At 41.0% G+C, this 129,911-nt stretch overlaps 3 protein-coding genes and 2 non-coding genes across 8 annotated transcripts; 3 read left to right on the top strand and 2 right to left on the bottom strand.

Annotated features, from left to right (window-relative positions):
* The first annotated feature begins 38,539 nt into the window (after positions 1-38,539).
* Positions 38,540-86,432, top strand: LOC117489561 (semaphorin-3F-like). Of its 4 annotated transcripts, none has more exons than XM_034138935.1 (19): positions 38,540-38,839; positions 40,368-40,521; positions 65,797-65,957; positions 66,043-66,105; positions 68,327-68,446; positions 69,861-69,950; positions 70,941-71,034; positions 72,404-72,523; positions 74,026-74,165; positions 75,215-75,329; positions 80,052-80,121; positions 80,939-81,083; positions 81,232-81,454; positions 81,968-82,056; positions 82,205-82,246; positions 82,865-83,022; positions 83,174-83,241; positions 83,478-83,611; positions 84,112-86,432. In XM_034138935.1, exons 2-19 carry the CDS (start codon positions 40,410-40,412, stop codon positions 84,538-84,540), a joined length of 2,373 nt encoding a protein of 790 aa, XP_033994826.1. In that variant the 5' UTR covers positions 38,540-38,839; positions 40,368-40,409; the 3' UTR covers positions 84,541-86,432. The 4 variants fall into 4 exon arrangements, with proteins under 4 accessions (XP_033994826.1, XP_033994825.1, XP_033994828.1 ...); XM_034138934.1 differs by having other exon boundaries at positions 83,159-83,241; XM_034138937.1 differs by lacking the exon at positions 69,861-69,950.
* Positions 86,433-88,314: 1,882 nt separating this feature from the next.
* Positions 88,315-91,674, top strand: gnat1 (guanine nucleotide binding protein (G protein), alpha transducing activity polypeptide 1). Its single transcript, XM_034138978.1, has 9 exons — positions 88,315-88,492; positions 89,224-89,266; positions 89,350-89,491; positions 89,594-89,751; positions 89,950-90,078; positions 90,188-90,317; positions 90,443-90,596; positions 90,688-90,904; positions 90,995-91,674. Exons 1-8 carry the CDS (start codon positions 88,387-88,389, stop codon positions 90,876-90,878), a joined length of 1,053 nt encoding a protein of 350 aa, XP_033994869.1. The 5' UTR covers positions 88,315-88,386; the 3' UTR covers positions 90,879-90,904; positions 90,995-91,674.
* Positions 91,675-91,748: 74 nt separating this feature from the next.
* On the bottom strand, positions 91,749-101,519 carry edem1 (ER degradation enhancer, mannosidase alpha-like 1). Its single transcript, XM_034138931.1, has 12 exons — positions 100,928-101,519; positions 99,589-99,661; positions 98,880-98,983; positions 98,166-98,337; positions 97,078-97,261; positions 96,785-96,959; positions 95,790-95,910; positions 95,528-95,698; positions 95,367-95,440; positions 95,157-95,253; positions 94,377-94,565; positions 91,749-93,871 (listed from the first exon to the last, which is right to left on the bottom strand). Exons 1-12 carry the CDS (start codon positions 101,395-101,397, stop codon positions 93,782-93,784), a joined length of 1,920 nt encoding a protein of 639 aa, XP_033994822.1. The 5' UTR covers positions 101,398-101,519; the 3' UTR covers positions 91,749-93,781.
* Positions 101,520-102,178: 659 nt separating this feature from the next.
* Positions 102,179-102,250, top strand: trnaa-ugc. The gene has a single exon. It is a non-coding gene; the product is annotated as a tRNA-Ala (tRNA).
* Positions 102,251-125,125: 22,875 nt separating this feature from the next.
* On the bottom strand, positions 125,126-125,197 carry trnaa-agc. Its single transcript has one exon. It is a non-coding gene; the product is annotated as a tRNA-Ala (tRNA).
* Positions 125,198-129,911: the final 4,714 nt, after the last annotated feature.

The following is a 129,911-nucleotide window of genomic DNA, read 5'->3' as shown; positions in this document are numbered from 1 at the left end:
ACAACTCTGCCATTAGGTTCCTCTGACCGTTGATCAACATGTTATGATAGTCATGGTGTGCTGTTTGCCAGCTAATGGGGCTCCAGGAATGATCCAGGAACACAGGGAACATCAGTGCTATGCTTGGATCACCTCCAACAAGCTAAGACTCCCAGTGAACCTAATCACCTGCATCATCAAATTGTGAGTGGCTGAAGGACAGAGGAGATTGTGTTACAGAAGCACCTTTATTTTGCGTTTGTGTCAAGCTTCGCTGGTGAGTGTGCCACCTCTGCAGCTGTTCAGGCATAAATCATACAAAGAAACATGATGAGGCCTGCTGGTATAAAGTGTGTGGGCATATTTGACTAATCAGTGACCATGAATGCCCTTAAACTGGATTGTATCAGTTTCATGTCCAAGGTTGTTAACAACACTGTCCATGGTGAAACGGTTTAGTTTCCTAAATCCACATAAATGTTGTTTCTCTTTAAACAACTGTAAAAAGTGTATGACCTTATACTACAATATTAACTTTCCCAGTAGTTTATAATGATGTGGGTCTTATCTAAGAGCTTGTTTTGTGTTACACAGTGTTCTCCTGAAATCCTAGAAGGTGTTTGATCTGCTGTATGTGGCCCGGACCATTATACAGTATGTCCTTGGCATATTAAATGATTCAACAATGGCATGTTATCCCTTTGGCCTCGACTTTCATGTGAGTATCATTTGTCAAGCAGTACAAGAGGAGACCTGCTGCAACAGAAAACGCCCATAGCATCTGAAATTACACAGCAATTTATGTGTCATCTGTAATCGTTCTGCATCCACTCCGATCTCTGACAGCCATTAATTATCAGTGCTTTTTGTCTCTCTACTGTAGAAATCTACCTGGATTCTCATGAGCTTTGATATTGGAGACAGTGCTGATAGAGGTGGGCTACATTATAATATAGGCATTGATATGATTCTAAAGCCTCTTTAAGAAGCAAAAAAATACTATATATGTTTTGAAGTGTTGAGTAGCAATATGTGATGGATATAGTAACTGTATAATTGTTCCCTTAAAGTGACCTTCTGCAAGCTGTTAATACAATGGCCCATACAATTTCCCCAATTTTTTTAGCCCTGAAGGAAACAGGTAATTTTCATTTTTCTCAGGTCAAATAAAAGATCAACACAGTATTACGTTTCTGTGGCTCTGTGCATCGGGTGCCAAACACAACATTGTAAGGCCAAGGAAGTGTCACCACACACATGCAGTCAGAATGGGACTCTTTGTGCTATGAATTACCCAAAGACCATACTCATTAAAACATTTTATAAACTGTACAACCATCCACACTCCTGATGCATATGACCACACAGGGCCGTCTCTGGCCAACTTGAGGCCCCACGCAAAGTTAGATGATGAGGCCCTCGGTTTCGCGAGCGTCGACTAATTGCGCCGCATAAACGCATAGGTGCGCCGCATTTGCGGCTCAGTTGAGGCTCCCTCCGCAAGATGAGGCCCCCTCCGCGAGCTGAGGCCCCACGCAGTCTGCGTGATCTTCCTGTAGGGAGGGACGGCCCTGTGACCACAAGTGCTTATTTTGTCAGGTAGCTTTCTGTAGTAAAAAAAAAACACTTCAACGGTCAATTTGTTATAATGTAATGCCTAATACACTTTTAAAGTCATTTTCTAGGTCACTTTTTTGGGTCACTTTTCCATTTTCAATTCAACCTGTATTTTTGCAACAGTGTTGTTGGTTGTATTGGGCTTACTGAGAGTTTTTTCAGTACGGTGCACAAAAGTTAATCCCTCGTTTGCACGGGACCTAAGCATAGATGTACAATAAAAACAAAAGAAAGATGCGCATTGGACAGCGTTAATAATCTCCCCGTAAAGTCCAAATACAGGATCAAGTAGCCTACAGTTCCAATGTGAAACAACAGCTTAGATGGCCAAAAATGTATATGGACTTGTGGACTTTAAGTTCAACACTATATATATATATATATTTTATATTTGCCTGACTGCTTTCACGATACAAACACAATCCCTGAAACTTTAATGCCACAGAGGATTACCCAATACAAGGAAACTGTCCATCACTGGGATAGATATAAAACTAAATCTCTTAAAATACACTATAATCTTCTACTCTATAATTCTTACTTAGTCCCATGGCTACTTCCAAACACAAGGCTGAAATTATGATGACAAGTGTTGCAGGCACTTTCAAGTTATTACCTTGGTCAGAAAGGTGGACACTTCATGTGATCGTCTTTACACGTTAACCTTCAACAATCAAAATGCAAATGATATTTGTTATAATGGAAGGGTATGTTTAAAAAAGTAAACACAGCAGAAACGTCTCATTGTGAAAACTTTTCATTCTGATTTTTCTTCAGTAGAGAGTAGTAGTTCCATTGTAAACGGTCAGCAGTTTGGTCTGTGGTTTTTGGCAAGTTACTTGGGCATTGTTTCTGGAAAGACACATGAACATTGAGTTTTTTAAATGTAATTTGTCAACGATTTAAACACCCTAAATGAAAATCCATTTAGCTCTATTACAGAATATTTTGGTGTAAGCAGATATCTCAGATACAGATATTTAAAAACCTGGGTAACAGAAAAACATCTGTTACTAGCTGTCACTGAAGGTAATGGGGAAAATGTGTGAATTTGAGATTCAAATGACTTGACTCTATGTTTTTTAACATTTGCGTACAAGACAACAATTAAAAAGGTGCTACAGTCTCTTGCCTAGGTGAAATATGACAACAAAGAAAAGATAATTGGATAAATCAGGCTGAATTTCTTCCAGCAATATTGGTCTGTAAGGAAAAAAAGTCATGGCATCAACTTCACTGACGCAACAGCTTTGGACACATATAATCAGCACACAGGAATTGTGAGCAATCAAGCATATCTTTGTGTCTATAATCCTGTTCAATAGAGTGTCCATGAGCCTGTGAGAATTCACATGGCCTGAAAGTGAACTTTAAGCATGTCCGACACATATCAACCTCTGAACTGTGGTGAAACAAAAGAAACAAAAAAGACACATGATTGTTTCCTGTTAAGTTTGACTGATTAATAGGGAGCATAACAGATGTCCAGGGTTGTTAATGAGGCAAATAAAAACGTTGCCAAGCACGTCAACTGACTTCCACATAAATCATGTTTTTTTTAAACTGTGAAAATATTTTCTCTGCACCTGTTCTTTTTTCGGATTATGTTTTTTGCTTTTACATGTCCCTTATCTTTCTGTAAAGCTTTAAAATGAAGCGCCTAAATTATATTACTGTCCTACTGAACATACACTTAACATTTCTCATTTCTCTTTTGACTCCAGGCTTAATCTCCTGCAGACTTCAGATCACCACATCTGTCCAATCTCCGCTCAACATCTGACATCATGCAGCTGTTGCCATGGGGAGCCGTGCCTGCAAGGAAATCGCTGGACTGTACCACAGTCACAGTTTACACATGCTAACACTGTAAGTATACTCTGACATATACATGCACACACTCAAGCACACTTTTTCCCCATCACGGCATATCAAGGTAAGTGTAAGTGGAAATGGGAGTCCACAAACAGTCAGAAACCAAGTAGAACAATATTTTTATATAAAGTAATACAAATATCTAATGGCATAACATCATTTTTGAGTTTATGGTTCTGTACTGTCGTCTTTGTCTGAGTGGCTTAACGCTGACTGGCATATAAACACACAACCAGCTAGATATGCTGCACTTACATAAGCCAATTTAATTGATCTAATTTATAGTCCAAAATGAGCACTGATATTAATGAGGAACTATGAAACATGAAGCTGTTGATTCATTATGTTTCACAGCAATTCATTACAAAAAAGTGTGCATTTAATGACCTGTTAAGCACTGAGCCTGTTTTTCAGGTCTCAGGCTCGAAAATGACATTCCCAGAACAAAGGACCATATCTTCCCTTCTAAAAGGGTTAAATTAATAATCTTTGTTCTCAAAGTAATGATAAACCTGTGAGTTGGATGTAGAAAAGTCAGAATCAATATAGATGTTTTTTATTTGAAAGAAAATTCAGATTGAACATCGTAAAAAACTGTAAATTATAGTGTCCATCCAAAAATTATTTTTTACTTATAGTGAAAACTACCCTTGGATGATGGTAAGGTAGACTAAAAGCTTTAGGAATCCAAAGTACAACATATAATAAGTACCCTGTATCAAGATTGATGCAAAACAAGTGATATTTGACCTTTTTAGAGAGGTTTAGCAAAATAAACCCGGGGTCATTTGGTCGATTTTGCTGATTGACATCTCTTTCTAACCGTCAGAGCCAATGGAATCGAGGGAAAGTTCCACATACACACACAGCTTACCAAATAAGGAGTGAGAGAGACGCGTAGAAAAACCGGAAGCTGCGCTAACCTCTGGTGGCTACCATTAGCAGCTCATTTTTCTTCTCCGATTTTTGCACAAAAATGGAATTATGGATTATCAATAATTTTGACAGTGACAGACACATTGCTATAACCTATGGATTAACCTTCAGCCGCGTGTTTTCTCGTTTTAATGCCATTGAACACGACTTTTGATCAGAATAACAGCTAAAGTGAGCATATCTCCGTGTTTTGCTACCTAAAGCTACTCGTGTGTTGTCTGTATTTGCTTCTCCTGTCACGAGTTCTGATCGCTCAGTGATGATCCTTATATTTCTATAATCTGTGGACTCTCAGGATGTTATCTACGCTTGTTTGTGCCGATCCAAATAGTATATCGATCAGTGTAGCTAGAGTTCTGTGCTAACGGCCTTAAGATTGTTTTGCTCGTAGCTAATTCAGAGGCTTTGTGTTTTTTTTTGAAAAAATAAATAAAAATGATCAGTTAGCTGAGTTTCTTCCCGTTACATGGATATAAAACATTCATAGTTTATTGAATATTAAGATGCCCTCAGACGCTGTTTCCTGCAGATGACGCGTTTTTCCCCCCGGTATCGGGGGTGCGGTGTAGAAGATTATTATTGTATTTTAAAGAATATATAAAAGGTTTAAATTTAATATTCTTATGACCCTTTTCAAACAGAACGGTCCAGGTAAGGATGTATACATGTATCCATTTTGGTTCACAAGTCCTTTCTTAAAATTCATAAAAGCCTTGACTCTTGGTAGAACATGCACCTCTGTGTCAGCAATCAATCTGAGCTGAGCTTGTGACAGTTTGATGATCCCCAGAGGAGAGTCTCCAGCTCGTCTTAGGTCCCAGCATCAGACAAGGGCCTCATCTGGACCACATCTGGACCTCATCAGGCCTCCAGCTTGCAGAGGGGGAGGTGTGAAACAGCCTCACACAGAGTACAACGGTGCTCTGCAGAGGAAATTAAGGAACCAAAGGTGTGACACCTGGGTGAGCCAGCTTCACCTTAGGTCTCACCTCATTTTCTTTTTAAGTTTGTCCAGATGAGTTCAGACTCATCTTAAAGTCATCTATGTAAATAATAGCAGTGTGGACATTAATACAAGAGGGATTTGGAATTCATGTGAGTTACAGCATTATGTGATTAGATAGGACTTGATTTAATACTGGTCTTTGAATTTACCGAATTGCAGACTCTAAAAGGCTGATTCGATTCATCTCCTATCATTTGACATCAATACATATCCATTTTGACAAATTCCACAGCTTCTTTGAGTTAGTTTCAGGTCACATAATACTTCCCGTATTTCAGAGTTAGAGTCTGGAACCAGAGAAAGGTAAACCAGTGCAAGACTGAGGAAGGGCATCATGATTACTGAGTATATCTCATACATATAAGACAGCTATTTTCTTCCTTCATGTAATGATATCATCCATGCCACATTGCAAATGGTCTTTGGATCCAGTGACCACTAATCCAAAAATTACATCGTGAAACCATGATCAGAGACTGCTGGTACATTACTTTACAGAGATGTCCCAGCAATAATAACCGTCCCGGTAGTGAGGCTATACTTTACGGTCCGGTGAGTTGAGCTCTTATTCAGTTCATTCTCTGGTCAAATGTTATCAAATAACAGTTTAAACTAAAGGAGAAAAACTAACACCAGTGTGATTTTTGTGAGATTATGAACATCCTGGCCAAAGTTACAGGGGGGTTCGTAATCCGGCAGCAATAACCCCAGCGCTGCCAGATTTAAAAGCAATCCTTTCATTTTTAACCTGATTGGTTCAGAGTAAATTGCTTTTGTTTTGTCAACCAAGAAGGAAATAATTAACAACTGTGGGATTTTTGTGAGATTATGACCATCCTGGCCAAAGTTACAGGATGGGGGCCAAATCCGGCAGCAATAACACCAGCTCTGCCAGATTTAGAAGCACTCCTTTAATATGTCACCTGACAGGCTCAGAGTAAATTGCTTTTGTTTTCTAATCCTATAACTAAGACATTTTCTTAGACAGAAAGCAATTTGATTTTAAAAACAGGCGCTTCACTTCCTGTAGTGTCCAGCAAACTTGTCTCTGCCCAGCAGGACTCTGACTGCCACTTGGCTGTGTTAAAGCTGTTCCTGTTTAGCGCGTTGACAGTATATTTGACACAACTCTTGCTCCAACTTCCTCTCAGCCATAACAAACCCGAGGGCAGAGCAGGAGGCAAAAGTACCTTTTCAAAAGTGAACTCCACTAATGAAGCCAGGCTGGCCAGCAGAACCCCCTGAGTTTTTGAGGCAAAGTCATCCACATGCCACTCTGCTGGAGAGCTGGACTAAAAGAGGGTCCTCATGCTGGTTACCAAGCTCCTGCAGGCAGCAACACAAACAGTCGCAGAGCAAAACCAATGTTAATGAGAATGAGCCCACTCAGTTGTTTCTTCCTAGAGACCAATGCTGATTCAAAATACAACAGGGGTAAGTTCCACTAAGACACTTTCATGCCAAAAGACAATAAACTACTGAAGATGCTGGTTTAGTAGTTTACAGACTTCCAGTGAGTTGTTCCACTTTTGTAAATACCTTTAAGGCCAGAAATATATTCTACCACATTCAGTCTCATTTGTATGTGTCAAGTTGATGCAGCTCTGTGATGTTTACACTGAATGAGATATTAAATCTTAAACCCTTAAGTCTTTAGGTATGAGCAATATTTGTCTGCATAGCTTGGCTCCTCAGCTGCTAATTAAACAAAACAAGATTTCAATGTGATCATAAACAATAATGGTCTTAAACCTTTTTATCAAGGATGTAGATAATCACATCTCATGTGAGAAACACATGCCTCCTTGAGTGTCTGTATGCATGCACCGCAAAAAAAAAGAAAAAAGAGAGAATGCGAGGGATGCATGAACTGGAGTCAAAGGGTCAGAGCAGGAGTGGTTTTACTCCTAAACTGGCCTCAATGAGGTACCGCTAATGTAGTGTGACTGGAAGTTTATATTGTGATGAGGTGTTGTATGACATGAGTACAAAAATATTCAGTAAAGCTTATTGTTAACAGAATATATTATAAGAGGTTGATGTAACATGTGTGGCGAGGCTATGAAGTACTCTCATGTATTTGAAAAAGCTGAAAATCTTTATGCCTTTTTGGTATTGCAGGAATGTCTTTGCTGCTAACTAGCCGTCAAATGACTGGTTGAGTGCACTGATTCTCTGTCACGTACCGATGCTAAGTGGGCAGATGGAAATGAGGTGTCTGTCTAGAGTCTGGGATGTGCTGGACTTTTCCCTGGGCTGGGATAATGCTCCACATTGGTCCTTTCCTGTTATGATTTCCCCTGATACAAACACCCATTTTGTTCTGTGCATGCGTGAGGAGATGGAGAGTGAGGCTGGCTGAGTGACTGATTTGTGTTCACATCTGGAAGTACACTCGCTGATGAGGAGCTCATGGCTTATACATGTACAGCTGTCTTCTTAAAACACTTCCCATACGGGAAATGTTCCGCACGCTTTAAGTCTGTCTGCACATTGAGGCAGGTGTGTGCTTGTGTGTGTATATTCTCTAATGTTTGCAATGTCCGTGCATCTTTAGGCATGAGCATAAACATGCTTGTTTACCTGTGTATATACTGTGTGGGAGACAGAAAGTGCATCGATGAGAGAGAAGAGTGGAATGCACCATTCTTAACGTTGGTGGTCTTATGAGTATTGTTACCAGTTTACACGCATGCAATGAAGGCTTAGCATGAGAGTGCATCTTCTGCCTGTTTATTCAACACTCAACACAACACTTTGATTTACAACCTCGTTTTGATCCATTTCAAACAATTGGATTATGGTTGGTTTTTGGATTGACCCGACATTGTGTATGCCACAAACGCAAACTTCTTTCCTATTGCATTGAAAACCATGACAAAAGAAGAAAACCTTTTGAGGATTTAACCTTATTTCATGTCTCCTATAGAGTAAGTGGGGGTTGGGCTGGGGCATGAAATGGAAACTAATCCAGTGTGAAATGGGCCTTGAGGCCAATCCGTTGGACCTGTCCAAAAGAAAAATATATCACACGCATAGAAGTCTGATATCATCAGGATCGGGAGGAAAGAAACCTGACATGTTGTTCACTCAACTGGCTGTTGACAGCACTTACATTTATTATCCCCTCATTATTTTTGGTCCATGATGAGGTATCGACAATCTCAATAAGGAAGTCAGAATAGCAGCCGCAGCACTCATAAATAATGCAACTGCTTGACTGGGCACAGGCTGAATGGAGCCTCCACGGGCTACAAACCCAAAGTGAGCTCCCAAAGAGACCTCACAGAATGAGCTTAGGAGGTTAAAAGGCCTGTCAACAATATAAACAACATCCTGAGTGAAGAAAGAGGGGCCCTCTGGTGTTTTAATGTCTTTGTTTTCCCTCTAGCTCAGCTTCTTTGCAACTTTTGCAGAAATATGTGGTCCTTTTTCCATATCCCTGCTCGCTGAAACAAAAAGAGCTTCACTCTTGCTGAATTCTTCTTCTACAGTCCCTAATCCTCATCTGAAGTGACTCTCCAAAGAGCTTAAGGCATCTCTGAGTTTACAGGCAGGATTGTTCAAGCTGACACTGACACAACAGCCCAGAGGCCTATGCAGTCTATAGCAGTGTGGATCAAACCTAAAGTTGCTTATGCACACTTGAAATGTGATGTCTCATCAGACGAGTTCCTTTACAGCCTTTGTACTGATAGTCTTTAACTCAAATGAAATTATTTGTTTAAAAAAAGATGGACGTATTGTCTCTGGTATGCATTAAAGGACTTCCTTGTGTGTAGAGACAGGCATTGCTGATGTGTTGCACATCTGGATTTATTCCAGGATGAAGCCATTTATTGCTCCTCTGTTCCCCCTTCACACTCAATCTCTCCTCCCTGGTCCATCTCTATGAGCTAACAACACTCAGTCCACCATGTGCATTAGCTTCATCTTCAGAGAAGTATGTGATATCGACCTCTAGGTTTCTGTGCTGTGATAACTGCATGTCAGACTGTGGAAATCTCTCAGAGGCTGCCAGCTCATCAAAACTCTGGTGTAAGGAGAGTAGAAAACTCATATCCTGCTCAATACAGGTGAATAATTGATGCTTGAACCACTCATTACTCCATTCAGGGCTTTAAAACTGCCACGAGTTGTTTATTGATGTTATGGCGGTCAAGGTTTGTAATGGCTTTGGTTAATTCAGCTGCTTGTTTGCACTAGTGACATATTTACTGCATGTTTGCAAGATGATCAAGGTAACCTCCGTCATTCACTGTTTAAATCAATAGCAAATACTGTCCAATTATTTTAGTGGCTTGCATACAAGGTTACCGTCAAAGGTCAAATGGAAAAAACGTAATCAGTGTAAGTTTATAAGCCAAGCTCCCATAACGCAATCGAACAATAGCATCGTTCGTTTGACTCGCTTTTCTTAGTAAATGTCTTTCAAAATTCCCATTCAAAATGTTTAACACTTCACTTTTGGTGGAAAAATGTATTCTTCAATCCCAAGCTAAATGGTCTCCAATGCGTTATAGGGGTTTTATTTACATCTTAAAACTCTCCATTGAGAGCCTCAGAAAATATTAATTAACTGTTGCCAGAGGTGAAGTCGTACTCCCAATGGCCAGAAAAATGATCTTGATCAAATGTGTGAAAATGATGGGGTGCCCCTTTAAATGTCCATTTCAGAGCCGCCTTCAAGTTTTATTCTTGTGTGTGGGCCTGTCAAACATGATATCACGTCACATTTGGAGTGTTTTGGCAGCAGATGGACGGCTGTCACACATAGGGGACACATTAAAGTCGAGGAGGGAGGTTTCCTCAGTAGCTAAAGGGAACTCCCTGGTCCCACATTGTCCTTTTAGTTGTGGCAGACTGTCCCTTGAGACCCTCATTAGCAGAGCAGTGATGACTGAGCCAGTGAGAGCTGTGTGGAGGTCCGCTTGGGGCCCCAGTGAAGGTGACCATGCCAGTGGGTTGGTCTGGGCAAGAGGAGGGGGGGGGGGGGCCGTGGACTTGAAAGAGCAGGGGACACGGTGGGTGCAGAGAAGCTCTCCAGCGGCCCTTTTAGCCCAGATCAGGTGTCAACACCGCATGCCAGAGTTTATATAGCATCGGGCAACAAGTTGTGAGGAAATGTGATCCTCTTAGGGGCGGCGGGTTGGCTTTCCTCTCACTCAGGCAGCCCTGTGGCTAGCCACCAAGCCACGGTTTCACTACTACTTGAGGTGTGCATTTCCTCTTCAACAGTACTAACCCATCCCTCCCTCACTTCTTGCCCCCCCAGTGTGAAGCCTGTCCAGCAGCTCTCAGGTTTCACAGACACCGCCGGTAAAGCCCTCTGACGACAGCCCTGTCGGCGGCGTATGAAGCAGAAAGAGGATCGTCTGACGTGAACCGCTCCCTGGACCTGGTGTGTTTGGAATGCCCCGGGGAAAGAGAGGAGGATATCGCCACTTCTAAGAGGAAGACGCTCCCTTCATCTCTGCATGAAATACAACCTCTCCTCGTGTACTATGTCATCGTAGTAGGCTCTTCTACTCAGATTGAACTTGTACATCCTCACACTACCACCCATCTGACTCCATCCTATCAATATCTTTCAGGTCAGAGCAAGCATTGCTATTTTAAACATATATTGGTGGTTTGTTGAAAATGGAAGGCAAATTTAATTTCACGAAAACACTGGATCCTGTTGAACCTGAATGAAACTTTCACTAACCTGACTATTGACCTATGACACGCACTGAGGAAGAGACAAGAGGCGCCATCTGGCACTGGCACAAGAGGTGTCCTAAAGTGTCATTTCTCCATGGCCGACTTAGTTTAAACAAGCAGAAGCAGTGGCTTTATAAAATAAGATAAATGCAGAATGTAACAGAGAGATTGCTGATACTAGGGCACATCAATTGTTCAGAAAAATAAAGGAGGTAAGATTTAGAATTTCATAAGCAATTTGTGGGAATCCTCCTCATGGAAATAAATCAGTTTTATTGGTAATGCATGTGTTGAGTATGATGACTTCTCCATGGAGCTCATTTGTGACCCAAAGAGGAAAAACTCTGGCAAGACACTCTGCATGATGCACAGTCTCTGAACCTGGTTTTGTTTTAAAATGAGTATTCCCATGATGCTTCACAGAATATGAGCTCATTCTGGATTACTACGAACTGTTTTGTTTTTGCTCCTCAGCGAGTCATGCCCTGATAACAGCAGACGGATGAGCTCTGTTCTTCAATTTGCGCAATGTCCCTTATGGTCTCCTTGGGGAAAGTTGGAATAAGTAAGATATGGGCATTCCTTCAACTAGACTTATCATAGTGTGGTCTGACATGTTTCTTTATCTGGTGCAATATGTTATCAGTTGTACCAGGGACCCTATGGAAAACTACATAACTTAAAGGTCCCATGTCATGGCCATTTCTACTGATCATAATTCCATTGTTGAGGTATACTAGAAGAGATTTATATTGTGCAATTTTCCAAACTCACATTGGCTTCTCATACAGCATCTCTGTATAGTATGTGTATTCACTCTCTGTCCTAAACGGCTTGTTGGAACTCCTGCCCCCCCCCTCCCTGTGAGCCCAGTGTGCTCTGATTGGTCAGCTCGCCCACTCTGTTCTGATGAGTCCACCACCGTTACAGCGGAACATCAGTGATTATGTGTTACAATGGCGTTAGCAACCAGAAAATGACACCAGTAAGGACAAACAGATGAGAATGCTACGTGGGGTCTGGGTGCCGTGTTGGCGGGACGTTGCGCGGCTCGCTGCTGCGAGGAGCGGACAGTGTGAGCTGGGTTCATTTCCTGCTTGCTGCGTGTGATCTGCGAGACAGCGAGACATCGCGAATGGACGCGGGAAGGGGGGGGTGCTGAGGGGGCTGCAGCACCCCCATCTGCGAGGCTCCACTAGCACCCGCACCCCCAAACACGGCGCACCTACAGTGTAAGCGCCTTCTCTGCTCTTGTAAACAATGTTCTCATTTATAACATCATCTCTGACAGGGAGCCTGATAAACACTCTCTAAAGTAATCAAAAATATATGATCCTCATTTGGAGATATCACTTGGATGTTGTAAATATTGCTTTAAAAAGGTTTACACGAGGAGGTGAGAGTTATTGGTTTACGCAATGTGAGGCCGGTGATATGAATATAGCACATACTATAACCAAATAGAGATTGTTCCTAAAAGCTCACTTTGGTTTTGTGTTAATTGGTGCCATTAGGCCGATTTGGTTTACCTTTGGAAAGCCTAAAGCAAGCAGTATTTAGTAAACTATGAATAACTAACTAATAAGAGTGGTATGAATATTATTCTCTTACTCTCAAGAGGTGAGCTAAAAGACTGAACATCTTCTGCCAATACATCAAGACAAATTAGAAAGTCAGTTCAATCCAAACAATCGGAAGTTTACAAAATGATAATTAGACTAACATGCTGCCTTAGCATGCAGAGTGTTTGGAGAGGTTACCATGACGACAGATGCAAGAGTCGCTGCCAAGGTAGTCTGCGCGTGTCTGAGCTGGAATGATAACCTGTAACCATAGCGTGTTGTCTCCCCTCTGGACGCTACGTCTGCGGCTGGATTCCACCCAACTCACTCAGAGATAAAAGTCTGAGGAGATCAAAACAAAAACCCAGATCAGATCTCGCCCGTCAGACTATCAGCTTTGCCAGAATGGCCCCCGATAAGGCCAGTCCATCAAGCCATAAAAAGCAACACCATCACTGAGCTGTCTGTCTGCAGGAGTCTGCTTTCCCAGTGAGAGTCTCAGCAGACAGATAGGAAGGAAAAGAGAAAACATGAACTACATTCACACATGTGTTTTCTTCTCACATTGCAAGCTTTCCTTTAACCAAAGAGGAACACGCTAAAGTTCATGAGTTTGAAGTTTCCCTCTCTAACGTTCCCAAAAATAATAATATCAGAAGCAGAGTATGAGCAACTCTGTCAGCATGAAAGAGCCTTGCGTGAAATGAAATCTGTTTGCTACGAATGTTATCCAGGAGATCTAACTCAAATACCCCCATCCCCTCTGCGCAACAACAAAGGGATGCTCTGCGGATAATCTGTATTCCGTGCATTGACAATGAAAGGAAGGGGGGTGAGTCAAACACAGCAGGAGTACCTTTAACGGCTGTTAGACAATGTTTTTTGCAGGGGGGGGGATGACTTTTGTTTGAAGTGGGAGATAAGAAAGGCAGATCAAAAACAAAAATGATGACAGTCCAGCAATACCCATGAAGCAAATAGCGTGCAAAGCAGTGGCAAAACAGCAATGGCATGGTCATTATAACATGGGGGTTCGGTTCAGACATTAAATGAGACAAAGCTGTGTTCTCATCTTTAGAGCAGCTGGAATATGGCACTCAATGCATATTCCAGGCTGTGTTGACATTACATTACATTACATTGCATTTAGCTGACGCTTTTATCCAAAGCGACTTACAATAAGTGCATTCGACCAGGAAGATACAAACTTGAGGAAAACAGAATCATATAAGTACATCAGGTTTCATAGAGCCAAAACATTTCAAGTGCTACTCAACTAGCTTTAGATAAGCCAGTCCTTTATTAGTATGCAAGTGCTTTGTTAGCAATTCTTTGTTAGTAATTCTATCGCTCGAAGTGGAGTCGAAAGAGATGAGTTTTCAGTCTGCGCCGGAAGATGTGTAAGCTATCTGCTGTCCTGATTTTAATGGGGAGCTCATTCCACCATTTTGGAGCCAGGATAGCAAACCGACGTGTTTTTGCTGATGGGAACTTGGGTCCCCCTCGCAGTGCTGGTGCAGCGAGCTGTTTGGCTGATGCAGAGCGGAGTGCACGTTTACATATAAGGAACTTGGGTCATTGTCAGCGAACTCATTGAAACACTTAACATTTATTATTGTGGTAGACCAGCACAAAACCCCTCAGTATAACCCAAACTTTTTTACTTAATGTTTATTAATGGTGTACAAAAGACATATAACATGTCTGAGCTTTAGAGGTGCTAGCAGGTGGATATTGAGCCATATACCTGTTTCATCTGGTTTCTGTCTTATTGGACGCTAAGCTACCTGTCTGTATTGCTCTTCGCATCACGGGAAATGCTTAAAGCTTTTACTTTAAAGTCCAATTTGAAATAATTCTGAATGTATGAAACATACTAATGATTAGAACAGTGGTTTCTATCTGTCGAAAGATGCATGCAAATGAAGTGACTTATTGACACATTACTGCCAGTAAATGGACTTGTGTGTGAGTTTGAAGACATGGCAGCTTGGAGTATAATTTCTTCCTGTGCCGTTCTCTTAACATGTAATGTCTTAGGCAAAGTGGATGTGCTCCAAGTAACATTATAGTTTTCCACAATGTTATCCAGATCTCATGATCCCCATTAAAGCTGAACAACTGCTGCCAGAGACAAGAAAAAGAGCTTATGCCAAGATAAAAAAAACTAAAAACACTTTCTTACTACTCTAAAATGAAGGAAGGAGGACCTCAGAGAGGAAAAAGAGGATAAGAGTTTTTGAAGAATGGATGCAGGGTCGTGGGAAGTTTCTGTCATCAGAGCAGATACTTAAAACTTGAAAGTTGTCATGAGAAATTGTAGCTGTTACATTGTGCAGATGCAGAAACAGAAATGTCCAAGGGCTGAGAGAGAAATGTCCTCAGACTTTGATATTTTCTTTCCATGAAACTTTATTTCTCTGTTTTGATGAGAAACATTCTGACTTCATTTAAAATAACTTTTGACATGTGGAAACCATATTATTTTCCCAATGGCATGAACGCATAACTCTCACTACTTTTTGGTGTCTTTCCAACTTGCAAGGCTTTCTTGAAGCTTTTTACTTCATGCTGTCATTATATGGCCTTCATCTTTGTCTTTTGGTAACAATATCCAAAATGAACAAGGTGAGTTTGCTTTCCTAATCATAAGCTAATCATCGTTCGTTATTTGTCATAACCTGGATATTTCTCTAAGCTTTAGCCCTATTGTGGTTGCCATTCTCAGAGCATTTTAAAAACATTAGCACAGGATGTGAACTACGGCAACGTTCATTGTCAACTTATTTTGTCCGCAGTACGGTAGTCCAGACCTATATTTAAACTAAAATTGTCAGAGTTCATAATACAGTGTGACTTTGGTGAAAATATAAAGTACATTTTTCAGTTCAACATTTGTAATCCATCAAGATTTATTTAGTTCTCCTCAGAAAAATGAAAAACAATTGATAACATCGAAATTGCTGATCCCCTTTCTTAAGGTTTAATAGCTTCACAACATTTAGAGAGAAATGACCCACCCGCACCAATAGTGATAAAAGAGGGTGTCCACAATTCAAAACTACGCTTCACAGTTCATGGAGCCCGACAAACAAACCCTTATTTGTAAAATCCATGTGAATGCTGCTTGATGGACGAGTAAATTAGATACAGACCGTTTGCCCTTAAATCATTATTACATGTAATTTCTGGGTTAAGTCCTTGCCTCGGTGACTCTGACTGACAGGCGCCTCTGCAGACAGTGAACTGGTAGAGCTACCATATAAATATAAAGAGGATACTGTATGTAAGTATTGTTCATTCTTTATAAACAGTGAATTACTGTGGTTGCACATAAAAAGAGGTCACAGTAAAATATGGGTCATATTAAAAATAGGAGTCATTTTATATCTCTCTCTATGCATTTAAGTAAAAAGTGCACAAAGTAACTTTTCGGTTAGGCATAATATTTTCTCTGCGGTCATTGTGCTGGTGTTGTTTTGTGCTCTGGGTTCTCATTCAGTTTAACAAATGGGGCCTAAGACAATTGTGGCTCTCAGTCAACCTTGGCCCAGTTTTGCAGCCACACAGGCTCTATATAATACCACATGATGTGATGTCAAAACACCCAGCCGTAAAATGCTTGACAACCATTTTAGACAGTATTTGCTGGACAAATAAATGCTGGGCTCCATATAAAGCTTGGTAAAACACAAAAAACACGAGGCTGACAAGATGCTGCAGCCGGATTGACGGCCAAATTTTAATTAAATTCTTAAAATGGGATGGGTTTTCTTTGCAGAAAAATGTCCATCTTTCAGTGTGAAATGGCATTTGTTCAAACAAAAGCCACAAAATGAGCCATGCCTATGTGAGTCAGTGTCTTTGCATTGCATGCCTGGCACTCCAACTATCAGTCTGCTTTGGCTGTGGCCCGGCTGTTGTTTCTCTTCAGGCTCACGCTCTGGAGATAAGGAAAGGAGAAGAATCGAGATAACGTAGAGGCCCAGACATACCCCCCTTAATCCCCGGAGAGCCAACACTGTGATAGCCTCATTCCAACCCTGATTTAGTGACTCTGACACTACATAATTACCCCGTAAGCACAGATAATCACAATCTGTATCAATGAGCAATTAGTGTAGACATGGGCTGAGGGCTCTCCTGGGGATGCCAAGTCGTATGCTCACAGGGAGGCTTGTAAAAATGGTGAGGGAAAACTATTGTGCAATCAAAGCCCTTACTGTATGTCAAAACTTTGTGCCACAATAGAGCAACTTTGTTTCCTATAAAACCTTGATTCTGTCTCAGAAGTTGTATCTTTCATAACAAACATCCGGTTTTGAATGACAAATATTTGATTCTTACGTTAGCCACAGCATCACCTTGATACGTCTTTGGATATCCGGAATGGATATTTGATCTAACCCCACTGTTTTGATGATCATGTTCATCCAGCTGTGTAGTCCAAACAAAAATAATGTTGGCAGGTTCTTCAAGGCTTATGAAATGCTGTTGAATTTGCTTCTGCAAACAAAGGCCTCAACACTCGCTGTGATGCCGGGTTTTTTGTTTAATGGTAGCATAGTCATCTGGAGGAGCATGCGAGTTCAATTGGAAGCAGACCCCACTCGCAAGCCACTCAAAAGAAGGAGTAAATACTCATAGAAACACTTGTGGAAATTGTCAAACAATCACATAACACTGCTGGTGTGTTTGTGGACAGAGAAGTGCACGGTTAAAGCCCAGTGAGGTGTTCTTTTTTCCATGGAAACTGGCAATATTGCTCATGTGAAAATGTGGGAATTTTTCAAAATTAGGTCTTTCTGGTGCTTTGATGACTTCTTCAGAGGGGTCCATGTGTTATCGACTCAGAAATCTGCATTTTTGTTAAATCAAATCTCAGTCCAGAGCCCTCTCTCTCCTGCAGTTATTACCTCCCGCCGTCTCGTCCCCTAATTTGTGACCTTTGCCGTCTCGTCAATGACGTCCTCAGACTCCAAGACCCCTTTACATGCCAGAGGAAAATACATAACCCAATAAGTCTGTTTACTGCACAGGTCAGAGGTCAGATATTTGAACACACATGTACACACAAATGATCAGTTTCTGCCTTGGAAACTGGAGATAGCTCTGAATTTGTGCAAGTGAACACAACATGAGAGTCGGCACTGTGGTAGATAAGATCATGTGGTTTTCTTGCAAGAGTTAAACAAATGGTTAAGTACCACATCAACCGCAGAGCTGTCATTACAAATATTTGTTTCTTTAAATATTATCCTACTCCAATTATCAACATATATTTCTTGATGCTATTGTAATAAATACCTTATTAACACTTGTGTTCTCAGTAGTAACTGTGGTTAGGGTGATGATGCCTGAAATAATACATTTTTTATTTTATTTATGTTCTTTATAGTGAAATTACTTTAAGAAAGCCGAATACCTAGAAGCTATCCTGACCTCACCTTTGTATAAGTTTGTTAAAAATGTTTGAACATGTAATTCAGGGAACACCCAGTTATTTATTTAAAGCTGACATTTCATGTGGATTGGCCCGAGGCAGGATATGATCCCCGCTGCCTCTTAAGACAGCATAATTGAATAGTTAAAAGGTTGCACTATGATAACTACTGGCTTTATTGTTCTAATCTAATTTCTCTAATTTCATTTTCCAAGGGCATGCGCCAGGGTTCTGCCAGGCTTTTTTTCACTTGCATTCTGCACTATGGTTTTGCAAAAACAAATGAATGTCATAAAGCTTCCTCAGATTACAAATTCTAAACCAGAGACGGCTGCGGTATATTATCATGAACACTCTTGTTTTGGTGCATGCCTTTACATACCCAAGTGCAATAGTTAAAAAGGGAGCTGCAAAAGTGTTTTTCTCCTGAGGTTTAACTTTTCCTCACTTCATCACCTCTTCCCCAGCATGTGTGTCTGAACAGAAAGTGGGGGGCTGTTAAAAAGCAAGGGCGTTATGTAATCATACTCCAACAGGGGCAAAACAATCACAACTCAGCACGGCAGAGAGTCAAAGTTCAAGAGAGACATGTTATTCATTTTGAGAGAATACTCCAGGGTCCTCAGAGCAAATTAGACTTTCTGTCAGGAATGCATGACCCGGCATCAGGGATGATCCGATCAGTCGAAACTGTGTTTTTCCTCCTGACTTCCCCCGGAGAGAGGTCGTCACTCCACCCAACCAATCACACATAACTGACTATTCTGATTAGTTTATTGACTACATAATTTCCCAATGTATTAGCTGAGTTATAAGCTATCCAGTATGGTTATGTTTAATATTTTTTGTCAATGATTCCATATATTAATATGAAGCCAATGCATCAATGTTCAATTGTTTTTAAAAACTGTTAAAATGTCATGATATGATAAAGCACCAAATCTACTAATGGACCAAATAAATGCACCAATAATTCCCTTTGAGTAATGTTTGCTAATAACAATAATGCTGTATTATAAAATGATCAAGCCAAAAAAACAACTGAAGTCAGAGAGTCCAAAGAGACGCACTCAAATCCTGTTGTTGGTTAGGGTCTTTTTATGGAATTTGTTGACAGAAACAAAATTAAGAAGTATTGCCTTCAAGTCAATATTGAAGGCAATAACGAGATTGATAGTTACATTTAAGATACACTACAAGGCCAAATTAACGGATTGTAGTTGGCGTTTAAATTCATCCCAAATAAGTTGGATGGGGTTGACCTCAAAGACTGAAACAACCCTTAATGTGAATTATTAATGAAAACTATGAAATTGAAAGGAATTACAAAAATCTATCCATTTGGCTATATACTTTATAATGTAATACAAATATTGCTCACTGATGTTACTGTCTTTTAAAAATTTGAATCTGAACATGCCCATGTAAACATGAACTCGGCTGCATTTGACCTTTGACCTCCCGGTGCTGAGCCTCTGATGACACTGCAACAGCTGTGGCTGCTATTCTCTCAGCTCACAGACTCTGTGTGAATGGAGCATCATGTTTGAAGCGTGTGGGGTAAGCACGGACACTATGCGAACGACTCTGTAATCAGAGACCCACAGAGCGCAGGGGGAGAAGTCAGTAAAGCTGTAAACACTTCCGAAGAATATCCCTCTCCTTTAGACTCCTGCCAGTGCATTTAAAGTGCTTCAGTAAACATCGCTGTCCCTCTGCTGGAGCTGCTCTCAAACATGCTTCCAATAAACTTTTAAATGCACGCAAGCAGTGTGTTGTTGTCTTGGCAGTTTCCTTATTTTAAATTCCTCTAAAATGGGTACCATCTACAAGGAGTTCCATTAATAGTGAGTGAGAGGGTATTTGTTTGGGTTTCATGCTTGTGCAGATTTATGTGTGTGGGTCTGTGTTACTAAGGTTGATTCATTCTGACACAGGTTGACAGTTCTCTTGCAGCAGTGATATATGTTACCACACATGTGCAGGGGATTGGAGGGCATTTAAACCGGTCACCTTTCCCCTGTGAAAGTATCCTTTTAGCTTGATAGCTGTGAAGCAGTTCTGTCTCTCCTAATCTGTCAGAGCGGTCCTGAAACGGAGTGTGTGACTGTAGTCCGACCAGGAGGTTGGATTATAAAAACAGGCTGAACTGAGAAAACCAGGTGCATCTACACTATCAAAACAATATGGCTATATGTTATTTAATGTACCTCAATATGATTAACATACATTTAATTGTAAACAACAAGAGTCATTCACAATACACTAAGAATATAATGTCTTTATAAAATAAAACATTTACATATTCAAATGCAATTTTACAATGACTGTAAGTGTGAGACAATACAAATCTTTTTTATTGAGCTTTTATCGACATTCTAGTCTTTTCCTAATCATAGACTTAGGTCAAAGAAATCTTTTGACATCACAACATCATACTGTAGGAATCACTTTCTTTACGAAAATAATAATATGTCAATCACAACCACTTCACACAGCTGCTCAAAAGACAAACGAAAGGAAAGAGATCAGTGAGGCAGCGATTTACAGCCAGTGGTCGCTATGACGGTTGGCTTTTCGTCCTACTTTTAGACATAGAGCCTGTATAGCCTTCATTTATACAGGTGCATCTCATTGAGACACAAGGTCTCATTCTCAAGAGAGACCTGTTCAGTGGTAACACCACCACACAAAGTTACAGACAGACAGGACACTAAACACTGATGACACAATTTGTTTGTAAACCGATTGAACCCTTTACATTCGGTTAATGTATACTGTATGTGTCACTCTTGTTGAGCAGGTCATGTTTTTGACTTGATGTTCCTTTATAAATTCGTTCACTCTCCACATATTAATATAGTCAGTCAGACCATACTCTGGTATAGTCCTTGTCAGTTGTGAAGCAAGAGTTCTGAAAAAAACACCAACATTTGACATTAGGGAAATAAAGTGCAGGTACACAATACAAATATGGGGCACAACTCTGTTATTATATAATATGGGAGCAAAATCAAGTCTTCCAGAACTGAAAACACCACCCAAAGATGTGCACAAGCCAGTTCTTCAACCCTAATGTCTACTTTTCTTTGGAATACCTCATATTTTAAACACATGGCGGTTCATAAAGAGTAGTAGGTCAAAGTCAGTACTGCTCTGCATTGTGGTGATACAAAAGGCTTATGAAAGTCAACAGCCGGCCGATTACAAGGTCCAAACCTCCAGGTTGAGATGGTGTGGAGTGGACAGGTCTTTTTATTCTCAAAGGCACACAGGGAAACAGACCCTGGGTAATCCCATTAATCTTTGCTCTGTGACACCCAGCCCAATGGGAGTAAACTGGAACAATGCCATTGATGATCTCCTTAAATGCATGAGGCAGCTCATCAGACTTTGATTTATGGTGTTACTCTCTTTGGGACCGAGGAAGAAGAGGGTAGCAGATCTACAGTGACAGTGGTTTGGATTAGTCGCTGCCCTCACAAGAGCTTCAATGTGCTGTTTGAATCCAGTTTCATTTGCGAGTGAATACAGTATTTATGTAACACAATATGAATGATATTTCTGTGAGTCCTTGGATTTTGAATTCATTACGACAGGGACAGGTTATGCCTCCACAAAATATATTTTCACTATGTATTATTAATATCATTTTGTCACATTTGATAGCCCTGAAGTAAGTGATACTGCCCATATTGTAGTATCGCATGTACATTAAATGAACACTGACAAGCTCTGCTATGCCAACACCACCGCCCCTGCTATTCTTCCCCCTAACAGGCTGTGTGTTGTACGATCCAGGGGGATTATGGGATGCTAGGAGCACCAAATAAAATGCCATCATGTTGACAGACATGTTAAGCTTTCTACATCTCCCGTGTATAGCTGGGCAAACGTATCACATGTGAAGCAATAACTGCTCACACTTGATCCCTGCAGGCTTCTGTGTAGTAAATGTTAAACGAATCGACAAAAAGAAATAAAACAAAGTACAAAAGAAAATAAAGTGTAATTGCCTGTACAGTAACTAGAATGCAGCAGCTGTTTAACATGATGGAAACTGTGGACATGCAGTGGATAAAACATGTATAATGAATGAACATTTCATAACAGTTTAAACAATATAAGAATTATGGGACTTTTTAAAAACAGAAATAGACTGTAGATTAGTCTAACAGATGTGGATGAGGTCAATCATTTCCCTCTGCTGTTGCCTTTCTCCCCACCCCCCCCCCCCCCCGAGGTCTTATGAACTTTACCTGAAGCTTCTTGTTGCAGCGCCTCACTCATTAATTACAGGCAACACTAAACATGTCACAGAGCCTGAGTGTATCTGGAAGTGGAAATATCCACACAGTCATCAGTGGAGATGAACCGTACAGTGCGCAGAGATCATCTCACGAGCTGGCTGGAGGCTGCTCAACACTCTCCAGAGCAGATGGACTTCCTTTAAGGTGCAAAGGGTAGAGAGCTTAATAAGCACAAATCCTAAGGGTGTCTGGCTGACTGACAAAGGGGGGGGGGTTCATTCAACCCGTACATGCACACACTGACACTGGATTAGACCAGTTTTCAAAATATGATTTTAGAGTTGTGGCCATTGCACCTGGGGTCTGTCATCCTGGGAGAGGGCATTCATTCTGCAGATGGCAGAGCTGATGTGGGTTTTGATCACATGACCTGGTTTCAGAGGTTCAGAAAGATGTATATGAGCCAAACAGTCTCATGTGCAGCTGGTTGAAAAACTGCAACTGTTGTTGTTTAGACTGATTTGGTATAACTCGTTCAATGAAAAAGAAACATTGCCGGTTTATGCACTTCATTTTATTGAATAAATTAATAGTATTATATTTATAACAACAATAAATATATTGATAATTATAATGACTTTCAATAAGGGAAAGTAGACATGCACTCAAACAATTTCAAACGTTGGCTTAAATAAATATGTTATGCAAACAGTTGCCACATAATTGTATTAGGTTAGTTGAAAACAATGATATTAAGTTTAAATCAAATGTAGGTTCAACTTAATATTATTGCTTTCAACTAACCTTATACAATTATGTGGAACCTGTTGACATGATATATTTAATTAAAGTTACTGTTTAAAATGTTCAGTGCAAACAGGGATGAAGTGTGGTAAATAGACTTAATAAAATAGAATATAATACACTGAATGAATAACATGAATAACATGAATAACAACCTCTTCATCGTTCTTTCAAAATGTTTCATCAATGTTTATTTTTTGTAAAATCAGATTATAGACCTACCACAGCAAGATGTTCAGACCCGATTTGTATTAGCACTAGAGTTTTTCCTATACAATTTCTCCACTAGACTATACGGCGTCTAGATTAACACATGTTTCCTTTTTTCATTGATCCACTACACTAATCCGCTCCCACATGTCATTGTCAACACCTCTAGGTGTCAAACTCCTGCCCTTGTCGGAGTATAAATACAGACATGACACAGTGGGATATAAATGGCACTTAATTTAAACACTGTATAATAATGATCATTCTAAATATTCAGTTATATTTTTGGAATGATATGCTGCTGGCATTGTGCAACACATTTCTGACATTTGACATACATTGTATTTTTATCTATGGATGTCTCCTGTGACCAATCAAAAGTTTGAAGAAAAGTGTTTGCTTGTTGACAAGGCAGAAAGTCGTCAAGGTCATAGGAGTCGGTGAAAATCCTATTTTAGCGGCCAAATTAGCCATCTGCTTTATCCTCTCTGTTAATTGGCTGCAGTTTTCTTCCTTTATCCTCTCTGGACATACAGATGTATGATTAATTAGATCTGATGTCACAAATGGAGGTAAGAAACAATGTTAACTTATCTGTTTATCAATATCTTAAAAGTTTGGCTTTGGTGAAATAATAGATATATGTAATGAGAGTATTTTGCTGTTGTAATTATTGTATTTTTGTCATATGCATCATAGCTGATACAGATATCCTGTCAGGCCAAACTCAGCTGTAATAACCCAAGCTGCTTCCCATCACTTGCCCCTTCCTAATGACACCAGGCCCCCCCTGACACACACATACACACAGAAACACACACAGACACAAAAACACACACTCTACCTCATTAGTGTGCTTGGTCTCCATGGAAACACTAAACAGGTGACAGTATTCCAAAGGGGGAAGGTTTGGGGAACTGACAGGCTACCATCCTGTGTGTGTGTGTGCGTGCGTGCGTGCGTGCGTGCGTGCGTGCGTGCGTGCGTGTGTGCGTGCGTGCGTGCGTGCGTGCGTGTGTGTGTGTGTGTGTGTGTGTGTGTGTGTGTGTGTGTGTGTGTGTGTGTGTGTGTGTGGGTGTTGGCTGTGAAGCGTAGGACTTTGGCTGTGATTGCGCTCCGGCTTAGCTGTGTGTGGAAAGGCGGGACAGTGCCAGGTCACACTGACAGGATGTGTCAGCTGCCTCCAGCCAGTGACGTTCTCGGGCTTCAGAGTCACACTGTAGGTAGGCTTTGCAGCACCGTATCCACACACACGCACACACTCAAAACCTTCAATACAAAGGTGTGGCTATATTTTCAGCTGTTTCCATAGGACTCTATATCTCCAGAGATGCCAGAAGAGTGAGAGGTTATCTACTGTATGTTTGAATATCATGAGCTTTTAATTCTAATCTATTCATTCCTTCAACCTGCCATTATTATTATAAATACAGTTGTGTCAAATGGGTTTCTTCATAGCACATTTAAAAACTACAAATGTTAAAGTACTTTACAGAGAGATGACAAAATCAAATAAAAGCATACACAATTATCATAATCAATACATAAATAGATTAAAAGCATATGCATCAATCATTTTGGATCAAATTATAAAACAAACATCACCAGTCATGTCTTCATGCAGATTACAAAAGGCTAAATAAAATCAGTACGTCTTATTATAAATATAAAGCTTAGATATTTAATTGTATGTAGTAGAGTGCAGCATGAATTCTGAGTTAATGCAGTATTTGGGTCACATTACAACAGGATTACCAGAATATCATGATAAGCATGCTCACACACAATCATGAGATGGACTGGTGACTTTAGCAAATGCCAGTGAGTGAAAGTCAATGGTGTGACGGCTAACCCTCAAAAAGATACTCAGATGTAAAGAAATGCTTGGATGTAAAGGCATGACCAGACAGATGAAGTGTTGCATTTCCTCTTCATGCCATAACAGCGGGGATTAATCCATAGTGGATTAGCCTTGTTACCACAACAGATAGGATTGTTTGTGCACAAAGGAGAAACAACCAGAGGGTGGTCTGCTGCAGTGGGTGTAGGGATAACCCCAATTCAGAGCGTGACCAGTTTAATATGTAGGGCAGCCGTACTGGCATGCCCGTGGCGTGGGTTGGAGTTAAAAAGCTGTGGCGTGCTGACAGATTTCATGTGGGGGTGCAAGGTCAGAGTTTATCATGCTGGGTGTGTTTGAAATATCCTCCACTCGGTGCAAACAAGTGCAGAAACATTTAAAATGAGATAAATGGCAGTAACTAATAACATTTTTGTCTAACTTTTTTCACAACAGACATGTTGACATGTCAAAGGAGGAAATAAATATGTGGTACTAATAGTGTTAAAGATGGCTACTCTACAGTGAGTCATAAAGGGACTCCAGCTAAGTGGAAATCATCATTTATGTCAAAATGTCCTCAGAGCCTATAGGAAACCGTTTCTGCAGCATAATGACAAGAACTATATGCATCCACTTAAGAGACATCTCTCAGTGTGCTCCTCAAGCTCATGCGTCTGTGCGATCCCGCTGCGCCTGTAGTCTCGTATCCCAGGGAGTGTTGTACAGTTTACGTCACCATGGTAACAGAACTCAGTTGGGACTGGAGAGAAAGTAAAAAATGCAAAGTAGATTTAAATGTCGCCGCAGGTGAAAATCCGCATGGGATTGACATGCAGGAGCCTTCAGCTAATGCACCAAGAGATGACATACATGTAGAGAGGATGGACTAGAGAATTTAAACATCAGCGTGTCAGCAGCTCTCTCTCCAGGGTGGGCTGTCAGACGAGGTCTTCTTTCCTTCCTCTTTCTCACACAGTACGTGGCACTGCAGGTGAGTGTCAGGCTCGAAGCTTCATTAATATAAACAATTGAACCCAACAGCAGGCAGAGAGAACAGCTGTGCCTGAGAACTGGATGTGGGTGTGGCTGAGAGCTCTCTGCTTTGTGAATGGAGAGAGAGATCTGCAAAAAGCTGTGATACCTGAGGACAGCAGAGGACGGGTGAATGTGGAGGAATAATCTGAGGTGAATTGTCAAGAAAACGGATCATTTACAGAGCAGCCAATAGGCAACACTGTCACATCTATCACTTTTTTTGTTGACTCCATACCACAAGGAAATACCCATAACTGCTGTTTTTTATTTATTTTTAAAGAATATTCATTCACTTTCAGAGGTCTAGCCCTGTGTGGATACAGTACATGTATGCCCTCCCCTCTTACCTGACTCTTTATGTTAATGAGAAGTGACACTAAAGATGTGGCTGATTTCCTACATGGCCCTGGCAGTCGCTTTGCATTAGCAGGGATGACAGATGATTAAAGGGGGAAGCAGAAAGTGGTATCTTGCTGAGTGACAGTCAAATGAGGGGTAGGCGAGCGCGGCAACAACCTGCAAGAAGCAGGAGCTTGATTACTTGATCGCTGCCTCTCTGCGACTGCTGTGAATACATGCAGGCGCCCCAGCCATTTTTAATGAGAAAAGGATGCAGATGCAGATACTCCAACTGAGTATCTATTAGCACTGGAACAAAATGTACACATACATTTGGCAGTATCATGCAGCTTAGTTCACTGCTCTACCTAAAATGTGTAATAATCTATGCAGTGAAGAAAAGAACACTTTACACCTCAGAAGAATCAGAAGACTATGCCGTTTAAAGGCTGTTTATCGCTGTTGGCATTTCACTATTTGCATAATGACATTTAACGGTGAAATATCTTGTAAAAATTAACAATTAAACTCCTGCAACTCAAACTGCATAAAACCAGTGTGCACGTCTAAAATGCTGATTGGATTAGTTTATTTCTTTTGGAATATACCACTAACATCTTCCTCATTGTGTTGTAAATTCACACCATTTGCAAACCTCCAGACCTCAGTATTAATTTAACTCACACTCCTTAAGTAAATGCAGTCTGAGGTCAACTCATTTGTTGGTTTGATATAAAAGCATCCCGCCCTCCCCTTCCTTCTTTCAGTCTGTAGGTTCTCGACATTTCCAAGTCTCATTGTCACTGTTTGGATAATAGGGGTATTCACCAACCCCCCTATAAAAAAATCTTTATTGCTGGCATGTCAGTCCAGAGAAAAGAAATGTGTCTGCTGATGGTCTTGGTGCCTCGGGGAGAACTGCATGTGGGGTTTCCCCCTACTGTTCAGGAAGGGATTAGTAAAGCATTGTGATTACCGCTGCATTGTGGTAAACCTCTCCTCATCATCTACAGCACCAAGAACTGGCATTCCTCTGGCATCTCAGCCTCTGATGGCTCTCATTTGAATTTAATCCACATTATACTAATAACTATGACTAATTCATTACCATGTTCTACACGAGTGAACATGCCTCACTCAATATTCAAGACATTTCAAAGGAAAACAACAAAGCTTGCGAGCCGTTTAACATTTCCCATACATATCAGTTTACATAACACTACCCGGGTAAGTGAGTACTGCAGAGGTGAGGGGTCGTGTCAGAGCCCAGTGACCCAGGTCCTGGGCACCTCAGGAGGGAAGACCCAGCATGGCGTCCTGGGGAAGCTCATATTGCAAACATGTCTAGATGTCACAATCCGTCAGGAAAAGACGGCTTATATCACATCCACTGCTGCGCCCCTGTGTGTGACCCCTCAGACAATGTGACAAAGATTTACCCTCAGTGCAAAAAAACATATCTGATGATTCTCACAGTTAACACTAATCTGCCATGTAATTTGGGCAGCCATAAATCAATTGACATGACGCGAAGTATTGTAAAGTTAGCAGTGTTGTGTTGACTCAGTATATCATGGTCTCCACTGACATTTATGAGACTTTGTGGAGATTTCAGGCAACAAGAGCACAGGGCACACTCAGATGATGTGCTGCAATGAAAGTGAAGTATCTGCATTATCCTCCTTAAAGATAATAACTTTTAAACTCTTGAAGCGTTACTTAACCTACTGTAATAATTCTCCTGTTGCTTCTAGAGTTTTATTTCTCCAGCAAAGAAACATCATTCATTAATTGGTATGTACGTTCATGCTTTAGACTTCTCAAGCGCTCTCTACAGAAGCTGCTGGGCACAGATGATGGAGGAGCCTCATATCCGTCTTTGGCTACCTTTGGTCTTTATCCCAACAGATGCATGATTCATGACGTTCTGCATGCCGATCAGACTCCAGCATGGATTAAATGAAGGATACTTCATATATCTCCGTGGGTTGTCACAAATCGTAATGCTGATGAGCGTTATTAAACACTGACGCATTTCCTGGTGCCCATCCTCAGCTCTGTATATAGCCTGAATTATTTCCATCTTTTGCCAAAACAATTTGTCAATTTTACCAGCTCCAGATTTAGACATAATTCATAGGACTTTGTATTACGTCAGCCAGCGTGTCAGAGATTGCTGGAATCCTGATCTGCTTGAGTGAAGCTAGCACAACCTTGACTAGCATGCTTGTCAAAGTGAGCCATCCATGGCCCCCGTCCTGGGCATCATGCCACAGGTCTATTGCTGGAGACATGAACTCTTGGGAATGTCCGGATAAACAGTAGGTCACTGTGTGATTACAGCGCATGTACTTTTTTCTGAGACAGCAAGACCAAAAAGAGGAACCGAAGAAGTTTCCCAGAAGAGCAAAAAAGATAGTCATAGTTTACCGCACTTGTTTTGGACTTAATCACAGCAGAGATTTGATAGTCAGAGATATAATTCCATAAATCTACATGTGTTGTCTAAAAAGGGGACATGTCTGACATAAAGCAAATTATTATTTTAGTTATTAAATCAGAATCGGTTTTATTACCAAGTAGGTTTACACATACGAGGAATTTGCTTTGTTATATGTGGTACATACAAAGACACATAAAGAAGAATACAGCACGAATATATCCTGTATTTGTTTCATATGAACCTCTGTTGTTGGTGATATAAATGTAAAATACATCACTTCCTGTAAGCTGAGGAAGATTCACAGAGAAAACCTCACCAAAATGTACCAACTTGTGTGAGTTGAATAAGGTTAACTGTACTTCAGTGATCGACTCTACACAAAGAATATTGCTGGTCAGTTTTCCTGTGGGAACAAGATATTTAGATGTAGATGACGTAAATTATGATATCAGGTTAGGCTAAAAGTTAGTTTAACTCTCAGGAAAGTGTTTGGATTGCTCAGACTCTTTTTATACAAACAGAGCCGAGCAGAGACGACTTGGCTTTTTAAACTGCAAAACAACCTGATACACAAAAGGTGGAAAAGAAAAGCTATTCGATATTCGTAATACCTGCACAGCAGGTGGGGTTTTGTGGTGGTTGTGCTGGTTTGTTTCTGTGATTGTCAAACCAGAGGTGTGAGGTGTGACGGAGGCTGCAGGGCACACATGAGAGTCGGTTTGGACCCACTTGGTATGCTGCGGACTCTCAAGGGGCAGAGAGAAAAGGACGGGGGGCTTCTGTCCCTGCTAATCCAGTTGGCAGATGACTGACGTCTCCCTGTCCATCAAAGTGTGACCTGGGGCATACTTTTAATGAGATCCATTCCACATGACAGGCGCCACCTCTCCCTGGGCTGTCTGTCTGATCGCCTCCTCTGTTCCAATCGCACTGCTGACTACATGTGTTGCTGCTTTAGGTACAGAGTGAGTCTGACTGTGAGGTGTGTGTCTGTATGAGTAGCATGTGTGTGTGTGTCTGTTAAAATGTCTCAAAAAAGGAAGTGATGTTGAGACCTCCAAAAAAACCTCAATGAACATGTCAAATTCAACTTTGGCCTGTCAGCTTCTTCTGTCAGTCCCCAGACTTCCTTTGAGTTTAAACTTGTTTTCAGTAACAGCTCATTTTCCTCAGAAAATGTGCCTGTCAGCTTTGTGTAACAGCACATTCCACATTTCCTTACAGCCAGTGCAAAACTCACTCACGGGCCGTTTCTCAATGCCGAGTATACCTGCTGCAGAGCCACTATTTCAAGTATACTACGCCATCGAGTGGCGCCGAATGCTGGGCATTTAACATGCATTTAAACAGTCCTTCGGCGCCACTCGGTGACGTAGTATACTTGAAATAGTGGCTCTGCAGCAGGTTTACTCGACATTGAGAAACGGCCACAGACTAGAGATGCAGTCACAGTTTACATTGTGTAACAGCAAAAAATGTGCCCCACGTTTGTGGAGGCGAGGGTATTTATTCAACTGTTGAATCTGTCAACCTCGCTTTAGTGTGCGTGTGCTAATGTGGAATCTATGTGCACAGGGAAACATCCATCATACGCCCAGAAGAAAGACTGCGGGAGCATCTAGAAGTGTTGGCTGAACAGACTTGGCCTGTTGGTTAGTATCAGAAACACATCTTGCTGGGAGGCTGTGCGACCTCTACCATACCTCTCCTTTTTTGAAATACTAAAATGTAGAAAGACTGAGACAGAAACAATGAAATACTACATATAAGCTTACAGACAAGATCCTGGCTCCAACAGAATGGCCTGATTTAAGTCATTATTACACAACTTGAACGCTGGTATCCATGTGGTCTTAGACAATAAAAGTGCCTGCTCTGTGTGAGTTACAAACTGGAGGAACCACCATTCTTAAAATGTAAAATGCATGCAAACTCCACGAGTCTCAGCCCACTTTATTCCAGCAGACAACAGCAGCAGGTCTGAAAACACAGAGGCAAATTATCTCTCTGTCAACTTCACACAGAGAACAATATGGGGTTAGCTTAATTTGGCTGGCACAACTAGTTCAACTGAGGGATATCCAGAATTAGGAGCCAGATGTGCCATTTAGTGGCAGCTGTTTGAGGCAAGACACTGTCCCCAGTGATTGACCATTAAACTGTCAACATCTGGTGTAATGTAAGTGAAGCATGTGGTATGATATTTGAAAAGTTTTTGCAATTTTCACTTCAGTTTCACTGTAAACCAAATGGACACAACTGACCACTCTATTAACCGCTTGTGACATGTTTTCAGTTTTGCTGCCAAATCCAAATGAACCACAGCTAACATAAAAACAAAGCCATAACTTGAACTTGAATGACAATACAATAATCATGGGAACAGATTTTTTTGCAAAATGTGTGAGACCGACTAGAAACCTGAGTGTTGGGGGGAGGGAGTGCTGATGGGAAAGCAGACGGCGATAAGACTGAAGGACTTTCTTCTGGGATTGACTGGGGAGCCATCGACAGTTGTGACATCCCCCCTACAACGTTTTCACAGATAATTTAATTGTGAACTAAGCCAGAGAGAAAGACATCGATGGGAATATGCGCTTGATGTGCCATACTGTCTCCAGACAACTTACTACGGGATCTTTTTCACAACTGCTGCTGGAAAGTCTGGGAACAGATGTCCAGGGAGATTTGCTCTCTTTTCTTTTAGTCCTGTTAGATTTTTTTATTTCCATAGAAAGTATTTCTCTCATCATTCCAAGTCACTGTATCTGTTTCAACTGAACAATGCTACAGTCGTGAATGCTTTTATCTTGTATAAAAAGTCCAATCTGTCACTGCTCCCAGCTCTTCATCTGCATTACTTTAGAGTACAGCGTTTGAATCAAGATGGTTTTCATTAACTTTAATTTAATTTAGGTGTGTTCTGGCAACAATCTAGGTAGAGAAGGGAATCTGAGAGAGAACTGAAAGACATGTGGTAGAAGACTGTAGAAATGATCAACAACATTATGCTTTGTTTGTTTGTTTGTTGTTGTTTGTTATTGTTGTTTTTGGGTAGGGCGATCTTTTTCTTCCTTTGTTTTTCATTAACATAGACACACACAAAATCTCCCCCTACACAAACACACACATGCACACACACACACATACACACACACACATACACAAAAGTGTTTGGTCTACATCCCTCCTATGTCATTTTAAATTCTCGAGCCACCTGTTTCACACACTTCAGAGCGAGTGATGACAGGAGGATGAGATGGGGAGAGGGGGAGGAGGAGCGAGGGGAAGGGTGAAGGACAAGGGACTCGGGCATAGTCCAGCTAGAGTTGTCGCAGAGGGAAGGTAAGTTAAAGACAGGCATCGTAAATATATATTTTAAACAGTGTATACTAAAGCTTTCAACCCACACGGAGCACACAGAATCCTTATCTGTAGTTTACAAACCAGAGTGAGACCCTGCAGCCGCTCTGTGAGGCGCAGCAAAGCTTTAAGCTATAACCACTGATATCAGCATGCTAACATGCTGACAGTGACAATGTTAACATGCTGATGCAAGTCTAATGTTTACCATGTTAATCTTAGTTCGACCATATTATGACGAAAACATAAAAATACAGAGTTCAACAAAGTTATGATCATTTATTCTGAGCAAAACATGAATGAGTTTACCAAAATCCATGGTAATCCATCAGTAAACCTATAGATCAAATTGAGATATTTCACTCAAAACCACAAATGTAACCCTTCAGTATCGCTTAAAGGTGGGGTAGGTAAGTTTGAGAAACCGGCTCGAGATACATTTTTTGTTATATTGCATGGAATGCTCTTAACATCCCGATAGCAATGAATATCTTAAGTGCTTTGACAAAAAATCCATTCAAAAAATGTCATCTGTGGAAGCCGTAATACTGTAAAAAGCACGACCAATCATTTTAGCCGGCCCGGCTAAAATAACTGGATGGCCTACCTGCCTGTCAGCCTTCCATCTGTGCACAAACTTATCTCGTGCCCTCATTGGCCATGTGCACGTTCGTGTGTTGGAGGAGGGGCTCTGTAAGGAAGTGGCAGATTTTTTCCGGTTGTGTATTTTCAAATTCTAGCACACTCGAGCTGGTTTCTCCAAAATTACCTACCCCACCTTTAAGGAAAAGTCAAAGAACAAAAACAATATTAGGATTTTTCCTCTGGGAAATATGATTATCAATCCATTCAACTCAATCAAACCAATGTAGTGGAACAACTGACAGACTCAAAACCTGTCACTTGTTCTTCTTCTCAGCTATATTTAACATTTATTTCCATGCAATTCATAAGAAAAAGAGGAAGGGGAAAGAAAAGGAAGCAGAACAATAGGGAATAAGATGGCTTTGTAGCAAACGGCAAATATCTGTCTTGTTAGCCAACACTTCTCAGTAGCTTAAATAAAAAGTCAAATAAGCAAGAAACTATTAAGAATGTTTTCACTCCCTTTAAAGAACCAACCAAGCCACGGCCAAAACACAAAAGTCCCATGTATTCCCCTATCAGACCACAGAATACATTACATTGAGTTCAACTACAAAAGCTAACCACTTTTGAGTGCAGCGTAGAACAAAAAGCACAGTCATATCCTCTTGCTGTCTGCAGTCTCTCCTTCTAGCCAGAGACCTGCGGCTGGATGCCGATGAAGAAGGACACTGACAGCCCGGACCCTCAGGAGGCCCACGCCAACACACTGCATGGGAAAGCTATTACACAAACCCCCTCAACCAACCACAGGTAGCATGGCTGGGGCACCTTCAACCACAATGTCATGCTAAATATAAAACCATTGTTATTGTTTGCAGTACGTTTTATTGTGAATAGCAAAAAGACAAGGGGGGAAACAACTGATGTAAAGTAATAAATGCTGTTCTCATGGTTGATAATGGTGGTGAGAATCCCCCAGCCAAGCAGGGGATAGGATCAGACCCTGTGGAGCCTGTTAAGAAACAGCTTTTATTCATACCAAATCATCCCACCACAGCTGCCCTCCTCCCTCTGTTTCCCAGGCAGGAGACATGTGAGCCAGATACAATGAGACAAACTTGTGTCATTTTTCAAAAAAAAGGCAGCTGTCCCATTTTTAGCCTTGCAAAGCTCCAGCTGAGTCACTGTCAGCTTCTGTGACAAGAGACCGAGAGATAAATACGAACAGAAAAATTGCAATCAAGCAGAACACTGGGAGATCTGGATGAGAAGAATATGCATGAAGAAAAGAGTGTCATTAATCTTAAGAGTGCAGATCAAAACGCATGTCATGTGTGAGTAATCAGGGGAAGAACAGTATATTCGCTAAATAGCATGTTGGGCTGATTACATATTCACCAGCAAACAATACAATTGTTTGCTCCAGCAACAAGAGAGTAAACTCATTGTCTATGAGTTTTGCATCAATTAACTTTGTATTATTTTGCTACCGAGCTATATATATGAAACAGTTCCTAAATCCCTATTAAATCACTGTTCATAACTCAAATGTGATGTGGTATTTTTAAAGCTTGTCCAACGGTCTTCCCTTAAAAAACATTTCTTGTTTGTATAAAATAGATCTTTAAAGTTAGTCACACCGACAGTTATAGTATAAGGTGTACAAACTAAATAAAACAAGCAACACTATAAGATGATAAACAGCCAAAGTTTTCAGGGCCTGATTCAAGTTTTCTCCTGTCTGCCAGCTTTGTGAGGGAGGTATGACTGCAAAGTGTGGCGTTATCTTTTCCCATTTAAATGCTAATGAGCATGCTGCCTTACTAGTCAAAGCGCAGCAGAAACTGTGTGAATGTTTAATATCTTATCACACCAAAAGGTAACAGCTCTCCCGGTGAGGGGGAGATGAGTACATGTTCCCTCATTAAATTCGACACAAACGATGTGTCCCTCGGAGTGCACTGAGGGCCATTCTGTGTGTCACGGCATCCTTAGCTGTGTGTGTGTGTTGGTTATGTGCATGGTCAGTTGTGTGCACTCACATCTGCCCGTGTAATTAAGATGTGTGTGTACATGCAGATGTGCACTTGTTTCTTCACCTCATCAGTAATGAACAGCTGTTAATTGCCTCCCCATCATGTGGTGGAGCCAGCAGAGGTTAGGGTTGTCACAGTCTGTTAATAATTACTTTCCGTGACTGGTGGAGTCATTGATGGCAAAAGGTTGGAGGAAAATTCATTGAATGTAATGAAACTCACATGAGAGAGTGACCTCTGCTCTTATACTGCCTGGATTTGTATTCCCCACTGGCACCTGCTTCCATTCAACCCACCATGCGTCTTCTACAGTAACTACAAATAAGTGCATTATTTCCAAAGTGATGCTTATGAGACCTCCTCAGAGAACTTGGCTAGAATGAAAACAATAATCTATGCAGCATTGCCTTTACTGTATATCCTCTAAGAAAATGACAATATTTTAAATAGATCAACTCAAACAGTTTTGTTGAAACTGACAGATTCAGTCTGGATGATAAAAGTGAAGCATTCAAAGAGAAGTGATGTAATATCTGTGATGATCATAAGACTTCTGAAGAGAAAGAACAATAGTCTCCCATCAGCAGTGTTAAAACCCAGATTTGTAAACCTGGCATGTTCTCAGCAGAACAAAAACCCCTCAACGTCATTTTCGCAGAACTTCTCTGAATGTGGTCTGGCACCTAAAGATGATATATGGATTCAACTTTATCCTTCACATTGTATCCCACAGATAGCTGCTAGAGAAAGCAAGCCTAGAGGAAAAACTGGAAAGCATGAGGGACTTTTATGAAGGCAGGCACTCCTCAAAGCCAGGATTCAATAATTGCTTTCCTCTTGTCTCACGCAAGTGACAGATGGTGAGGCCACCAGAGGCCTGAAGATGGGAATAATATTGTTGATTAAAAAGAAATATAGGAAACAACATGCAGCTGTTGGCTACAAGAAAGAAGAGGGAAGACAAAAAAAGAGAGAAATAGGAATAGTTAGAGCTGGGAAACAAAAAGAATATTGGTAATGAAACAATTAAACTTGGCTGCTCCACACACATTTTGATTGAGGATTGTTTTAAGTGCTGATAGTGGAAGTTTGGGGAAAGAGTTTTTATTGTTTGACTGATTTATTGTTGTTGAGTCCTTGGGAGTTGTGTCGCGGATATTTATGAAAGTTGTTATTTATTTGGCTTCTTTACCATCAGACCACACTTCAAACACAAACGCCCACCTGCGTAAGTTAGGCATTGTGAGAGAAAAAGGATTTGATGTTTGTTTTTTTATTGTCTGATATTCAGATGGACTGAAACATATCAATGTCTTCCATCCTGTGTGCGTGAGCTCGGCAGCGTGAGGGTAATTGTTTCCAAGAGCCTTTTACTGGTATCAAGGGAAATTTAACACTTTTAATAGCAAATGCTGATGCTGAGCTCTCTTCATGTCTCTGCTATGAGCATCAAAGCCCGGAGTCATGCTGCAAAGCCTATTTTGCATAAACTAATGAAATGATTGTCTTCAAGACATCTTTCAAAGGACAGAAAACTCAAAGTCACAGCCAGGGATCCGGCAATGTTTTGTCCCCCTATAGCATGAACGTGCCTTTTTGTTATAATTATCTAATGTATTCTCCTCAACTCAAAGGCTGATAAATGAAACGTATTCATATTTTTGACTAAATAAAGTCATTCACCACCAAATAGGTTTTTCCATATCGCGTTCACAAGTACGTTTCAGTGAAATTGCCACCCAGTCAGTTTTGCAGTTATGCAGGTTTTATGGTTTGTCACTGTAACATTATACTTCACACACACAAAGGAAACAGTATATCAGCTTCACAGCCATTATTCAATGAAAGAAAGTCATTGTATCCTCCAAATTCCTTTCTGATTTTAGATGTTTCTGCAACAATAACGTCTCAAAGACATGCATGAGACCTACGGTACTGTATTTATCATATATGGAATAATAAGCATGCATATTGGGCATCAGCTGCGTTGTGCATTGACTGAATAAGAAGCAAAATAAGCCAGTGTGATCAGGCGAGGGATCGAGTGAGATTAAAAGATTTAAGGCTCCATTTGCCCATGAATATCTGATGCCTATTTGTGGCGAGAGCTAGTGATCCTCTGTCAGGTCGTCGAGGTGTCAGAATAAATCTACCTTATCTCCGTTTGGCCACTTTTCAAATGTTTCTTATGTGAGACGTGCAGCCACATTTCTGTGGTACCAAAAAGTCACACAGCAGTTGTTTGCATCATATGAAAATGTTTCTTCTCATCTGAAATCATGGTTGGCTTAGTTATTCTTTATTCTCCTTTTGAGAAAAAAGTGATTCATGCCTTATTCAAAAAGCAAACACTTTTCCATACTGTGCGACTGCCAATACCAGCAGATACTGAACAATTGTTTGGCTCAGATCTGGCATCAGAACGCTTCTCAGCACAACTCGATGTTGGCACCAGTCAGCAAATAAAAATCAGTCGCTGGCAGTCAGGATAATTAAGTTGTAGAATAACCTCCTTCTTATTTTCATACTCCAGCTTCCTCTTGACATGTAAAACAATAGCTCTGCATTTTGAAAAAGCATCAGCCATAGTATTAAAAAAGCTGAGTTCAGTATTTAAGACCCGTTGCAGGAAGTTTGGACACACATGTTGAATAACTGTGAATTTGTCACAGCAAAATATTGTCTCAACATATTGTGTTTGCCATGTGTCTTGTACCACAGTGCGTACGTGTATTTTACACTGTTTATTCAGCTATAAAGTCATTATGGAGATATTTTAACCTTTCACTGTTTGAGAGCTATACAAAAACATTGCCGTTGCTTATTTTATTTATCTTTATCTTAATCTTGATCTTAATATGTCTACCTTTAGGTAACAGAGATATTTGCTAATAGCAATGAAAATAAACTGCATATTCTGCAAAAAGGCTTTGGGTTTCATTTAAGTATGTCATTTCCTCACTATGAATCAAATTCAAATGTACAGTGACATTCAGCTGGAAAACTATAATGCAAGAGTCATTAAAAAGCAATTGTGTCTCCACAGTGAATAGGAAAAAGAAAAGAAAAACAAATTATGTATAAATGGGAGATGCGATATGATAATTATTAGTCAGTGGGTAACACTAAGACACTTAATATCAGTTGCAAAATCCCTTTAAAGTAATTAAACTAAGATTTAAAAACCAGATGTTTAAAGGGAATATATTTGAGTTTTGATTGTAGCAGAACATTTTGGACGTCTTCCCCTAATGAAGTGAACATGACATATTTCACATCTCTACAAGCTGCCCTTTACCCTAATATATTCATAATTTCAGTTTAGAGTTTACCTCTGGAGTCTCTCTGGAGTCAGAAGATGCACAGCAGACCTGTTTTGTGCTAGATTTCGGGGCGGGACGGAGCGCTGGGATGCTAAGGTAGGTTCCCTCCCCCATGGGTGTGTCCAGCGCCGGGAGACCTCCGCGGATCCACCTGCAGAGACCGCTTTCCTGCTCCACTCACTTGAGCGTGGCTGTGCATGGAAGACGGTTCTCTGCTACCCTTCTCCAGGAACAACTCTTTGTTTCTCACCTCATTCAGTGGAAAATACAGAATCTGTTTTAGAGATCACTTCAAGTTAAGGCGGCTGCGTCAAGTTAATTTAAATCCCAGCTTTGTTTGGCTCTGTGGATAATCGTGCAGGATCTGCGGCGGATACACTGATATTCACTGCGTGCGGACAGAGGAGCTCAAAGGATCCGGGGTGGATGGTTTTAAATGTTGGCCAGCTTTATCCCAATAGTCACTGGACGGAACTAGAAGGTTGGTTCAAATCTAAGTGCTGTTTTGATGTCAGATTAATTTTTCTATGGAGACAGATGTGCTCATAAATCAGGGAGACACATTTCGTGCAACACAAATGATGCAGGCTGCTTGTGCAAGATTAGGGCTCTAATAATTTAAATTATTTGTTTTCTTTTTAATTCTGTGATATGATTTTGTCCTGTATTTGGAACGATATATTTCCAATCATCAAAGTGAAGTTGGCATGTCATTTTGTTTTAAGCGTGCTTTTTTGGCGCCTGGGAGGTAGTTTTAAATGACCGATACTACAAATTCAAAAGCTGCAAGAGTAAAGACCACTATTTGTGTGAGTGTGTGTGTGAGTGTGTGTGTGCGTGTGTTCAGTGGACAATGTGAGTTAAGAGGGCACTGAAAGTTCTTTCTGCATGTGATGCTGTATCTTCATAATCTGCTATCCGCCATAATTGAATGCATGTCACTTGTCCTCAACGCTACTTTTGACAATCTTAAAATCCTCTTATAAATTACACGTGGTTCATATTCATGTCCTCATAACTCAAAGCCCAGTCACGCTTTATTTTGGTTAACGGTCTGCTTTGGAGTTATGCCTTTGGGCTCAATGTGGAACTTGATCTTAAACCCTCACTGACAGTTTGACCTCAGACTCAGATCCACGTTTACGAGAAGATCATACCATGCATGGATAATTACAGCAAAGCACTATGCGCTAAAATCGTTGTATTGTCTCCAAACGTGGCACAGTCGATTCTCTGTGCAAGCTTTTTGTTTGTCACCTCGGCCTCCCGCTGATAATTTGGAGCGTCTTTAGATCCTTTTATGGGGATATTATTAACTTCATCTCCCTTTGTGCCTCATCTCAGCATGTTGATGTGCTTTGTGATTTGAGCCCTGCCAATGCGCGCCAGGCTCCGTGTAGGCCTACTTCTGCTGAAATGTAGTTATTGTTATATAATGGTAGCAGAAAAACAATCCTTTCCTAGTTATTTGCTGCTTCTGCAAACACGTTTTGTGTCCGATGTATTACAAGTATGGGAGGGCAGCAGCGGTGGCTCCTTCTGGCTCTCCCAGCTGAAGGAGAATCCGTCCATTCACACTGCTGCCCTCACAGCACAGAGGCAGACCATGCAAGAATAACTGTGGGCGATGAGGAGAGTCACATTACAATGAGAGCTTCCACAGGAAATCCAGCAATGATGGAAAACCAATGCTGAACCAGCAGTTTCTTTCCAAACTCTCTGGTTTTAAAGATTTGGGTTAAGTTAGGCCTACTTGTTTTTTTGAACATAATATAATCAAAATTCAAAGCATTTTGATTCCTTGTAAGAATATCTAAATAAACAGATACAAGGAGGCTACACAACTAGTTTGACACTTTGTTTCTTAGTCCCTGCTTGATTTTCTGTGTTGTCAGTGTATGACTTGAGTACCAAATCATTAAGACTGAAGGTCAGTGGCTGAGAATTGGTCGCTGCAGTTATTTTTTGAGGGAGACTCATTGTCTAATGCTTTTCTCTCTCTCCCTCAGCTCCTGGGCTCTCCTTCTTCTCTGTTAAAAAACTGAGGAACCATGTTGTGGGACAAACTGTGCTGGGTAATGGCCCTGCTGGCCCTATCATCCGGGGCGCTGCCCGGCCCCAACGAGCCCCTCTCTGCTCCCAGGATCTTCCTGTCCTTCAAAGGTAAGGCGCTAAAATGCTTGCTGCGTCTGTGACCCAGTTTGTTTAGTTCTGGATTCATACAGACAAGATCACCTGTCTAATGGTTGCTACTTTCAGCAGTCTTTTATTTCTTGGTCTTGTTATGGGTAAACTACTGGCACTAGCTACATTCAGGAGGACTTGGCACGTATTCCTTCGCTGGCTAACAGAGAGTTTGATTGTGAGGCGTGATGAGAGGGCAGAGGAGATGTGCTGCTGATTGTCCTGACCGTTCAGGACAGAGAACATTTCTTTATTTAATCGCTTGGCTGACATTAGTTCCCCAAACAGGCCTTTGTGCGACCTCGGCTCCCTTCAGAAATCAAGTCAGATTTAACACTTGGCTGGGCACACACTCGGGGATCAGATCCAGCATGTTATGAATGTTTGCCAGTGCCACATGAGACCCTGTGTGTGTTGAACTGTCCCGTTAAAATAGGTCTCAGAGGTGCAGTCTCCGGTGCTTTGTCGGCCCAGCACTGGCAAGGCCATCGTGTCCATGTAAATCTCTCAAGGTTTTATAGCGCTTCTGCCTCTCAAGTAGACTTTTATAAGCATCCGTCATGAGGTCATCAGACGTCAGATCCCACCTCTGTGTCGAGTTGAACAGTTAGCAACACTGAATGGGAACTGGAGGTCTCTGTAAATCACTGTTTTGAAATCCTTCATTTTCTACACTTACCAAGTTTCTCCTCCCTATATATTTTGCTCAGCTGTTTGTTTTCTCTCTCACCATCCTATCACTTTCTCGCTGTCTCTAATCCAGTTGGATTTCACCCTCCACTGGTTTCACATTTACTTGGCAGAAAATAGTTCATTTATTTTCTACGTCTTTTAATTGAGTTCCTTTTTGTTTTTAATTAGTTGTAGAGGTTACTTTATGCCCTGCAGAGCAACTTCAGATAGCTGGAGAATAGGAATGCACCCTAAGCTATGCATCCCCTGATTGTATTGGTTATGCACCCTACTGTACTTCTGGGAACAGCTCTATAATGTGTTTTTATTCATTTTGGATGTGCCAGTGTACTTATCCAAATAATTGGCTTTAGGTTTAACGATATGTGTCTAGTGCTGGCATACAGATTTGTTGTAATAAAGGCTTCAGATAACATATCCAAGTACATTTTAATGAGCTGCTTTGATTATTAAACAAAACAAAGAGACAAGCTTCAAATGTGGGCTGCCGACTGTAGCTGCTAAAATATATATATATTTTTGTTTTGTTTTGGTACTTCGTTGTTGAGTGTGCTTCTGTCTGTGACCCAGCCTTACATGTTTATCTATAAAGGTTACACAAAGTATCACTTCCCACTGATTATTTGCATTTTATAAAGCTGCAGAGAAGAGGTTGCTGCCTTTGGCTGAAATCCAAAACTTTTCCACAAATGATCCAACACTCTGTCTTTGCTTTTCAATTATTTGCCCTTGATCAGAGAAACAAACAAGGGGTTATATGCATAGATGCACACACATTTTTTTTTAAAGAAAAAGGATAACATCTGTACACAGTATTGGTTCTGCATTAAAGTGTGACAATCTGCCATGAACACTTACACAGAACTTCAATTCTACGTACACTGCTCTTCTGTACGGTTTGTGTGTTTTCCTGGAACTCTGCACAACTAAAAGCTATCAGATTTTCATGCATAAAAGCCCAGACAAATCAGATCATGTGTAATATCACAATGGCATATCAGGTAAACATTTTAATGTCTGAAGAACATCCTTCAATGTGGTTTTGGCTCTTAATTAATTTGTGTACGTATTTTTATTTAAATTGATCTGATAATTATTTTTCTGTTATTCAATACAATACTTAACTAGGTAATTATGTGCACTTGTAATTCATTTTGTATATTCTATGTGTATTCTTGTTCAAAATTCAAGCTCTATACAGGTTTCCCAAATTGAAAAAAAGAATCTATTAAGTGCATTTAACCACGAGATGACTTAAGGTTTACTAAGTAAACAGCCATAAGCAACCTCAGCTGATAATTCTGTTTTTTGAGGTTCCTAAAGAAGCCACTGAGTGTGTTTGTGTAAGCTGAGTTATTAACTGTGATAAGGGGAGCAAACAGAGGCTAAGACCAAAGGAATGTCCATTCAAAGCTCATAGGGATAGATAATCAACCCAGACTTCAAAAGACTTGCAAACCTAAACACACACACTTACAAAACACCAGACTGCAATGCAGCTATCAAACTATACATTGTGCATTTCCCAAAAATAGTATAGTTTAACACCATGCTATACTAAGTGCTTAACTTACCTTCTTGTACATACATCTAAAAGTGTAGGTTGAGGTTAGGAAAATAAAATGTTAAATTATGTAGTTGTTAGGGTTTGGGTTAGGTTAGGTAAGTGCGGATGAGGTTATGTAAACAAAAGGTCAGAGTTATGAAGGTGTACTCTCTCTCTCATAAAGGACTTTCTAAAGGGTGACTTAGATCAGCTGCTGAAAACTCCTATATTTACTTTTAAACAAGGTCTATAATCACGTGCTATTTTAGTGCGTGGGGCTCTGTGAGGTTGTGACCCTTTAAACAGAAGCCAGTCACAGCCGAGGTTAACTGCCCTCAAACTGTGGGAGAATGGCACCATATTAACAAGTAATAGCTTGTTACGCTAATCCTCGGGCCCATTTGAAAGTGTTTAACTTTGTTTTCCTTTGGCCTCTTTAGACCTTGGTTGAACACCTGGGTGCAAGGTTAGCTCTGGGAAGAAAGCCAGACAAAGCCAGGCAATTTTGAGGAATGATCTTAAGGTTACTCCCGCCTCTGCACTTTCCCGGACTGTCTTTTTGTCCCACGTAATGCGTCGATGATTGTCAGTCTGCAACAAAGACTTCACTATCGTCTCATCTATCTCTCCTCACAGTTTTCAGGGTTAAGATCAGAAATGGTGAGATGTCTCCACCTCTTTACCCTCTGAATAATTAGGAGTTGCTACAGAGTTTGAACTTTCCTGCTTTTTCTCTACAACAATAGACCTCATCCTCCAGAGATTATGTCCTATAGGCAGATTAATGCGTATATATAGCACATGAGAAAAGCCCTTTGTCTTCCTCTAGTTATAAGAGTGTGACATTCCACTATATAGGTGGTCTTACTGTTGATGTTCTCTTGACGTGAAAGAGAAACTATTTTGGTCCTGCTCATCTTCATCTTGCCCTGAGACATTACACCTTACATTCTCCAGACTGTAAGAGGGATACCAAAGCAAAGTTTATCTCCTTGCACCTTGCCCAGCCTCCTCACTTTACACCAGACACAGAGCAAAGTGCCTCAGACAAGCCTTGCTGCAATTAAGTCTCAGAAATCAATGGGCTGCTGAATGCTTATGGACAGCTAACCTGTCTGCTGGCACATGACCCCTGGCTACCCTGGATTGATCTTTACTCTGGCCGTTAAAGTCCAGACAAACCTGACAGACAAGCTTCTTGATATAGCAATCCATCAGCAAGCAAAGAATATAAACATACAAAGTCATTCATGCACACACACATGTTTGAGCTGCTTTCGTTGTCTTTATCTGGCTCCTTCAAACAAAAGAGGCTGCATGTAACGGGCTACTGATGGCTAATCACAAGAGAGATTGCTTGTTCTAATAACCCAGAAACCCTTCTGCTGTTAAGCTGAAAAATGTCATCAATTAGCCATATTATCAGACCTCATTACAGGTAATAGTGCATTATATTACATGCATCATCAGAGATGTTAAACATAATGAGACATGTATTGCAAAGCAACATATCCTTGGGAGATTGCCTTAATGTTATCATGAATTTATTGGCAATACGCAATGATGAAAGTAATTGTCTACAGTGTCAGGTGCTAATGTTATTGCTTTGCCCAATGTACATGTATGTAGGGTATAGAGGTGGTCAATAATATAAAGTGTTCGGGGAATAGAGCTAGATTGTTTTTGCATTGTTTTACACCTGATGGTTTACATGGGGATTTTGTGTTGGCATGTTTGTTCTTAATGGAAATCATTATATGTTGCTGGGATTTTAAAAGATAAAAGACATAGCAACAACCAATGTTTGGGCCTACCTACTGTACCAGCTGAGCTTGTTTACTTCTTCCCAACAGATAATCATCATCATAGCCTTTCACTGTCCCTGTCCTACATGTGCTCAATTCCTAGGACTTATGGAAGGAAGACTGCATTTTAGAAATGTCACTTAGTCACGTTGCTGCTCGTTTGACGTACATGGTTGCAGTTTGTTCTCTTGGTATGCATAAGACATGCAACATTGTAACTAGTGGCAAAGCAGTCCAAAGCTGCCTCCCTTCCCGATGATCTCCATTAGAGAATGTCAGGGCACTGAAAACCTTTTCCACAGACAAATGTTTGGGGGCTGTGGCACGCAAGCCCTACAATACTTTGCTACTTTCTCTCTAGAGATGCTGCCGGTGGATGAGGGGCAGAGCAGAGAGCAACCTCTGCTCTGCAGGAGACATGCTGTCAAACTATGATTATTCAGGAGAGAAAAACAGAAGGCGACAGCTCCAGTGCTAAATATAGTGTCCTTCCTGTCTGTTTATTTCTCTTTTTATCTCCCGCTTCTCCTCTGCCTCGCCGTCGTCCTCCTCCTCTGCCTTTACTCTACACTCATACCCTCTCTATTTGCTTGTTGATAAGAGGTTGGCAGTGTGAGGTGAGGGAGGAGAGCACCCAGTGTGCCGCCCACAGCAGCTGTTTCTGTACACTCAACATGGGAAAGGGGAGAAGGGGGGGGGGGGGGGGGGGGGTCTCTAAAGTGCCCAGACTTTCCTTAAGAGGAAGACACAAAGGTGAGGGAGCAGGGGAATATATAAGGGAAATATAGGGGAGGAGTGGGTGGATGTATGTGCTGAAAGGTTTTCCATACCAGCTCAGCAAACGTGCCGTAAGTGCAGAAGTTAGATCGCAGGTTTGAAAGGAAATAATCTGTCTCCAATGTAGCTCTTTTTCTCATTTTCACTCAATAATTGCTGGCTCCCCCACCCTTTTTTCAAGAGAAATGCATAGAGAAAGCGATTCACTGAGTGAAAACAGTTTGCTGCGAAATATTTCCTTCTTCTAATCGTTTTTCAAAGCTGGCAGCAGAGCCCATGCACTTGTTAATGCTGGGAATCTCCCCCTGCGGTGATACAAATGCACAACATCCACATGAAACCGTAATCACTCCGCTATTTATTATTCCCGACTCTAGCTAATAGGCATTTTAATCATAGATTTTATTATTTGTACGGGGGAGGAGCAGATCTACTTATCTCAGAATAAGCTTTTCTTCCTCTGGGAGATGTGTTGCAGCTACTAACAAACATGCACAGTGAAAAGATGCAGTAATGATTGAGGGAAGGATGTTGGTATAGGACAAGAGGTGAACCTTTAGAGTGTGTTCAAAAGACTAATGTAATATTAGCTGTCAACACATGTTTATTAGTCATGCAAACTACTATACTTTCACATGCAACTTACAACTAAGAACAGCATCAATGTTCCTCCTTTTGCAAATGCTTGTTTAGTGTAATGATACTAAAGGTTTATATGACTTGGAACCTTATCATGCACGCAGAGTTGTGGGATACCTTTCACTTTTTATTACATTTTCAAACAAACCTCCTCATCGTTTGCTCTGATGATAGATAGATATATTCATTCCCATCCAGCTGCTCCAACTAATCCAACAGTCACCTAACAATGTATCCAGAGAATTTCAGGATTTTACTTTAAACATTCTGTGTTTTAAGTTTTTTGTCAGAGATCTTGCACTTCAATGATTAACTACACGTAAGGGAAGCTTTGGCACGCTCGATAAATAGCCCTTCCAGTTTTCTGCCTGTTGTGTAAAGGGGGGGAAACACTCAGCAGCGGGTGAAACATGCTGTGATAAATGTGTGTGTGCGGTAGACTGTGTATCCTGGTGTATGTTTCAGTCTCTTTGTTTTTGGCTTCACCCAATACATTTTTGGATTGAAATCTGGCTGAAGATAAATGCAAGCTACAGAGGTACATGAGGATGATGTCTCGATCATTTTTCTGAGCACTTTACAGAGCCCATAATTATTGAGGTGTGATTTTTAGTCATTATTAGAGGCAGGTTATTATGCAGGCTGTGATCAACCTAACCAACTGCAGGATGTTTGATGACAACATTAAGAAACAGAGTCTGTCATTGCTTTTACAAGAGAGTATTTTCTTAGGATTCATAGTGATGGAGAGTAATGGGAGAGTCTTTGAACATTCATGTCAAGTCCATATGCTTGCTGCCTTGTTTGTGTGTACATGCTTGAGTGTGCACACATGCTTGCAGAGCGTCTGTAAAGAGCTGTATGACACTGATTTGGTTGTGTTGCCATAGCAGCATCTACCTGTCACTCTTCACAAATCGAATCACGTTGAGATGATTTTCAACAGAGGGGAGAGGTGCAATGTAATCACAGCATTGTGCTTATTTCCCCTGATGTCTGCTGTCTCGTCTGCTTCAGGAGATCTTGAAGTGAAGCGGCATGGAGGCTTCAGGGCTTAGTTAAGACAAATGAGAAAAAATACATTTGCTAAAACAATAGACTTTTAAAAGGCCACAGTGTGGTTTTGTGAAAGTGTGAAGGAGGGTTGGAGAGTTAAGTGAAGGATTGGTTTCTCTTGTTGGAGGCTCCAACCATGCCAACCAGATGTGGCTGAGGTATGGGAGTCGAGGGGAGGGGGGTTGTTGTAGCCCGGACTAAAATTAAGGTGACAGCGGGTCAAGGGCACCCCTCCACTTGTTTACTCAGACAGCTATCATTCATTATCATTTGTCTGTCAGTGTTGGGATCCTGTTACTGCAGTGCCTTTGACCTCGTTCAAATGGTGGCCGGTGTGAACACTTGTGGTGGGAGAACTACTGGGGACACACACTAGGTCATGTGGAGCTACATATACTGTGTGTGTATATGTAGCGCCATAAGTGCAGGTAATGTTTATAAGAACTATGTCTGGTATGAACAATATTGTATGTTCATTAAGTCAATCATAGAATAAAGAAACACTTTTTTGACTAAACGCCTCATTTTCTATCTACAGTAAACTCGCTCCAGTGATTTACCTTCTTCAGACTTTCAGGCACTTGATTGAAGTAAACCTTCACCGCCAACAATTTCAATAACAAGCTTCTTTCATGTGGCTCAGTTTACTAGCAATAAGTGTATTATGAGTTTTTGATTTACTGACATTGAAATAACAAGCAAGAATTACCCCTACGCGAGTTCATAGTGTGTGAATAAGGTCACTGGCTTTAGTTTTGTGTTTAGTTTAAGGAAGAAACTAGGTCAGTGGTTAACTTTTGAAACAAGTGATTAGTCGGTCAATCATTTTGATAATAGATAAATAGTTTCTAAAGGACATTTATCATGGAGAAATGCAACATATTTACTTGTTTTAGCCTCTTAAATGTCCCTATTTGGTCTGATTTGAAGGTTTTTCACCGTTAATGTATTACATTTTATAGACTTACTCAATTTATTGATTAAAAAAAGTTATCAAAACATAGCACCCTTGCTGGACATGGAGTAACGTTCCGTGGTGGAGAGCTCACAGTGTATGAATTGAATTGTTTTACCAGTGATAACAGGTGTTTCTGACGTACAGAGAGAGGCTGGATAAGTTATCTGTGCAGCTATTGTTGGTATCTACGGGGATTTTTTGCAGCCCCATTACTTTAATGTTATCTGAATTTCACATGAGTGACTACAGACTTATTCCCCTCCTTATGGACACAGTCTGACATGTTGAACTTGGGAATCGTGTCTTGTTCCAGCTCAGACATCATCCGGGAGGAAAGGAGGAAGAGAAGCAGAAGACAGAAAGACGGAGAGAGTCAGATAGGGAGTGCAAGAGTCAAAGTAAGGACTGTTAGGAAGATAGGGTGAGTGGAGGAAAATGTGAAGGGAGCAAAAGAGCAGACTCACACGGGGCTCTCTGAGAGTGCTAATGGACTACAGGGCATCAGTGTCAGGTTTGCTGTCTCAGCCAGAGCGTGGATAGATGGAGGGATTTGAGAATGAGAAGGAGTGTGGGAGCACAAAGACATTCTCAGGACAAATTGTGTGTCTGCTTCCCATTAGCGGTGTTAGAGTGTTGGTTGAGATGGTTTACCTCAGCTGGTGACTGCGTCTGACTGTCCAGCTCTGTGCCAATGCCCCGGCAATAACCTCTGCAAGAGTCAATGAAATGCTGACTTTATTCACACTTACAGATTGTCACAGAGATTGTTTAAGAAAAAGTGTTTTTGGCACGAACATTTGGACTAAATCCCAAAGTGCGTTGTGAACCACACATCTATTCATCAACATTAGAAAAATGATGGGTTGCCAGAGTAAAAATATTTCCTTTTGCAGAGTGTTTATATGATCAAAGTAGTGTAGCTTGCTCTGTGCCAGTTTGGCAAAGTTTTATGGGAAGTGTTTCCTTTTATAAATTAAAGGTCAAAGTTGTGTTTCAGGCAGTCTCAGCACCCACAACTTGAAGAATGTTTCAGGTGTGGGAGATTCAGACCATTCCATCAACTGGGCTGTGTGAACAGTGTATGTTGGATAAAGACCAAGTAGCTGTCTATGTGATTATGGGAGAAATTAGGCCTGTGGTTGAGCCTGACCATGATCCTGTGGGAGGCTGCAGTAGTTGTGTCTCGCTATTGGATTTAAAAAGCCGGAACATTTCTCTTCCTACTGCTGCTGCCGTCAGAGCTGTATTTCATATTTTACCTCAATCTCTTGCTTTCATACACTCTTCATACATTCTCTCTGCAGGATTCCTAATTGGTGAAAACTGAGCCCTCAGTCAGACGCTAACATCATTACAAAGCCCACCTTCAAAGTTTGAGATGTACATGCTTGCTAAATAGCAACGCCTCCCTTGTCAGATTGATCCAGCTCCAATTGGATTTGTATTCCCCATGTTCCATTAGCTGCTGTGGCTTCGGGCAAGTAATGCCTGAGTTTGAAGGTCAGACCTCTGAGCGACATCACGCCTGTGTGGGCGAGAACCCCCTGAACCCATCACGTCCCGAAAGAACAAGAGAGAAGAGCCCAGAGGAGGAGGAGGGAGGGTCAAATGTGGTGCAACATGAGGTTTCCAGGCCTTCTCTCTGGGTTCATGCTCTGATGGGCTTCCTGATAATGTGCTGATTGTGGAGGGGAGGAGATGGCCTCTCATCCCCGATCATTGTGGCCGTTGCATTGACGTGATGCCAAGATCTTTTATTTCCGTGGCTGCCCCGTTCACACCCCTTTGCCTCCACGCTTTGTTAATCAGCCCTGTTCTCAGGAACCCTCTAGGTGTCCCTAATGGTATGTTGGCAGTGTTGTCCATGGTATCTGTGCCATATGTGTGTGTCTGTGTGACGGCATACATATGTATGAATGAGAAATAGGAGCAAGGGCCTCCTATGTTGCTGTTGTTTTTGTTGTTGTTGGTGTCGACGCCTCACTCATCCCCTTGAATGGACTGCTTGGTCTCAATGGAAGAGGGGCGTTTGTGTGGGCTGGGTCCATCATTCATTTACTTCATTCATGTCCCCGGGGTAGCGGAGGGGGAGTGGCATACAACACTGGCACGGCATTAACGCTCAAAGCATCTCTGTCTGTCCCCTTTCCTCCCTCTGCTCCCTCTCTCTTTCTGTCCCTCATCATTCTCGTCTCTCACTTTTCCTCCTCTTGGCACAAATGCTGAAGCAGTCATCGCTCAAAGCTTGGCTGTGATCCGGGGCTTTCATGTTCTGCAGGATTTCATGTTAGATGAATTGATGTGCTCCTCTGGACCATGCGCTCCGTCGCACTACAATGATGGAAGAGCACAGACGGCCCCTCGGAGGGCTTAGAGGAAGCAGCACCTCCCGGCACAAACACAAGAGACACAAACTTTTTCATCCACGGCTGACAGATCGAGTTTTAATGTGGTCCACTCACACAGAGGAAACAAAAAGTGTCTTTTGACATTGGGAAGATATCCAACTTAAATGATGCTTTGTACGAGTGTAATCGCATTTACAAAGTATGAAAAGCTTAGAATTCATTAGTGTGGCTTTTGATTCTACCAATGTCACTTCCATAAAGAATTAGGGCAAAGTGTGAAATGTACCTTTTCACGACCATGGCCAGATTACATTGTCCTATTAAACCATCTATGCATGATTAATTAGTCACAAACCTTTGCAATGCGTTTTTGAACAAATTAGACCATAAAATCAGCAGGAACTACACCACACTGCCTTCTGTAGTGTTTAACAGGATTGTTTAGCGTCACTATAAGCCATATTGGGAATGTTGTTTTTGGTTGCAAAGATATTTTATTATATGCAAAGTGTTGCTCAAATCCAGCAGATGAATTATACTTGTGCTGTTGTATTTACTTCTCGATAAACTACCAATATATTCATCACTGCATTAACAGGTATATCAGGAGTACAGTTAATTAATTTAAACATGCAACTGCTCCTGAAGTATTAAGTATCTTATTGTGACATTATAAACATAATGCGCAACAAGTAATTCATTTGGTGTGGACTTCTTCAAGAAAGCTAAGTTTGCTCCCCCATGTTACATCCGGTTTTGCTTTTAAGGTCCCATATTGCTCAGATTTCTGATCAGACTTCAGTCTGGGTAAGAATGACAATAGGTGTCTCCAAATTGTATTGCTTTTTAAAACTAAAAGCACGTTATCTCTATACTAAAAATCATGAATTTGCAATGAACACACCGACGATTTCACTATCAACCCCAAAATTAAAATACAGAATTAGCTTTGAAGATGGCTTCTAAAACTCTGTTTGAATAATAGCCTTTTGCCGCTTTAATAAATGTTTTAGTGCAGGAGCTGATTGTGTGACGATCAACAGATAATCTTCAGCACTCCAAACACTTTCTTGTGTTTCTTAAGATGATCATAAGCAGACTGCTGGAGAAGCTACAAGAGAAAATAAAACTAAACCATCAATCCCCAAGAAAAAAGAAGAAAAAAAACTTGTCTGCTGTCCAGTTTTGATTAATAAAAGACAGATAACGAAGATAGAAGAAGGGAGTGTGAGAGAGCAAAAGAGGTCATTTGAAGAAAAACTATTTCTTTTCATTCCTGGTGTGGATCACTCTCTGTTTGGTTGCCTTATCAGTGCCGAGTGGATAGCTAAGCACTGATTTATGAGAAGGTATGAAGGCGTAAGATAAGAGGGGTTTGAGCCTCCATGTGTCCGTGCAATCACTGGCCTCCTTCAACACCCTGTGTGAGGACGGATGGAGGGACTGTGACTACGATTTCCCTCTGTCACGCATGTTGCCTCCTAACTGATAAGACTCTTTCCTTCCTCTAATTTTTCTCTCTTCATATCCCACTATCTTTCTTCCACTCTCCAATCAAAACAAGTACTTCCAGCTAGCACCTTCTTTTGTGTGTGAGCATCCTCCTTTTGGATGTTTAAGTACAGACTTGTTGCTTTCAGTGCAAGTGTGAGCCTGAAGCCAAATAGCTAGGAATTGATAGGTCCTACTCTTTAAAATGGTTATGAGACACTACCTCAATGGTTTTGAATGTGTTGCATTATCACTGTTAAACTGTTGGAAAGATAATTTCAATATTTCTTATCTATCTCCATTTGTGTGCATACTTAATCTCAATGAGCAGAACTGCCAACATCAACATGCATGGGAAATCAAAGCCACTTTCTGATTTGCTGTTGGTATTTGGGTGCATGAACAGCAGGTATACTTATTTGCCAATGTCATGCCTGGTGTGCAGTTAATGCTGTGTAGTATTGACATAAAGGTTTTATGAGAACCGGAGTCCTTGATGTGATTTGTGTGTTATTTAGTTTTCTTTCCCAACTTGTACTTGCTTCCTGCTTCTTCTTGAGTGATTGTTATGCTACTTTGTCTTTTGTGTCTGCAAAACCTTACCATCCAACCCCATAATTACATTTTGAAAAGTATATTTATATATATCATTTATTACTAAAAACAATCATCCTCTCCCCACTGCCCCTAAACAGCCGTACTCTGCACACCGACCCGTATAGTCGTGGGTGAGAAGAAGGTCGCAGGGTCACTGAGAAGGATGTCCCATCTGTCCATCAAACATGAAAGCAGCCAAATCAACAGGCGCTGGTGTTTTAGATGGGAGGGGTGAGAGCGTCAGTCAGCAAAGGGAGTAAAAAGGCTGTGGATTACACAGACAGACAGTAATCTATAGGTCTGTCAGCCTGTCACTCAGCCTGACCTTGAGAGGCTTTGCTTTAATTGCAGGCTGGGTTGTGAGAGTGGGGCCTGCCTTTAGCAGACAATTCACATTATCCATTTAAGTTGTAATGGCTGCCAACGTGTTTCATCTTGAATGGCATTTTCTTTGCTTTCAAAGCACATATTTAACCTATTGGAATGTAAATGGTTGATTTAGCCTGTAATTATTTGCTGTGAAGCACCCTCATTTTTAAGTAATGCAGGCCGTTCCTGCTTGGAAAGACCAACGCATGCAACATTCCTCTGGTCACATTGTTGAGTCAGTGCTTCCTTTTACGAGGATACTTGAACAAACATAACTCCAATGCCGAAGTTGACTGCTACCTTGTGAGAATACACTTCAATGCCCCACCTGTTGCTGTTTTCTGCAACTGTGCCACTTACTGCTTCCTTCACACCTCTGAGCAGCTCAGCTATCACCTTGTCAAATTATCGCTGAGACCCTTTGACCTACAAACAAGACAGGTGGCATATGATGATGAATTGCAAATGGAAACAAAATCTATGAAATGTTTGGCAAGTTTGCATCACTGCAACAATGTGGCCTCATATAATCTTTTACTCCCGTCATTACAGTTTGAATTTGTTTTTAAACCTGTTTCCATAATAATGTTATGTAGCACTCCCACTATTTGTGTTCCTTTCTTCCCCTTCTTTCCCCACTTCAGGTCCACTTCCCTCCGTCCCCACTGCCATCATCTCACATCATACAGCCACTCTTCCACTTAGAACAGATGAATACCCTTGACTGACAGTCATCATGCCCCACTTTGTTTTCTCCACTTTTCTGCTCTTTTTATGCCAAACAGACCGATAGCAAATGGACAAGTTAACATGGATGCTCTGTCACTCACAGCATCCAGTCAGCTTATTCTCACCAGTTGGTCTCCCTATTTTCTTTCTCACCATCTTTCCTGCTGTGATTCATTGAATGAGTCAATTCAATCTCTGTGTGTGTGCATTGGTCTTTTGTGTGACTGTATTGACTGTATGAAATGCCTTGCTTGTAAATGTACCACATTTAAAACAATTGTTGTTGAAGGAAGACAAATACAAAAGATAGTTTTGATGAAAGGACTGACCGGGATGTTTTTCTGCAGTCTGCTCCAAATATCTGTTTGCACACAGTTTTTGCCGTTAGACTACAGCTCTCTTCATGCCAACAGAGAATCAGCAAAGAACAAACATCCAGATGAAGGAACTGCTTGTTCTGTGAAGTATTTGGTGATAGAGGATACTTAGAATAAGCAGAGCCAGTGTTGGGCAAAAACACAAGAAGTGAAACACTAGCAAGTAATATCTCACATTGTGGGGCTCAAGCTGCTTTCACCCAGGCCATAAGAAGAAAACATAATATTGTTCCTGAGCTACTTCCAAGTAATACCAGCTCAGGAGTTACCTGTGATAACGTGTCAGGTAATATCGTGTTTTTTCTGTTTGAGAATATTCTCAAGAACGGTCAGAGCATGTTTGCTCGTTAATTTATTTTTCTTAGACAAGCTTGTGGTTGCAGAGCTTAAGAGACTGGGAAGGCAGAGTTTGTGCTCGGAGTGTAATTACCTTCAGAATTATTTTATGAGGTCAATGCCGTATTGATCTGTTGGTTCTCCCGGGCCACTCGTATATGGATTACTAGAGGAATGTTGTGTTTGATTATTTGCAAAGAACAATTTTTTAGAGAATGTGTTTTGAATAATCTTGAGCTTTAGCATTCTTGTACGTCTCAATCAACCAAGACTTGGAGTGGCAGCCACGGAACATATTATTATTTTGTTGAATATCTCCATCTTAGAAAGTACAGAAGTGAGTTTGGTTAGAAATAATCTTCTGTTTTGAGAAACAAGACCAAGAGTCTACAGCCATGCTAGTGGCCTTGTGAAGCTAACATTAGTATGCTCACATCCTCCTAATGACAGTCTATTATAATGTTTAGCAATTATAATGTTCAACAACTGAGTTTACCATATCATTCTAATATTTGCATATGAGCACTGAACAGTGGCTAACAGAGGATTGCAACAGAGACAGATGGGAATGTCATTAGGATGATCATTTTTGGTCTTAAAGAACATGTTGACCTGATGATGGCGCTTGAAGTAAAGATAAGGTATAACCATAGTTATCACAATTCATCCTGAGTGTCTGAATTACATTTCTCTGTTCTCAATCTAAGTGTACATTGTCTGGAAACCTTGAATGTCTGTACCAAATGATGTTCTTATCCAATAGATGCTGAGATATATCCCAATGTACAATAAGTGAAAACGTTTACCTGCTGATGACGGTATCAGGAACCGTCAGGAGATCACCAAAGTTACTGGAATTCATCCTCTGGAGACCATGGATGTCTGTACTGAATTTCACTTGAACCCATCTATAAGTAAATTATGTTTGAGTTTTTATTTAAGTGGTGGACCAACCAACCAACAGCTGGTCTTATGGTTATGCATGCCTGTCACAGTCTTTGTGGCAAAACTCCCACTCGCTATCAACTGAGCACAAAGCCTGTCAGACAGAGAAGCAGGTCCTCGCTGCAGGCCCAGACTTCAACTCCCCATCTGAGGACTATTCCACGCTGCTCAACAACCAGCCGCCCAATTGTCGAGCATTATCTGGTTGTCCCGCGCCTGTCATATGGCATTAGTGCACGAGCCTCAACCCGGGATCTGCGCTGACACCTACCTGGTTGGGGGTGACCCTGCTTTTGTCTAACAGCCACGTCGGGTCAAGTGGATGTATGCAGCCGCAGGGAACGCAGTATTATGTTGAACGTGCAGGAGCAGATGGACACTCGCCCATTAGTGGCTTGCAGTATGATAACACCACAGATACCGGTGACCCCGGAGCTCAACTGTTTGCCCTGGCTGGCCATTTAGGGCCGAGGGCACATTTATATTCACATCACAAACCTCTAATTGACCATCTTGTTTCACTGCCAATATACTGTATGATTATGCACACAAGGCATGTCCTGAACAATGCAGTGCATACAACAAAGGAGACTAAATGTCCATTTCACAAATATTCCATATGCCAGACCGGAGTTTATTTAATGGATTTCCATCGGACATTTGCAAAATCACCCAAAATGTTTTCAAGCTTTCAAAACATTCTAAACATATGCCCCATCTCTACGGGTGGCCTGTTTTGTTGAAGACACACTAGAAACTTCCCAGTTCAGCTTGAGCCAGTGGCTTTGGGGGCTTGTCATCTTTCGTTGTCTCCAGGGTAGCTGACAAAGCGCCACATGGTGTGTTGACAGAAGAGTCATTCATTAAAATAACATGAACGCCATTAGCTGGGAAGCAGGAATGAAATGCCATGTTGAGTTTTTGCTCCTTGTTTGAATATGTCATCATGTAACATCCTCTGAAGTAATTTTGCACATTAGCTAATGGAACCACATAACTACAGATTTTTTATTTTGTCAACTTTTGAAAAATGTTAGTTTTGCTCAACATTTCAGATGAAGGATATCTGTTTTAAATCTCATTAGACGTGACTCTTAACCACTCTTGTTAACCCTTTCTTCATGCTAGAGTTAAATCCTTTTACTAGGCATTTATAAGAAAATACATCATCACTGAGCACATCATGCATAAATCACCCTGCTTCTTTTACCTGCGGCATGCTGGGTGTTAAAGAAAGGGCCGTGTGCTATCTCAATGCGTTGGTATGCAGACAAGGGATAGTGGATGCTGGCAGGATCAGACAAGCTGAGGTAAAGGAAAGGTGTCGGAGGAAGCTAGGTGATAAATCAAAATAACATTTACCAGGCATACTCGGGGAGATTTGAGATGGATGTGGATGCTATAAATTTGGGATATTTAAAGAATCCATTCAATGTTCTGGATGGTATGCAAGGCTGGCGGACATGTTCAAACAACCTGAAGAAGTAGATGCAGGACAGGGAAAGTGATACATGATTGTTGTGATATTTGTGTCCCCCTCACTCCTCACTTAGAGATCATTTAGTTTTATTTTGTAAAACAGAGGAAGCAGCATTTTTGTTATCTGACTTTGGCAATCGCCTGGTGTGAATTGAAAATCATCCAAATGAATGCTTTATTGAAAAAAAGGAAGAAAATATTAAACAAACGATTGAACCCTTACACATAAAAGCACAACAGTGGTGTCTTTACTGATCTACAGTTTCCCCTAACCCTATCTTTGCTGGAACCACAGCTATTATCAAGATCAGCTTGTTTGAGCAACATCTCGGTCCCTGTTAAAAGACATTGATTGCCTATAAGAAACAAACCATGAACAGCATTCTCTAGTGTCAAAGCCCAACGATTTGTTGACCCATCCATCCACCTCGACTGCCTCCCTCTGTAGACTTTGTGGCTTTAAAACAACATCTCGCAACATTCTCCTTTTACTTGAAGTCCCATGGCTAGTCCTTGGGCATTTCCTGGGATGACATTCTGTCCATGGTGTGCCATAAATTGTACACAAGCATTTACACTCAAACAACACACCAACACCCAACCAATTCCAGAGCATCTGAACCAGCACCATCGGGTCACAGGTACTTTCCAAAGGTCTTTGGAGTCAACAACACTCATCCATTATTGTTTGAACATAACTAACAAGCTAGAAGGATATGAACTGTTCCTTCCTGCCTACAAGCACATGCTATTTTGCATCTATTCCATTTACATAAATACAGTTAAAAGCGAGCATCTTGTATACCTGTAGAAAATAGTGCTCATTTGCTTTTGTTAACCTATAAATGTAAAATGTGGCACCAGGCTTCTTAACTGCAGGCATGTGCCATCTGTTTCACATGTGCATTAGGCTGTTAGTATATACATTGGCCCCTTGACCGCAAAATCTTGCTTCCTCTAACTTTTTAGAACGTCTCTCTCCTCCTTTTCCACTCCTGCCCTCTCCCTCAGCTGGGGGCTGAGATCTTAATCAGTGTTTTTGCGTATTTGGGCACACAATCAGGGTCTTTTGTCCTCCATCCAACTCATGATTCAGATTTGAGAGAGCCTTTTGTGTTTTCTGCCCCTTCAGCAGCAGCAGAGGGGATCTCAGTCTCTCTGTGTTGGCTGCACGGAGACGCTCGCTCAGAGTTCGACTCAGAGTTTCCATGGCTCTCTCCTGTCTGCTTTGATAAATGAAAGTTCTTAGGGTTGCTGTCAGGCTGCTCTCCCCTCGGGACTCCTCCCTCCTTTCTCACTTCTCCACCATGCCATTTGCTGTTGTGGGGTGAAAAATGACCTCAAGGAATATAGTGGATTCTCACTGCTGGACTGGAGAGTGGAACACTCGAAGAGGGAGGAGGTGGCTTTGGTCCCCAGTGGACCCTGAGTCAACACTTGCTGTTAATGGTCTCTCTAAATGTACCTCCTAATTACCCCCTCTTATTGCCCCCAGCTAGCAACACTCTGGCCATGACCTTGATACACAAGGAAGCAAGAGGCCATGCTTTAAAATATTTTCTTCAGTTCTGGTTAGAATCAGTCAGACAACTAGACTTGTCAACATCTTGGCTCAGGAACTATTTCTTTAAGATATTTTTTGGGCCAGAAATTGCTTTTATTGGTAGATAAAAGTGTTGAAAGGAGGGATACAGAGGGGAGGACATTGCCTTATAGTTCTACGTGCCGAAGTCAAACCAGCGTACTGGGCAGCAGATGCCTCATATGGGCTGCCAGCACTAACCACTGAGCTATCTGACGCCGAAGTATGCAAATTTAAACACTCCCAGTAGGATTGAGGATTAGGAGAAATCCATAAGTAAGAATGAACAGACTCCCCTGAGAAGGCATTGTGCATATGGGTGTGTGTTGGTGCAGCTGACAGAGGGAGAGTATTTGTTCTAAGTGCCAGGCCAGAGGTCAGCCCGGGAGTGGAGGGTTTTTCACTTATTCACACCAGCGCTGTCCCATTATTCAGCCATTTCCATAATCCTTCTAACCTGTGTAGTCCCCGCTGACCACCGCCGCCGCCGCCCTGACCAGCTCGCTGCAAGCGACAGCACAACTACAACAACAAACACAGCTATATCATCATTACAGCCGCTCAAAGCATCTGCACCACCCCACATTCACACAAACACTTCTGCAAACAATGGCCTGCCATAGGCCCAGACAGCGCCTTGGGATAGAGGATTTTATAAACAAAGTAAGGAGCCAACTAGTGTTTTTCATGATCTCCAAAATCCAGAGATTAGTATTATTAAGGAAGAGAGTCAGGCAGACTTGTAGACTGATTTGATGAGATATGGCTTTATAGTAGCAGTGTAAATATGGATTTGTAATTTTTCTTGGTACATTAAATGTTTATTTTGTGAGGAAATGGGAAGCTATGCTTAAGTATTGAACATTTTAGGGCACTTAATGCATCCAACTATATTACCAAAAAATGTAATAAAATCATTTTTTTTCACTATACAGCAGCAACAATAAACATATCATACCTTTTTGAAACAGCTGCCACTACTAAAGTGTTCTTTCCCCATTTTCAGAGATTTCTTAGGAAGTGTTTTCTTTCTCTCCTCCTATGCTCTCCTCAACTCCTCAAAACATCCCAATACATTTTCCTCAGTATCATGACCACCCTGCTCTCTCCTGACCCAGCTCGGAGCAGGCCCCCTGCCTGACCCCACAGAGATAATCCTGGGTGTGTAAGGAGGCCAGGGAGGAGCTTTCGCCCCAGACCCCTCGTGTCCTTTAACCTTTCACCTGCGGCCCTGCAGAGCTACTGAGGGCAGCTGTCTGTAGCACTGAGTGTTAAGAGAAAAAGCATTGTTAGTATTCATATGAATGCTTTTAAGTCACACTGCCTTTTGGCTTGGTCTTCAGATAATTATTTCTCACTGAAAGTTTCTTGACTGGTTTTTCGAAAAACTAAAACTAATAATTTACTATACTCAATCCTTTTGTCCAATGGGTGAAAGATTTAGATGAACGTGCCTTGATCTTCCCATATCTGTACGTTATCCCCCTGTATCCTCTTCTAATGACTACATATACAGTATAACATTCACTTGTGACGGCTGGGTTTGCAGACCAGACAGAGTGAAGAAACGACATGACCTTTCCTGTCGGTTGAACCAGAGTTCCTTCTCTGCTCCCTTGTGCTTTAATTAACCTTTCCTGTCATCCGAAAAAGCCAAAGTAGATTTGTTATAAGCTCTCGTTGCCACTCAGGAAGCAAACTCGCTACTTAAATCAATCTTTCTCTGCTCTTGATTTGTGCAGTGGGAGACAGGTGTGCCTGATTTGATCTGAGGATCAGAGAGCTCTACTTATATTCCTATGTGCACACACTAACACACACAGTGTATCAGTGGCAGACGAGCGTGAAGAGCATCTGAGTGACAGCATCCGGAAGCTCAGAGATAAGACATGATCCGGTGCCAATTATTTGTCCTTGACAGGCACAGGTAAGCAGCAATCAGCTCCAGTGACATGTGTTCTGAGTCAATAGTCCTGGCCCCAGTGGGTAGTGAGAGGCTGATTATGAGGTGTTGAACAGAGGCAAACATAAAGCTGGGACAGGCTGGGCTGATAAGGCTTCCCACTGCTGTTCAGCCCCTCTGGTATCAGCAATGACCTCTGCGTCCTGAGCGCTTACACCTCAAAAGATACATAAGTGTCAGACACTCAGTATGCACTTGGGATTTGCACTGTAGACAAGTGTACTTTCAAGCCTTGATTGTATGAGTTTACAATACATAGATGAACCTAAAGTCCTTAAACTAAAACACCTGGGTTTGGATACAAATTATTGGATAAGGTCAGAAAAGATTTTTAGAACTGTTTAACTAGTACTGAAATGTTGCGAAATGTACTATTTTTCCGAGAGTTGGATGAAAAGATCAAGGGGGTAAGATGAGTTTGTGAGTAGCTAGAGTCCCGAAACTATTGGTTTAACTTATTATAACGGAAGCAGAAGGAGACATGTAGCCTGTCTCTGTTTGAAAAAATGTAAATGGGGAGTTGTGTCTTACGAGGGGTTTGCTGTAATTTTGTTTTCATTACATTACATGTCACTTGTTAGACGCTTTTATCCAAAGCGACTTACATACTCAATACAGTGGGCAATCCCCACAGGAGCAATTTGGGGTGAAGTGTCTTGCCCAGGGACACAACGACATGCTGACTGCAGTGGGGTTTGAACCTGTGACCCCCCGATCCGAACACCAACGCAAAAACCACTGCACCACACGCCTCCCTTCGTAATCCTTTTTTTGCCTGACTGACAACTGACAACATTATGGAAAGGATACGTTTTTTCTTTACCTTTTAGCTTACTCCAGTATATGTTATGTGATTTGTTGCTGGAGAATAACGGTGCAAACCGGAGTGAAAGTTGGAGAGTGGATTCCCAGTGATTAGTTTGTTGTGTTGGAGTACAGGAAGTACAGCTTTAGTGTTATTCAAAAGATTTGTTAAGGTTTTTGTTGAATATTTATAGCTGATTTAAAAAATGCAATGGGATTTTATACTGACAGTGCGGAATTTCCCTTAGCAGCACGACTGGCGTCTGCAGAGTTCTCATCCGATAATAGACTTAATTTAAAAAATGTTGTCTCCATTAAGCACATAGCCACAAAGACATGGGTAAATAGGGTTTAGTTTAAAAAATAACGTTAACCTTTAATGTAGAGACATGAAAGGAGTTTTGATCTTTTAACGTAATGCAATTTTGCCATTACTCACACAAACAGGAAGTCGCTTGTTGAGGTAATGCGTGTACCTCACTTGATTAAGAATATATACTTAGGGACACATCTGTGCACATCTTGGCTGCAGAAAAGCTTCAGCAAGGTGGGGACCACACCTCTACTTACGAGAATGGGAACATGAGTAGATTTGGGAATTCAGACAACATACCAGGAATGCCTGGGCAGGTATGTGTGTTGTTCTGCTGCCTGCTTCCTCAGAACCCCTTATCATACACACACACACAAGCACACACACACTGGGAGAGAGAATGGGAGATCTGCGGGGCTGATAATGACATGAAAAGAAGTGGCAGCAGTGTCTGAGCTCCGGGTCTTTCGACATCTCCTTACCGATTTAAGACGGAGGTCGCTCATGTCCCTTTGAGGCTGACCCAGAAAAACCACGCCAAAGTACAACTCTTGGCCAAAAGGCTTGCATACCTTGGCTGTAGAACAAAGCGGAGAGTGACCACAGTGCAGAGGGGTCACATCAACAGGTGGACAGACTGCAGGCTCAATTTACCAGCAGATGTCATTCATATTCTTGGGCAGTGGTAGGAACAGGAAAGACAATTTCGATCTGTCTGCCTATATGTCTGGTAGTGATTACAAAGACCTTGCTGGGAAACTGTGATAAACACCAGATCCTGTGGTCTTTAGAGACAGACACTTGTACCCTATCATCTCTGAATTTACTAGCTGGTTATAAATTCAACCGTTTAACACTATATCACTTTCCTTGGCTTCAGAGGCATGCCTAATTTAGGTTGAGCTTCAACACACAGGAATGTGAATGTGTGCTGACAATAGAGTGTTTGAGTGCTTTGAGGTGGACTGTTATCATGCCTCACTCCTCCTTATCTCACCACACCACAGGCATTAATCCATAGGAAATGTGTTTAGCATGTCTCGTCTCGCAAAGATGTGGCATTTCATGTTCACCTATTAGATGGCAAGATGAATAGAGTTAATGTATACTATAACTACAATGGAGTCATTGTTCATTTGCTGACTGGAAATGTAGTCTTGATGTTGGCTTTAAATGGGTTTTAGAATGAGTCCCTTGTGTTTCAGATGATAGGAAATGATTTAAAGTGACAAGCTTTTCTTTTTATCTCATGATTCCCCCCATATCGTCCCATTCAATATGATCTGTGATTAAGTGTTCACTACTGACATACTGTTTTCTGCGTTTTGGCCAGTCTCACACCTATTTACTACCATTAGAGTTTGGACCTTACTTCCTGCTGTATCTTATTTTCATGAAATGTGGATAATTCAGGTCATTTTTGACAAGATGACATTAGGTCTGCTCCAAAAGTGATATTTTTAATTAGGCTGATATTGATTCTTTTATCCCGAACGGAGCTTGGCTAGAGTAGAGGGAGAGAGATAAAATGTTGTCAGACGCTTAAAGTCAGTTACTGCTAACTGATAATGTGATTTGACAAATGTTTATTTGTGACGTATTAGCTTATCTGTCTGCCTGTCTAGTCGGTCTCGTCTGTCTCTCCGCTCTCATTGAACTTTACTGTGACCTAACCGCTGTCGAACTTGTGACAGTCAGTCACCACCGGCAGGCTGTCATTCAGATGGCACAGAGTGTGAATATGAGTCTAGAGGTGATAAATATGGATGTCAGCTGGTGACGTTTGGTGTCCCTGAAGCTCAGTATTGTTGGACTGCTGGGCCTGCCAGAGTCGCTGAGTGTGTGACTGACAAGTAGACAAGGACGAAAAACGAGACAGAGAAAGAATGGACATCTAGTGTTTTAGGATGTCCTCTGTGTTCTTGTGTGCGCGTGTGTACTGTTTTTGCACAAGCATAGATTTCAGGACATTCAGTGGGGGCTGTGATTCATCATCATGTTGCTGTCACCGCCCGCACCATGTCCTACTTTAATGTGCTTCTGCATACGCTCTGGTCTAGGGCTGAGTGAAATGGTTAAAATCAATATCAAATAAAGTTATAATTCTTAACATTTCAGTTTCAGTTGATTTGGCTCTGTACATTGTTACTTGTTGTTATAACAAAGCAGTTCATTACTACAGCAGACACTTGCAATCTACTGTACATTGCATACCCTTTGACTTCTTAACAAAAAATGTGTGTTTCACCATTTGAATACTTTTAATGTAAACTAGCAGCAGTAGGAAATGTTATATTCTCTTGACACGTAATGCTTCCAATGCAATAAAAGTGCATAACTGTCCAGGCCTACTAGTACTATCTGTCCATGCGAGTGGGAACCAGCATTACAGTATGTGTGTTAGGAGGCAAATTATGAGCATGACAAGGGTGACAGCCATGTCTATTCCTATTTATTACCTTATCCGACCCACTGTGATGCTGCAGCGTGACGGCAGCATTTAATATTTCCTGAAGGAGCTCAGGGGCTCTCAGATGGAGGATTCATGTCAGCATTTCAAGATATCCTGTGCAGGTGGAGAACATCATGCTGCCTTTTACTACCAGTGAAGTAACAAGACATTTTGCTTCCTCTTGGTCAGGAAAAGCTATTTGAGTCTTTCTCAGCATCAGAGGGTCTCAAGGAGAACAGAAGGGGCGTTTGTCTGGTCCCATTGAAGTGGAACATGGACAGCCCCTCTATCTGGTCCTCTAGGTTTCTCTGAAAACAGAACAGCTTAAGTACGGGCTCAACTTTCTCAAGCATAGTTTTTGAAAGAGAGCAAGAGAAAGACAGAGACCTCCTATCAGATTCTCTAACAGCTCGGGAGGTAAGGGGAGGACCCGGAGGAAAAGCTGCTTTCCGTCCACCAGATCTCCACTTATCTCCCCACACACCCCGAGTGTAACTTAAACTCACCCACACACACCCGCCATGTGCCCGAGTGGTATGTGAGCCATTTGAGAGAAGTTAGTTAATGTCAGAATAGTTTTTACGGGATTTGGAGGAAAGGATGTGGCAATGTTATGCATGATGTGAGGCCAAGCCCAGGATGGGTTGGCATCTTCTCTGCTGCAGTTGAAATGCAGAATTCACAAGAGATCCTATAGGCCATCAGCTCCAACACAGCTCCACAGAATTAAACAATTGTAATGGAAAAAATCTGAATGCCATATCCTGAAAATGATGTACTATTGGAGTTATTTAAAGGTAGGGTAGGTACGTTTGAGAAACCGGCTCGAGATACACTTTTTGTTATATTCCATGGAATGCTCTTAACATCCCGATAGCAATGAATATCTTAAGTGCTTTGACAAAAAATCCATAAAAAAATGTCATCTGTGGAAGCTGTAGTACTGTAAAAAGCACGACCAATCATTTTAGCCGGCCCGGCTAAAATAACTAGATGGCCTACCTGCCCGTCAGCCTTCCATCTGTGCACAAACTTACCTCGTGCCCTCATTGGTCATGTGCGTGTGTGTTGGAGGAGGGGCTCTGTAAGGAAGTGAAAGATTTTCTCCGGTTGTGTATTTTCAAATTCTAGCGATCTCGAGCCGGTTTCTCAAACTTACCTACCCTACCTTTAAGTAGAGCTGCAAAGGCTGATCGATCTGCAGAAGACAAAAAAAAGAAATAATCCTAAACTATTGTGATCATGCAAAAATGACAAAAACCTTTCTTCTTAGCCTCTTAAATATGGAGATAAACTGCTTTTAAAGACATTACATTTGACTATTTTCATTATTGTATAGATTAAACGATGAATTGAGTAAAGTATTTACAGATAAAACGATAAAAAAATAAATGTTCATTTTAGCACTAAATAGAATCCAAGATGTGCAGCATAGACGCCACTTTAGCAAAGGCCACAACGGATGGTAATGTAGAGTTCTCTTGACACTTTAATGCTTCCATACATCAGTAGGTGATTTATGTTTTGTCTGATGCCATTCAGACTCTTGTGAGATTTACTGTAGGCCTTCTTGCCTTTGTCAAAATGTTATAACTAGATTTAGCATGTCCATAACCCCATAATGGCAAGATGTAATTGTAGAACTGGAGGGGAAAAAAGCACCAACAGCTTCTGTAAATTAGTTTAGAAGAGTCTGGGGGGAGATTTGGAAAACCATTAGCATACTATCATGACATCATCATCATACAGTGTGTGTGTGTTTGTGGTTTAGATGTTTAAAGTAAATGGAGAGAAAATCACCCAAGTACAAAACAAATAATAATTTATTTTCACTTTTTTCTTTGTGCCAAAAGTGAGCAGCCTAGACTCTTCTCTTGTGACCATGCCTGTGGTTTGTGTTTCCCCAATTGTATTTTATGTTTTTCTACTCCAGTGTTATAGGCACAGCTTGAAAGGAAAACCATTTATTTAAATACTCTGTTTGTCTCTTTGCAGAATTAAAGTCTACCGGCACCGCTCACACCTTCTCCTTTTTGCTGAACTCTACCGACTATCGGATCCTTCGCATGGATGAGGACCACGACCGCATGTATGTGGGCAGCAAAGATTATATCCTCTCCCTGGATCTGCATGACATCAACAAGGAGCCGCTCATAGTAAGAAATGTCCCACACAAACATTAGTCCTGGCTGAGCTCCGTGCAGGTTTACATCTGACCAGCTTGTTGATCTCTCCCCTCAGATCCACTGGCCCGTTGTCCCCCAGAGGAAGACTGAATGTGTCCTGTCAGGGAAAGACACCAATGTAAGTATTCAAGTAGCATGATATCAAATGAGTGCTGATTTGGATGTATTGAAAAGATTCATAATATGTTTTACAAATTATATTTTGGTATTTAGAATATTAGTCTAAGATGTCCGATTGAGCTCCTGGAGAGTCGGCTCAATGTGTTTTTTTTTTGTATATCTTTACGACTTTCTTTTTACATATTTAATGAATAACAAAGCTATCAACAGATGAAGCTTTAATTAAAAGTCCCATGCTGGTGACCTTGACTTTTTGGTAGATCTTCCATCAAGCCTTATAAGCAATTAATCAAGACCTGTAAGGGTGACAGACCCCCTAATGTGGCAGCTAATAAAAGCACAGCTGAAAACTAGCATCCCTTTTGACCTGCTGCACATTTTAACATAATTTCATCTGGTGATATCCTTTTGGAGAATTCAAGAGTGAGATTTTAGTGTGTCTTTTAGGATTTGAATGAAGCAGTAGGGTCAGTGGGGGACATTTTAAAGCTTCTTTCAGTGTGCGACTTGCTGTGAAGCTCTTATTTACTGTCGCTGAATCCCTGATTGCTGATTGCATACAGCTGCCGCCAATTAAGCTCTAGCAGGAACTTGGAACATGCGACATTCAGTTATCTCCGTCGGGAGCTGAAAACATATTCCAAACACCGGCTCACATATCTCATACATTTAGATATTTCGAATTAATTTTATCATAATCTTATTATCCTATTTGGACACTAATTATTGTTAGCCTGTGTTGTCCAGGCAGGCGGATACAATGAATCAGCCCCTTGAAGCTACAAGCCTGTATGAAGTGTTAATACGATTCAGATGTTCAGCCCCGACAAGGAAGCTCATCATTGAAATTCATATAAAACCAGATCCTTCTCTTTTGATTTTGTTCACACATTCTGCCCCCCTGAAACACACACATACACATTAGTCTCACACATGTTATGGTTGCGCTGGCAGGAGCGGTGATCACCAACAGGGTGATGAGGCTCTGGCTAATAACCCTGCCCCCCCCTGCTGGTAAGGGGTGCAGGCTGCTGTTTATCCAACTGGAATGTTCATTTATGTGTGTTTGGTGACCCGCGCCTCTCACCGCCTCTGGCTACATTGTATTGGCCCTGTACGTGCATGTATGAGCCTCTGTATGTGTGTCAGAGGTGGGTTTGATTTCATCACTAAAGTAAGAAATAAAATTGGCTACCGGGAGATATCCTCGCCCGCTCTTTAGGGAATGACAGATGATGACAATTCAAAAGCAATTCAGAGGGGATGTCCGCTCAGCCAGGAGGTCAAAGGCAATCATCCCCACTGTGCTCTCTGTGGGGGAGCACAACTCTGCGCTGAATAATACAGGCAGGCCCACATGCGTAACCACACAAAAACACATCCTCTCAAACCTCTGACTTGTGCATCTGTCGTGTTGCTGAGATCTGCCAAAATGCCTCATCCCCCATCCTGCATACAATCTTTTTTCCTTTTTTTGTACGTTTGGTACATCCTTTCTTTTTCGCCAGCTGTCACTAGCAGCCAACGTGACGGACAAATCTGAGCAGATCTCATCGGCCTGTACATTTCTGTAGTTGGTAGTTTTGATTTGGGTGGGTTGAGAGCGGGAAGGCAGACAGCTGGTCGGACAAAAAGAGATTAAAAAAAGACCCACAGAGCTGTTTTCACCAGCAGCACCTCTATGGATGCACACCAAAAAGAAAGTGTTGTTGGAAATAAACCACATCAGTGCAAAAATTCACAACAACAGGCCTGCCTATTCTACAAAGAAACATAATTGGATTTTAGAATCTCTGTTACTAAATAAAACACAGTTTTCACTCAACAGTCTTGTTTGGTCTAACCAAAATGTTTTTCGGTTTTCAAGTCTGACCGAATACTAAATTGCTTCTACCCTCAATCCCCATGGCAAACACACTTTCCAGCTGAGATGCACTGCTTTCCTTGGTTTTTGCCATACTGTTATGTGGTGTTTGGAAACATTTTTCCTTTGACATTGCCGTCTGATGTGGAGCCTGGTCCAGGCACACACACAGAGCCAAACACAAGCCAGCCAACAGCGGGAATTATAGATGGGATGTATTTAAGCCAGCTAGAAGGCTTATTAACCATTGGTGGGACGTTATTTATTATGCAACCCTTTTTCTACCATCACATTTTACACACACATTTTTTTAAACCCTAATTATTTAACCCTGTTTGTTGTCGCTCTCCCACAGGGTGAATGTGGAAACTTCATCCGTCTGATCGAGCCGTGGAACCGGACCCACCTGTATGTGTGTGGAACAGGCGCGTACAACCCCATCTGCACCTACGTGGACCGAGGACGCAGGTCACAGGTAACCAAAGACGAAGCCAGGCAACCGTGGAGACATTTTGACCTTCACTCTCTGCTTCTGTTAAGACCCTATCTATCAATCAATCTCTGGTCAGAGAATCTCCTCCTGCTCTCGCTCCTCAGTTTCACGGGGCTCTGCTTCTCTTCCATCATTTTCTGCCCTCTTACTTTTCATCGATTTGTGCTGTTTCACGGTCTGGAAGACTCAAAGAAAGAAGCTCATGGCCTGTCCTATCTAGATCTCTATTATTATTGCAAAATTGCTGTAGGTAAGGTACCTAACTGCTACCACTTAAAGGTCGTTGAGACACCAATCTTCTCTTACCGCTGGGAATAGCAGGTTGACACTATATCTATAGCAAATACCCTTCCTCACAGTCCCCCTGCTCCTCCTTACCTGTTTTTACAAAGCAGAGCCTGTGGCCTGTCTTTCTATCTGGCTGAGAGCCTCTGAAAGGCCATCATTACTGATGGAGCGTCTCATCCATCATCAGCCTTGTAGCCCGCCCCTCCCTCGCTCCAGCGCGATGGGCCACTGAGCTGCAGCAGCTGCGATCCACACACTTACATTCACCTCTCTGCCTGTTTAGTCTCACTGTTCAAATGAAGGGTTCACATGTCAATGTAAAGGTCAGTCCAGCCTCTTGTCATTCAGCTTCTCCCCTAAGGCCCAAAAGCTATGTTACTTCACACTATAAAGATTTTTCTGCGCCAAGGGTAGGTGTAAACAGAAACCAATTGTTCCGAATTCTTCGGAGGGCTTCACACATGGCCAGTCTTCAGTTAGCTCTCACTTTTTCCTTTAACGGCGTCACTCTTCCTGCTTTGTGGATGCTGTTTCAGAGCTCCTTTGCAGAGTTTGCTTCAACCTGTCGAGGTCAACATGAAAACTGTACTTATATTGTGCAAAATCCAAACTATCCTATCAGGGTTTAATTTAATGATTAAATCAAACATTGCACAATAGCAATCTCCTTTGATTATATGACATATTTTCCTGAATTTATTTTACATTTCTCAGTCCCTCACTGTACAGCTAGATGAAATGTGGTTGTTTTTTTCAATTGTTGCTTGTCTTATTGTGTTGCATTTCCTTTTCAGTCTTCATTCTTGGCACTGCATGGTTTATGCATGGAGTTTGCAGCTGTGTTTGCTCGACACTGACTCTAATCCAACATGGTTACTAAATAATGAATGTCACCCACCAAGTCTACTTTGAGCTCCAGTTTTACATTTTGCTTCCCATTATTTTTGGTAGAATTGTGCGTCTTCGTTGAGTCTACATGTTTTGAAGATTTTTCATTTTTTTGCACTTTCCTCTTTTGTTTATGTCGCCAAAGTAAAATTATCTTAATTCTGCGCTGTCAAACGTGGTAATAATTGAGATGGCCCACTGTGCCATGTCTTTGTTTTAGGGATCCCACTTCCTACAGGCAGCCAACTCTGGAGGGAGAACAAATCGGGCAGCAGACTCCAGCGATACATCAGAGCCTTTGGAGGCGAAGGTGGGCTGGGGGGAGTTTTGTAGCTACTCTTAAGTTTGTTGCCCACCTAGAGTACTTTTTCAGTCTCAGTTAGAGCTATATGGATAGCAATGGTATCCACAAAGAAACACTTTTTACAGATCTCGGAGGAACAAAAACAGCTTGATGAAACAAATGCTTTTCTAAATATGCTATTCTAAAGCCAGCAGAGCCTTTAAGGGCAACATGACTTGTTTATGCATTAGTATTTTAGGAAGATAAGGATTGAAGCACAGTTGTAGGCTACATTGCAGTAGGTAATTGAGTCAAGAGGTCGACTGAATCAGTTATTATCACCATGAAGGTTCATTTATTGGTTTTCCAAAGTTTTTTTTTTTATCAACACAAACGATTTAAGAGTTCTGCTGTTACTGAAGAACATATTTTGTAAAGGGTAAAACACAACTTTGGAATTGTGTTGCTTTCCCTTTCAAATGTATACCTGTCAGACATCCTCGGCAAGCTTTGAACCCCCCCGACAAAACTCCATGTAGACACACTCCCAGTGTTGACACAGATGTTCAAGATGTCCTCTTGCACTGTGGAATAATGAATTCTTGTCTGAGCCACTAACATCAGAAGCATGGTGGATGAGTTTTGGATTGCTCTCAGCATTTTCCTCCACCTCTCCATCTCACAGATAACTGGCTTTGTATGCTTTTTGTTCCCCTCAGCAGATCCAATAGTGCTGAGAGAGAGTCTGTTTTTCAGTGCCTGTAGGGTCACAGCTCTCACCTCGTCATTGTTGATGTGTCTCTTAACTGATCACATTAATGTTTTGATGCCATTTAAAACTGCCTCTGACATCTAAGTACTAGTCTTCAAAGTGCCTTGTTCATGCTGCATTCAAAGAACAACCTTCCCACACAACAAAAACATGATTCTTTAAACAAGATAAATCTGTTAGCAATTGAGTAAAGATAACATGTCAATTATTAATTGTGTTTTTTCTACTTTTTTACCTTTTTATAGGAATACATTTTCCGACTTGAACCTGGTAAAGTGGATTCTGGAAAAGGAAAATGTCCTTATGACCCCAAACTGAACAGCGTCTCTGCTTTGATCAGTAAGTCCCTGCTTGTTTATTTTTCCCTTCCCCCGCGAGTACATGCAGCTTTAAATAGCTGCGGAAAACAAAGAAGTTCTGCAATATGACTTTGGTTTACGTCTATGCATGCCTTAAAGAGATTGTTTATAACAGGAATTCTGTATAACTTTACATTATTTGATTTACATGTTATTTTGTGAGTATTAACTCAGTTGGTTGGTACGGTAGCTTCCCCTTTGGTATTAAGCCTTTAGGATTTTGAGTGAAGATTTGAAATGATCTTATTGTGCATTATAAATAAGTAAATTGTGTGTGAAAATTAATGATGTTATAAAAACACTTTGATGGACCAATAGTCCAAAACTCACACCGACTTAACAAAATACTAAACAGAGGAAATAGCAAATCCTTACAATTAGGACGTGGCAACTCAATAATTTGAGGCATTTTGGGCTCATCATTTCAGCTTTGATACAGCTATATTTTCATCAATATATTCATTCATTGATTTGAGTGTGCATAAGACGTGTCAATTAAAGTGAAACAAAAATAACATACAATCCTTAAAACCATTGACTCAAGCCTTCATCATTTTCAAATGAATCTCTCCCAGGTGGGTGGTCATTTGTCGCTAGCAGCTAACAGGTGGTCAGAAATGCCTGTTGATCAGTGACCTACTGCCCTGCACATCTGCATGTGTGTGTGTGTGTGTGTGTGTGTGTGAGAGAAAGAGGGAGAGAGAAAGACCCTCTCTTTTACTTCACTTTGTCAGCTCATTTCTACCTGACCTCAGAAAAACTGCAACACCAGTCAAATTAGCTACAGGATGTCTTACACCGCTGGCAGGGCCGAGAAATACCACACTGAGGAGAACGAGGGAAGCTGTATTTCCCGTGGTTCAGGCGTTAGACTGACTTTTCTTACCGACTACACCACAGTAAACTACCAGTAGAGACTCTTTCCCCTTTTCTCATGCACAGAAAATGACCTTGTTCCAACGCATCAGATGTCAGACATGTTGAAATGTGTGAATCCAGCTGTCCATTGGAATTACACTGATTGGGCTAATGAGTCTGATATAAGTATGATTGCCATATAATTGTGAGGTCAACATTTTTAACCCAGACGTGACATTTCTCACACTTCTGGACAGGGTTTGATTAAATTCATTTTAGACCCATTATGTATTTTGGCACTGTGCTGTGTTTTTTAAAGAGGAAATATGCATAGTAAAAACATCTCATTGTGAGAAGCCACAGTTGCTATACATACATTATTTGGATTTTGGTGAAACCTGAAAGGATGTAATCAGACTTGGTGATAATGTGTTCTATACTTTCACCTGTCATGACTTCAGCTCCTTTTCTTCCTCCTCTGTGATTGACAGATGGAGAGCTGTATGCAGGTGTCTACATTGATTTCATGGGAACAGACTCTTCTATCTTCCGTACGATGGGGAAGCAGACAATCATGAGGACGGATCAGTACAACTCCAGATGGTTAAACGGTAATGTCTCAAATCACGGCTTGTTGTACAGCCAGCATAATTTATTTCAGTCATCTTTTTCCAGACTGTTTATAATTTATTCCTCAGCTCCTGAAAAAATGTAGCCGTAATGTTTCAGGCGACCTCCCATATGTACCGCCGTGTATGTCGTCTGTTCCTAGAGCTATGTTGTCTAGGAATAAGATTGTTGATCTTTCCGTCTTGCGCCACATGACCACATGATCATCTGACTCAGAGCATAAAATGCACTACGCTAATCGTTGACCGCATGCCGCAGGTTCAGTAGTCGGGGGGGGGAATTACCGAATGTCAATAATGAGTCAGAGTGGCCTCGGCTCTCTAATGAACCGTGATTGTCACAGCTCTATAAATGCTGGTCGGGAGTTTCGTTGATGTTTCCAAATCAATCACGGCCTCCCCCTGGTTTCGTTGGCTCCCAGATTTTCCTCTGACCCTGTTGCCCTGACAACAGTCCCCTGGTAGTGGCACACTGAATCGGGACACCTGAGTCCCGCTAATCAGCCATGTGGAATCCCTCGGATATTTCCCCTCCCCGATTCCATGGTTCCTGGTTATCCCCCTCCTCCTGGTTTTGGTTTGTCCTCATTTGGGCCCCATGTCAGTCAAAATGGGGAGGGGCACCCATCAGTGACCCAGTAAGTCAGCCAGTGGGAACGCACTGTGATGCCATATTAAGCATTGTCACTAGGAAGAAATAAAGGGGGATGGGTTGAGGACAGTCAAAGTACTATTCTGGGCTCCGGGCTACTATTATTTAGGTTACAGCAGTATTCATTCTCAATAGACTCTGCCTCATCCGATTTCTCTGTGAGCACAATTTGGTTGTGCATAATGTTCACTGTCATCAAGTCTGTGAGGGTGTTGTTCCTTGAGCAACAAACATTTTCTCCGAAACAGTACTTAAGACCTCTATTCTGCCCATGTTAATATTAGTATAACTAGGTAACTTATCAAGGTATTTGTCTCAAGGTTTACTACTTTCAGGGACAATAAAGGTTCATGTTTCTTAATTTCTGTCTTTAATCAATTGTTATTGAAACTGTTGCAAATTCACAGATCTAATTCTGTACATGAAAAAAGAATGCAGCAGGTATCTTTCAAATGTTGAATCCCTTTTTATTTTTATGTTACTGCAGCTCAAAAAATAAATTATGTCCAAGGGAAACCAAGAAGGAATATCTAAGTTATAAACATACAACTTTGGCTTTGGAGGAGATACATTTGATATGTCCGACTCAGAGAATGATGAAGCTTCATATTAGCTTTTCTGCATTAAACAAGGTATGTTTTCCACTATAGTTTACAACAGGTAGTACGGGCAGAGGGAATGATAGGAGCTATGAGAAAAAAGGTTTACTGCATATCCAGTTGATATGCAACGTCGATGTACTTCTTATATTGTATTCATGGCAAAAGCCTCAGCTGGGGATCCTCAAATTATAGCTGGTCTGTTTTTGTCATCTTGTCTTTCTTTTCTACAGATCCCACATTCATTCACACACACCTCATCCCAGACAGCGCTGAGAAGAATGATGACAAGCTCTATTTCTTCTTCCGAGAGAAAGCCTCTGAGATGGGCCAGAGTCCCATGACCCAGTCCAGGATAGGGCGGATCTGTCTGGTGAGTTATCACAGCAGTCAGCAAAACTCGTGTTGATCAGCTCAACTGAAAGGTTTATATTTCTCCGGAGTGGTTGGGTATAGTCTGTTGCCTACCTCAGTCTCTTAGAGGCCCATAAAGAAGGTTCCCCATGAGCAGCAGTAATTGCAGATCCAAAAGAAAAAAGCACCAATTACAGAAAAACACAATCTTTGTTTGCTTATACTGCTAAGTTTGGAAAGTGTGGTTATTTTTATTCCTCTGCACGAAATGTTTGAGCGGCAGAGTTGACTTTTGTCCACATCTGTATACATGCAAATGCTTCAATACAAAGCCAGAGCCGTGTGTCTTCAGTGATGAAGTGCTGTGACCCAAATAGTTGATTTTCCCTGGAGATGGACAAATAATTCCAAAAGGGAATTGGCAGTAATTTACCTGATTATAGCACTATATGACAAATCAAGGCATTTAAATTCATCCTCTAGGGACCACAGTGCATCACACTTGTTAAGGAATATCAATAAAAAACAAAAATGACATCCTCATTAAAGTCAAAAGGGGTGTTTTCTCTTATTTCATTCATTCCTACTTCGGCAAACTTTACAAAGTTTCATGGCAATGGTTGGTAAAATATTTAAGATCGAACAAAGTTGACTGACTGGTAGACATTTCCACTCCAATAACGATGTGAAAAAGTAAATGTTTTTTACCACAAGAAACTTTGGAAAGCAGGATTCTTTCCCCATTGATGTTACAGTAGATTTAAAAAAAGACATCAAATGCTTGTCTTCCAGCTCGACAAATCATCTCGTCTCTGTAAATTGTGTTGAGTTTCAGCTCACAAATCATTCCCCAGGCTTTGAATCTCTACCTCAGCAGTAGAAGTTGGCTGACCTGCTGTGCAGATGGGCCAAGCTGAAACTCAGAGCTGATCTTTTATTCACACAGGTCCAATAACAACAGACCCAGGGCAGTTAGTTTGGACGGCTGTTTCAAACAGCTGTTAGTCAGACGTTGGTCAGACTCTTTCCATAGAGGTGTCTGGATGACTTCTGTCTTTTTCCCCGCAGAACGATGACGGTGGACACTGCTGTCTGGTCAACAAGTGGAGCACGTTCCTGAAAGCCCGCCTCATCTGCTCTGTGCCTGGAGCTGACGGCATCGAGACCCACTTTGATGAACTAAGTGAGTTTAAATCACTATTTCCTTGATTTAGATTCTCCCTCTATCGCTATCACAGCACTTGCTCTTTTTATCTGTAGACAGTTTTAAACCCTGACCCCTCATTAGGTGTGTCCTGTGTCCACCACCTGTTGGTCACAGCATCAATGTTTGTGATCTAATAGTTAACTACAAATCCAAAATATCCCAAATACTTATTCACATATCATATTCCACACATCAGGGAACATTGAATGCATCTGCTTAGAGTTGGTGTGGTAATGAATACGTGGCAGATGGAAAGTGAGAATTCTTACGTGACCGTGTAACTACAAGTCAAAACAAGGGTCTCCAGATGGACATGTGGTTGAGAGATTCAGTATCCACAACTTTCTCATTTGTAGAGGTCTCCTACATTTTGCCCTCCATTTGTTTTGCATACTTTCACAATGATGTTACAGTTTTAAGGCATTCGGAATTAGCGTCTCCTCAGATTTTGCTGCAGTGTGTGAGACACCAGCTCACTGTACTGGAAGACTCACACCCAGCAAACCAGGGTTTACAGCACCATGTGTCTGCTTATATACAGAAGTGCTGGGAAAAATCCACGGGAAGCTGCAGCTTTAGATTAAAGTATCACTGACTCCTACATGTTAAGCTTGACATGCCTATTCCTTTGAACATCAACATAGCTCATGTAGGTAACATCCTCAAAGGTAACACCTTTATCGTTAGACAGTGATCGTTCTGCTTTTCAGCACCTCTAACTTGGTTTGCAGAAAATGTGTACTTAAAGAAATAAAAAAACAAGAGATTGAAATGCAAGTACACACACGCATGCAGAGTAATCAAAGTAATGAGCAGCTGGGATCAGGCCGACTCCCCATGGATCATCCCGGTCTGTCGGTCATTCACATGACTGACAGGATTAACAAGGGATTTGTAGTATCCTTCAAATCATAATGACTGCTGGTATGAGCAGCAACATCTTTCACTACTCTCAACTGGTTTTTGCTATTGGAAAATGTGCTCTTGCTGGGAATAAAACACATACTATTCAATGATGAATTCAACTGCTAGCTCATATTTACAATTTAACTTTACCTAAGTCCAGCAAACAAAATGGATTCAACTCAAATGGATAATGCTAAATCAAGTTTCAAATGAAACATGTTTGTACAAAATCTAATGTTTAATGCATGTTGTGGAATTGTGTGGTACTGTAGCAAGCCAAAATAATACGTAGGTACTAATTTAGTCAGCCACCTTAATTTAACAGATGGCATGACTATATTATTTTAAAAGATATACAGCGGTTACTACTCTACCCTACTCAGAAAGCTTAATGATTTTTTTCTAGCCTTTTAACATGGTGATGTGATACCGACACTTTATTGTCAAATGTAAAGGGAAACTGTCAAGAGTGGTTAACACAGCCAGTAAAATTATAGGTAAACAACAGATTCAACTAAGTACGGCATGTACCAAAAAGAAAGCTTTAGAAAAAATGTAAACATGTCCTCCCATCTATTCTACTCACTATTCGGATTGCATCCCACAGGAAAGAGCTTTAGGCTTTGGTCCAAGTGTAGTTAAATTATTTAATACATTGTCAATTGCAGATCAATTATTCTCTTCTCCTTAATCCTAGTCCTTTGCAAAAGCTGCTTGTTTTTATAGATAGTATATAATAGTCCAGTTGATTATTATAAGATTATGATTGAAACTCACGCTGTTCAACAATTTTCCACAATATAGACAAAAAGTTCAAATGCATCTTAATCAACGTTTATAGACTTTAATATTGTGAATTATCCTAAGATGACATAATAATTTGCAGTGTTTGACCTACAAGGTGTTAGAAGTTGCACTTGAACACACCATGTGGTCAGCGGCATTATCTCTCTGTCATCATTTATTTTATTCAGAATTTGCCCTCATATTGTGACAGCATTGAATAATTCAGCCAGTAAGTGTGCATCATGCACAGCTGTGAGCTAAATGTAAAGTAGCATCTCTTATTCCTGCTGTGATGAGGCTTTGCTAGTTGCAAATGTATGTTATGCATTAAGAGCACTCTGCCAGTGACAGAAGAGCGCTCTTCTGTCAGCTGTACTTTGAGTCGTCTCTCTACAGGACAGCAGGTCAGTTGTAGTCTCAGTTTATACGAGAACTCGTGGTGAGGTCATTGTGAGTGCTGAGGTGCAGTAGAACATCCCAAAAGCCTGTGGTCAGTCCGTCTTCCCATAACCACAGACCGTCTGGTAGGAATGTATTCTGTCTCCAGTCCTGCTGGTCCTGATGGAGTCCAGCAGAGGCATCAGAGTGGTTGTACAGAGACTCGAGGGACAGAGTAGAGTAGATTTAGACGGTGAGGCACGGGCTAACGGAAGAGAAAGCATTCAGCAGGGCACCGAGGGAGAAGAGGAATATAAAGACTGAGGGGAAGACTCACAGACACAGGGGAGATGAAAACGTCTGCCAGACTAAAATGAAAATGAATGTGTGGGCGATAAAGTTTTATTGCCTTTTCTGAGATGTAATTATGGAGGGAAACATTGTTTTTTCATTGAGTTATTTTTTATGCTACTGTAGTCCCCAAATCCCCAAACCTCTTTACTGTATATAACATTTCAGTTTGTTTTTCCATTTTCTCTGTACTTATTCTAAGTGGACATTTCAACAGCATAAATAACATACTCTCTCAGGTCATCTGACAGTCTCTTTTCCATCCTGTGACTATTCACTGAGTGCATCACTCACACTCTTGTTTCTACTTTAATAAAAAACATATGTATCCCCTCTCTTTGTGTTTGTTTCTATGCTCACAGCAAACAGAGATGTTTTTCTTCTAACGTGACACAGAGAGTGCCTCAAAGACTTTCTGATTTGACGCATCAGAAACAAAAGTTGCAGTGACGCAACTTGTTCTACTTCTCCGTTGATTTATTTATCTTCTCTTTCACTGCGCTGGTTCTGCAGCCAGTAGGTCTGTCAGGCTGGCGTCAGATGGGTTATGAATTTCAACTTTGTCTGCCAAAAGTTAATTTTTGCTTTAGTGTGCAGCCATTACCTGCCATGTTAAGACCTTGGCATGTAAGGACGTTTTTTTCTGAAACAATTTCAAACTTGTGATCAAAGGAGCGTTTTTTTTATTATAGCAGTCAGAAATCATGTTTCAAACAAGCCGTGTCAGTTTAAGCTCGCTCCTGTTTATTTTGTGCAGATGACGCCAAGGGCCTAAAGATCAAATCACATGTTGTTACACTTGACCCTCATTTTCACATATGTAGTTGTGGCTATATGTTTTGTTCTGTTTCATGCTGATGATTTAAAAGGAAATTGTTTTCCATAACTAATCTACAATAGAAGTCTGTCTGATATAATATAATATCATTTACTCTAATTCAAGAAAAAAATACGGAACATGAGCATGGAACTGAAAAAAATGCAAATAGGAAAAGTTAGTTGCTGAAATAATCACTATATAAACTGTATTGCTATATTTTGGCTGCAGAAAGGATGATGTTGATCAAAAACGCATATTTAATCATATCCTGGGGAAAAGTCCGTTTTTTCAAATATGATGAAGTCCTAATTTAGGGAATATTTAGGAGAACAATTTGAGTTGACAGCTCTCCATTTTGAATGTGGTTGGATGGAATAATGTCTTGCTTCTCAGGGATAACAATAAAAGATCTCAAGTTATAGAAAGAGCAGATAGGATTTCATGTGTCTTTATTATAATTGGTGTTTTTCTAAAGACTTTTGACTTTAGGTTATTGTTGTACTTGTCTTTTCAAGGCCTTTTTAAACTCTTTTCATTGGTTTTCCATTAATGCTCAGTATTGAAGCGACAGCGGGCGAAATGTTATTCTACCCAGACTGTCTCATTTATTCAAGTTTTCTTCCTTATTGTTATTCCTTGCACTTTTCCCTCATTAAGCCATCAAGGATATACAGGGTTCACAACTGCCTCACCCCCACAGTCATTGGATGCATATGGCTCCTATTAAAGTCATGTTTCACCAGAGATCTCTATTTCGCTTGTATTCCCTGCTGAGATTTAGGAACCAAAGTTTCAGAATTGACAGGGTTTGGATTCGGGATCTCATTGAGGCTCTGGCAACCGCAATTCATGAGGAAGTCTCCTTTAACTCCCCCTCGTAGGAAGCAAAAAGTCTCCAAATGCAACAATTACAATTATTTTTGGTTTGAACCAGGTGGAATCTGGGAACTAATACGTCTGTGGGCTGATTTGATACAAGACACAGACACTAATATTTACTTAATACATTTTTTTTCTTTGTCTGACTATTCATCATGACAGTTATTGTGCTTCTGTGGAAAGGTTGCCATTTATTCATGAGTCCCAGAAAGTAACCTATAGTATTCAATCCATTACTTCAATAAAATGTTGAGATATTTGTTCATATTTATTTTCTTACTTGTTTGTTTACTTTAAGTATATTAAACCTATAAAACTAGGGTTTTTTCAAATGTGCATCTTTTACTTTAAGGGGGCATTCAATGCTTATTTAGAGGTCATGTTTTGGGTTTCTACTAGATCATTTATACATACTTTAATGTTTGAATATACCTGCATTAATCCTCTATCTATCCGTTTTAGCACCGTCTCCATAATCCTCCCTGTCTTATTCAGCAGTTTCTGGGCTTGGTAAGCTCCTCTGCTTTTATGGTTTATGACTGTGACTAATTGCTATAATCTTTGTCATTATCTTTTAGGGGATGTGTATATCCAGCCAACACAAGACAACAAGAATCCTGTCATCTATGGAGTCTTCTCAGTGTCAGGGTGAGTCACTGACAGCCTTCTCAAACTCTCTAACTTTCATGCAGTCTGGAGGAAAGGTGTATTTTTGTATCTTCTGCAGGTTTTGTTCCGTTTTAGACGGACTGAAGATGTCAGCTCTGTCTCTCTGATACTGAGATGCTGTGTTGCGTATGACCTGTCAGATTCAGCTACAAAGGCAAAACAGGCTGAGAATCTGGAGCCCAGAGGGAGTCTCGCTCCTCTGAGAGGCTGAGCCTATAGTTCTTCATAGGTCAGGTTTGATAGCACGTTGTCATTCAACAGCCAGCATTAAAATTCAAGGGAGCCAACCAGACATGTAAATTGATATTCTGACTGTGCTCAAGCAGGGAGAGGTGCGCACCGAGTCATAATAAACATGTCTTGATTAATGTATTTGAGAAACAAATACCGTTATTGTTTCCATCTTTCCCTCAGGCATCAGGCACGTTCAAACCCAGCTGATAAAAACACACGCGGCGCTAATGATAGAGGCCCATGACAGGAGATACAAACATAGTACACCCACCACACAGCAGCAGAGCCAGAGCCAGAGCTCTGGCGATTCTCAGCAGTACGTGGGTGTTTGTATGTCAGTGTGTCAGACAGCTTGACTCTAGTTGAGTCGGTTTGAGAGAGTGTTTGTGCGTAAGGATGTTTCATTGCGTTCCCGTTAGAGGCCGGATGAGTACGTGGGAAGGAAGTAGATTCTACCAGCCGCAGAGATCACCCGTAGTAATTATCTCAGGGAGAGAGTTTATCTGTATCCTCTAGCTGCTGTTTCTGTGTGTTCAACCTTTTTTCTTCTGCCCTCCTACAGAGCTGTGTTTAAAGGCTCGGCGGTGTGCGTCTACTCCATGGCTGACATCCGGATGGTCTTCAACGGGCCTTTTGCCCACAAGGAGGGGCCCAACTACCAGTGGGTGGCGTACACTGGGAAGATCCCGTACCCACGACCTGGCACTGTGAGTTATAAACAATAAACAATACACGCCTCCTCCTATCACAAACAAAGTCGTCTGTCATCCTTTTTTAAAAGAACATGTTTTTACTGCAGAAAGAATTTGGTAAATTGCAGGTTTCACATTTGGATCTCTTTTTTTTTGTCGACAGTGTCCTGGAGGCACTTTCACCCCCAACATGAAATCCACAAAGGATTACCCAGATGAGGTTATCAACTTCATGAGAAACCACCCCACCATGAACAATGCCATATACCCGGTGCACAAGCGCCCCCTGGTGGTCAGAACCAATGTGGACTATGAGTTCACCACAATTGCAGTGGACCAGGTGGCGGCTGCTGACGGGAACTACGAGGTGCTCTTCCTGGGGACAGGTCAGTGCTCAGAGCCCTTTCATTACATTATGGGATGGTTGTCCGTTTAATTCTAGGTTTCACGTTTATTGTTCAAGTCCTCTGGCTATGTCTCTGTCCGCTCCACATGTAAGAACAGGGCAGCACCCTATAATACCAATAATCAATGGTAAATTAAAAGTTTGAAATTATGATTATAATACTTTATTTAATGGTTAATAAATAGATTGATAAATCATTTAAAACTGTCCCCTTTAATATTGGTCTTTTGTTCTATTATTCATTTAATGGTTATTGATGTTTCACAAAAGATTTCTTAAAAGCTTCAAATAAAAAAATATAGGTAAATATTAACAAAAAACTATCAAATACATTAGAAATATAGCATTATAAACGATTTGTAAATATGTGTAATATCTGTAAATAATTCATAATAATTACCTTTTAATTTACCATTCATTATTGATGGTTATTATTGAGTATTACCTGTCCACAGGTCTTAAGTTTAACTTGCTTTTCTTTTGTGTTTAACAGATCGGGGGACAGTCCAGAAAGTGATTGTCCTGCCCAGAGACGACTTGCAGACAGAGGAGCTGGTCTTAGAGGAAGTGGAAGTCTTTAAGGTCAGTCTCCTAACATCAGTCTATGAACTCTTTCTCTCTCTGTCTATACATTGTTTATGTACATTGTGTTGGTTTTCCAAGGCTAAAGTATCTCACTGAATATTCCTTGTCTGCTCGTTTAAAGCTGTTGATAACTGTGTCCCTGCAGGTTCCCACGCCAATCACCACCATGAAGATTTCATCAAAAAGGGTTAGTTGCTTTAGAGTTAATTAGACCAAATAGTGGGGAGGTACCATATCGATTTTTTCCCGCTGTTACAGATAATTGATAAAAACCCGCTTCTGATGGTCGATACCAATAAGATACCTTGTAATTTATGCACATATATACTTAGATGTAATGAGCTAAAATAAATGATTTAATAAGCCATAGCTCTGACCTTACCAAATTAAGTTGACTATTGTTACAGAAACAACATTCATAGGAAGGTACCTGTACCCATGTAATCAGTGATTATTTTAACAAAAAAGGACTCCAATGGTAAATGTACAGTTTGCCATTGCAGTAATTTGTTGCGTATAATTAGCATACAGTGATAGTTTACAATCAGAGCAAAATTGTAGAATGTATCTAAGGGAAGGAATTTTCTCAGTAAAACAACTGCTTATACATTTTGAACACAAGTAACTAAAGACTGTCTCGAAACTTTGTTAATTTCTTTGTTTAAATGATATCATACCTTCTTTTTAGTCTCTGTAGAAAATCATAAAGAAATTGCAGGCCAATGTATTCAAGTGGTATGTAATGTTTATATGATTCTTTTATTTTCTGATCTTTATCTCTGTTCTTTCTTTTTTTAATTAATAGCAACAACTGTACGTGGGGTCGGTCTTGGGGGTGTCTCACCTGGCTCTCCATCGCTGTGACGTGTACGGAGAGGTCTGCGCTGACTGCTGTCTGGCCAGAGACCCTTACTGCGCCTGGGACGGGAAGTCCTGCTCCAGATACTCATCCTCCCAGAAGAGGTTAGGTTTAAAATAGTTTACACATGCATGCGATAAATACAGTACTCATTTGTGTGTGTGCACTACCTTTGCTTTCCTACTTGGGCACTTAAGATTTTCAAAATGTTAACGTTTTGCTTTTTGTTTTTGAATGTTGATCTGACCCCTCTAGACGGAGCCGTAGGCAGGATGTAAAGTACGGCAATCCGATTCGCCAATGCAGAGGATATAACTCCAACAGTGAGTATCAGAGCAACTTTGTGTTAAGCCTATACAGTACACACACAAATTAGGAACCTAACTTGCAACAAAAAGGGAAATAGGAATGTGATTTAAATTATTATAGTGCCTGTGGTTGCCTATTCTCATTTATATATAATTTACCTCATTGATTCTGCTTAATCTATCAATCTGTATAATCCATACATATTTTTAGGAATAAGTCGTAAGATATATTCTACATATTGTTTTTTTAGCCAATAAGAATACCCTGGAGTCTATGCAGTATGGGGTGGAGGGCAGCACGACGTTCCTGGAGTGCCAGGCCCGGTCTCCTCATGTCTCTCTCAAGTGGCATCTGCAGAAGGAAAACAGCGACAGGAGGAAAGAGGTGAGCAAAGCTCTCACTGTGATGCAGTCAGGGGTGGAAAGTCATTAAGTACATTTAGTCGAGAACTATACTGAGTATAATTTTGAACTTCTTTCCCCGAATATTTTCCGATTCCGGCTACTTAGTACTTTTTTACCACCATAAGTAAGAGGCATATATTGCTCTTTTTACTTCACTGCATTCAACATGTTGTTGATGTTACTCTGAAGACTAAGATCCAGTTTAATAATACAATATATAATCAACAAATCATTTATTAAGTATTGTTATAGTCTTAGTTAAACTTGATTGATCCATTGGTAACATATCGTTTAAAAAAATAAGCTTATCCTTTACTAGCTGCAACATTTGTGTGATGAACTCATTTATTTAACCTATAATTGTAATCCAATATTATATCACAGTATTTGTACACCATTTAAAGCAGTTATAGTTTTGTTTCAAGTAAGTGAATACAGTACTTAAACATCACATTTAACATCTTAAAAATGATTTTACAGATCCGCTCAGATGGTCGCATCCTAAAAACGGAGGAAGGTCTCCTGATCCGCTCTCTGCAGTCCTCTGACAGCGGCATCTACCAGTGCACGTCCACAGAGAAGAACTTCAAACACACGCTCGTCAAACTGCAGCTCGTGGTCCTCTCCAGTCGCACGGTCAACAACGTGTTGGTGGATACGGGCAGCCCGGCAATCCCCCCCCTGCAGTCCAGCGCCTGGACTCCGAGTGCCGGTCAGTATAAGGACCTGCTGACCATCCTGAGCCAGCCGGAGATGGGCCTGATCAACCAGTACTGCCAGGATTACTGGCAGCTCGGAGACGTCAGCCTCGGGGACAACAAAGCCAAAAACCTGAAGGAGCTGAAAGAGCAGAAGAAGCCTCGCAACCGTCGGCATCATGATGAGCTAACAACTCCATCTGAGACATGAGGAGCTAGATACACAACTCATCGTCCTACAGTCTACCTGCTCACTCCTGAAACACTGCATCCCTCCATTCAGGGGATTGACTCCAGTCAGAAAGCTGATTATAACGGACAAGACAGAAACTGCAACCAGAAGCAACGGCATCAAACTGTTTCTATGTAACTGTTGGAAAAAAAATACACAATATTTATTGTAGGTTGTAAAAAGTAATTCTTTGTACCTATCTAGTTTTTTTTTGTGAATAGGTAAATTTGTGCAAATATTGTTGTTATTATAATATTATTGTTAGTGTTATTGTTTATTACGATGTGTTATTATGTTGAGAATATCTTTATGTTTGGTGTTTTTGAGAAACAGCAACAATAACCCAGGACTTTGGGAGGATCCACACATGGACATGGACCGATGAACCAGAAACTGTTACAGGTGACCATGTTGGATCACTTGACTGCTGGCAGTATTCAGTGTCTCAGCTGGAAGTCGAGGCGCTGGTTCAGTGAAATCAAACTTCCCTAAACTTCTTCACCAGAACCATCTACTGTATATCAGACAGTTTTTTTACTGCAAAAACAAGCTGTGGACATACTGATAATGGCATTTCTTGGGACAGGCAATGATAAAAGAAATGCCGACAGTGAGACTGCAGCTGTGATAACATGTCGCACACATAAAGTAAGACGTCTCTCCGTTCCTGTCTGTGGTCCAGCCTGGCCTCAGGTTATGGAGTTACATCATCCACCCAAATTCTTCCGAAAATCAGTTGCTGCCAAGTGTTTGTTTTGTTTGTATGTGAATATCACATCTCAATGTTGTATCCTTAACAAACGTGATCTTTGTGATAAGCAGTTTTTTGGAGGAAAAGGGTCCTTTAACGACACAAAAGCTAAAAATATAACATTGCCTTTTCTATTCTCTTCTGAGAAAAGAAATTCCAGCAGGCAGCTATATGTGACTTTGTGACAGTTTGTGATAAAAACATTTTTAGAGATAAAGCACCTTCTGTTGCCAAACAAAACGGTAAATATTTCACTTGTATCTGTGGCATATGCAGTATATTCATATAAGAAAGAGCATGTCATTTGTATGCTCAAAGGTTGTTTTTCTTTAGCTCCTAATGAATCTAAAGTTTGCATTCCTGCCAGTTTCATTCTAGATAAGGATTTCACAAAGTGAATATTAATCATGTAATCAGTCTATACTTTATATTTGATTACAACAACAAAAATGCCGAATGCAGAGCTCTGAAATGAGCATTTTATTGCTTCTGTATTTTCTTCTGTATTTTCATTTGAACTGGTTAACAACACAGCGCTCCTTTTTTATCAGTCATGCAGTGCCATCCTGCTTTCATATGTGCCACAGACCTAATATAAAACTTCCATACAGTGAAATAAAAAAGTGTCACAAGAACAACTCCAAGCTGTTCACCACATAACCTGAAGAGAAACGCGTAACAAAATCTTCAGAAGGTGGCTTTTCATTGTGCATGGCATGTACAGTGTAATGTATATGGTATTTGTCTAAAATGCTACGTTGCTGTGGATGTCAGTGAATGTCTTTCTCGTTGTGGGAATATGGAAACACTATCAGAAGATGCTGAAAGATAATGATTTTAAATTCTCTCTTTCTCTGTTTCTCTCTCTCTCTTTCTCTCTCTGTACGTCTCTTAGTCTCCTTTTTCTCTCTCTCTCTTCTCAGAAATGTGCATATTTCAAACATGTGCATTCATTTTATTTTCTCTGTTTGGCAGACTTTGCTCTGGGTCATTGAGGTAGAATAATGTATGATATACTGCACAGTTGATGTTATTTTAATGACTTGTAAAAAAAAGTACTATCTTTTCTTCCTCATCAATGTTGCTGACTAATAAATTAAAGCTCTATATTTTATAATAACAGAGATTCTGTTCTGTTTGAAATATAGTCTGCAGGCCCTTTTGTGTGATATGTAAAGACATTGATTCCATTGATTGTTATTTTACTGATTTGCAGTGGTGAAAGTATACAGATCCTTTAAATAAGTAAAAAGTAGCAGTACATTTGACTCATTTCAAGTAAAGGTCCTCCCTTAGAAATTTCGCTTACTGTAAATAAAAGTATGCAAGTATTCTCAGCAAAATGTTCTTAATTAAAACGTAAAAGTACACAATGCAGAAAATGTATTATTTGATGTTCATACTATTTCACGTATTATCAATATTATTATTATTATGTATTTGTTCATTTAAAGTGGACCTATCATGCTATATTTGAATAATATAGTGTAGGACCATACCTATATAAGGCATATTTATACTTTTGTTTTTTTCAAAATACCAAACAGATCATGCATTTTAGCCATGCCTCATTTTGCTCAATTTGACATTTTTTAGCTCTGTTTTTGCAAGGGCAGATTCTGTGAGAACAGCACCATCTACAGGCCTGGCATATGTACTACAGCGTCTCCAGCGCTTTCGAACGGCAATGGCCGTGGCTGTCTCCTCCTGATTGGTGGAGTTGGCCCAATAGCCGTAGCGCCACCGTCCTGACGTCAGGACAGTGTTCAAATCTGGATCAGTTTTTATCAGATCCGTTGCAGCCCATTTTTTTAGAGATTTGGGTATGGAGGAAAATAGAGAGGGTTGTGTTTTCTGACACTTGGTGAGTTCCCTGGAACACCGGGGACACATATTCATGTATAAAAGACGTACAAAAGTGCATTTTGCATGATAGGTCCCCTTTAAATTAATGGAGTAAAACTGGAACAACACGTACAGTAGTAACCTTTGGAATGGAGCATAGTATGATAAAGTTACATGAAAAGTAAATATTCGAAAGAAGAACAAGTACTTGAAATGCTTGCAGTATTTGACTTAATGTAGTTGCGTTGCTTCACGGCTGAGCTGCAGCAGTGTTTTCATTCACAGAAGTGACTCAGGATCTTGAGCAATGTTGACTCCACAAAAGAGTCAACAAGAAAAGTTAAATATATAATGATCAACTTAATGAACTTCTTAAACAAAATGTATTTTTTAACAAATAGGAAAGTTGGAATACACTGTGAAAGCTCACATACTGCACATGCATGCATACATAATTGAAAGTGAGTAGATTAGTATCCTTAACCAGCTTCAGATTTAGGTCAATGAAATCTGTCAGATGAAACTGCAAAGCTCTGTAAGCTATGCAGGGCTAACCCAGCAGTCTGTAGTACCCTAAAATAAATGTCATGTTGTCTTTCTTTTTGTTTCAACTGAGAGGTGAGAGGTATTTTTCTTTTTTTTCAGGGGCCCAAACTTGCTGTGTGTTATAGTGTGTGTAGCATACGGCAGTTAGTTTTGTTGTAATTCCTCTATTCAACCGCTTTGAAAACACTATACACTCAGGACCACACTAAGTCACACATTCTTATTTTGGTCGTGATGTGATTAATTAGTTTGGAAAGCTGAGTTTTCATAGCTAAGCACACTCAACACCAAATTATTTTTACTTTACATGCTTCTCTTTTAAAGGCGCCTAAGAACTGCATAGAGAGATAAGCACTTGAGCCGATGTTCATCTTCCGCTGACACAGCAATGTCGCCCTAAAGGTTAGATCACTCCTACACTGATGTATGTCTGCTTCTCCTCACACCTTTGGATTCCCTAAAAGACTCCTGTCCTTGTGCTCCATTGGCCATTGGGGGTCAGGTGGGCAGAGGATGCCCGAAATCCTCTCCTAAGACGAGAACACTCAAACAGTCTCCAGTGTTCTCCAGTGCTGACGGCAGTTGACAAAACTGTTGAGATAGTAGGCAATCATCTTGGACCAACTTCCATTTTTCCTGACACTTGGCTTTGAGCAGAGGGGCCCAAGCAGGGAAAAGGCAGGATGGGGGCTGGAGCGAGCGCCGAGGATAAACACTCCAGGGAGCTGGAGAAGAAGCTGAAGGAGGATGCCGACATTGATGCGAGAACTGTCAAGCTGCTACTGCTAGGTAAAGATGATCGAGATGGATTCAATAACAGGAACCCTAATCATTAGGGTTAAACACATGTACGGGCCCAATAAAGGCCCCATGGTGAGGCTATTTATACCTAGAGAAATAGTAAACATATCTATGTATGGGATTTCATTGTAGGTGGTGCATTACTTTGTCCGTTGTAAAATGTTTGGTTTTATCTCTCATACGGTCAAGTTATCAACACAGGAAGATCTTGTTGACTGAAGTGTGTTATGAATAGATCCTTTTAATCTGGATTACCTTTACATACTTACTAAAGTGCATGGTGACTGTGGTGAAAACAAGCAGCATGTTTGAGTAAAGTAAAGGCTTATTAACCTGTGTCATTGGATTGCTTAGACACTTTATTAATCATTCAATCCAATCCCCTGTTAATCCTGAAACAACAGGTCTCCAACACAAAGAGATTAACTCTGAAGGACACAGATACAATACCGCCCAACTGAGTACAATGACCCTCATACATCATATAATCGAACAGGACATTTTTATTTAAGGACCAATACATTTATCAATGTCAAGACTATAGTGCTAAAGTCTGGCATGTAGTGCCTCCTCTTACATGAATGCAACCCACAATCATGATTAAGAAGTCATATTTCTACCAAATCCTCATAAATGTTTGAATCAAGTTTCCAATAAATGCATTTCTTTTTTATTTCATCGGAATAACTAAATGTTATGTCTTTTCTACTTTCATCTAGGCGCTGGAGAATCAGGCAAAAGCACTATCGTCAAACAGATGAAGTAACATTTTTGACTTTTGCACTAAAGCAATGTCTCGTTTTTTTCTCTATGAGACTGTAAATCACTCTGTATTTTCTCTTCAGAATTATCCACAAAGACGGCTACTCACTTGAAGAATGCTTGGAGTTCATTGTCATCATCTACAGCAACACCCTGCAGTCTATGATGGCCATTGTGAAGGCCATGGGCACATTCAATATTAGCTTTGGCCACTCTGATCAGCAGGTAACAGCTAAAATAGACGTTTGCATAAATTGGGTTTATGTTTGCAGCAGACTGCTTAACATACTCTGTGTTTGTCCCTGTCCCCTTGCATCCGTCCTGCAGGATGATGCCAGGAAACTCATGCATCTTGCAGACACCATTGAGGAAGGCTCCATGCCCAAAGAGTTAGCGGACATTATTATTCGCCTATGGAACGACTCTGGCATACAAGTGTGCTTCGAACGAGCCTCAGAGTATCAGCTCAACGACTCCGCTGGATAGTAAGAAATCACCAAACTGAGATTGTTGTATTATTCAGATAAAATAAAAAAGCAAAAAATCTGACAACATAACTTTAACATAAGGCTTTATGTTGGTCATCAGCCGCCCTGCTCTCTAAATATCCTTATCGACCATTGAATAATTAATATTGCTCGACCACCACATTGGAGTTTGCTATCAATGTTGTTTTCCCTCAGCTACCTGAATGACTTGGAGCGCCTGGTCCAACCAGGCTACGTGCCCACTGAGCAGGATGTGCTGCGATCAAGAGTGAAGACCACTGGTATCATTGAGACCACGTTTTCCTTCAAAGATCTGCATTTCAGGTGAAGCAGTGCAGTATTTCGCATAAGGATGGCTACAATAATTCATTGGCAGTGGTAAAAGTGTGCTGGATTGCAATCATAAAGATAATGTGTTTCTGTTTCCATGCAGAATGTTTGATGTGGGGGGCCAGAGGTCAGAGAGGAAGAAATGGATCCACTGTTTTGAGGGTGTGACCTGTATCATCTTCATTGGTGCTTTAAGCGCCTTTGATATGGTCCTGGTGGAGGATGATGAAGTGGTATGATAACAGTAATATCTCACACTTGATATTCTATAGGACACTATTTGTTTCTTTTTGGGGAAAATCAACAGCTGGCTAGTTTCAATGGGTCTTTCTTCTGTCTTTGTATAAAACATTTTCAGAATCGAATGCACGAGAGTCTGCATTTGTTCAACAGTATCTGCAACCACCGCTATTTTCTCGCAACCTCCATTGTACTCTTCCTCAACAAGAAAGACGTGTTCGTTGAGAAGATCAAGAAAGCTCATCTCAGCATGTGCTTCCCTGAATACGATGGTGAGTTGGATCAAACACAGAATTTGCAGCATATTGAAACGTGACAAACTGATTAAAAGTGCTCGTTTATCTTTATGTATTTTTCACCAAGGCCCCAATACTTATGAGGATGCTGGTTTATACATCAAAATGCAGTTTTTGGACCTGAACCTGCGGAAAGACATAAAAGAAATCTACTCTCACATGACCTGTGCCACAGACACAGAGAACGTCAAGTTTGTGTTTGACGCCGTGACTGACATCATCATCAAAGAAAACCTGAAAGATTGTGGTCTCTTCTAAAAGTCAGGCTGAGAAACACAATGAAGGTGAGGTACGTTTGCACTGTATTGTGAAAGTGTTCCAGAGTCTCTTTTGGACCAGCTTATAAGCAGTGTCACTTTCTTTCTTTTTTACAGGGTGATGCAGCCCCATCACATTCCACAAATCCCCTCTGCATTCAAACTGAAGCCTGAAAATGAAAACTGTTCTCTATATCCATCAAACACACAAACAAATCAATTCACTGTGTTCAAAACTAAGTTGTAGCTTTGACCAACGACTGAGACGAGAAGACAGCTCTTCAGTCAGAAAATCATGTGCAGATTTCAGATGAGTTACATTTTTCTTTCTGTATTTTGACTTTTCTCCTGAATCTCTTGAGATAGTCTAATCAATATTTTGCTAAGAAATCAAAAGCGTATAGTTCTGCATAAAATGAAGGATGTAAAAAAAGCTGTCGGTCCAATGCACCTGTGTTGCAATACCTGGTCAGAAAACAGACAGAAAGCCCCTGCAGATGCAGATTTTTCCAAAACTAGTGGCTTTTATGCACAGGAACTCTGCAGCACAATCTGAAACACAGTTCAAACAGGTTAACATTTTTATTTTTTAAGTTAAGAGTTAGATCATATGATATTGAAATAGTTGGAAAGGGCTAGTGTACATAATTAAACTGTTTTCTAATGGGAAATTCATGAAGTGTGTTGAAACCATGTGGATTTGTAACACTGCTGAATGGAAGCCTAGCTGTCATACACTTCAACCTTACAATTACTGTCTAAAAGACCAATGTTTGTAAACTCTAAAAGCTTCACCATTAAACCTATTAAAGCTTCTGTAGAAAACTGAGTTGTTTTCCATTTTTCACAAATAAAAACCAACACAGAAATGTCTTGTTCATAATCGGTATTTTATTAGTTTCACAGAATGTTTCAGTTTCATTTTCAACAATTATTAAACCACTATTATTCTGAATGGAAGAGCTTCTACCTTTTAATAATATTATAGTTTGACATTTTGGATAAAACATTAGTTTGCTTTTGTTGAGAAAGTTTGCTGAGAACTTCAATAATATGTTTGGCAAATTTCACAATACAGCCGACAGCTGGTTACTGCTGTAGCTTAGCACAAAGACTGAAAACAGAGGGAAGAAGCTAGCCTGGCTCTGTCCACTTATCAAAAAAAGTATCATCTCTAATGCTCTCTAGTTACTACATACAATATCTAGATTGTTTGTAGGCTACCAGATTAATTTCTATCAATTTGTATGTCTTGAGCTAATCCAAACTAACACCATACGTCTGAACAGAGCATCAGCATGCCAGATTCCTGCAGGACCTGCTTATGTATCTGCTATTTCTGAGCCACAAACAGATGTGAATTTTGATGCTTCCAACTCATTTGTAGAACAACAATGGTATCAGTTAGTATCGATACTTTCCTCTAACACTCAGCAAGAAAGTGAACTCTCAAAATGTTACAATCTTTTTTAAGCTATACTGAAACAAAGGGGTGATGTCAGCTAATTAAAAATAATTCACTCCTTTAGCAAACACTTGAGAATATAAACAGCTGTCTCCCAAAGCCAGAAGAAAGATGCTATGATGTTATCGAGCCATGCCGCCTGCAGCTCTGCTGAGCAGACACTCTGCATGTTTGGCACAACATGTCCAGGAGGGATACATGAGTAGAGCTGTTCAGGAATCAAACGTTACACACTTTTCTTTGTGTGGAACAATAATGAATATTCACAGTACAACTGTACTTCAGTTTGTTGTGTTCATTCGTTGACCTCAGAAAACCAAGTTGGAAGATTTGCAATATAAATTAAATACCAAAGACTATCCTAAGACATTAGGCAACAACAATTTAAGAAAGTTTTTTTTTTCTAAGAAAGCAATCCTTGATTTAAGTTTTTCCGTTAAAAACCCTGAGTTCTTACCACATGATAATTAATAGGCATTATGATGTGCAATTATGAAACAGAAAGAAAAAAAACTAATCCCATCTACAATAATCTCTGCAGGAGAGTCTGTGAACTAAAGATGGCTGACATTAAAAAAAAGACACCGTATGGCTTGTTTGTGTATTTCAAAAAAAAGAAAGAAATAGCTAAATGTCATGATAATTTGTGTAAAACTGTACATACTGTACACATGGAATGACATCTATTGTGCAATATCAACAATGGCCTCAAAGAATACTTGACAATGGTATCCACCAAAACATTTGCTGCATTCAGGAAGACCATGGAAAAACTGAAGGCACTTTAAAAACTGCGAGATTCATCCTGAGCCTCTCTCTCCGTCATTAACTGTGAACGAGCAGCCCTTATTTAAAAGCACGCATCTAGTCTAGAGAATATTCGGCAAGGAGGCACTACTCATCATGTTGAGAGAGATATTCTAGGAGGTGAGTGTTTTTATAGGCTTAATATTTTACATACGTGTGGCTAGATGGCACTTTTACCCAAAACACATTATGACTCACAGCTCAGCTGTTATTTCAAATATGCATACAATCACACACACACATTTACACACTCATACCTGAACCAATCCCTAAAAAGACGAAAAAAACACACCAGTAATTCTAAAATCCACTTTTGAGGTTTGTCACCAGGCAATAAGTGACTAAGCATGACTTCTCATCTTCCAGCACAAAAGTTGTTCACAGTTGTCGACCACATGCTCCTTCACCAAAGAGTGGAAACACTCACACACACTTTAAAGAAATACAGCAAGTGATCAATCTGCTTTCTCAGGTTTCCCTTAGTGTCAGTTTCCTGTCTGGATCCTGAGCAGTGGAACAAATGGGACGAGGATTTGGACCAACAGTGGATCCTCTTTAACCTCACCTGCGCCTGATGGGGGGGGGGAACTGAAGGCCTGTTTATGTAAAAGTCACTGAATGCATCTTCTCACTCAGAAAAGTCCCACCATGTGATCAATCTGCCTCATGTACACACTCTTTAACGGCAGAGTGTACCGTCGCTCCTCTGGGATCCTGTTGCACTGAGAGAGTGAAAAAGAAGAAGGTAGGTATATGATGGCCGTGCTACAGAAAAAGGAGGATCTTTTTTTTTTCCCCCCTCTATTTATAGAATCCATTTAAAGTTCAATTGCCGAGAATTAAGTTGAACTCTCAGTTTATGATCTAATGCTAGTATTATATTTTTCTTTATTAGCTTTCTCATTTTATTTGTATCTGCACTGTCACTTTGCTATTGTAACACTGTACATTTCTGCACATTTCTGCACTCTGGGACACATAAGGGAGACCTAATTCTGATTCTAATTACGACAATACTTTAAATTAATATTTGTATTCCCTTGCAATAATATTTAATGTATGAATTTACTCTCTTACTTCGATTTTATTCTCAACATTTTCACTTTATTCTCATGCAATTATGCCTGGCTCTAATACTCTTTTCTAAGAAAGAAATCTTAATACATTTTAAGTCAAGAATGACACTGAAAATAGTGAATAGTGGGTTGGGTGAAGATGATTCCTTACATTGCTGTTGTTGCTCGGTGGTGGTTTCCGGTTGTTTGGCTTTTGCTCGGCCAGCACTGCCTCTTCACAAGGAAACTCATCATCCCACTGTTTCTCCCTGAAGCGCTTATCTATAGGCACAATGTGACCCTCTGTGGTGAAGATGTACTTGTTATCGGATTTGTGAAGTGGGTTGTCCTCATCAAACAGCTGCAACGAAAGACAGAGATTGTTGTCTATAGGACCAAAAGAGGGCGACGGGGGACTGACATTCATAGTGTGAAAACATGTAGAGGGAATGCTATGGTGTTCTTAGTAACGCATTTTTTAAACAAATCATTTCTCTAATGCTCTCTAGGTATTACAAACAACATATAGATTGTTTGTAGGCTACCAGATCAATTCCTATCCATTTTTATGTCTTGAGCTAATCCAAACTAACACCATACGTCTGAACAGAGCATCAGCGTGCCAGATTCCTGCAGGACCTGCTTATTTGTCTACTATTTCTGAGCCACAAGCAGCTGTGAATTGTGATGCTTCCAACTCATTCGTAGAACAACAATGATATCAATTGGTATTTTTCTGTTTTCAGCTTGTCAAGTATTTAGATGAAAATACCACTAGCTTTGAGGATGCTAATATTGGAAATTGTGAAAGAATTTACATCAATTGCAGCAATAATTTAAAATGTAAGAATATTAGGAAATGTGGTTGCAGTTAAGAAATAGTACCACTCACTTGCACTCAAGTCTTTATCTCAATAGCTTCTTATCAAAACAACATTCAGCTGTAACTCACCAGGTAAAGGTATTTGCACGTCTCACTGAGGAAGAAGCTCTCCATGCGATCCTCTTTGGATTTGTCCACAACATGGTGGAGAGTGGCATACCCACATCTGCAAATCAGCTAAAAGTATCAAAGCATTGTAAAGCTCAAACAAATAAAATAATATATATGCATGTGTCTATATTGTTAATATTGTATAGAGAATATCTTTTTGTTACACACTTGACTTTGGCATTTTTCTCAAGGCTCTGAAGAATATCCATTCCAACATGCAAATAAAAAGGATTTTTGGTCGCCTGTCGGGAAGAGAAGAAGAATAACTTTTGAGTGAAGTATAACAAACCACCGCCAATGCTGCGTTACAACAGGCAAGTAAATGTTACCTGGTACAGCAGATATGTTGACTCCACCAGCTCCGGTCTCAGAGGATAGAAGAGCACATCGGGCGCCTGCAGCTGCCAGTTGTATCTCTCCGGCAGAGCCCCAAAGCGTTTCCAGATGGCATAGTAGAAGGCGTGCAGGCAGATTGCATTATCAACATCCCCATTCAGCACCTACAACACCCACAACAACACCTAACTTTAGTTGTTGCAACAACACATATTTTAGACTTATATATAAGACCTGGCAAAGCTGTAATCTCACCTGCAGCCCAGGAAAGAAGGCCTGAAGGGAGTCGATCCAGGTGTTCATTATCTCACCACTGAACATGTTGACGTTGACATAAAGAGGCGGGTCGCCCTCTCCTTCATTACATGACTCTCTCCTGGAGAAACACAGAGCCAGAAAAGGGGTTCACAATTTGTCCTATTAAGCATGAAACTACATAAAAATGATACCACATTTATCCTTGACAAAGAAATTGCATTTCACTATATTATTCTGATCCAATGTATCAAAATGTGCTATTTGAACTACTAAAATATGTATTAAAACATACTTGAATAACTTTGCTTTACATTTTGTTAAGAAAACATGATTTATTCAATCACAGATAGGACACACTTTTTTGAATTAACATGTGAAAAACAAGGCAAAGGACAATCATAAATAAGATAATCATAAAGCATATATTTTTATAGCATCAAAGTGTAAGTCTGTTCTTTCTTACTGTACATGATAATTCCTGTATTTTTTTTAGTCAGGCTCTAATTTTCACTTCTCTATGATAACAACTCGTGTGAGGATGCTCAGAATTATACAGATAATGGAAATTCATCAGGATCGTATTTCTAAATCATAATGTACATCTAAGTTGTGTATGATTGCTTTTATCATCAATATCCTAATCATATGTTTTTACTGTAGATTTGAATGGCCCACACTGCAAAAGCTTCATTCTGCCACTGACCAGCTAAACTAGATTGGTTTAGGTTATGTTCATTGCTCAATGGCAACTCAGTGGTGGCTGATGTTGAAGTAAGTGTTAGGATTCCTAATTCAGCTTTCCACATCCTCCAGAAAGACAAGCAACACTGGAAACTATGAGCAGTTTTATTTTCTCTTTGTTTTGCCACTCATGGATAGAGATTAATGTAAATAGCTGATATAGTTACTGGTTTCAAAACCAACTTCTTGTGAAGCTCCCTAAAGCCACCAACACTCAAATGCACACGTGTCACATTCAGTGTGAGACTCACCCTCTCCTCATGTGGTTCTGAATGCTCTCGTAAGAATCTTGGAACATCCTATGGTCCTCTTTTTCACCAAAAAGGATGTATGATTTGAGCAGATACTCATAGAAGGAGTCCATACCAGCTCCCAGACCACTCTGCTTGCCAACCCACTGACCTGTTTGGATATTTACTACATTCCCTGGAGAAGAACAATGATATATTATCATAGACATCATGTTTAAATGTAGTAGACCCAACCATGCTGGATAGAAACTTTAGAAATAAAGGAGAAAACGTTTTTTCTTGCCAGTGCTTACCTAGCAGACCGGTCTCGTTGCTCCTCAGGCTCCACAGCGCTCTGACGGCTCGCCTGGCCACCCACTCAAATGTGGAGTCTCCAATCAAGCGACTTAAAATCCCAAACTCCACCAGCAGGGAGCCGGCTCCTGCAGTGCAGGTCTCATTGATGCTATCAGGAGGAACGCCAGTCTTCAGGTTCACCTGCATTTGAATGGAGACACAAATGAATCAAGATGATGAGTGACATTTCAAGTTTCAAGGCTTTTATTGTCATGTGTGCATAGCTAGTGTAGTTATGACAATGAAAATCTTAGGTCACAGGCTCCTCCAACAGTGCAACACAATAAAACAGATAATAGTGCAAGTAAATAAAAATAAAATAGAATATAATAGAAACAGAATATAATAGAAACTGTGCAGAATAGTCTACAGCAATTGGACAATTGATATATTATATATATGAGTTGCAAACAGATGAATGTTATGGATGTTCTTTCAAAAGTCCAAGTGTTTAACATTCTTATGGCCTGTTGGATGAAACTGTCCCTGAGTCTGGTGGTTTTAGACCTCATGCTGCTCATTCATTCTTTCAGTGTGGTTTGTGGGGGGGTCATGTTTGTGGGGGGGTCATGCTACTTCACTCACATGATACCTACACATGATAGGTAGCTCGATCATGACTGTTCATGTAACTTTTCTGTGTATACTTTGGGGTTGCACAATTATTGGAAATGTTATTGGAATAGCAGTATAGACGTGCAATATCCAATCGCAGTAAGTACAGTATTTGGCAGGCATATATGTAAAAATATCATTTATTATGTGTATTGTGGTGCTGCAGAGAACTCAGGGCCTACAAACAGTATTCTAATGGCTTAATGAAAGATCCTTGCTCAGTTCATATCCTCTAAAATTATATTTGAACATATTCTTTATTGATGATGTGAATAATTTACCAATAATTGTCTTTCTTACATCACAAATCCTATCACAATTGGAATATCTATCAAAACAATAAAAACTAGTTTGTTTTACAAATGGTGCAGCCCTGTCACACCATCAGGTAACATTTAAAGAGTCATTTTAATTTTCCGGTCTCACTCACCCTGGGGTAAGGGATGCCTGTGAGGGTGTTCTCAAAGGCCGGCAGCAGGCGGACAGCCAGGTCATGAGCCAAGTGAAGAAGCTCATTATCGTAACCCTCATAGTCGACCTTTCCAAACGGATGTTTGGGGTCAGTCAGCAAGATGTGAGACGAGATAAGGCTTCCCAGGATCCTTCAAGGGAAAAGACAAATATAAAATTGGGATTCAACACAGAAAGAGATTATGAAAAAGAAGATTACAATTTATTTTCTTATATCATGCTTTTACAATTAAAGGTGACGTATTGATGGGTCTGTTTCTAAAGTTTAAACATTGAAGACATTTTAATTTTAGTGTAACCTTATTGAATACATAAAGAAAATCAATCTATGATACGATAATACTTTAATGATCAAGTCTGAAATTTGACTTGCATCACAGCAGCTCCATTTGTAACATCAACATGGACAAATATCAAGACACAATACATGAAAAAAATCTAATCAATCTGAAATGGTAATTTCAGTTTAGTGTAGCTCTGGGTTTTTAGTCTTACAATATTTGTGTATTTTAACCTTGCCTTTTTTAATAATAAAATAGCTTAAGAAGGTTTTATACTGAAATCTAACACCTAAAAAGCAAATAATGCTCTTGTGTGTTGAATTAAGAATCAGACCTGACCTACAGCATGCTAGGCAGAATCTGTACGAGTCTTAAAATAGAAACATTTGTACCTGATGTTTGCCTCAAAAACTTGCACGGTTGAGTCCTTGTCAAAAGATACAGTATCTATAACCAGCTTGACAGCTTTCTGGAACTCGGTCACATTTCCGAGCACCTGTAGAGAAACACAACATTATGTAACCACAGTATACTGTATGAACAGAACTGTTTAAACACATACCTACTGAATGACTTTCAGACATTCTATTTGTATCATTGTGGATGGCAACTATTGTAAAAAAGCTCCAATTATTAATGTTAGCCATCAAGTTAGAACTCCATAAAAATAGTTAGTTTATTTAACTGTGAATGAACAGAGAAAAGATGGTTGTACTTTAGAAGTCCCCATGTACTGTCAGTTTTAGGGCTGACAGTGACACACAATTGTGGCAGAAAACACATCACTTACACACAGGAAGAGCTAACCACTGTGCCACCAAATGTAGTCCAAAACACAGCTTTATGAAAAACAGGTGTTGTTATAACCACGGGGGAAAACATGTTGTACTATATAAATTCCTTTAAGCTACTTTATTATCACCTAATTAAAAGGATTATATTATCATTTGCCAGTACTAATTACTGGGCCAAATATTTTTTATCATCCTGCACTGATTCTATTTCTGTTTTCGAGTCTTGTCGGTGAGAAAGCAATGAGAAAGAAACACTCTGCTGATATTGCAGTGTACTACTGTAATACATTAAGACAGTAAACCTTACCAGCAGGGTGTCCAAGGTGTCAATCAGAGTAAGGGAGTAATTCCCTAAGACGTCATTTATGTTGATGTTAGAGCTGAAATTAAAGAAGTGAAACAGACATAGTGGTGTCATTGCAAAAGAGAACCAAATAATTAACAGACGATAAAAACAGAGAGTAAATCTTAAATTCAACGAGGAAAGGTGTGTTTTTACGTCTGTGATGGAAACTTATTTTTTGTCAATCACATCCCAATAGATGCACACATTGCGTCCTCATAAACCATCCTATAAAGAAGAGTTTGGTTAAAACCTGCATGTTGTTCTCTAATTTGTAGAAACAAATACAGACCTGCATTTTACATGTCAAATTAGCATCTGTTAAAACATGAGGTAATTTAACATATATTGTCTTTTTTTCTATTACACACGCTTTAATCCTAACTGGATTAGTATCACATTGTATAGAAACGGGACAACAGTTGAATCCGAAAGGCTCAGATAAAAGAGGGGGAATTAAACTTTTGGAAGATATTGGAATTCTTGTCTTTCTGTTTCAATTTGAAAAAAAAAAAATCATACAATGTGCATCTTTTAACTCCACTGAGCGAAGAAAAAAACTGGGTATTGGGCTTTAGAAATACTTTCAATGCTTTCTGAATTTATTTATCCGTTTTGTCTTAGGTTGAGTTTGATGTTTGAAAGTCCCAAGTAGTTAATAAACAATACATCTTTATTTTATCTTTCAAGTCATTTTTTACCAGCATATTTCCTGGTTACAGCTTGACACATTTTATATTTGCTGGTTTTCTATGACTTTTGAGGAAATAACCAGATAACGGTTAGTTTTACTTCTGGTTTTACTAAACTTTGATAGAGCAAACAATGAAATGATTACATATTCAGACGATAATACAAAATAACAGTTTATTGTAGCCCTTATGTTTGGTCATTTTTTCCTTCTCCACATTCATTAGATTTCATATTTCCATTAAGCCTTACAACTTAAATATATAAAGTGATAAAGATGATCAACAGAAACCCCCTAGACCCCATTAAGATCCCTTTAGTGATTGCTGGATCCCAGTTTGGGACATACTGGACTGTCCCATATAAAAGTGTCTGAAACATAACCTGTTCATGACTGGGCAGCAGTGGACAGCAGGATTTTACAACATGCTAATATGATAACAAAGTGCATGCAAATAGTACACTCTGCAGTGGACAGTTAGGATGTAAATGAGTGTCCTGCAGGCTGTACTGCTAGTCAGTTCAGGGTGTAACCAAATACCAAATACTTTATTAAATTAAAGAACAAAATGAACCAGCCGGTGCAAACAGAGGACATCTTTAAATGACTCACGGGTTTAGCACGTCTGGTCCCCTTCCTTCACAGTCAATGGGATTCAGCTCGTCCTCGGGAAAAGCGTATTTCATGTAGTTGTCATACCCGAAATAAAACATTTCTTTGGCCATGTCCTTCATTTTTGCTTTCAGAGTGTCCGGGAAGGAGCTGTATCTGCGGGAGTACTCGTCCCTGTTGCTGTCGAAGAAGCTCAGGTAGGATCTCTCGGGAGACCCCTCTCCAACCTTTGCACAGGTGGTCGCCACCTCTTCATGTCTGTGGACATGTACTCGTTGAGACCACGAGTTACGCCTCGGGTCGGTCCCTTTTTCATCCCCGAATAACAAGTCTAATTTGTGTAGACTGAAGCTGAGTGGGAAGTTGAATCCCCAGCTAACGTTAGGACCGAGTCCAAAGGCTAGCCAAATAACACAGCTGAAGGAAAGTCTCAATACGACCAAACCAACAACTATTGACCTCCATTGCATATTTGCCCCGGGTCGATCTTAAAACGCATAATTTAAGTCCACACAAGTCAGAGGTAAGACGAATATGACATCTTCTGTTAGTCAGGCTATAGCTACAAGCAGCACCGATGGGTTGTGGTGATTCCGCCCATGTCTGTACACTTCCTGTCAACAGACCGGCGCCTCCCAAATCCTGAGCTGTGATTGGGTGTTCTCTCGTGACGTCATGCCAAGGTTTTGAATTCGTCCTATGATTGGTCACAGGGCTGTCAATCTCCTGGCTGCATTCCGTGGCAGACCTGACGTGTCTTAATAAACTTCTGCACCAATAAGAAACAGCCACAAGTGAGACCCGTTCAGGGGCACAGAGCTTTTAAATCGAAACTTGGTTTGTGTAGGTATTAGGCATATATTGCTCCTTACGTGCATAGGTTCAAGTATATAGTGTATATAAATATTAATGTGTCACTGATAATAATCCTTTATTGTGTAGGGTTCAAATATTTAGACCAATTCAATGTTAATGCACTGGGAACATTGTTCTTGAAACGATCGTGCCAGTAAGGCTCCACAGAATCAAGAGCCATCTTTACCCCACATTGTCAAAACAAGGATAGCATGCACAATACTAAGATCCTGGGACGAGCTCATTCTTAATATTTTGCAGTTTTTTCATGTTATGTATTGCACTAGTGGTAGCCTACTCCAGCAATAACAAGCTAACATTTGTTCGTCTAATATTAACGTCTAATATTTGACGAAATGCGTATTTCTTACTGTAACGTTCATGTAAGTTGCAACTGGGGATGTAGCTCAGTGGTAGAGCGCATGCTTTGCATGTATGAGGCCCCGGGTTCAATCCCCGGCATCTCCACTCGTTTTGAAGTGGTTCAATCCGATGGGATTTGGTTTGGGAACCGGTACAAGTCCCAAATGCAGAACAAATCATTATCACCACAGACCTGTGACAGTGATATCTCTGCTGAACAAACTCAACGGCTTCTTCGCACGCTTTGAAGCACAGAACAGCCCACCTGCGCAGAAAACAACGCCTCCACCCAACGACCAGGCTATCTGTCTGTCCCCAAGCAGTGTGAGGAGCGTGTGTCTTTTACTTTAGATTAAAATAAGCTTCCACTCCCGAAGCCCCTCTGCAAAATATTTGGTTCAAAAGAACACAATAGTGCTTTAGGAGGAGATTCAGGTGATAAGGTGGTAGGGTTACTTTGGTTGGTTATTGGCTAATGGTTACACAAGCACTCGTTTATTTTATATAAATGGATCAGGACAAAAAGTGAGCAAATATTTTTTCCTGAAACTTTCAGAATCTCTTTACACAGTATTGAATGTATTACAAGTCTAATATGTAGTATAACGTAGAGCGCTTTGAACACTTGGAAAATCAAAGATTTTGAAGTGACTGTTATTTTGTATATATTGATTGTTGTGCTTTTATTTATGTCTTAATGTGTGCATATGTACAAATGCGTCTGTTGATTCTGTGTATATAGCTGCCCCCTGCAGCAGCAATTCCTCAGGAATCGCATCTTAGCAGGTATATAATACAATTCTGCACAACGTTTCCGCCAGGGGGGTGTCTTGCCGTCATTTGACGCCCTTACGAAGCCTACCCACGGCGGTGGGCGTGTCTTGAGCTTGGGGAGTTTACGCGAGCAACGCGACCAACAACCAATCACATGAATCTCCCGTGTCTCTCCCCAAGGGCTGGAAAATTGAAGAAGTGACCAGAAAGTCGGGTTTGTCAGCTGGAAAAAGCGATGTCTATTATTTTAAGTACTAAACGAACGGGGGCTTGCAAAACTTTTAGCTGCTGCAGGACACAAGAGTTTGCGGAAACAAGACAGGAGTTGATAATTGGAAGGGGGGGTCTGTGTAAAGTTTGTGATGGGAAGGGGGGGGTTTCTGTTTGCAGCGGGGTAAAAAGGCTTTAAAAAGGCTCCCGTGTATGAATCTCACCATTGATTTTAATGTCTAAAAAGCGATTTTTAATTAATGTCTATGGTGCTATTTTATGCAACATTGCATGGTGGCTAAATATACTGTCTATGCCTGCTGTCCATTCAAACGAAGTACACTGGATATAAACTCCCCAAACAGGCGAAAACCTACCAGTTTCACCCATTGTCTCTGCCACCTCCCTCCATGCCTGGCTCCTCCGGTTTGTATCCCGGTAGGTGAACAGGGACTGAAAGCACCGGGTGATTCCCTACCGCTACGATAATTTTCTCCTACATTTTTTGGCATATGAGGAAATGAACTGTGGTCTGGCTCTCTCAGCATACACGCGGTTTGATTGGCTAGCGCTTGTACTGGCAGATTTGCATATGCAGGATTTGATTGGCTGACGCCTCCGCCTCAGCTTCAAAAGTAGAACATTGCTCTACTTTTGCAGCGAGCACCGCGAGAAAAGCTACGCTTTGCTCCCAGAATGCAGTTCGGCGAATCGTGACGTCACCCCATTCAAAGTGAATGGGCAGAAGCGTTGAAGCGTCAACGCACGCCGCCGTGTGTAGGGGCCGTTATTCAGCTCGGGACGCCCTGAACGCGAGCCGAGGGCGTCCAAAAATATTAATAATTCGAGAGAAGATCGAGAGTTTTTATCGCTTGAAATGACGAAAAGGAAAAAGGACAAGGACATCCCTCTGTTGGAGGTGTGGGTGGGATTCTTTTCGGAGTATTGAGGATCGTTTCCCCGACATCGGCGGTGCCTGCTACAGGACAACACGGAACGTGCACGATTTGGACGCGATGAGCGGTGCTAGTGGAGCACGCGCGTGAGCTGCGAGCACCAGAGCCTCGCAGCGGCGAAACTGAGGCTCCGTGGTAAACTGTGGTAACATGAAGAGCCGTTTGGGAGCCGAAACAGCTGGCGCTTTAAGAGAGCCGAGCCAAATGATCCGGCTCACTAACGTAAAAAGACAGTATCTATAAGGGATGGCTCAAGTCAAAATTCCCCCCCCCCCCCGATCTCGGCGTGGAAGCCCTCTCAGCCCTGGTCTGCCGGAAACACTGATTCTGCATAAGCAATGTTTTATTATGGAAATATTTGGCCTGCAGTAAGTCATATTTGAGGCAATTATACAGAAGTTGTAAGTTTATAAATATTTATACTAATATAAATCAATTAAAGTGGACCTATCATGCTATATTTGAATAATATATTGTAGGGCCATACCTATATAAAACATGTCTGTGAAGTTCTTTTTTCAAAATACCAAACAGATCATGCATTTTAGCCATGCCTCATTTCGCTCTATTTGCTGTATTCCAGCCCTGTTTTTGCAAGGGCTGATTCTGTGGCAAATGAGCTGCAGCTGACCTCGCGGGTCACCTCGAGGGGGGCGAGGCACTAGCGCAGGGGTGGGCAATTATTTTTTACAAGGGGCCACTTCAGAAACTCGAGCTGTGTTGGGGGGCCGAATCAAAAATAAGTTGAACTTAATTCTGCTCAATATACCAATACTGAAAAGGTGTTTTACAGTATGTTAAAGATAAGAAATGAATCAGCTTTATACAAAAAGAAATGAGTGCTTTTGATTTTTGTTTTTTAGTTCATTTTACTTGTTCATTGAGAAAAATCCAGTCTGTCTTGGGCTTGAACAAGTGCACGGAAATCTGGTTCAATGTCTGAGGTGGATATGCGAAGGACAGCTGAGAGGTGATCATCAGTGATAGAGGATCTGTATCTGGATTTGTTGAACTTCATCACTGAGAATGTCTGTTCACATATGTAGGTAGATCCAAAGAGGACCATCATCTTCTGAACACGTCTCCTGATGTGTGGAAAGTTCTCCTCTTTCAGGGAAGCGTAAAACTCAGGCAGTGAGACTGACCTAAAGTGCTCTGACAGAAGTGTGTCAGACTGCAGGTCAATGAGTTCAAGCTGAACATCACTGGGTGCATCATCCACATGGCATGTAAATGGGGAAAAGATCATGTTCATTTTATTCTCAACTGTTTTGAAGTCTTTAAATCGCCTTGAAAACTCACCATGCAGTGCTTCTAACATGGATGAGTACCTCTGGAGGTGATCAGCTGATGGTGTGGCTTCCTTCAGTGTTGGCAAGTGCGTGAGAATGTTGTCCTCCATTTGGCTTGAGAGAAGCTGCAGCTTTCTCATGAAAGCCTTCACTGCACTGTACATGTCATGCACAAAAAGGCCCTTGCCTTGCAGTTTGACATTTAGTTCACTCATTAGTGCAGTCACATCTACAGCAAAACCAAGGTCTGCCATCCAGTCTGCATCTGAAAGCTGTGGGATGTCGTTTCCTTTCTTCACACAGAAGTCTTGAATCTCTTCTCTCAGGTCCCATACTCTTTTCAGCACTTTGCCCAGGCTGAGCCACCTGACAGCTGCATGGTAGGGTATGTCACGATGTTCAGTCTCATTTTCCTCCAAAAGTGCAACAAACTGTCTGTGATTCAATGCTCTTGTCCTGATGAAGTTAACTATATTAGTTACAACATCAACAACATGGTTAATTTTTAACACTGACTTACACAACACTTCCTGATGTATAATACAATGCAAAAATACCAATTTCTAATCAGGGTTAATTTCTGTCACTTTATCCTGCATTCTCTTCAATAGTCCAACATTTTTCCCTGTCAGATTTGGACAACCATCCGTTGTCACGCCTGTCAGCTTGTCCCATTTCAGTCCCAACTTTTCCACACATGCATTTACCTCCGTGAACAAATCACTCCCTGTTGTTGTACCTTTCATTGACTGCATGGCTGCCAGCTCCTCCGTGATTTTGAAGTCTGTAGTTATCCCACGTAGGAAGATGAGTAGCTGGGCAGTGTCATGTACATCGCAGCTCTCATCCAAAGCCAAGGAAAAAAAGTCAAAGTTGACCGCTCTGTTCTGCAGCTGAAGCTCCAAATTTCACGCGATGTCCTCAATTCTCCTCATAACAGTGCGTCGGGAGAGCGGCACTTTCAAACACTCCTTAATGAACTCTCCGTCCGAAAACGCTTTACTTTTAAGACATAACTCGTCTTGACAGCTGCATCTCTGGATGTGGAATGTTTTGTGAAAATGTGTTGTTGGCTTTGCAGCTTAGCTAGCAAAGCATCCGACCCCTTTGCCCGCTCTTCCTCACACAGGTTCTTGTATTTATCTGCGTGTTTGGTAGCATAGTGGCGACTCAAATTGTACTCCTTGAACACAGCGACCTGCGCACCACAAACTAAACACACAGCTTTACCTTTCACTTCTGTAAATAAATACTTAGCGGTCCATGTCTTGTTGAAAATGCGGCATTCAGTATCGATCTTTCTTTTTTTGCCCTGAGCGGACATTTCGAGGACTAGCCGGCCAGCATCACTCGTAGCTGTTCACGGCATGCGCGTTTACGTAAATAAATTAAAAAAACAGCAGTGCCCTTTTCAAAATAAAAGCAACACAGTTAGAAAAGTATTTACGCTTTTATTTAGAAAAGGTTGCTGTTTTTTTCATGTAAAATGCCCACCCCTGCACTAGCGTCATGTTACCATGCTGTTACCATGCTGTTACCATGCCACGGCAACCTCTCATTCCCCTGATAGGTGGAGAGTTGCCCCTATAGGGCGGAGCTCCCTGTTTCTGACGTCAGAACAATTTCAAATCTGTATCAGTCTGTATCAGCTCCGTTGCAGCCCCGTTTTTAGAGATTAGGGTATGGAGGAAAAGAGAGAGGGTTGTGTTTTCTGACACTTGGTGAGTTCCCTGACACACCGGGGACACATATTCATGTACAGTATAAAAGACGTACAAAAGTGCATTTTGCATGATAGGTCCCCTTTAAATTAAAAATGAATATAAATCAAATCAATTTCTGTTACGTGAATATGAAGGGAAGCTCGATACATTTTTTACTATCATTTTAGACTTCGATCTCTCCTACAGTGGCTCTTCTATGAATACCATGAATCCTTCTCTGCCAAGCGGCCATGTACATTTAATCACCTACCAAAGAAAACATTTTCCCCACAGGAATTAAGCTCTACCTGCAATATTCTGCCCCCTTGCTGGGTGTGCCTCAGGAGGCTTCATGCTGCAAATCGTTTCCAAAGCTCTTTCTAAATCACAGATATTTGTCAATTACCTTATCACAGGCTTAAATCAAGGTTTCTTAGCAGGTTATGCTGGCTCCCAAAGGGACCCATATCTGTAAAAACCTGCACTCAAGACTGAAGTTTGCACTGAAGGAGCCAGGAGTATTACACGTGCTGCTATTTAAACGTTTAAAAACATGACAGGGAAAGTAGACATCACAGATGCCTTCTGTGGCATATATATTTTAAGGTTTTACACTCAAATGTGCATTTGGTTGCCGTAGTAACCCACATTTCTTTGACACCTCGTCAGAAGCATTATGCTGGATTCTCTACAACACCTGCAAGCACCCCTTGGTGTCCATCTTTTAACCATTTCCTAGTAGTTAACTTTCCCAGTTAAAGCTCCCATGTCATGCTTTTCCGGTTATTACCCGTCCCCTTGTGTGTTATGAAGGTTTTTATGCATGTAAACGGTGTGCAGAGTCAAAACCCTCAAAGTACACCCTGTAGCGAGTAAAACTCTAACACAGAAAATACCTCCCCAAAACGCCTTGTTGGAGATACGTCACTGCCCATTTGATTCTTCCGGGTACCGCCTGATGTCATGCGGTACCCGGAACGAAATGGACCAATCCCGAAGAGCTATGGCCACACCCAGCGGCGCTGGCCGCACCCTCTGCCAGCCTAACATTTACTGTTGGAAGCTCTGGTTCAGTTCACAATCGATCCAGTCATGCCACTGCCAAGGACCTGTTTCCTGAAATGTGAGGAGAAATCTGAGCTGTTTGTCCTACCGACGGAAGAACCACGACGAAGTCAGTGGTTGAAATTTCTTTTTAACACTGTTCCTTCAGAGGTTCGAAGAACCGGCATTTCACAGACGAAAGCTTCCAAAACATTGCCTAGTTTGAGGCCAGATATGCACAGCTTGTTTGGACCGTTTGGAGCAGGGGAAGATTTGGGTACACAACCTGTAAGTTTGCATTGTTATTTGTGTATTTATCAAACAAGACTGTTTAAATGTGTAAACTGTGTTGGACTGCTAAGCCATTGACACAGTGCTAACTGTGCTAACTAAGTTGCTAGCGTTTCCATATATCAACTCTAATATCAGCAGATGGCCTTGCATACATGTATCTCATAGCAGGAGAATGTCTGCATTCACACACAAAATACCTATTGACAGTATACTCCGGGTGATTTGCCGTTGTTGGAGTAGAACACTTCTGCTACGCGCCGTTCGTTGGATGAAGCTGGATCTCTATTAAATTAAGAAAGGAATTGAAAACACCGGAATCAAAGTTATAACAAATTATCTGAGTTTACTTCTAGTAGGAAACCAAACACATATACAAGTTATACAGAGTACTCGAGCACTCCGGACTTTCAGGTTTGTGATGCGATGCGGATAAATGCGTCGGGACCAGACAAACTCATCAAACGAGAAGAAATTGGACTTCAAGTTTGTGATGCGATGCGGACACAGATATCAGGACCAACAAACTCACCAAACCCAAAAGCATTTTTACACTCAAAAACCTCAGTATTCATATCTGTCTTTGGGGCGGAGATTTGTCGACTCCTCCCTCCCATTTTCCTCCCAAGCGAATTAGAGAACCCCTGGGGAGGAGCTGTTTAAACTGCTCACCTCCTCCAAGTGTCCTGATTGGCTGGATTCGCTTCTGGCCGAGGTCAATCAGAGTTCCGAACAGAGAGTGAGATCCCAAGCCACACCAGGTCAAAAGTCAATGTTTATCTTTACCTTATCTTACTCTACATTCCTTTCCCAGGGGATATTTTCACCTAAACTATCCTCCTTCAGACATTTAAACTCTTCTCCACCTATTTAACAATGTCTTTTAACGACTTAATGACGACATCTGCTTTTAGGGGTGAAACCCAGGCAAGGTGTGTGTATACACAGAATCTCTGGATCAGTGAGTTTGGAAAGTAAGAATAACATTCCTATTCTATATATAATTACCCAAAACCGTTGTGATTACATAAAACAGTTCAAACAATACATGTTCACTAAAATACAATTCAAAATAATACATGTTTACTTCAATACAGTGTAGAATCATATCTTTTTACTTCAATCCCCCTTTTTGATCTCACCTCACGAGATCAACATATAGCACTTGAAACATTACCACTGTCAATTTTCTTCTTACTGTGTCTGTCCCAACATTTATATAAACCCATCAGAAGTTGGGATATAGAGCACTTTAAACCTTTAGGAACAGTCCACAACAACAACTTATTATGACAGTGGAGGGAGAATAAAATATGTCTAAAAAGCAAAGTCCTTGTCAGCTGAGTCATCTTTACTCTTCCCTCAATGGTGGAACTGATGAGTCTTAACACACAATGAGCAGATACAAGGCACACAACAACAACCACATGTCACTAAAATGGCAATAAAAGTAGCCACAGAAATCAGAAAAGACATTATCATACTTTTCCCTCTTTTGGTAACACATAGTTCTGTAGAATAAAAAATACAAATCCCTTAAATTATGGGATATAAAAATAAAGTTGAAAGTTCCTCCAAAAAATGGATTGTTCAGACAAAGTTCCACACCGGCTATATCAACCTGTTTCAGCGGGAAATGGAGTTCCCTGTGCCGTCTTGGTTTGCCATATCTTCGTCCCCCCAGCCCGCTGACGGCGGCTTCTGGGGTGCTTGCTAGAGAGATGTGGCCTGATTGTTCTCCCCCGGCCCGCTGATGGCGGCCTCCGGGTCGATGCTGGAGAGATGTCCCGATCCTCCTCCTCCGGCCCGCTGATGGCGGCTTCCGGGTCGACTGTTGGAGAGATGTCCTGATCCTCCTCCTCCGGTCTGCTGATGGCGCCTCCTGGGTCGACTGCCTTGACGAGAACCAGATCTGTTCTGATGTCGTCTAGGGTCCTCGCGATGAGGGCCAACTCTGTCCTGATGTCGTCCAGGGTCCTCGCGACGAGGGCCAACTCTGTCCTGATGTCGTCCAGGGTCCTCGCAGGTGTTTTTCCCGACCACACACTGGCTCCAGTGGTACCAGTTGTCTCCCTTTCCATCTAGGCGAACGGCATGGGAGGTCCCCTCCAACCAGACGTAATCTGCTGTGTTGGCCTTGTGTTTCTCGGGTCCCCCTTTTGACGTCAGCAGCCTGTGTGGAGAAGTCTCATACCAAGCCCTTAAGTTGCTGGAAATATGGTTTTGAAATCATCTTTTCTACTTCTTTAGTGTTTATTGGCGGCACCAACTAGACTGGAGTGTGGACAAGAGACTATGCAGAAAATAATAAACAAAAAATAAAAATAAAAAATAAAAAATAAAAAATAAAAAATAAAAATAAAAAATAAAAATAAAAATAAAAAATAGAACAAAAATAAAAATAAAACAAAAATAACCAAAGCTAGATTATTTTAAATGTATCAATTTCTCTTAAACGCAACAAACAAAACAAAACAAAAAATACCAAAACTAGTATTTTAAATTGATAAATTTCTCCTAAAGACGTAATAATCTCACATACATATTGTCTGATGTATATCCTATCCTTTTCCCCCTTTTTCTGAAATAGAACGCCGTTAACGGTGTTCTTATTTTCAGAAACATCGAGCCTTATACATCAGTTATTTAATATCAGCTATATATTTATTATTACTATTACTTATATATCAGGCATTAAATGTCAGCCTTCTTCCATGATTGACCTCGTCTATATTATCTGACTTATATTGATACGTGTTCGTTTGTATTTATTTAATATACTGGGCAATTATTGATAACTTTTTGAATCTCCCTCTTTTCTTAACAACTTGAGCTATGGCTATTTTGAAATCTGACTTGGTTAAGAGATGATTTGTTTATTGGTGAGAGGAACACTCTTCCCCTCAATGGTGTGGGGGTGGGTAGTTAGGGAGAGTTCCTTACAATCTCCAGATCTTCCTCTCCAGAGGTCATGCCTGTCTTTGACCCTGTATGCTGCTTTGAGCCTGCAGCACCTCAGGAACAGAGAAAGGGGGAGATCTCTTCCCAAAAGTGTAAGCTCCCACATGAGCAACATAGCAACACATTAAACTCTCCCTGACTTGTTTGTAAAGCGTTCTTTAAGGCCTGAATTGAGTCTTCCGTTGTGTAACGGAAAATCCCATTTCCAAAAAGGGGTCAGTTTAATAGTCCTTATCATATTATCGCACTGTGCTTGCATGCTAGGACCTAATTCTCTTTCTACATGTTTTAGCTCCATATTAGCAGGGTTCACTAACATGGTTGGTTGATCCAGTTTAAGATTTTCAATATCTGCCATTACTATTTCCAACATTCCTTTTCCCTGAATATCAGGTCTAACAATGTGTTTTCTTTTAGGAGTATTAGATGGGATACTCATAAGTGGCATTTGTGAGCTATTATCTCCGTAGGGTGGAGGTAGGGTCTCAGACATTATACCACCTGCTTGTTGCTCTCTGTCTCTATGTCTTCTGCAATTCTTTACCCACATTTCTTTTTACTGGATTTGTCTCTCAAGTATTACACAGATTTGACTTAAAAAAAAATCACACAGAGCTTTTCATACCTTATCATATCACAGTCAGGCAAATTTTTATTGTGCGATGTTTATTTCAACAGATAGCGTGACTTCCAGAAGCAAGCTTCTACAATCTCCTCACGGTGATTGCGGCTTCAGGTCAAGAGTTAAAACTCAGTCAACAAAATCTCTTTATCGTCACGTTTAATGAGCCTGATTATCCCCACAACAGTTTTGTGATGAGATACGGTCGTTCCAAATAATTAGTTGGAGGTCGCGTCTCTCTCCTCCTCTATCACCCACCATATAACAATTACAGAAATTGTATACATTTAAAGCACCACGAAAGGTAACCGCATTAATCAATCTTATCATGATCTGCGGGGAATTTAACCCTTCTGTTTTTTACACCCTCGTAGTCTTTAACAGAAGCACTGCAAAGTAACCGTATTAATCAATGTTATTTTGACTTACGGGGAATTTAACCTATACTTCTTTTACCGCCTTGCAGTCTTCGTATTTAGTGAGTGAAGGGCTGGGACTGACCTACCCGCCTCTCTCAAACACTATTTTTGCTCTAGATCCAGGACTGAATACCCTTCTCTAAGCACTTCCCCAATATCCCCAATTTGTAACATGTATTGTATTTCCCACCGTGACTAAGAACAGTGAGAACGCTGCTGACAACTCTAAAGTTTTAGTATAATCAATCACAGATTTTTGATATTCAAAACAGGTGTCTGCTCACCTTTTGTGTATAGCGCGCTTGCAGTTGTCAACAGTGTCTCTTTGTCCTCCCCCTGGACTGGATTATGTCCCCTGGCTGTCGGCGTCCCTTTCTAGAGATCAGCTCACACACGTCGGGGTCACCACTTGTTGGAGTAGAACACTTCTGCTACGCGCCGTTCGTTGGATGAGGCTGGATCTCTATTAAATTAAGAAAGGAATTGAAAACACCGGAATCAAAGTTATAACAAATTATCTGAGTTTACTTCTAGTAGGAAACCAAACACATATACAAGTTATACAGAGTACTCGAGCACTCCGGACTTTCAGGTTTGTGATGCGATGCGGATAAATGCGTCGGGACCAGACAAACTCATCAAACGAGAAGAAATTGGACTTCAAGTTTGTGATGCGATGCGGACACAGATATCAGGACCAACAAACTCACCAAACCCAAAAGCATTTTTACACTCAAAAACCTCAGTATTCATATCTGTCTTTGGGGCGGAGATTTGTCGACTCCTCCCTCCCATTTTCCTCCTAAGCGAATTAGAGAACCCCTGCGGAGGAGCTGTTTAAACTGCTCACCTCCTCCAAGTGTCCTGATTGGCTGGATTCGCTTCTGGCCGAGGTCAATCAGAGTTCCGAACAGAGAGTGAGATCCCAAGCCACACCAGGTCAAAAGTCAATGTTTATCTTTACCTTATCTTACTCTACATTCCTTTCCCAGGGGATATTTTCACCTAAACTATCCTCCTGCCGTGGTGCCCTTGAGCAAGGCACCGGACACCCCCCTTCCCCCCTCACTCCCATTGCTCCCCGGGCGCTGTACAATAGCTGCCCACTGCTCCTAGTACTAGACTCCTGGTACTAGGATGGGTTAAATGCAGAGGCCAAATTTCACTGTGTGTGCTGTGTGCTGTGTGCTCTGCATGTGTGACCATTAAAGAGGGTTTCATCCCTCCCAATTCTTCTTCTTCTTCTTCTTCTTCCTTCAGACATTTAAACTCTTCTCCACCTATTTAACGATGTCTTTTAACGACTTAATGACGACATCTGCTTTTAGGGGTGAAACCCAGGCAAGGTGTGTGTATACACAGAATCTCTGGATCAGTGAGTTTGGAAAGTAAGAATAACATTCCTATTCTATATATAATTACCCAAAACCGTTGTGATTACATAAAACAGTTCAAACAATACATGTTCACTAAAATACAATTCAAAATAATACATGTTTACTTCAATACAGTGTAGAATCATATCTTTTTACTTCACCGTGCGGTCAGTCGCGAAACGTAATTACATTATAGCTGGCGTAGCGTGTATGCTACCGATCTAACCCACGGAGCTAGACCTAGGTTTGGTAGGAAAAACATTTTTGTTATGCTACGTTGCTAGCGTTTAAATATATCAACTACAATGTCAGCAGATGGCCTTACATGTTTGTCATGGCAGGAGAATGTCTGCAGTCACACACACGGAATACTCATACAGTATACTCCGGGTGATTTACCGTACATTGTGACAGTACATACTGCATGTATAGCTAACGAGGCTAGCTGTATGCTAGCGCAAAACAATGTATTCATGCAAGTTACAATGTATGACCGAACGTAGCAGAATACCCGTATAATATTGCAATTATAAACACGTTATTGCTAGCCTAATATGAACCACTAGCTTTTGTTCATAGTAGTTTTATTACACTACATTATAGTTGCTTCCTCCAAGCTAACGTTCATATCGTGTTAGCTAAGGTAAACAAAGCTAGGTTAGCATATTAGCAGGCAAGCTGTTCATTATATAGATCCACACTCCTACCACAACTACTACTAACGAATCTAAAACAACTACGTTTCTCTAATATTTTGTGATTTCCATTTTATTTCGTCCAGGTAGATCCTGCCGGATAATACATGACTGGACAACCACACTGAGGCATCGTCTCAAAAAGCCCCGGCTGCTATAAGCAAGATGCCGACAACGGGGAGTAATTGACGATATACCGTGTATATATGTATATTTACGTTCATTTTGTACATTTCTAAAAATAAAGTTTAATGGAAATACTTAGTAGGCCTATCCTTTCTTCCCTGAATTATTTGCTCCTATAACATATCATTCATATATAGCAAACCATGATTTGATTTCTCATCAAACAGTAGTAGTTTATAACGGGTAAAAATAACTTACTCTTTGTTATGACCGGCTCGTAGGCCACAACGGAAAGACAAGGAGACATACACGAGTTTACAAAACCACGGCACATTTATTGTGGTAAATGCAGAGATACGTGGTCAGGGAAGAGGATCGCTGTGCTGCATGGAGGGAGAGAGGGGCTGCAGTTTGACTCCGGGCAGCTGGCTAGCACCTCGGCTCCGGCCAGGTGTCCGTGATCGCGCTGATTAGCCTCTTCAGCTCCACCCCATCGTAAGACAAAGGCCCTGGGGCCGTCACACTCTTCTATAACAACAGTTAAAAATATATATATGTATATAAAATATACGGCTGTACCGACGCCATGATAATACTGATGTTCGGCTGAGAGCAGCCGTTTAGACATGGGCGCAGCCTCTCTGGTGGTTGACTAATCAGAACAGAGTGGCCGAGCTGACCAATCGGAGCACACTAGGCTCACAGGGAGGGGGGGGCAAGAGCTCCAACGAGTCGTTTAGTGGAGAGAGTGAATACTGCTGAATACACATGCTTGACAGAGATGCTGTATGCGAAACCAATGTGAGTTTGGAAAATTGCACAGTATAAATCTATTTTAGTATACCTCAACAATGTAATTATGATCAGTGGAAATGGCCATGACATGGGCCCTTTAAAACCTTTTCAACAGCTAGGCCTACCTCTTTCAGACAGGAACTGGAAGCCCTTCCACACATCTAGAATTATCGGTATCATTCTCGATAGTGTGCTGATGCAAGCTTCACTGCCACCAGACAAGCTGTCCCGCATCAGAACAGCCATAATTACAATTCATGTTATTTATTTAACGCTTTTCCAAGTGTTCAAAGCGCTCTACGTTATACTACATATTAGACTTGTAATACATTCAATACTGATTACTGCCTTCAATTATGGTCTCCCACTGGTAGTCTCTCTAAAAGAGATGTTTTATATTTATAAGGAGCTCTAGCCTTTCTGTCCAAACCTTAAGGCACCATAGTCTTAGGTCGCGTTCACACCTGCCTTGTTTAGTACTGTTGAATCGGTCCCTGGAGCATTAACCCCTTGATGCGGTTTGTTGGATTGGTGTGGAAGCAGTCCGATACCTCTGCTCCGCCTAAAGAGGTGGTCTCGGGTCGCTCGCTAGTAAACTCTGGAGCGGTTCATTGCTGGTGTGACGTAGTCCGCATCAAAACATGGGAAACTAACTATTTGGGCGTCATCGCCTTGTTTTGCTATCTATGCTGTTTGCAACATCCAGTAACCTATATGGGTCATGCATTCATTCTGGTGATTGCTTACCTCACTGGTCCCCTGTGGACAGAGAAAAGGCAGTGGTACAATCATCAGAGCCACCTGTCATCGGTGAAACCTCCTCACTGCATAACATCTCTCATTATATGTGTTATAATGTTTTTAATGCACGTTGTCTGATTTATAATCCTATGCGCCGGCCGCAGAGTCCGTTGATACACTCTCCAGATTAACAGCAGCATGAAAATAACCTGCCAATGATGGAGGCTACAGTAGAAATAGCTGAGATCTGTGTTTTACCCGCTTAATGTCCCGCCAATTGTTGAAAAAGCATCTCCGTACAATGACTTTAGTTTACAGTTCATAGTCCGTTTGAGGTTGCCTGGGTGAACGCAAACCCAACCTTCTGCAAATGAAACGATGTAATACACTTGCGTCTGGTGTAAAGACGCGGACTATTCGGCGTGAATGCAACCATAGAGATGGTTATTGGTCCTTAGCCCCTCTACTATGCGACGAGTGGAATGTTATGTTCATTCTTTTATAATGACTTTGCGGTGTCTTCAGATCCTCTCTAGTTACTTACAGATACTGCGCCTTCTGCTGGTTTGGGGGATTTCACAATGAGTGGTTTGCCCCACCAGCTTGCCATGCCCTTCGTTCAACAAAATGACTCTGGATCTACACGTCAAGCCCCTCAAGGATTTCCCATATTCTGCCTTCAACCAAGAGCATGATTCAAAGCATACAATTCAGCTTGGTACTTTTATCTTCTTTTGTCCCAACCCCCTCTGTGTACTTATGCAATAGATATAATAGTTGTTCATGCATTAATTGTATTTTCATTCGAATCCTGCAATCTTCAAGTGCTAATTATAAAGCCATGCTAGTTCATTCATTTGCTCCTCAAGGGCCTTAAGAAGGCACGTCCTCCACGCAATGATAAAGACTGCCTCTTAACCTTTGCACCCGTGCATGTATAAGTTCAGGCAAAGGGGTTTCACTATACATTGATAAATGTCAGATGTAGTTGTTACAGCTTTCTATGGGTTTCTCAGGTGGCGAATATACACAGACCTCTCACCTTTTAATCCTCAGCATAATCTCACCCTTACTGAATTAACTTTGGAGATCAAATATACACACTGTTTTTGAAACATTCAATGTCTGACAGTTCTGTTTGGGGAGTCAAGGAACCCCGAATAATCATTGCTTAAACTAACACTGTTTTCTTTGTCCTTTATCTTCCATGCTGAACTTCTCGCATCATTGCCCTCTGACACATGGGTCGGCACCCATGTTTATTCGATGGCTGAAAACCCAACGACGGGATAAACTCCTGAACAACAACAAAAAGCCCGCGTTTTATCCAGTTTGTACACAACGATGGAGAAACTTAACAAGCAGCAGTGGTCCACTGAAGAGACCAGCTACCTACTGGGAATCTGGTCTTCCGAAGAGGTGCAGAGGAAGCTGGAGCACAATCGGCCTTTGTTGTTGTTGTCGGTGTGAGCTGTGAGGGGTTTCCGCGCGGTTTGGCTTTATGAAGCAGGCACGCAAACGGTTACGTCATGATGCAAACGATGACGCAATGACGCAGCACCAGTCGGACTCTGGGCGGTGTGAAAAGAGCCATAGCTAAACCGAAGAACCGGTTCTGAACCTGAAAAGCTCTAGCACGGAGCTTGAACCGGAGTTGCGTTGGTGTGAATGAGGTAACAGTCACAGCCATAGTCAGGTCGAACCGGATGACTGCGGGGCTAACGGTCCATGTCGCTACCAGTCCGCTGACATGGCGCGCCAATCAACGGTAAGTTTTGCCCATTACTTCCCCAGTATTACTTTGAATATTATTATTGTTATTGAGGATTAAATCCGCTATGAAGACCACCGTTTTATATCGTGCAGTTTAGCGGCAAAATAACGTCAGTTAGCCAGCTAACGCTAGCTTTGTTGAATTTATGCTAGCTAAACAAGTAGTGGTTGTAGTCTATACAGCAGTAATTAATATATTATAGCCTACTGCTTTTGCACTAACGGTTGATAACCGTTTATGAAAATAAAACCAATTGAACTGTACTGAAATAATGACAAGTTTTATAATTGTCTTGGGCTCCTGCTGTGTTTTTAAAGCCTTTGTAAATTATCCATGCTATTTTCTATTTAGAACGAAGACTTCAGAATCTTAAAATCCCTTAACGTTTGTATGCAATTGTGCTAAATTAAACACTGGAATCAAGCAAATATTAATATGTTTGCATGACATTAGTTATTTATATTTTGCCATCACTTAATTATACGTTTAATACATTTAAGTTAAGCTAAGGTACATGTGATGATAGCTAGTTAGTGCTCTTACCTGTGAGGCCTCCTCCAAACAGCATTATAACCAGACTGTATCATTAAAACTACAAGTACCAGTTCTAGATCCTTGACTTTAGACAAACAATTCAAAAGACAAAATGTATTTAAAGTAGGGCTGTCAGTCGATTAAAATATTTAATCGCGATTAATCGCATGATAGTCCATAGTTAATCGCGATTAATCGCAAATTAATCGCACATTTTTTATCTGTTCTAAATGTACCTTAGAGGGATATCTTTCAAGTTTTTAATACTCTTATCAACATATGAGTGGACAAATATGCTTTATATGTTTGTTTATTATCATTTGAACAATGACAAATATTCTCATGAATGAACACAACAACCTCTGAACATTACAAATATTCGCCTCAATTCAACCTGGAAGCTCTCTCATACAATAATACAGTGTGTGTGTGTGTGTGTGTGTGTGTGTGTGTGTGTGTGTGTGTGTGTGTGTGTGTGTGTGTGTGTGTGTGTGTGTGTGTGTGAATGTGGAGACACTGTGATGGATTGTTGGAGCTATGTGCAGCTCAAGGCATATATGCTCGAATGGGAGCTGCCTGGACGCTGCAATCATGTTGCGCGTACTATCCGTGCTGAGTGTGCTGACTTTTCGTACAATGTCCCACTGTCTGGCTACCTGCATAAAGTCAAGTGCTCGGCGCAGTTGTCGGCGAAATCTCATTGAAACAGCTCCTTATATCCGTTAGCGCAGCTAGCTAGCACCAGATGCTAACAACAATATCAACACGTAAGGTGTGCCTCGCTCGCGCGAGTCGCGCCACACATACACACTCCCTCCCGGTCCTCCCGATGGCCAGTCCGGGCCTGCCAGTGAGCGTGGAAGTGTAGTCTGCCACAAGCGGGCGGCAGGAGCGGGGCTGTCAGCATCAGCTTGTAGATGGTATTTTACACTCGATGCACTCTGAAACTACGGCGGCCGAGGACAAAAAATACATATGCGTTAATCGCGTTAAAATAATTAGTGGCGTTAATTTTTTTTTGCATTAACGCGTTATTAACGCGTTAACTTGACAGCCCTAATTTAAAGACCAATCTTTATTTGAAGGTGCCTCTTAACCTGAGATATTAGTTATACAGTAATAGTATTGACAATCTAAAAAAACTGAGCAACTCAACAGTCAACTTTATATTTCTTATTGTCTAAAGCATTTATTATTTTCATTTTTCCCCTCTCATATTCAGTGTGGATGGATTGAGACAGCGTGGTGTCCAGAGAGCTGCAGAGACTTCAGAGAGAAACCTCCGTGTGATGGACGTCCTGTCTGTTGGTTTGGCCGAAGAGGACTGAGGGTCTTTCCTCAGCGAGGAGGACCAGGCCTGATGGAGGAGCCCATGCATAGCTGATACCACCTGATCAGGCCTAGTCTGTCACTTTATTTGACTAAATGTGTTTACTTATACATTTAATACGTTTACACCTTCTGTCCATATGTGCTTTTTATTTAAAACATGTTTGATTAACTTTTGGTTCACATTTCAATAAATTGAATTTGTATTTGCACTCCTTTTGTCCATTATTCTTACTGAAAATGTTAGATTACACATTCACATCCGACTGAAGATTGGCCCCATTTATTTGCGTCGCAAACTCTGCGGTACAAGGTACATGTTGTGAAGCTCATGAAGTGAGGCAAATAGAAATAATCAGCTGATGGAGTGTAGATGTGGAAATAGGTGCATTCGATCAGCTGACTGTGTTTTCACAATAAAAGTAGTTTCTTAGTGAATGTCCTGTACTGGTCTTAAAATCTCATAACACCAGCTTTTAATTTTCCTATTGGATGTTTTTCTTGACCCTCGGAGAAAGAGGAGATGCTGAGTCGTGTCTTTCAGGCATGTCCTTTCCTAACAAAAATTACAGGAAACATAAAACATATTATTGCAGAACAAGTGTGTTATTTATGAAAGAGGTGTGTTTGTGTTTAGGGGCTGTAGATATAATTATTTTGTAATTGTAATGTTTTTTTTTATTTCAACAGTGAGCTACAAAGACAATCAGATTATGAATGAACAGTATGAAATTCATCAACATTGAAATGTATTTTATTATCAAAATAATATTTAACTGTTATTAAAACAAGCTTGCTCTGTTGTCTCACTGAAAGAATAACTTTTACCACGTTTTTACAGACAATATTGAGAGATAAATAGTAGCAGTTTTCACTATGTGTTAAATAGCTTTGCCTTCAATACATTAAATTAGAAAGCTGACAGTCATATTGCTTGTTAACATCTAAATGTCACCCTTTGCATGGAAAAAACCCTCAACTTCACTGATGTGTAGGTGATCTAGTATTTAGTATTGTTTAATGGAATGTATATCAGTGTATTAAAGTCAATACTTCATTTATTTAAACCAATATCTTTCTTGATTCTTTGTACAGTATGAAAAAAGAGTATTTGTACCTGTGCTGAAGTTCACTGCTGTGAGGAGTCCAGTGCTGTCTCTCACTCTCTGGTCCAGCCTGTCTGCATCACCTGGACACTTTAAACAAACAGATATATATGTAAAGTACCATGTGTACAAACAATATAACTTATTATCTTCTGTTGAACATGTTGGATTGTGTATTGTCCGAGTCAGGGTCCTTTTTATTTTACTGTAACTTGTGTTACCAATGCTTACTGTTTATTTGATACCAATTTGGTAATGCAATTAATAAAAACAACAAGGTTTGGGTTGTTCTTCAGATGACTGTGACGTTAACGTGTAAGCTCAATAATGAACTCCAGCTCAACCAACCATATTGTAATATCTAAGTAATCATCTTGAAATATGACATTAATAATTGTAATATACACACATCTTATTGTGAGGTTGATTTCACATACACTACTTCGACGTTAGCTTGTCTACATACTTGAGCATAGCCAATTTAAATTAACCTTAGCGATGCATACAGTTCCTACCTACATAATAAAATATCTCTCTAAGTTACAAGGATGACCTTATTTTATCAACCTCAAACAGTAGCCGTTTGTTCTACAGTATTATCTCACTTAACGCTTAACACTTGTCTATTTCGTTTTAACCTTTATATATACAGTCTATGGTTTTAAGTTAACTTGGAGGCTAAGATTAGCATCGTTAGCACCGATGTAGCTACCACTCGCTTACACGCTAACCCAAGCCTTAACATTCATTACGTAGCTGATTGAAATCATAAACACATAAATAAAGTACTCGAATTTCACTTACCGCAAAACGGCATTCATGCACCGTCTGTTTTAACCGCAGAGCAAGTCACAATAGTCCGATATATAAGCATGAAGAACAAACACACACGGCCGGGGTTAAGTTGTGTTCCCTGGATGAACTGAGCAGGCAGAGTCCCTGTAGCTTCACGGAGACGGAGCAGCTAGCAGAGAGACAAGAAGCTAACAGCAGCAGTGACTTGACAGAGCTGTCACTCAATGTGACCACGCCCTAATTTATGCAAAAACTTTAAGACCTAATATAAATAAAAGGGTCATGTTAGAAAACAATTCACTCACAGATTCATAATCATGAAGGTGGAATCTAACTATATACATAATAATATTTATTGCATCCAGGGCTAGAAACTTTTTTTTCTGCTGTGAAATTGGGCATTTTAACATGGGGGTCTATGGAAATTGCTCCTTTCTGCAGTCATCGCCTATCGGCCAATATATGAACTGCAGTTTGTGGCACTTCCGTATTGGCGTCCCGGCTCTTCCCCAGAGTTTGCCGCTTGCTTGTAACCCCTCCCCCGTCCCTGGCGCGAGCGTGGAAATATGATTGGCGGAGATTTCATTTGAACGGGACGGCGCAAAACGAGAAGCATTCGGACCCAAGTACTGAAGGAATGAGGTATTTGCGGTCTACAATGACAGAGAAGAGACTGTCAAGTTTGGCTGTACTCAGCATTGAATCAAAACGCACTAAAGCTGTTGATCTTAATAAGTTTGTGAGGCGTTTTGCTGAACAAAATGGTAATCGCTGCATTCAGCGATGAATCAGCTTTGTGATGGAATAAAAAATGCACAGTGCATTTCCTTAGCTGTGGATGAGTCCACTGACACCACTGACAATGCTCAGTTGCTGGTCTTTGTGAGTTTTTATGATGAGGCAAAGGGGGAGTTTGTTGAAGATGTGTTGGGCCTGACGAACCTCAGTGGACACACAAGGGGGGAAGACATTTATAAAGCAATAATGGGAATGCTGAATGAAAGAGGGTGCAGCTGCCTTTATTCATAACTGTGCAGCTCTTACACTGCGACTCTGAGGGATCAAGCACAGACACAATAACAATGAAAACTGCTGCATACAGATTATTTTTGTTTTTGCAACCTCGTGTTAAGAATCTTGTTGCAATTGTTTAAAAGTTTGAATGACCGTAATAAACGGACCTTTGTCTTATTGAAACATTTTTTTTGGACCTTTAAGATTTGTATTTGAGTACCCCTGTACTACAGCGTCTCCAGCGCTTTCGAACGGCAATGGCTGTGGCTGTCTCCTCCTGATTGGTGGAGTTGGCCCAATAGCCGTAGCGCCACCGTCCTGACGTCAGGACAGTGTTAAAATCTGGATCAGTTTTTATCAGATCCGTTGCAGCCCCTTTTTTAGAGATTTGGGTATGGAGGAAAATAGAGAGGGTTGTGTTTTCTGACACTTGGTGAGTTCCCTGGAACACCGGGGACACATATTCATGTATAAAAGACGTACAAAAGTGCATTTTGCATGATAGGTCCCCTTTAAGGGGGATGGCTTTTCGGGCTGTTCCCTGGCCTTCACATAGCCGTTTCACTAGGTAGTGTATATAGGTAGTATATTCCTCTCAAAGTCGCTGTGCTTGGGGAAGAATCGGCTCTGGGCTATTCCTCAGGACTACACATAGCAGTCTCACTAAGTAGTATATTCCCCTTAAAGCCGCTGTGCTTAGGGGGAATGGCCACGTGGCAGCTCGCCAGGCCCTCTGCTTATCAGACTTACATCGCCAGCGTCAGGCTCGGGCAATGCAGTTTTGGGGGATAGTATCTAATCTCCACTGCACCAGACTTTTCGAAGCCATTCAAGCTCGAGGTCGATGCCAGTGGAGTTGGGACAGGGGCTGTTCTTCTACAAGAAGATGCAGAGGCCATCGATCACCCTGTGAGTTACTACTCCCGAAAGTTTAACAAACATCAGTTGAAGTACTCTACGATTGAAAAAGAAGCTTTAGCTCTATTGTTTGCCTTGCAGCACTTTGAGGTGTATCTTGGCTCCAGTGTAAAACCTATTAAGGTATACACTGATCACAATCCCCTGGTTTTTCTTGCAAGGATGTACAACCACAATCAACGCCTTATGCGTTGGTCATTGATTGTCCAGAACTACAACCTTGACATAAGTCATAAAAAGGGGGCCGATCATGTCCTTGCCGATGCACTATCTCGTGCTTCATTAATAAAACAGATATTTCAACGTGAGCCTACTTTGTTCATGTACTGTTGAGGTTCATTTCAGTAGTTGTGTGCTATAATGTATTTACAAAGTGTGAAGAGGAGGCAACTTTAGAATAGGGAACCTGTTCAGGTCAATTAGAGTCAAATTAGCTTGTTGGTTATGAACAAGATTTTACTTTAAAATAGGGAATATATTCTTAGATAGAAAAACCTAATTTTCAGTTATTTAGACATATTGAGGAGAGCATATTAAGACCAAAGCTCATGTACAACAACTTCCTTACTTGCAATAAATAAGGACTAATTAGAGGGTTATTGAGGAAAAACTCTCAACTAATGGCCTGTTACTTGTAGAATATAGTCATGTAGAATAAGGCATTAATACGTGTTTTATAATGACTAATAAAGAGCCAATATACTGCTAATATGCATGTTAATTAACAACTAGTTGATGGTTAATTTGTGTACCTTAATATAAAGTTGTACCGGTTATATGATGAACATTGATGTCTATGTGCCTTATTCTATATTCTAAGTCAATATATTGAGATAGCTAAGTCAATATATTGAGATAGTAAGTCAATATATTGAGATAGCTAAGTCAATATATTGAGATAGTAAGTCAATATATTGAGATAGTAAGTCAATATATTGACTTACAGGATTTTTTTTTTTTCCTGTGGCGCAAACAGGCTTCCATAGGTATCACTGTCACAGGTCCATCCATCCATCTTCTCCCGCTTATCCGTGGTCGGGTCGCGGAGGTAGCAGTTCCAGCAGAGAGCCCCAAACTTTCCTTTCCCTGGACACATCAACCAGCTTTGACTGGGGGATCCCAAGGCGCTCCCAGGCCAGCGAAGAGATATAGTCCCTCCACATGGTCCTAGGTCTACCCCTCGGTCTCTTCCCAGCTGGACGCGCCTGGAACCCCTCCCTAGGGAGGCGCCCAGGTGGCATCCTTACTAGGTAGGTGCCTGAACCACCTCAACTGGCTCCTTTCGACGTGAAGGAGGAGCGGTTCAACTCCGAGTCCCTCCCGGATGACTGAACTTCTCACCTTATTCCTAAGGGAGACGCCAACCACCCTGCGGAGAAAACCCATCTTGGCCGCTTGTATCCGCGATCTGTCACAGGTCTGTGGTGATAATGATTTGTTCTGCATTTGGAACTTGTACCGGTTCCCAAACCAAATCCCATCGGATTGAACCACTTCAAAACTAGTGGAGATGCCGGGGATTGAACCCGGGGCCTCATACATGCTAAGCATGCGCTCTACCACTGAGCTACATCCCCAGTTATAACCAACAAGAACGTTACAGTTTACAACACGCATTTACTCAAATATTAGACGTTAATATTAGACAAACTATATTATAGCTTTGAAAGTCAAGTCAAAGTCAACTTACCTCACCTCCGCTCAGACATTTTATCACCATACGCACACCTATAACTATAGGTCAACAAGAGCTACAACAAGAGGAGATTACGTTGTTCCATTAAGGAAGAGTTCATTCAGCCAATATTCATTTTCTTTTAAAGCTGTACAACAGTGGAACTCAATCCCTGTAACGATTAGAGAACAAAACACATGCAGTTTATTCAAATCTAATTTAAAAACATGGTTAGTGGAAAATCAGCTCTGTCAACACTGACACAATCTGCACTTTACAACGCTCTGTTTGTACACATGTGCCTTGACCTGTTGCTATCTGTCTGCTTTGTGAATATGTATTTTTGTTTTTATGTTTTTATATATGCTTTTATCATAATATAAGCATCTATGTTGAATGTTGTTTTACTTATTGTATTTACCTGTCATTTGAAGTGACATTTTCTTTTTAGGATGACTTTCAACATCTGTCCATGGACTGCAGATGAAAAATAGCCTGTTGGCTAACTCTGGCGCATTTACAGAAATGTTAATCAATGTGCACTGTCCCTGTCAAATAAATAAAAAAAATAAAAAAAAACGTTATTGTCAATCTTTCAGTTTGTGTGTAGGCTACAGACAAACTAACCCGGTCTGCTGGTGCTGGATCACCCAGTAACAGCTCAGAGCTTGTACAACTGCCTGCCACTCGGGAAGAATTCATGGCAGCCCAGTTAAGTGATGAAACACTTTCTAAATGTCTCTCTTCTGTTATCAGTCAGGAAGAGGCCAAGTCAAAGAAGATGGCATACATTATGGAAGATGGCCTATTAATGCGTCGCTGGATTAGTGATGCCTGTGAGGAGTCAGACTCCTTTGCAATTTATCAGGTTGTTGTGCCAACAGCCTATCGTTCTCAGGTGATGTCCTTGGCTCATGATCATCCGTGGTCAGGTCGCATGGGGGTAACAAAAACGTATGAAAGAGTTTTAAAACATTTATTTTGGCCAGGACTCAAGTCTGATGTAGTTCTTTATTGTCGAACATGTCAAGTGTGCCAAGTTGCTGGTAAACCGAATCAGGTGATTCACCCTGCTCCTCTCATTCCCATTCCAGTAATGGGAGAGCCATTTGATAGGGTGATTGTGGATTGTGTGGGACCCTTGCCAAAAACTAAAACTGGAAACCAGTTTCTCTTAACTGTCATGTGTGCCTCCACTAGGTTCCCAGAAGCCATCCCACTACGGAAAATCACTGCCCCGGTCATCACCAAGGCACTTCTGAAGTTTTTCTCCATGAAGGTAGTTCAAACAGACCAAGGTACCAACTTCATGTCTAAAGTGTTTGCCCGGGTACTTGACACCTTAGGTATCAAGCATGTGACATCCAGCCCATATCATCCTGAAAGTCAGGGGGCATTAGAGAGGTTTCACCAGACTATGCAATGCATGTTAAGAAAACATTGCCACGAGTCTCATAAAGATTGGGATGACGGTGTTCCTTTAGTGTTATTTGCTGCCTGTGAAGCTGTTCAGGAGTCTCTAGGTTTTAGTCCTGCTGAGCTAGTGTTTGGACATGAGGTCAGAGGTCCTCTAAGAGTTCTTAAAGAGCATTTGATCATGCCAACGAAAAAAGTTTGCAGTATCCCGGAGTATGTCGCCAAACTTAGGGATCGTCTACATCAGGGGTGCCCACACTTTTTCAGCTTGGGAGCTACTATTAAAATGACCACGCCCAAATGATCTACCTACAGGGCCGCCCCTGCCCAATCTGTGTCTTGAGCGGGGGGGGGGGGGACTAAGCGACGGATAAACTGTGGCGCGCTTACACTAATTGCGCCGCATAAGCGTATAATAGTGCGCCGCATTTGCACTTCAGATGAGGAGGTGAGGCCCCCTCATAACTGCATGAACCCGTATGGCACAATACAACTCAGACTGGCTTACCTGTACATCAATCAAGTGGCAAATGCCATAGTACGTTTTTTTCTTTATTTTGTTCTTCTTTTTTTGTCACTGCCAATGCGATCTACCCACACTACCCTTGCCATCGACCGGTCGATTGCAATCGACGTATTGGGCACCCCTGGTCTACATCGTGCTTGCTCCTTGGCTAGGGAAGCTCTTCCAGGGGAAGATGAAGAAACGCTACGATCAGAAGGCGGTAGCGCTTGTTTCAGCCAGGTGACAAGGTGTTGGTTCTATTGCCTGTACCTGGTTCTGCTCTGTCTACTAAATGTTCTGGTCCTTATGTTGTAGATAAGAAGCTCGGTGAAACAAACTACGTCATTCAAACACCTGACCGCAGACGTCCTACCAGAGTGTGTCATATCAACATGCTGAAGAAGTACTGCTCCAGGGATGACCAAAACGAGTCTTCCAAAGCTCACCAGGTGGGGACAACCGTCTCTCCTATGGCTTCAGTTTCGAGGGTGAGCTCAAATGAGGATGAGTTGGTGATGCGCAGTGCAACACCACAGGGGGCAAGACTAAGCAATACTGAGGTATTGGCTGATTTGCCCAATTACTTGTCTCATCTCCCTGATAACCAAGAAAGTGATATACAGAAGCTGATATTTGACTTTGCATGTCTTTTTAATGACACTCCCTCACACACTTCTGTCCTAGCTCATGATGTGGTCTTAACCAACCCTTTGCCCATCAAACAGCGTGCGTATAGGGTTAACCCAGTTAAGAGAGAGGTTATGAAAAGGGAAGTTGAGTATCTATTTAAAAACGGATTTGCAAGGCCTAGTTCCAGTTCATGGAGTTCCCCTTGTGTGCTAGACACAAAGTCAGATGGAAGTCCCAGATTCTGCACTGACTTTCGCAAGGTTAATGCTGTCACTGTCCCCGATGCACACCCGTTACCGCTCATTGATGACTGCATCGATGAAATCGGTCCTGCACAATTTGTCAGTAAGCTGGACATGTTAAAGGGATGCTGGCAAGTTCCTTTAACACAGCGTGCTTCCGATATCTCAGCCTTTGTGACCCCTGACAGCTTCCTTCAGTACACTGTGATGCCTTTCGGTATATGTAACGCACCTGCCACCTTTCAGAGGCTTGTAAATCTTGTATTAGGACATATTCCAAACTGTAAGGCATATCTGGACGACATTGTTTTCTTTTCTAAAGACTGGGCTAGCCACGTGTCTACCTTAAGAGAAGTTTTTAAGTGCTTGTCGGCCGCATCCCTAACGTTATACCTTGCCAAATGTGAGTTTGGAAAAGGTACCGTTCTCTACCTTGGTCAGCAGGTTGGTCGAGGGCAGGTGTGCCCTGATGATGCAAAGATCAGGGCAATTGCCTCCCTCCCAGTGCTATCCACCAGAAGGGAACTTCGCCGCTTCCTAGGAATGGTAGGGTACTATCGCCGTTTCTGCAGAAACTTCTCCTCGGTGGCGGCCCCGCTCACTACGTTGACCAGTCCCTCAAAGCCTTTCGTTTGGTCCGGTGAGTGTCAACAGTCATTTGAGAGCCTTAAAGGTATTCTGTGTTGCACTCCTGTTCTTTCTGCACCAGACTTTTCGAAGCCATTCAAGCTCGAGGTCGATGCCAGTGGAGTTGGGACAGGGGCTGTTCTTCTACAAGAAGATGCACAGGCCATCAATCCCCCCGTGAGTTACTACTCCCGAAAGTTTAACAAACATCAGTTGAAGTACTCTACGATTGAAAAATAAGCTTTAGCTCTATTGTTTGCCTTGCAGCACTTTGAAGAAGAAGAAGAATTGGGAGGGATGAAACCCTCTTTAATGGTCACACATGCAGAGCACACAGCACACAGCACACACAGTGAAATTTGGCCTCTGCATTTAACCCATCCTAGTACCAGGAGTCTAGTACTAGGAGCAGTGGGCAGCTATTGTACAGCGCCCGGGGAGCAATGGGAGTGAGGGGGGGAAGGGGGGTGTCCGGTGCCTTGCTCAAGGGCACCACGGCAGAGCAGGAGGTGAACTGGGACCTCTCCAAGTAGAAGTCCACACTCCATATTTAGGTCTGGTCGGGGACTTGAACCAGCGACCCTACGGCTCCCAGTCCAAGCCCCTACTGACTGAGCCACTGCCGGACTTTGAGGTGTATCTTGGCTCCAGTGTAAAACCTATTAAGGTATACACTGATCACAATCCCCTGGTTTTTCTTGCAAGGATGTACAACCACAATCAACGCCTTATGTGTTGCTCATTGATTGTCCAGAACTACAACCTTGACATAAGTCATAAAAAGGGGGCCGATCATGTTCTTGCCGATGCACTATCTCGTGGTTCATTAATAAAACAGATATTTCAACGTGAGCCTACTTTGTTCATGTACTGTTGAGGTTCATTTCAGTAGTTGTGTGCTATAATGTATTTACAAAGTGTGAAGAGGAGGCAACTTTAGAATAGGGAACCTGTTCAGGTCAATTAGAGTCAAATTAGCTTGTTGGTTATGAACAAGACTTTACTTTAAAATAGGGAATATATTCTTAGATAGAAATACCAAATTTTTAGTTATTTAGACATATTGAGGAGAGCATATTAAGACCAAAGCTCATGTACAACAACTTCCTTACTTGCAATAAATAAGGACTAATTAGAGGGTTATTGAGGAAAAACTCTCAACTAATGGCCTATTACTTGTAGAATATAGTCATGTA

This window comes from Trematomus bernacchii, unplaced genomic scaffold (genome assembly GCF_902827165.1).
Source record: "Trematomus bernacchii unplaced genomic scaffold, fTreBer1.1, whole genome shotgun sequence".
Lineage (NCBI taxonomy): Eukaryota > Metazoa > Chordata > Actinopteri > Perciformes > Nototheniidae > Trematomus > Trematomus bernacchii.
The sequence above is the reverse complement of the archived record's forward strand: the minus strand, read 5'-3'. Positions and strand labels throughout refer to the sequence as shown.

Excerpts from the sequence above, each read along its gene's own strand:
- LOC117489561 (XM_034138934.1), top strand. The coding sequence starts at position 40,410 with ATGTTGTGGGACAAACTGTGCTGGGTAATGGCCCTGCTGGCCCTATCA. Across the intron at positions 68,447-69,860 it reads ACCGAGGACGCAGGTCACAG|GGATCCCACTTCCTACAGGC; the intron begins GTAACCAAAGAC and ends TCTTTGTTTTAG. Across the intron at positions 82,247-82,864 it reads TGAAGATTTCATCAAAAAGG|CAACAACTGTACGTGGGGTC; the intron begins GTTAGTTGCTTT and ends TTTAATTAATAG.
- gnat1 (XM_034138978.1), top strand. The coding sequence starts at position 88,387 with ATGGGGGCTGGAGCGAGCGCCGAGGATAAACACTCCAGGGAGCTGGAG. Across the intron at positions 90,318-90,442 it reads TGGTGGAGGATGATGAAGTG|AATCGAATGCACGAGAGTCT; the intron begins GTATGATAACAG and ends AAACATTTTCAG. Across the intron at positions 90,597-90,687 it reads GTGCTTCCCTGAATACGATG|GCCCCAATACTTATGAGGAT; the intron begins GTGAGTTGGATC and ends TTTTTCACCAAG.
- edem1 (XM_034138931.1), bottom strand. The coding sequence starts at position 101,397 with ATGCAATGGAGGTCAATAGTTGTTGGTTTGGTCGTATTGAGACTTTCC. Across the intron at positions 96,960-97,077 it reads CAACGAGACCGGTCTGCTAG|GGAATGTAGTAAATATCCAA; the intron begins GTAAGCACTGGC and ends GTTCTTCTCCAG. Across the intron at positions 95,911-96,784 it reads CAGAACCACATGAGGAGAGG|GAGAGAGTCATGTAATGAAG; the intron begins GTGAGTCTCACA and ends GTGTTTCTCCAG.